The 103317-nt window shown below is 33.5% G+C and overlaps 8 protein-coding genes and 4 pseudogenes across 9 annotated transcripts; 6 read left to right on the top strand and 6 right to left on the bottom strand.

The window, feature by feature from the left end:
• Nucleotides 1-9668: 9668 nt before the first annotated feature.
• Nucleotides 9669-12033, bottom strand: LOC120159814 (annotated as a pseudogene).
• A 4292-nt stretch (nt 12034-16325) lies between these two features.
• LOC120159836 lies at nt 16326-20175 on the bottom strand (annotated as a pseudogene).
• A 348-nt stretch (nt 20176-20523) lies between these two features.
• LOC120159844 (probable plastid-lipid-associated protein 13, chloroplastic) lies at nt 20524-25406 on the top strand. Its single transcript, XM_039170377.1, has 7 exons — nt 20524-20769; nt 21137-21258; nt 21336-21419; nt 21650-21746; nt 23240-23456; nt 24787-24839; nt 25291-25406. Exons 1-7 carry the CDS (start codon nt 20524-20526, stop codon nt 25384-25386), a joined length of 915 nt encoding a protein of 304 aa, XP_039026308.1. The 3' UTR covers nt 25387-25406.
• A 7039-nt stretch (nt 25407-32445) lies between these two features.
• Nucleotides 32446-36676, top strand: LOC120159843. Its single transcript, XM_039170376.1, has 3 exons — nt 32446-32893; nt 32988-33654; nt 35548-36676. The coding sequence occupies exons 1-3, from the start codon at nt 32550-32552 to the stop codon at nt 36598-36600; spliced, it is 2064 nt and encodes a 687-aa protein (XP_039026307.1). The 5' UTR covers nt 32446-32549; the 3' UTR covers nt 36601-36676.
• A 468-nt stretch (nt 36677-37144) lies between these two features.
• On the bottom strand, nt 37145-40367 carry LOC120159813 (protein EMSY-LIKE 1-like). The gene is made up of 9 exons (XM_039170352.1): nt 40205-40367; nt 39994-40103; nt 39763-39883; nt 39329-39553; nt 38750-38818; nt 37578-37808; nt 37414-37482; nt 37247-37321; nt 37145-37183 (listed from the first exon to the last, which is right to left on the bottom strand). The coding sequence occupies exons 1-9, from the start codon at nt 40301-40303 to the stop codon at nt 37145-37147; spliced, it is 1038 nt and encodes a 345-aa protein (XP_039026283.1). The 5' UTR covers nt 40304-40367.
• A 9140-nt stretch (nt 40368-49507) lies between these two features.
• On the bottom strand, nt 49508-58343 carry LOC120159805 (FT-interacting protein 3). Of its 2 annotated transcripts, none has more exons than XM_039170348.1 (3): nt 58339-58343; nt 53231-53235; nt 49508-52095 (listed from the first exon to the last, which is right to left on the bottom strand). In XM_039170348.1, the coding sequence occupies exon 3, from the start codon at nt 52076-52078 to the stop codon at nt 49751-49753; it is 2328 nt and encodes a 775-aa protein (XP_039026279.1). In that variant the 5' UTR covers nt 52079-52095; nt 53231-53235; nt 58339-58343; the 3' UTR covers nt 49508-49750. The 2 variants fall into 2 exon arrangements, with proteins under 2 accessions (XP_039026279.1, XP_039026278.1); XM_039170347.1 differs by lacking the exons at nt 53231-53235; nt 58339-58343 and adding exons at nt 52498-52571; nt 53055-53187 and having other exon boundaries at nt 49508-52111.
• On the top strand, nt 53152-69657 carry LOC120159812 (CDK5RAP3-like protein). The gene is made up of 11 exons (XM_039170351.1): nt 53152-53258; nt 56945-56961; nt 64964-65056; nt 66777-66871; nt 67004-67098; nt 67205-67340; nt 67433-67582; nt 67709-68260; nt 68538-68746; nt 69255-69387; nt 69473-69657. The coding sequence occupies exons 1-11, from the start codon at nt 53152-53154 to the stop codon at nt 69602-69604; spliced, it is 1719 nt and encodes a 572-aa protein (XP_039026282.1). The 3' UTR covers nt 69605-69657.
• Nucleotides 69658-69965: 308 nt separating this feature from the next.
• On the bottom strand, nt 69966-72885 carry LOC120159811 (protein STRUBBELIG-RECEPTOR FAMILY 2-like; the record flags this gene model as incomplete). Its single annotated transcript, XM_039170350.1, has 12 exons — nt 69966-70163; nt 70269-70425; nt 70516-70655; nt 70796-70943; nt 71142-71407; nt 71516-71793; nt 71904-71990; nt 72143-72207; nt 72315-72386; nt 72483-72554; nt 72636-72707; nt 72809-72885. Coding segments are annotated over 12 exons (1632 nt in total), but the record flags the coding sequence as incomplete, so codon positions are not given.
• Nucleotides 72886-75161: 2276 nt separating this feature from the next.
• On the top strand, nt 75162-78018 carry LOC120159792 (G patch domain-containing protein 11-like). Its single transcript, XM_039170340.1, is given in 5 exon segments — nt 75162-75320; nt 75800-76281; nt 76283-76337; nt 77478-77543; nt 77686-78018. Coding segments are annotated over 5 exon segments (807 nt in total). The 5' UTR covers nt 75162-75176; the 3' UTR covers nt 77746-78018.
• Nucleotides 78019-83709: 5691 nt separating this feature from the next.
• LOC120159834 lies at nt 83710-84273 on the top strand. Its single transcript, XM_039170369.1, has one exon. It carries the CDS (start codon nt 83735-83737, stop codon nt 84245-84247), a length of 513 nt encoding a protein of 170 aa, XP_039026300.1. The 5' UTR covers nt 83710-83734; the 3' UTR covers nt 84248-84273.
• Nucleotides 84274-96060: 11787 nt separating this feature from the next.
• LOC120159832 lies at nt 96061-97224 on the top strand (annotated as a pseudogene).
• Nucleotides 97225-100765: 3541 nt separating this feature from the next.
• On the bottom strand, nt 100766-101926 carry LOC120159810 (annotated as a pseudogene).
• Between the last annotated feature and the right edge of the window lie 1391 nt (nt 101927-103317).

Raw genomic sequence — 103317 nt, 5'->3', positions numbered from 1 at the left:
GATAAGTCGAGGACGAAGGAATCGTTGTTCATCATCCTGCAAATTGTTAATCCATGTAATTAGAATTAATTAACCGTAAAAAAAATAAGTCGATCATATTACCAGTTCTCCCAAATAACTCGATATATGTCGACCATCTAGCCTCAAAAGAACATATTCTTCTGCCATGTTTCAACAAATCTAGACAAAAAATTTAAATATTACACTCAAATATTACATTGTTTTATTCAATAATCAATTGCATGCTATCTACTTTAATAAAAAAAATAAAAATAAACATCAAATATAAAACGATCAACCTTTGCAGTGGAGCTTAGATCGGTTATTACTTCATTTTTGTTTGTCTATTACTCATCAGTCTCACATGAATTTTCAAGCCTTACTTTCTAATTTACTCCAATAACCTTTTCCTAATTACTATTTGGTTCTTAACATTTTCAAACTTTGTAATATAATCCCTAAATTTATAAATTCTTTCAAATTAAACCAATTAAGCATATTAATACTAAATTCCAGCATAGTATACCAACTTTTTAATAATTTACATCTTATTCCTTAAATTTCTCAAAGTTTGCAAAATGGTCCCTATAACTTTACAATGTTCCAAAATGGTCCAAAGCTTATTTCAAATTATGTAACAACATATACATCATTAATTCGTCGTATGTAATAACATATAATCACAAAATTACTAAATGTTGAAACAAATATTATTAGATCCATATGAAACACCAAACCTATAAAACAAGAAGAAAATGAGATATAGGGCTTAGTTTAAATTACCTCAATTTTTTAGGACGATGATGGATATGCCTCACTCTTTTTGCTTTGATATCCTCCCTCTCACTCACTCTCTTTGCTTGCCAAGCTTCTGTAATGATAATCTAACAATGAAGAAAGAAGCCGAGCTGAGCACTCTTATAAACATGTTTCCAACACGTCCCGTGCATGCATTATTATGAATAAGACGCTGAGACATCCGCTTACCATGTGAAGAAGACGCAGAGTACTCCACCCCAATTTGAAGAAGACGCCGAGTAATCCTCTAATGATTCACATGCATGCTTCACGATTCAGCAGACGCCCAGGCCCCATGCAGCTCTCTGCTCGCCCCATGATATTTCCCTGCTCACCCGTGAATTCCCACAGCCTCACATGCAGAGCTCCCACTGCCAACCAGGGCCACATGCACAGCTCCCACTCTTAGCAGCACTATAAGACGCCGAGAGATCCGTTAGTGAATCCCACACCTCTGAAGACGCCGGAAATCTTAGTTTTCTGTAGCAAACACCCCATTTGGGGAAATAATAACATTACAACCAGGGTATCAAATAGTGTTTCAAAAACGCTATAGCGGCTGCGATATTGCGGTCGCGCCACCGTCTGAAACCACTATTTGTGGTTTTTGCGGTGGGTCACGGATTCACACTGATCGCGGTGAATTACGTCCGAAATTTAACAAGAAACGGACGATTGCGCCGATAACGAGACGCAATCACCGTGATTCCAGGACAAATACCAAAATCAAAATGCACTGCAATCATCAACTCATCGTATAGAAAACAAAAAAGAAAATGAAGGGAATATATTCCCTGCAACTTGTGAGCCCACAAGTATAGTGAAAAGTGAACTGAAAACTGAAAAGAAAGAAAAATTACTTACAAGTTACAACCAGAGTAGGGAGTGGGACAAAACAAAATAGGTTATTTAATCAACCGTGAACTCAAATACCCACACAATACACATCTTACCAAAAATCAACCGAGAAGGCGAAGAGCCGGAAAAACAAAGCCTAGTCAGTAGGAAGTATTCTGTCCGTCGAGCTTCGCCGCCGTGAAGGAGTAGATCAAGGCATCAAGCTTCCCGCTTCCATTTAAGAATGTATTTTTTTGCTGCTTAGTTTAGGAAGATTGAAGATGAAATCTTCACTAGGGGATTTGAGGTTTCGATTTTGAACATGCAAGACTGAAATAGGTGGGGTGAAAAATGAAAAAAATTTAACTGGGGAATGTGAATGAGAAGAAACGAAGAAGATGGCTTTGAGAGAAGTGAGAACTGAGAGTGGGAATAGCTGAGAAACTTCTCGGGACATCTTTGGAAGTTGGATACTTGGATATTTGATTTGTTTTTCTTACTAATAATGATAATATGTAAAAAAAAATTACACATTTGATTAGACAGGAATCATCCAAATATCTAATAAAAAATGGACCCTTAAAATAATTTACAAAGAGCCAAACAGCCCGTCCCCAACTAAAAAATTAAAATACCCAATGCCCCAGTCACTAGCCAGTTAGCTTGTAAATTGAAATGGTCAACGCCTAACCACTACCCAATTGGCCTTAAAATTGGAATGTCTTAATGCTTGCAATTGAATAATTAAATCCAGTTAGTTCTTTCTTCTTCCTTTTAAACCTTTTAAATTATTTATTTTTTAAGCTTTTAAATGACATAATAAGAATTTTTTTATTTTGTTCAAGCATATTTTGATAAATATATATAATATAGATATATAATAAATTGTAGAAAATCACAAATTATTAAATTTAAAATTATTTTTTGTTAAATTAAAGTTTATATTTAGATTTAGATATCCGATTCGAAAATTTGAATATTCGATTTTTTCAGATTGAATACGAATCATTGTTTTAATAATCCAAATTTGAGAACTATAATAATCCAAATTTGAGAACTATATTATAAAAATCCACATATATTAAAAAAATTCATCATAATTTTTATATGTTCACTTGATCATGCGTGCACTCTACCATCGTGTTACTTGGGATGGGCATGAAACTCGAACCTGACCGACCCGATATGGTTAGACTTTTTTTAAAAAAAATCAGGGTTGGGTCGGGTCGTGTTGGGTTTTATATTAAAATATTCAGAGTCAGGTCGGAGTCGGGTTTAGGATTATAATAATCCTATCCGATCCGACCTGAATAGTTAATGCATAATAATATATTATTTTACTTTTTTTGCTTTCCCCGTAATGCTAATGCGTAGCATTTTCTATCATTTCAAAATATAAAAGAAAAAGATGAAGGAACCATCAAAAACAAAACCCAGCTTGTCGGTAACTTTCATGGTTCCCGATGGAGGTGAATATAATAGGCAAGCATGATATTAGGGCGTGGCTTCCAAGTTATTTAACATCTGCAAATCGTGGCATGAAACCAGTGGATTGTCTTCACTTTTTTGTTTGTTTAATAAATGGATAGGGTTATCTTATTTGTACTTAGTCTGCATTTTTAATTGTTTATTTAATGAGGCTAGTGTGATTGCTTAACTGTCACTAAATGCTTTTTCAGTTCCAACGATTATTTTAGCTATTTAACTCATTTTAATGTTTTTTTACGCTTTTAACTCCTTTTTATTTACCAAACGTCAATGCAATCCACGTGGAATGCATGCGAGCAAACGGGGTCTTTGGGGTTGTTGTTGGGTCTGGTTTTCAAAGTGTAGAAGCAAGCGACAACTTTTTATGGCAGAGTATCGAGGCAGACCAAGTGATATTAGGGTGTGGCTTCTAACGATTATTTTAAGTATTTTTATATTTTAAATTAAAAAATTTGTGGGTTTTAATAAATAAAAAAATAAATCGGGTCGGGTCGGGTCAAATTTTTAAACTGTCTTTCGGGTCGGATCGAGTCGGGTGAAAAATCAAATTTCGTCGGAACGAGTCACTGGTAGAGGTCCCCTTCTTCTCGAGTCGGGTCGGTGGACCAAAACCTGACCCATGCACATCCCTACGTGTTACTACTGCCTGTGAACTGAGCCACAGTAAATAATTTATTATTTCTCATTTTCTCATTGATTATCTGATAAATTAGATGACACAATAATTACTACTTTACTTTTGTAAGCAAAAAATCTCTGTCACACTTCAAATATTTTATTTCTATTTTTATTATATAGTTTTGAAATTAAATGAAACAGCTAACTACATTCAATGAGTGTGAGTTATTTAAAAAAAAGAAAATAGGTAAAATTATTTCATGCACCACTTATGAAATTTTGTTTTACAAGCTAGGTTCTAAACCTTCTAAATTTCTAATATTGTCATATATTTTATTTAATTTCAGTTTAACTTATATTTTTGTTTACAAGCTAGGAAAATTATATTTTTGTTTAACTTTACGTATATATTAATTTCAGTTTTTATTGAAAGTGAAGCATGCCACCACGTATTGAAAAGTTTCCGACTGAAGGATTAGAAGGTGCACCGAGTATAGATATAGGTCGGTACTTTGGAGATCCAGTTCCAAATACAAAAGGAAATATTGTATGTAAACTTTGTGGCAAAGTTGTGAAAGGAGGAATAACACGGTTTAAAGAGCACATTGCTCATAAAACTGGTGAAGTCGCACCATGTCCTAATGTCACTGGTATGTGAATATGTGATAGTGATACTTTATAATTTCTTTAGAAAAAAGATACTTTATAATTATTTTTAAATATTAATAATAAAATATTATTCATTATTAATAGTGTGAATTATATTTATTTGATTACAGGTATCATTAGAGAAAGCATGATGAAATTACTTAAAGAAGCCAAGGAAAAGAAAATGGACAAAAAAAAGAGAACATATGAATTCTTATCACAATTAAGGGAAGAAGATGATTAATTCTTAGATGATGTTTCTGCTATGAGACAAGCCACTCAAGAAAGTATTCAATCACAATACGAATGGCATAGAAGAGAAGAATTCAGACGGAGTACAGGTGGTTGGGATAACATTTATGAAGAAGGGCGATCTTCTTCTCTTGGATCACATGGAAGATATCGTGAAGAAAGAGTTGATTTTAGTTTAAGGGGAACTATACCTGAATTGGTTAAGAGCAAAAGATCAAGACAACCAAAGGTTAGCGAGTCTATTTTAAAGATATTGCGTAAAAAGATGGGTGAAACGGTCTCGAAATTTATAATATACGATCGCCTTCCTTTTCGATTAGCAAGCTCGCCTTGGTTGTATAACTTAATTCAAGTATCAATGGAAGTTGGAAAAGGTGTAAAGCTCCCAACACCTTATGAGATTTCATATGTGTATTTGACATCGGAGTATGAACAAGTTCGTGAATGGGTAAATGAACTGAAGACGCATTGGAAACAACTGGATGCAACTTTGATGTGTGATGGTTGGACCAATAGTTTAAATCAAATGCACATCATCAACTTCCTTGTTTATTGTAGTAAAGAAACCATATTTTGGAAATCTGTGGATGTCTCGAGCGTTCGTAGTAGAGATATTGAATTCTACTATAATTTGTTAGACAAAGTTGTTGAAGAAATTGGGGAAGAATACATTATCCAAATAGTGACCGACAATGAGGCAGCAATGAAAACCGCTGGGAAAAGATTAATGTTGAAAAGAAACCATCTTTATAGGACCTCATGTGCAGCTCACTGCTTAGATTTATGTCTTGAGGATATTGGAAAAAAGTCTAGTATAGCAAAAGTGTTAGAGGAAGCGAAGAAAGTGACATGCTTCATATATAATCACATTTGGACCGTTGATTTGGTGAAGAAGTATACTCACGGTAAGCAAATTCTTCGCCCTTCTCTTACTCAATTTGCTACTCATTTTATACAGCTTGAGGAGATAACAAGGCAAAAACAAGGTTTAAGAGAGATGTTTAAGTCAAAGGTCAGTATTTTATAATTAGTTAATACAGTTACTGATTACTCAAATATAACAATATTTAATGATTTTATTAGTTCCAATTTTTAAATAAGTTAAATTATGTTATTGATTTTTTTCTTATTAAAATTTAGGAATTAAGAGAATCAAAATGGGGACAATAGAAATCAGGGCCTGCTTATGAAGCCAAAAAAATTGTTTTGGGAAAAGATTTTTGGAAAAAAGTCGTTGATATCATAAAAGTTTACGAACCCCTAGTCAAAGTGCTAAGGCTTGTTGACGGTGATGAAAAACCAACAATTGGTTTTATTAATGAGGCCATTGATAGAGCTAAACGAGCAATTAAGGAAAATTGTCGTTATTCCATCGAGTATGAAAGAATTATTGATAATAGATGGAATTTTATGCATTCCGACTTGCATTCAGCTGGTAAGATAAAATATATCATATAATTAAGAGTTATTTTTTATATTTTATTTTAAGTTTTATAATTTATATTATTATCATTTGAGCATAAATTATGATTAGGTTATTTTCTTAATCCTCAATTTCAATTTGGGGTGGAGCATTCTGAGAATGTATTAGCAGAAACATTAGAAGGAACAAGATCAGTGATTGAAAGATTAGAACCTTCTATTGATAATCAAATCAGAATGGTTAATCAGGTTAGATTCATTCAAGTACTATTATTTGTAACTTAGTTAAATAATTTGAAATTGAAATATTTTTCTCATTTTATCTTAAACTTTTATTTATACAGTTGTTACTATTTCGAAGTAAACACGAGACATTTGGTAGTCCACAGGCACAAAGAGCTTGGAATAAAATGAATCCAGATAAATAGTTAATTTTATTATTTACTTTATATTATTTAATTATATTTGTACATTTTGATGTTAGTTTGAAATTTAAATAATATTATGCAGCTGAGTGGTGGATGATATATGGCACATGTACTCCTGAATTACAACGATTAGCAATTAAAGTGCTTAGTCAAACAACTTCTGCATCAAATTATGAACAAAATTGGAGCACATTCAGCTATATTCACACCAAAGCAAGAAACAGGTTGAAGTACAAAAACTTGAGAAACTAGTGTTTACCTATTATAATATGAGACTTAAAATGAGGCATCAAAAAAGAATGAGTATTGATTATATATAAACGCTAGTTACAATCCTATCAGCCTTGATAACATCTTTAAAGATGTTGATTCACTATCAGAATGGCTTCAAGAGAAAGAGAATCCATTATTAGATGGTGAAAATGCTGGTGTGTTACCTGTGGATACCTCATATGATGAAATGAATGTTGATGATCAATCTCAACAACAAAATTTATCTCATTCAAGCTCTAGTGCAACACTAAGTTAAAGTGGTGATGGGCCCGATGGTGGTGGTTTAAGTCCAATTGATGACGATGATAGACAGAGTGGTGATGGAGCTGAATTTAGATCTTCTGATCGGTATGGAGAAGAATATGTTTATACAGGTAGTGGACATTTTTGTGCTTCATCTAGTAGAGAAAGAAATGAACCAAGAGCTCGATCAAAAGGAAAAGGGAAAGACACCAGAAAACATACTTCTGAAGGTTCTTCTTCCGGTAAAAGATCGACTTCTAGTAACCCTGGGTATAGCAATTCATCTACTAGCACTCATGGTTTTTATCCACAGGGACAATCTTCATATTTTCAACCTCCACATGGTTTTTATCCACCATATCCTAATTATGGTGTGCCATATCAGCCTCAAATGTACCCTCCACCACCAATGTATCACCCACCTCCACTTCACATGTATCCTCCTCCTCAAGTATATCCTCCATCTCAATTATTTGAAAATCAATGTGAAAATGTTACATTTTTTGGATATATTTTTGGACAAAGACCACAGAGATCAAGTGGAGATCACTCTCAAAGTGAAGGTAAAGGATCTGATCTTTCTCGTTATTCCACTAATTGGTGAAACTGTTACCAACCCATTTCTAAGGTATGTTTGGCCTACCAAAAGAATCTATGTTTCTATGACATTTAATTAGTTAGCATTTTTTTGGATTTTAATTTACGTTGTTTGATTGGTTTTAGATTAAAAGAGAGACATGCATAATGAAGATTGTTGAACATCTTGACATAGTTAGGTTGCTTGCACGAGGTATGTGTTGTTTTAAGTATTGTACATCTTAACATAGTTATGTTACATGAGGTATGTGTTGTTTTAATTATTGTACATCGTACTTTTATGCTTTTGCTTTAATGAAGATTGTTTTCTTACTTTAATTATCGCATGAGATATGTGTTGTTCTTTTTGCTTACATTTGAGATATATATATACATTATTCTTGAGGTTTTTAGTGAAGGATAAATTTTTGATAAAATGGTAAATAATTTCTTATCTCATAGTTATAGCAAAACTTATTTTTATCCATTTTAATTTATTAGATTTTCATATGTTGATAGTATTATTTGTTTTAAATAATAATGTATTCACAATGTCATCGTTAATTAATTATCTTATTCTATCATCGGATTTTTAAAGTCTTCTATTTGGTTAAACTATATTATATATATGTTAATTTCGCTTAGAAAACATTTTAAAAATCTTTAAAAATGATTATTTATAATTATAATTATTTTTATTATGTTTTAAGATAATTTGTGCAAAATTTTAAAAAATTCACGACCGCGACACCCGCAGTGAACGCGATGGCATCTGTTATTTTGGCAACCGTGATAAACGCGACGCGACCGAAAACGTGACCGCGAACGCTATTTAAAACCCTGATTACAACATTATTTTGGGAATTAACGTTTCCCATTTGCATTAACCTGGCAGTTTAGCCATTGAAAGGGGAGGAAAAGAAAGAAAATTGGGAAAACATAGAAAATTCTAAATACAACTTATTGATGTAATACTAAAAATGGCAAAATTTTTATTAAAAAAACATAATTTTTTTAGTTGGATAGAATAATATTTTAGGTTAAATTTTAATAAAAAAAATATTAACATTTTGGATTATAATAAAAAATAGTATATTTTTTATAATATTTTCGATGATAAGATTCATATTCATTTTTAAAATATTTATTTTTTCCGATTGTAAGACTTAAATCTCACAATGTTATTTTTCAATTGCAATTGAAAATTTTATAAATTTGTACAACTTTTTATGTTGAATATAATAACATTAAATTGAAATCATCTTAAATTGACCTTAAATTAAACCATCGCACCGCAGAACTATCCAAAAAATATAAGGGAATTTGTTCTCTTTAACAAAATGTCTTAAATATAAAATAAGTGTCCAACCATAATGTTTATCACGAACAAATGCCTAAATTATTTTTTGAATAATCTCGGTATCTAACTTTACAAATGTTACCACTTTAGGTTCCTGGACCGTCAACAACATTAATTTTCTTCGTTAAGTGACACGTGTCACAACTAGTAAATTTTGAAATTTTTATTTAAAATTAAAATTATATTAAAAAAAACAAAGAAATTTTGAAATAACCCCAAAATTTTGAAAACCTTCGATTCAACCCCTAAACCCACATTGACCATTGTACTTTGCCGTCAACGAAGCTCGACCAGACCTCACTTCCCCTGGCGACCAAAACCCCTATGAAATCATGACCGATCGACGACGAATCAACATTTTATACCCCACAAACCATAGGATGAAAACCGTGATCCAATGCGATTCCACAACCAATCGACTGCAACTAAGACGGAGTATGACTAGGAGGATGGTAAGGGTTATGTCGGCAACGGTGATCGTGGCCAGAAAGGGCGATGACGGTGAGTTAGGGTTAGGATTTGGGAAGTTTAGGTGGTTTTTTGTAATTTAAGAGAAATTATAATTTTTTATAAATAACAAATCTTTTGCAAGGTATGGCTTGAAACTGCTTAATTTGGATGTTTTATAAATAACAAATAGGTTTGTAACGGAGTTTTGAGAGAAAACACCACTGAATTTACACATATCTTGGCGTTTGAATAGCGAACACTATTAAATAGTATCATTAGCGATGCTTTTTCAAAAACGCCGTAATAGACTCATCTTTTGTGCGAATACCTACCTGCTCCCAACATTTGGTTAAAGCTGAAGATGGAATATTATTATTAGGTGGTGCCATCTGAAGCAAGACGCCGCCGCTAGCTTTAAATAGAGGCATTGCGAGCATGAATACTGCACATGAAACTAATCCCATGCACAAAGCTTCAGCGTTATTTACCCTGCAAGGCGTAGGACAAAATTACGAGAGAAACAAGAGGAATGAGCAGGAGGAGTCAATTTTAAGATTGAAGCAAGGGATGGTCCGATGGGAAGATGGGTGGGGCAGTCGTTAGAGGGGGAATAAAACTCAATTCGATTCAAGAAATCTAATTTTTCTACTCGACTCGGCTTGATTCAAGTCGTAATTTCATAAATTCGACTAGAAAAAATTCAAATTCAAGTTGAGTAATTAGTTGTTTGATTTTCAAGTTTGAGTCAAATCGTTTAAATCGAAATCAAATATTATCATAATATTAGAAATGTTTATAATTAAATTTAAATAAAAACTCGAACAACTCGACTTGACTCGATCACATACTCACCCCTAGCAGTCGCTCCCTTGAAAATGTCAAATTCTTATATATTTTAGATTTTTATTTTTTATGTTATAAGTTCACATCTTTTAAAAACTTGTAAATTCATCCCCAAATGTAAAATTTTATATTCGTGATTCAAGTAAGAAATTACCCGAGAGACAAAAACCAGGACGTAAATATCGAACCTGCACTTAGAAAACAAACATATATATATATATATTAGATGAGCTCTATTCAATGATAAAAAGAGTTAGACCCAAAAGCAGGGGTGGTCCGAGGGGTGTGAGGTGCAGCCTCTAGAATTTTCAAATTTTCTTATATTTTAGATTTTATCTTTATATTTTTTATTGATTGTTTAATTTTGTGCCCCTCAAATTTTATAACTTTACCCCCTAAATTTTTTAATATAATTAATTTCTTAAGTTCACACCCTTTACATAAATTTCTGCGTTCGTCCTGCCCAAAAGCTAACAGCATGCATAGAGACAGAATTACAGAACATATCACACCTGCGAATGGAATCTGCAAGAACATGCAAGCAAACCGAGTGGTAATTCATGTCTTCAGCTTTCTCGTATGCTGCAAGAACCTCGACGGTATGAGCATTTTTATTTTAATTTGAGATGTAAAATCTCAACAACTAAGGTATTCCCACTTACCAAGATAGATTGACGACCAAACGCCATTAAGATTCATCATTAGTTTGTCACCGCAGATACGACTAAATAATGCCTAAAGCAGAATGACATTAACAACTGGTTAATATTGCCTAATCTACAACCCGGGATGGATGTAAGATTTTATTTTAGGGGAGCGGATTTAAACTTAAGAGACGAACTAAAATTCTGGAAGGGGCGAAAATAGATTTTCAATAGAAAATACATAGAAAAAATCTAAAATATACGATGATTTTAAATTTTCAAGGCGTGACTGCCCCGCCCGTCCCTCGGCCATCCCTATATACAACCAATCAAAAACAAGATGATCCACTTACTTGTGCTCTGATTCATCTTCAATGGAAGCATGAAGCGCGTCCACAATTAAGGAGAATGACATGAACAATAGAAAAATCTGTCTAAACAATTAGCAGAATCTAGAATGACATTTTTCATTGAAGAAAAGAAAGGTAGAAAAAATTTGCTGTACTATTTCTAATTACTAAGAGCTATGTTGCATTAATACATATACATGAACAGAAATAAGGACAGATACGAGAACATGAAATGATAATTTTCAAAAAATTTACATGGTATGGTACTGTTACGAAAAGGATAAAGTAAATATAAATAAATTTTAAAATTTGTAATTACTACAAAAATCACGTATTAGACTCGTATTTAATTTTTTTTGCAATTAATATCTTTGTTAAAGCAGACATATTTTGACTTTCTGACATCTGATTGAGGTGTTTAAAGATACATTATAAAGGTAACGAAAAAGTGGTCATACTAAGAAGATATCTCAACACAGAAATACCTGAATCTCATCCAAAAATCCTTTGTAAGTTAATTAATGTTCCAAACTTCAAAATCAACTATAGTTTATTATTCAAGATAATCTTTTTTTTATATTAATTTTAAGTTAAATCTCAAAAATACCCTTGAAGAAGTCGAGGACTGGCTCTGCGATACTGAGCGATGCATGGACCAGTTAGGATTATACCCGCAGCGGCGTTATTTGGGAGTTGTCTCCATGTTGGACGGGAATGCCCACACCTGGTGGGAGTCTGTGGTCAGTAGTGTTCCAGCCGATCGCTTGACCTGGGACTTCTTCAGAGAGCGTTTCAGGAGTCATTTTCTGGGAGAACGTTATCTCACGCAGAGGTGACACTAGTTCTAGGATCTAGTTCAGGGTGATATGATTGTTTCTGAGTATGAGATAGAGTTTCTGAAGTTGTTGAAGTATGGTTTCAGTTTGGTACCTACCGAGAGGGATCGGTGCCGAAAGTTTGCTCAGGGGCTCATATACTAGCTGTGTCGTCAGGTGGTTACTCACCAGGATGAAGTGTTCGATGTTGTAGCAGAGAGAGCAAAGGACACTGAAGAAGCGGAGGCTTCTTCACCTGATAGAGATAGGTAGATCGAGACCGATCTAGGAGACTTTTTGATCAGTATGAGCCTTCTGCACACCCTGATAAGAGGACTCGTATTGCTGCTCATCAGAGGAGTCATTTTGGTTCGAGGCTTCATCACCTCCACCTCCATTAGTTAGTCGAGGCGATCATTTAGGTTTCACTCTGATACCGAGTTATAAGCACTGTGGAAATCGACACAGGGGAGAGTGTCATAAGAAAATGGGTATATGTTATCATTGTGGATCTAGTGAGCACTTTTTGAGAAATTATCTGCATCCATCCTCTGTTATCGGACCCCACTCAAACTCTTGCACATTCTCATGCTTCTGTTCAGACTCCCGCTAGGAGTCGCAGTCAGGGTAGGATTTTTGGATCTGTTCTTAGGGTTGACAGTAGAGCTCGATCGCAGAGTAGAGGACCAGTTGATTCTGAGGCTAGACAACCTGCCCTTGCCTATGCTACCCGATGTTTTGGTTATCGAGATGAACTAGGGACTTCTGCAGGTATATTTATTGTTATTTCTATTTCATACCATGTATTTCTAACAACGCCCTCCAATACCCGAGTTTCGTATCCTAAGACCCTCAGATATTCGACTTAAGGCAATGAGACCCTTGTTTTCGCTCCGAGTCTAGCAAGATTTTCCATTATTCTCAATAGATTAATTAGCCTTTGTCCTCAGAAAGAACTATTGGAGATCTAGGTTCTATTACCTGTTTGACTTTGGTGAATTTCGAGGACGAAATTCTTTTAAGGGGGAGAATTGTCATACCCTAATTTTTAATTTAAAATTTGAAAATATAAATTAATTATTTTTCTGGACTAAACCACAAAATTTTAAAAATTTAGGCTAATTTTGAAAGTTTATAAAGTTTAGGAACTAGTATTATAATTTACCCATACTCAGCTGATAGCAAAAAAAAGGGAGATAATGGCTGGCCAGGCTTGAACCCGTGACCTAGGGTATGTTTGGGTTTAAAATAATAAAATATATATCTTAATTGTTTTATTTTTGGGTTTTTAATACCTAGACTCTCTCTCGAATCAACCCTAAATTTTCCCAAATTTTTAACCCCAACCGCCGTACCCCTTTTTGATTTGTCCGCTTCGGTCGCTGATTATGTGCTCCGCTGCCATCATCAGACCCAACATCCTCCGACGAACCCAACCCAACCGTTAGCAACCCGAATCGGCCACCTTTTATTCTGAATCGAGAGCAAGTCACTCGTGGCACTGCCGCTCGGTTATTTGTCGATTCAGGCCACCTCGCTTGTCAGCTCGCCTCACCACCCCAGCACCAGACTCCTCAGCCTCGTGCGACCAAAACCCGATTGGTGTGGCTCTCCACCGTCGTTGTTTTCACCGTCCGTAAGGGGTAAGATTCGTGTCACCTTTATTATAATATTTTGATGAGTTATGGTTGATTTTTTTTTGCTTTTGGTCGAGTGTGATGATGCATCCCGAGTGTTCGACGATCATCCCCAACTCTGTCTCCATTTCCACGTGCCACCAAGTCAACCTGAACTGATCTTCATGCTTCTATCGAAGATCTGAGTTAACTCAGACTGAACCAAGTCAACCCGAACCAGTCTGACCTGTTGACTTTGACCTGACCCGTTGACTTTGACCCAAAAAGTCAAATTTTCTGAAAAGTAATATTTTATGTTTTTCGACATCCTGAGTCTGAATTCGAAGTATGTTTTGCCAAATTCAAACCCTCAAGCCTTCGAATTGACCGTTAAACCCGAATGTGCATTTGTAAATTTAGTATTTATTTCAATGCAATAAATTTTACTAAAGGATCAAGGATTAATTAATGTTATCAAATATTTAAGGTACTTGTGGATCTCTTGACCTTAACCTGCTCGACCCGGTTCCTCTTGATTAGCTCGTCTACGAGAGCCCGTGAATACTTGTATATTTTTGTAACCCTGTCAAATGTTCATTTTAGATTATTATTCTATTATAACCATGTTCTATAATAATTTAGGTTCTCTTTCAGTCGAAGAGCCTAGTGAAGCCGGTGCTCGATAAATCTCTCAGACTGATACTTTTTGTGAGGTGTGTTCCTTGTGTGACACACATTTGTTTAAATATATGTTTGAAATACAATGTGCATATGACTATTTTATCTGATTTACAATATGACTATCTGTTTGACTTGATTTCGTATGATTTATCTGATTTAAAGTCTGATTTCTGATTTACTAAAGTTTAAGCCGATTATCTGATTCATGTTCTCTTATTACTTTTTTACTGATAAATAAATATGTCTGAACTCTGATTTTATGCTACCACTAATTTCTGTCTAAAAAAATGTTTTTTCTCTGGGTACACTGGGATTTAGTATGAAGTCTCTGCATGTTCAGCTCGGTCAAATTGGTAATTCCTTATATAAGTTCAGACTGATCAAACTGGTAATTCTTTATAGACCTAAGGTGACTCTTGGGTGGGCTCCTAGGCCTAATGGGCCTAGTGATAAGACCTTATGGACCCTAAGGTACTCCCTTAGGGTGGCTTCTTTGTTGTGTGCATTGGGTAAGTCCTTATGGGCCTGAGGGCACTCCCCTCAGGTGGGCACCTAAGCTTCGGCTAGGATAGGACCTTATGGACCCAAGGTGCTCCCTTAGGTTGGCACCTACGCCCTTCGGGCCTAGGGTAAGTCCTTATGGATGCAGTTCTGGGGAACTGCATATGGTGTTCGGTTGGAGGACGATCCTGAAATTGTAAACTAAAAACACTACTAACGTTTTCACAAGTTGGAACTGATCTGATTTTGAAACCTCTACCGACGTTTCATGACTTTATTTTTGAACTGGTTTTGAAATATAAATTGTATGTTTTATTTCTGCACTGTTGGAACACACTGAGCTCCCTAGCTCACTCCCCCAAATCTCTCTCTTTCAGATACTTTTTTATAGGCGACATGTACCTGGCACTTGGAGGATCGACACATTAGTACAATGACATTTTGTTGTAATGTATTTATCTTCCGAGCTGCATTTATTTTGGGTGACATGTGTCTATATTTTGAAAATACTGCTTTTGTTACTAATGTTAGCTTTGCTTCGATACTGATTTTGAAATATTTTATTTAGTTTTTACGATTTTAATTTATTGAATTTAAACTTTGATGCTATTAATTATATTTTTAAAGATGTTTAATTATAATTCGGATTTTAAATTATCAAATAATATTTTTGGAAATTTTTTATCGTAATCCGTTAAATTTGGTCGTAACGCATAGGTCAGGTCTAAGGGTTACACAGAAGTTGAACCTGGAGATGGATATTCTTGGCAAGTACGTTGAAAGGCTTCTCACCAGTGGTTTTGTTGATTCGATTAAAGGCTCGTGATTTGCAGAAAATTATATAAAAAAAGAAAAAAAGAAGAAGATGAGGTTGGTTCATTCATGTTTCTCCTATGTTGTTTTCACGCTGCATGTTGAATCCGTGGTACTTTAAGTTAGTTTCACTGCATGATTCGTATGTTGTAGAAAACTGTGTTGAATCTATTGGTATCAGTGCATTCATTATGAGAACATGTTAACGATGAAGATTGTATGTAATTCTGTGTTAAACTGGCATTGTTATTATCATCTAATATAGTCATTGCACCCAGGGGCGGATCCACTTCTTCACGAGTGTGGTAAAATGTCCAACCTGTGATTCAAATTTCTTCCGTTAGTTACTTATTTTATTAATAGTGCCACCTTATAATTTTATGTGTCTATCTTATTCAAAAAATTTGTGTTGTTAGCATATTTGTGTTCATCTTAAAAATATTTCTGAATCCGCCACCGACTCTATCTCAAAAATATTTTTGAATATGCCACTGACTCTATCTACAATTTCAGTGCTATTGTTTATCATTTTTCTCCGGTGTCTCATATGTGCCCAACTAATGGATTGTAGTTTTCATTTATTATTAGCACGAATCAAGCGACCTAGGTGGTAAAGGAATTATTGTTATTCTTGAGGTCTCAGATTGGAACATAGAAATGCTAGAGGTGTAAGTGTTTAATATCAAATAGTAAGAAGTTGTTTCCTCCTAATAAATCCAATACGAGCTACGCAGTTGTTTCCTCCTGAAACTTATATTCCATAGACATCAACTCGGTGCTCGACTGTATCTCAACAATGGACTGATAACTTGTGCAATCTGCATGAAAGTCGAATCCCAGAAAGCAGAAGAAAAATCAGTGTTCAAAGTGCAGCAAAATACAGTGAATTCGATAAAAATTTAGGCATGAGAATCTGGATGATGACTAACAGATCGAAAGCATAAGAGAGTTGTAAGAAGAAAAACGCAATTCGTTACACCAATCGAAACTACTTCAAATGGAAGATACAGCACCACAAAAAAGGTAAAAACGATTTCACTTGCAAGAGTTTCGTACTCTTTGACAAGATGTGCGAAACGGAACTCGACCGTGTCTCAAACCTGCAAATGATAGTCGAGGGTAAAGGCACGGATATCAGACGGACCAGTCCCAAGCCTGCCAACAAACATTATAAGCAAAACAAACTCATGAGAGAAAGCTTCTCAAGAATTAATAATAAAAGCAATGAGCAATGATCAAAAGAGTGCTTCTCTAGGCGACGTCAAACTGCAAAACAGGCCAAGTAAATAAAGTTCAATTGGAAATGGCAGATTAACAAATAAAAAACCGAAATACCTTTTATTAATGGTACCGTAGTGAAACTCTACTTTCCCGGATTTGACGTCTTCAATGTACTGCACCAACAGGGGGATAACACAATTTGTTAAAATTTAAGTTGATAAGAATTGTTAAACAAATTCTAACAAGATTTAGTTTTATGGAAAGAAATAAAAAGGAGAAGCTCAAACCAAATTCAAAGTAACAAAAATTGAAGAAAATGCCAAAGAGTCGAAAGGAATATTGTCCAGTTCGAAGAGAGAGCACTCGGATGATTCTGGTCCGGGTGAAAACTGGGCTTCTTCAGCTTTGCCAAGAAGATAACATAAGTCTGCTCCAAAAAAGAGAAAGCAATGTACATTCACAGGCATCTCCCTTAAATGTGCATGAAATAAAGCAATAAAAGATGTTTCTTCTAACTTGTCCAATAAGAGGGATATCCAGTTGTGCAAAAGGCGAAATGACTTCCACTTCAGCACCTGCCTCTTCCCATGTTTCCCGGATTGCCCCTTCAGCTGCAGACTCTCCAATTTCAAGGTAACCAGCAGGAAGTGTCCTATATTAATGCCATCCAATCAACTCAAATATTTGTAATGGCCATTAGGATAGTAGGAACTAGCTACTTCACAAGAAAAGTAAGTGCGAGTACTCCATACTTCAAATGCATAATTAGTCTCCTTTTCAAACAAACATCGGAAGATGACGAGATAACTATATTCAATCCTTTCCTAAGCCAAATTCCAATCATCCAAATACATACCAAAGACCGAAAGATGGTTCAATGTTCCGCTTGCAAAGTAGAATCTTTCTATCATGCTCAATGAGGCAACCCACAACCTAAACGTTCCAGTTTAGTAAACAGATTAAGCATAAAAGTATTATCTTAAAAAAATCATACTTTAAGGTCTGCAACAGAAGTACAAATTAGTAAGGGAAACGCCGATTCAGATTGGAAACTGGAATATATTCAAAGTATTATTTTCTCAACTAACCTTCCAAAATAGAAAACGATACCTACCATTATCTCAATGCAAGTGCATTATTACCGAAAACTCTAAATTCATTCCTTTTGTTGATAACTCAAAATCCAGGAAGGGACGACCTACTGAAAGTCCAGAGGATATCACACAAGTCTGAAATTATCAAGGATCTTAACAGGAATCTCCTCAAAAATTAACACAAGACTTAGCACTGTGATATCTTTATCAACTATGACTGTGATATCCATTTGTCAAATTGAGAAAATGGTCTAAGGATTGCCACACAAGGAAGCAACCATGAAACCTGAAGATATTAAGTGCTTAGTGGTTATTTTAAAATCAATGCGTGACTGGATGAACAAACAGTTACACATTCCAACTCCTTGTTCTCCCAAGAGATTTGAAGTTGTTCAAAACAGTCCTGAACCTGGAGAAAGGAGATTTGTCACTGAGAGTGATGCATGCCTACGTCCTTGCTTACTCTGGTTAAGAACAAATTGTCAGTTGATGATTTCATAAGAAACAATTGTGGCATAGATGATGGGAAATTATTTACGTGAAGCTAGGAAGCATATTTTAACTTCTGTAGCCTGGTTCGAACAATTTGAAACTCTTGGAAGGAGGTGCTCCTCCGGATGCTATTTTTGGTGACTTCACATACTGAGTTAGAAAAATCTAAGCAAGCTAAGTCAGCTACCCTTTCTGTCTTAAACAAAAAGGGACGAGTAAGATGTCGCTGAAAAATCAGATAAGATGTATCAGCTTTCTAAGACTAAAACAGAGGTTATTGAAGAAGTTTTGGGTGTGAAATAAACCACGCCTAGAAGGGGTAACCAAGATAGGAGATTTTTGGTGAAATGGTTAGGGAAACAAGCTAGTGAAAGTACTTGGATTGCCGAAGAAGAGCTGAAATGGTGAAACTTTTCTCGCCAGAGTTGACTTTCCCAAGCTGGGAAAAATGACACAAGAGCTTTTAAATATTTATTATTTCAATTTTATTTATGAAGTATTAGATATATATTCTGGACTTCTAACTCTTTTCAGCCTTATTTATTTCAACTGCTTCGGTCATTCACCCCACCCCACCCCCCAAAACACAAACACACACACATCACAAAGACTAAGGCAGAAACTTGCCATTTGGAAAACAATAAGCCACATTTTAATTTGCAATAACATACCATTTTTGGATTTTGATAGGCAATTTTTCCACAAAGGGTGCAGATAGCTCTTATTTTCTCTTCTCCATCAGGTATTTCATGCTTTGCTGGGCCACCACACCACTGGCAGAACTTGATCTTATGAACATTTCCCTGTAAAATGATAAAGAAAACAACTATGAAAAATGCCAAGACAGAATCCATCTTCCAGTTATCTAAGAAATTTAGTTTACAATTGTCTTGTACTACAATGAGTTATGGATGCCATCACACTTCGAGTTTCAACAATAATACAACTATGAAAGAGGAAATCAAATTTTCTAGCAGATTTAATTTAAAAAAAAAATAAAGAAAAATCAATGAATACTGAACAGTACAGTATGTAATATATGAATTCATTTCATTCTGTTCCCTCTAACAGTTAAAGACTATAAGATTCTTCTAATGCTGAATTCATAATGCTTAAACATTCTGAACAAATCAACAACGTAAGGGTTTTAAGCCCTAAAAACACACTGTACTTTTTTAATTAAATTTTATTTATAATCACATAAGCAGCATACCACTACATAAAAGTAAATCACTGAATTAATTGCTCATCTACCAAAAAAAAAAGTCAACTTTTTTTCTACCAAAACATGTTCAACAGACCACCCAATTCACAATTACAAAGAAAATACTCACAGCTGAAGGAACTGCAACGGAAGTAGAAGAGGAAGAAGGGGCATCTGAGTTGGACTGGGACTGAGTCGAAAACATCTGAATCACTCTAAAAGACGGAGATTTGGGAGCTGAGTTGCAGCTTATTTTTGAAGAAATGAGAGAAAACCCATTACCAGAGTGAGGCTTCTTTAGTCTTTGAGAGATAAACCCAGATGAACAACCAATAATTTGTAAAGCTTTTATCATTACGAAGCTAAAACGATGAAGAGAAAAAGGAAATAAAGACCGGAGGGAGGGAGGAAGGAAGAGGGAGGAAATTGAAGAGAGTTAAGATTAAGGAATGTGATATTTTTGGTATCTCAGAGGATGATGATGATGATGGGTACTGAGTACGTAATCCTATCAATGGAGTACGCCCTGGTTGGTCGATGATGTTTCATGATTAAATAAAATTATAAATTACTAAAAATAAAAGTATTATTAAGAACCAACGGCGATCGAATAACGTGTTTAAAACATTCTATTAACCGAGTGATTTGATTATGATATTTTAAAATTTAATGACTTATTTGTGGCCTTATTAATAAATGAATGGCCTGTGGTGTATTCTACCAAAAATATTCGTGACGCAACGGCTATCAGAGGCACAAAAATAAATATCTTTCACAAAATTGACCACAACCTCTCTTCACTGCGGAATACATGATAAATATATAAACAAAGACGGAGCATCTTACTTCTCCATCTATGGCTTCTTTACAAGGATCCTTTCCTGCAGTTTTGGGAGAACGCTCCGGCTTCTCTTCTTCGCCTTTGGCGGGAGTTTCTTTCATTAGGCTGCCGGATTTTAACCGGAGGAGATCCGGCCACCGTATAAGCCGTCCTAGAATGCCTTGTACAGGTATGGCTCAACAAACTGTGCAGGGAGGAGCTCCGGCTACTTATGCTAAAGAGATGGAACGGCTCTCTGCTAAGGAATCTCTTCTGCTTGCTGTGAGTTTCTCCATACTATTTAACATGTATATTTTTTCTCTAGTTTTGTAGTTATTCGCCGAAGACAAAATGGTTGATTTCAACATTTTGCGTTGCTTTTCAGTTAAGGCTAGATCTTGGATTTCTAGAAAAAGAATTACGAACTATTGGTTAATTTGCCTCAATTACAAGTCAAAGCAGTCAGTATAGGTGTTTAGATTCGTCTAGGAATTGCCTTTTCCTATAATATTGATAATTCGAAATGAGAACAAAATTTCAGGTATCAATCATTTATTTTGAGTGTTCTATCGAGTATATACACGTATATTTTATTAAGCACCTTAAAGCATGTCCCCTTTCATCATAAATTTGCTAAATGTTCTTTCAGTTTAAGGATGCTGGGGGTTTCGAGGCTTTGGTCGCGGGAAAAACAACAGATGTGCAACGGATTGATGTGAACGAAAGGATAACTGGTCTTGAGAGGCTCAATCCATCACCAAGGCCGACAACGTAGGAGCTTAGTCTAAGAACAAATTTGTGCATGTTCATCTTTCCCACAAGACTTATGTATTTATATAGCTTTCCAGGTCTCCCTTTCTGGAGGGTCTATGGAACTTTGAGTGGTTTGGATCTGGAAGCCACGGACTTTTTGCTGCTAGAGTCATATTTGAGTGAGTGTTGCTTACATTGTTTTCTTCAATTTTTCTCACATTGCTTGCAAGAGTCCACTGATATTTGGAAGGGTACAACGTTGGTGTTTCCTGTTTTATGGGAAGTAAGTTTTGCATACTCAATGTGCTTTGTAATAAATAAGTTGGCTCTTCAAAAAAAACTGGTGATCTGATTTCCATTTTTTAGAATGACTGCCAGCTGATCTTGGTGTTTCCCATGTAATTTGCAGGAGATTTCCTTCGACACTGGCAGGAATGTCAAAAATGAATTTGCTTCTTAAGGATGGATCTGCAAAGGTTACAGCACATTTAAAATTGCTTAACTCGGTAATATTTCCAAACTAACTTTATATGATCTCCTACACAAATTAATATCACTTGTCACAAAAATATCAGCGTGGGCTTCCATATAAAATGCTCGCGTTGAGTTGAGTGCGTGTTCAGCTGTCATCATCCTTCATTTAATCATATACATAGCACCTGTTTTACCGAACTCACTTCTTTTTTCCTAAGGTACCTGTCTTCGACACTTCTGTCCAACACATGTTCGGACATGAGGTGATCCTCTAAATATTTGGAAAAATTTAGAACCTTTGAGTTTCCCGTGTTGGACACATATCCGTATTCCATATTCATCCTTAAGTCGAATTACATATCAAAACATATTATTACTGCTTTCATGCAGAATTCAGATGTGATTTAGATCAAATTTATTTAAATGGTTCTAGTCAAAAATGGTTTTAGCAAATCTCATTGCTCTGTGGAGTGTGGTCTCAGTTATCTTTCTCTCTCTTTCTTTTTCTGTACAAAAGCTACTGTGTGCTCCTAATTCTTGATAGATTATCTAAACAAGAAAATGCTTTGATAATTTGTTCTGCAATGGAAGTGATTTTGACCACGATTTCCTTCAAAATGATATAATATAGCCATATGGAGGAGACTATCCTTTATTCTAGAGTCTGGACCCCATTGGTAATTGAATAGTATATTATATTTTGTCCCTAGTATTAACTGGATTGATGTGCATATTAAACCTCCACTAATGTCACTATTTGGTGCATGAGAATATGTGATTTGACACAACATTATTTTCCTCCCATTTAAAAATACTTGAATTGACAAATTTTGCTTGAGCTTGTCCACTGTCCAAACTTGTTGTCACTCAGCAGCATTGCTTATGGTTGATATGTTTCTATTTAGGAAGGTTTGGTGGTCTTTCATTCATGCGAATTTGGCACCATTGGTATCGGGAGACCACTAAGTACAGAATATTGAAACAATGCTGTATACAGATGATTCCGCTTTAAAAGTTTTTTCTCTTATTTCTGTTGCCATCAACATTAAATAACTGATAATAATTTTAGAATCATTGCCTCTATTTCTGTGTTTCTTGTTCTCATCTCAATCTTGCTGCAAGGTAAGATTGCTCTATTCATATTTGTTGATCATGTTCCCAAGAGTAGGAAAAGCAGGGTATAAGTTTGGAACCATTGCTATACAATGGAAGCCTTTGTGCAGCCGCTGGCTGCCCCATGGAGCTATTCCTTCTTTGCTAGTTTCACATATGTATCGTCACTAGCTTGTACTGCCTTTACAATTCTCTAGCCGGGCGGAAGTCTAGCATTTGAGTTTTCTATTTTTAAACCTGCTGTGTGAATTTTGACCAAAACTATTCTTTGATTAAACAATGTACAGATAGAGTTAATTAGAACAGCCACTTTTTTCAACTTTTTTCTAATTATATTTATTTGAGTGCTAGGAAAAGCTCTTATCATCACAAAAATTTGAAGTGACCTAAGGTTATCCTTGGCTCAATGCAGATAGAAAGCAAATTTATTCTTTCCACCAAAGTGTCTGTGGAGGGACCACTACGAATGAAAGAAGAATATGTTGAGGGGATATTTGAATCACCAACTATTGTTGAAGAAACAATACCAGAGCAGTTAAAAGGCGCATATAGTCAGGCTCTTACTACTGCCCAGCAACTTCCAGTTCCTGTTAGGGATGCAGTGGCCCGTGGACTACGAGTTCCTCTGAGTAAGCATTCAATGCTTTCCAATTTTCTCTTAAGATGGTATAAATAATAGAAATACTATGCTTGTGAATGCCACTTTTGGCATCTATGAGATTGCATTCTCAGCAGCAATAGTACCATAGACATGCTGGGAAGTATCTGAAAAGTATTGAAAGACCCCTTCAGTTTTGCCATTTCTTATGGCTTAAAATGTGGCGATTAGCCTTTGAAGGTGCTTACCAGAGGTATTATAGTTATGATGCATTTTTCAGCAAAGAGAAAGCCGATGATTATTCCGAATCTTTTTAGAGGTTGCTATATGAAATAGGAAATTTTCTTTTGAGAGCAAAGATCATGCGAGTTTAAAATTACCGAACTGCATCTCAGAATTGTCTGTGCACTTCTAACATAACTTATTAGGAAGATGATTTGGCTCTGTTTCTGCAGCAGCATAAGAAAGTCTGATATGCTAATAATCAAAATGAAAAACAAGCTTATACGGTTTGAGTGTGGATTACCAGAAAGAAACAACGAATCTAATTGGTTAATTCGTATCATGTAAGGGAAAACATTACCAAGTACCAACTAATTGTGATGGTTACCATCTCACTTCTCTTCTTTTTTTGTTTGAATTCCCTTTGATATTATACAATCAACACCCCTCTTCTTGGGCGTTCCCCGTTCAGAAGTTGAACTTTTGGCTGGTTGGTGTGGGTAGAAAAAGGAGTCATTTTTTAAAGTGGAATAAGTTCTTGCAGTTTGCTGGTAACCTAAAAGTAGTTTGAGAAAATTGAAAAGTGGCAGACACTAAAAAGAGATTATGAATCAGATTGTTTTTCTGGATCTCGATATCTATCTTGTTTCTCATCTTTTTCTTCCCTCTTTTGGCACATGTTTCTTCCTGGTTTCTGTTGTAAAATTAGTGCCATACAAATTTCTTAAGGTGGTGGTTTAAATGTTTCTTTCCTAGTGGGACATAAGTTTTCAAATTTTGCAATTTTCAGTCTCATTCTTCTGTGTTTACTTCGATAAATAGGAGAACTTACCATAAATATAAAAATAATTGTTACTTAACTCGAAAAGAGTAGAAGCAATGCATTTTCAATGAATCATTGCCTAAAATGATGGTAGAGAACCAGTTCCATAGATGGATGCTGTTCCAGTTTTTGCCATCACTTGTGACTTTGGCAGCAATTTTGCCAGTTTACGTGTCCTGGACGATTAATGTGTCGAGGGTAAAAGTTTATAGAGAAGGGAGCAATTAACATCATGGCTATGGGTAAACCATATGGCTTTTCTATTTAATATTAAATTATTTCATGAATCTGAGCTGAAGTTTCTTTGTGTTTACAGGTGGGACATTCCAGAGACTGTTCATGATTTCTTATCTGGATGAAGAGATCCTTGTAAGTTCATATATTTCCCTCTCTTTCTTATGAATCATCCCTGCACTTTTATGCCTTAGATTGTTTTCTAAATACTTCATCGTTGAAGTTGACAATAACATAAGAAATAATGAGCTCACCCTAATTAGCAATTAATGCACTAACCAAAGCTATGCAATTAACCCTTTGTGTCTTTTCATCTTTCTCGGTCCACATATTACGACTTCTCTTGATGATCATCTTGAATGCGTTATGTATGCATAGTGTCGGACCTGAAAATTAAAAAATAGGGTCTAAAGTTTTAATGTTTTTTATTTTTAAAAAACGGGTATGCAAATTTCTTTATTTTACAAAAATTAAATTTAATAATTTTTCCAAGATAATATGTATGCTGTTGCTCCCCATGGAGGGTGCATGTATACTCCCTTGTGTATGTTCATGAGTAAAGCAACGAGCATTATTGTGTTTGCAGATAATAAGGGACACTGCTGGAATACCTGAAGTTCTGACTAGGTTGGAGGCACCCTCGACCAGCATGCCGGAAGCAAACCCTGAATATGAGAGCTAAGGCATATGTTTTTTGTTTCAAATAATTTTGTTCAAGATGATTCCATTATCATAAATGTAAATTGTAGTCAAATTTGTATCAAATCCTTGACTATTTGTAATAGTTTTGATTCTTATCCTTCCTAATTTTCTTAATCAATTGGCAACGCACACATATCTTGTAGACGCAGCTACTCGAGCCTAAGATCTTCAGGGAGATCAATGTACACTTTGACTAGGGATGGGCATGAGATACAAACCCGACGGTTTCGACCCGACCGGTCGGATTTTTAAAAAAATCAGCTTCGAGTTGGTCGGGATTTTTTAAGGTTATGGTCGGGTTTGGGTTCAGGCTCAGGTTCAGGTGAAAATATCCGACCTAACCTAGCCCCAAAAAAATATAATTTTAGTTTATATATTTAGGGATAGTTATAACAATATACATCTCTATATTATTTTCTTTCAATTAAATCTCTATTTTTATTGAATAAAAAGTAATACTTTTAATAATATATTATTTCGGGTCAAGTTTAGGTTGGGTGGAAGATTTATAATTTTTGAGTTGAGTTAGGTGAATCGAAAATCTGACCCGATCTATGTACATCCATAACTTTGACCACTAAGGTCACTTGATGGACTTTCTATAAATAAGTTATTGACTGTTAAATATAAGATGGAATAGTGATGTGGTTTGGTATAATTTATACAATAAAAAATTCAATAAATTAAAATATTGTTATAAATATTTTTTAATAGCAATATATTATTTATTTCTTAACCAATTGACACCTCTAAGGGAAATATTTTCTCTTTTTTTAGTATAAAGAAAAAATATTATTTTATTCACTGAATTCAATTTGTTATAAATAAGTTATTCATAGTTAAATGTAAGATGAAATAGTGATATGATTTGATATAATAATATTTTTATTCTCAAAATTTATAAATCTATTAATGATTATAATTTAAAATAAATCAATAAATTTAACTTTTTTATATTTAAAATTTTCATATTTTAATCTTTATTATCTTAAATTATTTGTTCTCTTCCAAATATATTATATTATTGGCTTAAGGTTACTTTAAATGTTTAAATTATTTTTATCCCCTATAATATTTTTGGATCAATTTAACATTCGAAGTCATTTAAATGTTTAAAATATTTAAATCGTTTAAAATTTTAAGTTAGAGTGTAGGGTTTATGGTTTTAAGGTTTAAGATTTAAGGTTTTATGTTAGTTTTAGGGTTTCTAATTTATGATGATACAATTAAATAATTCCGATAGTTAAATTGATATGAAAAAACTATAAAGGCGAAAATGATAATTTTTTTTATCTACTACAAGAGTAAAAATAACACTTTAAATATATATTATTTTATTGTTACCTTTTTAATATAAGAATAGTTTAATAACATTTTGTTAAAGATTATACGGTAATAAGTTCTCCTAAATATGCCTTTTAACATCTTTAACTTATTACAGTAGTAAGTTCTTTAACTTATTACTTTATACTAAAAAACAATATATATATATATTGCATATAACGTCTAAATTATATATAATCTCGATATCTAAATCGGAAGTTTGTATAATAAAATTTTCACTTAAAAGAAAGATTTATTTGATAATGATTATATAATAGAATAAAACATATTTTGATGTAAAATATACGTAAATTGTTATTTATATAAAATGATAAATTTTAAATCAATAATCAGTTGATCTAGTAGAATTAGATATTAAATCTCTTAAGTAATGTATGAGTTTCGTATCCCGGGGTTTGTAAATTTAAAAAGGTGGATTGGGATGTTTGCTCTTACCTGTATTAGAGAACGCGTTCTTCTTTGTTTCTACATTGATAATTATGTCAATGAAATTTCTTAAATAATCCTAGACCTTGAACTTTTCTGAATATCCAAGTCAGAGACTAAATTGATCTTCTTCCCTTCTACCTAGAGATGATAATTTAATTTAAATTTATATAATAATTTAATTTAAATTTATATAATAATTTAATATGAATTCAACGGTTTTGATTTTGAGTAGATATTTTTTAAAAATTTGGGTTTAAGTGAGTTCGGGTATAAAGATAGAGAATGAATAAACTTCAATCCAAGAATAATAATATATCTTTAAAAAATATTATATTTTAATTAAGTCATTATTTTATATCGAGTTGTTATTCAAAAAGCATATTAAAATAGTATAACATTTTAAGTTAGACATTTAAAATAATAACAAGTTATTTTTTTCTTAATATTTTAAGTGTAAACTAAAATATTACATAGAAGATAAAAAAAATTTATCTTTCGAAAATATTATAAATAAAATAACATTTTAAGTTCAACTCAAAATATTAAGAAAAATAACATTTTATATTAAATATAACTTAGAATATTGGTGTTTTTACTGAAATATCAATCTCAAACCCATTAATTACTTATCATACACCCTCTCTCCTAATATTACAGATTTAGCATCCTTTCCGACAAAGCGCGAATCACCATCCGCGCCTTCGCGGGGTTTTGTCTGATCTGGTGCCACGTAAGGGAAGGCGTGCCTCTGACATATACGGAAGGCGTATATCATGAAGCGCGCCTTTTATGGAAAATGTTGACACAGTGCCACATGAGAAGGCGCGTTCCAAGGGGCATGTCTTCCGAGGTCCACATCATCCCTCAAAGTATTTTAAAAAATATGTTTTAAAAAATTAAAAAATAAAACTATAGGGACTAATATTATAATTTAATACATATTAGTTCTATGAGTTGAATAACTTAATGGGGTTAGATTGCATATGTATATTAGAGTGTTTAGGTTATATTTGTTGACAATGTGAGATAAAAGTTAAAAGGTGTATTCCTTAACTTTTTTATCTCTATATCTAATGAATATACTTATACACCATTGTTAACTTCTTCGGATCTCCCCTTTAAAATTGTTGAAGCTCAGATACCTAATCAATTTTTTGGTTAGTAGAAAGCAACAAACTTAATTATCATAACGTGAAAAAAAATACTTCCAGATGCTTCTTACACATGTGTTAGACTCTCATAATGAATAACACCTTGTAGCTTATTTAATCTAAATTACTACAGCAAAAACATATAATTAAATAAATTACATGAAACTTGCTAATTATCTCATAATCTAGATTTAAAACAAAAGAACATATAATATTTTAAGGCGTTTGAGCGAATATAATTAATCTTATATTCGATCTTACATGATTATATCGTTTCTCATTTGATATATATCAACTTCAAAATTTAATTTAGTATAAACATTAATAATAAATATTAACCTAATGTAATTATTTAAATATATTAACATATAAAAAATATCTAATCTTAATTAATATAAACCTTAATAATAAATATTAACCTAATGTAATTTAACAAAAGTGTATAAGTAGATTCATTAGATATAAAGATAAAAAGTTAAGAAATACACCTTTTAACTTTTATCCCATTATCAATAAACATAGTCTAAACATTCTAATATGCCTATATAATCTAACCCCATTTAGCTATACAACTCATGAAACTAATATGTATTTAATTACGATATTAGTCCCTATAGTTTTATTTTTTAAAATTTTTTGAAGCATTTTTTTAAAAATGCTTTGAGGGATGATGAATTTGGAATGTGTGCCCCTTGAAATGTGTCTTCTTGCGTGATGCCATGTCAACATTTCTCATAGAAGGTACGCTTCATGATCTCTGTGTCTTTTGTATATGTCAAAGGTTCAGTGAATGTGCGGATGATGATTTACGTCTTCCCTTATATGGCGTAAGCTCAAACATAACTTTGTGAAAGTTCAGATGATAATCTACGCTTTATTAAAAAGAGTGCTAGATTAATAACTTTATGAGAGAATTTACTTGACAGATAATTAATGGGTTTGAGGGTGCTATTTCAATAAAAAAAACACCTAGAATATTATGTTTTTATCATATTTTTCACGATTATTTTAAATAAAATTCTATTTTTAACCTTAAAGTACCTTTATAATAAATTGGTGGTGAGATGTCTATCGATCGGTGAGTCATCAAATGTAATAGGACGAGTCAGTACTTAGAAATTCCTGTGCAGCATGAATGACTTACTAATATTATAATCTCTTTTTATTTCGATCATCATTTTTTTAATTTTTATTAATAAGATTATTTAATTATTTAACATTAAATTAGAATATTAACCATTATCATTTAATGGAAGTTATGATATTATTAATAAAATTTTATAATTACACATTTGATCCTTGATATTTATATATTATTTCAAATTGGTCATCATTTTAAATTAATTTAATATAAATTCAAACTTTTCAAACAAGTCCCTTGGTCCCTCCTCTTTCATGCCCAATTCAAAAATGTCATTTTTAACACTTATTGGGCTTCCTACAAGCCCAATTCCTTCACCCTTGACCCAACTATTTAACTTGAGCTTACTTAATCGTCCAAGCCCAACGTCTAATACCCGAAACTACTAACTCAATTTTCGGGATGTAACAATATCACTCAAGGAAATGCTACATTTTTTAGAAAATAAATAATATTTAACTTGTTAAACATGAGAATAATCTTCCATTAATTCAATTCCAAAAGTGATCAATTCTCTTGAAATCGAATCCCTATATATATATATATTTTAAATCTGAACTAAATTCTATTTAGAGGGGAGAGAAAACATATACTCTAGGAGAAGAGGAATGCTCATAATGAATCTAAAACCCATAACCTAAGAGAATATAAGAAATAAAAGATGATTATGCTAAGCTGATTATCAAGGAGTATACGTTTTAAATACTCTCAACCATTTAACATTGAACGCTCAATCATCCTACTGCATCCGTTAGTGCTCGAACCTGTGATTTCTAGAAACAACAACGATTCCTTTAACCACTGAGGTAAGTTGGTTCATGTAATTTTCTCTAAATTTTTATATTGTTTATCTCCTCTTCTTTTCATCTTTGCTTGATTGAGGGTAACATTTTTTATTAAGGATTGACGGTAATATTAACTTGTGTTTATTTTTTTACCTTTTTATATTATAATTTTTTTTTATGTTTTTTAGTTTTAATAACTATTCTTTTCACGACATGTATTGATATTTAAATGTTCTCTTTGTTTAATTTTTTAGGGTTAAATTTGACGTCGTATTGATTGATTAATATGACATATTTGTTATCAAGTCTATTTTTCCTACTTTGAATTCTCATATTGAATTTGAATACGTGATTTGTGTTTTAGAGAAATTTTCTCATGATGTTCACCTCTGGTTTGCTATTGTCAATGGGATTTCACTAGTTTGATATCCTGTTGTAGTTCGTTTTTTATGCAATCAGATTTGTTTGTATATATATTTTGTTCGAGTTTTTGTATTAATTTGTAACTTTTCCTTGTATGATCTTAAGTAACTAGTTCATTGCGTCAATGTTTATAAGAAGTATCTTAATTATGTATTTATTTTACATTTATGATTACAAAATTTTATTATAATTTTAAATACTTTTTTAATAAAATTACTACTTCTTTTTGCATAAAAAGAAAATAAACCAAAAGAAGACCAAACTGAAAAACGATACTCTCTTTGTCTCATTAAAAATGTCTCTTTTGATTTTTAAAATTATACCATTCAAAATGTCTCATTGATAAAATCAATAAACAACAACACTTATAATTCCTTTTTTTATTCTTATATATCTCATCTTTTACACATATCAAAGCAAACAAGTTAACTCTATCAATCACTATTTAAGGATAATTTTATAATTTTTTTTATCAAATATACCTTTTAAAATTATGTGTATAGTTAATATAACACAAGTTATAAATGAGAGAATAAAATTTAGGAATAAAATTAAATATTAACGTAAATATGTATATAACATAAATACATTAATCATTAAGTTAATTAAAAGATGTTACTTAACATCGGGAAAAAAAAGTCGAGCTGAGCCGGAATTATAACTCTACACAATTCACAGAAGAATAAAAATACGTTTGCACGAATTAACTTAGTTCAGTGATTAAAAGAATCATTATTGTTTCTACAGATCATGAGTTTGAGCACCAGCGACTATAGCAAAGTGATTGAACGTTCATTGTCAAATTATTAAGAGTATTTAAAACAGATACTACTTTACAATCAATTTAATTTAATTAAAAAAAAGCCTAAGGGTTGCCTTGTGGATGTTTACATTCATTCCCTCATTATTATTAGGATTAATTACAAGGATGATCACTTATATTTATATTTTATTTATTTTTAGTTATTGATTTCAAAATACATAAGATATGATCACTTTCGTTTTTATTTAATTAATATATGGTATCATTTGTTTTTATTTATTTAAGATGTAGTTATCATAAGTTAATTGTAGTTAATAGTTAACAAATTAAGTAACGTGATATTTTGGTACAATCACATATTTGATCATTGTTATTTATATATTCTCTCAATATAGTCATACTTTATAGGTTAATTGTAGTGAACAGATTAAGTAACATGATATTTTGGTACAATCACATATTTAATCATGTTATTTATATATTCTCTCAATATAGTCATACTTTTAATAAATTAAAATAATTTTAATCCTCTAATCGAATGAAGTCACGTGTCACTAGCGTAATGTGTCGTGTCACATGTTACTATTCGGTTAGAGGAATAACTTTATTTTAATTTAATATGTTTATTATCCACCAATTTACTTTGCTTTGTTAAATTAAATTAAAATTAATATTTCATCTGAATGGTGACACACAACACCACACATGATACCAATGACATGTATATATTTTGATTAGAAGATTAAATTTATTTTAATTTATTAAAAATATGACTATATTGAGAGAATATATAAATTACATGAATCAAATGTATAATTATATTAAAATATTTAACGATAATTAAATCGTAATGAACATATTTTAATTAAATAAAAACGATGGTGATTATATCTTATATATTTTAATATAGTGACAAAAAATAAATAAATAAAATACAAACATTGTAATTAACCGTTATTATTATTATCTTTGAAATTCCAGACCGAATCGTACATGGAGAAACAAATATTTATTATTCACAAAACAGACTAATATTATAGAACCAGAACCGTGACCGTCGCCGATAATTTTAATATTATTTCCTTCTTTCTTTTTTTCTTTCCTTTCATGGCTAAACCCCACGGCTTTCCGGAGAAACAAACATGGGGTACATGGGAGGAGCTTGTACTTGCCTGCGCCGTTCATCGTTACGGCAGCGACAGTTGGGACTCCGTTGCCGTGGAACTCCAGAAACGAACTTCCACGCTGCAACAACCCCTCTCCTTTACTCCCCTCTCTTGTCAGCAGAAGTTCCAAGACCTTAAACGTCGTTTCTCTGTCGGCGGCGACGATGATAAGACTCCTAATAATAACATCTCCACTAATATCTCCATTCCTTGGCTCGATGAGCTCCGAAAACTACGCGTCGCTGAACTACGCCGTGAAGTCCAACAATATGATCTCTCCATCGTGTAAATAATTACAAAATCAATTTTTTTAATATAAAAAAATATTTAATTTTTTCGGGGGCAAAAGTCGAGCTTTTCTTCTTCTTCTTTTTTACAGATCCTTACAATTGAAGGTGCAGAAATTGAAAGAAGAGAGAGAACAGAGCTTGATAGAGAACGGAAAAGAAACTGAAAAATCGGATCTGGAGAGAGAGAAGGGAAGCGAAAAGATGGAAGAAGAGAACGAACCGGAAGATAAAACCCGAAGACCGGTTCATAGCAGGGAAGAGTCCGACCGGGAGAATCATTCGGTGAACGAATCTAACTCTACAGATCCTAAGGAAAAGAGTCCGGGAACCGGGATGAAAGAGGCAAAAATTGAACTGGAACCGTTCGAACCGGATGGAGATGATGCGGGGAAGGTGGCGCAGAGCGTGAAGCCTGCGGGAGGAGATTCGTGCAACGGGAGCTCCGATAGTGTGACAAAGGAATCGGCCGAAAACTCGGAGCGAGTTGACCCGAGGGAAACAGGTGACTCGCCAGAGTCAGTGGCCGAATCGAAGCGGGAAGAACCTAACAGAGAGAGCAGCGATGTCCAGAGCACGGCGAGCTTGTCGGGCAAGGAAAAGAAAAAGGCTGAACCGGATAAACCGGACCATGGGGAGTTGGACCAATCTCCCGCCATGAAGGAGGTGTCCGTTGAATCTCAGCCGTTGGTACAGTTTCTCGAGATCTTCCGTTTTCATAAGATCGGCTCCCTTTTCGAACGCCGACTCGAAAGCCAGGTAAACAAAATATTCTATTTTTTTCATTTAAAAAATATTTTAAAATTATCGTTTAATTATTTTTCCCAAAAGTGAGGGTTTTGATTGGATGCTACGCGGGGTGAGATGTAGTATCACTCCATCGAACGGCGTTGTCCCAATCCGGGGATGACGTGTCGGCACGATTAGGTTTGGGGGATTATGAGTCTTTTAACGGGATCTTTTACATATATAAAAAATTCAAATTCTATATTTACTTAAAATACATTAAACTATTTACCACTAAAATTAACATGTTAATACTTACTGCTTGAAATAACTTTATCAAATCACATCCTGAGAATTAATCTTGATCGTCGATCTGATCTAGCGGTATTAATTAATCCTAGTTGTGGGGAATATAATCGATCCTGGGTGCGTTCAGTTTAAGGTTGGAGAGTAGGTTAAGAGGATGGTGCTAGGTTTTAAGTGGCGTGAATTGACGAAAATATCCCTTTCATCCTTTGTCCTTCTCGTGTCTGCACCGGGGGTTGAGAATCTAGAACACGAGTCAAATTAGTTGGAAAGTTAGTTAATAAGAAACCTGATAAAATTATTTTTAATAAATATGGTAATTTTTATCAATTTTGATCCATTTTATTATTTAATTTTTGTTTCATTTTAGAATCATGATTCAAAATTTAATGTTAAGCATTAAAATTTTTGAAAGTTTAGGTACTAAATGCGTTAAGTTTTTAACGGTACGGTATTAAAATGAAATTAAAATTAAATGTTAGGCATGATTTTAAAAAAATTAAAAATTTTGGTATTAAAACAATTATAAATTGATAGTTTAGCTATTACATGCGTAATTTATTATTATTTTTATTTGCATTACAATTAATTAAAAATTAATCTTTTCTTATTGATCTAAAAAACTATATCTAAGCATGTTACAATTTTGACCTGATTTGCATCCACCCCACGTGTACACATGTAATGTTATTGTGTGTCGAAACAAACAAAAGCATGTGTCTGCCACTTGGGTTTGAATTTAGTTTTTATTCGGTTCATTGGGGAAGGTAAATGCATTGAAAAATTAATTAAAAAGTCACTCTTTACTTATTGATATAGGAAGGCTTAATATAAAAATAAGTGCTTAGATCATACATTGTGTATTTGGGGCTTAACTATTTTTGGGTCTATTTAAGTACCTAACATGTTTAATGATAGGCTTTTAGGTGTCTAAATCGTTATTGTTAAATTTTATCGTTTGATGATACATGTCATCTTTATAAAATTTTGTATGTTTTAAAAATAAATTTTTTAAAATTATCTGAGTATAACATGTGTCACTTAACGGATGAATTAATGTCGGTTAGACTGAGACACCTAAAAGTGTAACATTAGGAACATTAGATATCTAGATTGATCGAAAAAAATTTAGGTACTTGAATGAGAAGAACGATATAGTTTAAACACTTGTTTTTTTATTAAACCATCTAGAAAGCTAAGGATGAAGTGAACTAAATAATACTGAAAAAAAAAACTTATTTTTTTTGGTATAAAAATAATAAGCGAGAAAGCTGAGTTTTAACTGATTTCTTCTTTTTTGATCTCTTAATTGTTTTTTTCTTTTTTCAGTTTCTGATCGATTTTTTTTTTCTATTCAACTTATACGTTAATTTACTGGGCCAGCCGATCTAGTTTGGTTTTACAATCTCATATGATTATATAATTTAAACGGTTATGGGATAAGATTTTATGATATTTCAGTCGGTAGGCTATCGTCTAGTTTCGATGATCGTCAATTTTTTAATGAAAAAGATGAGTTTGGAAAATGGGAATAGTCGGATAATCATTTTGTAACTTTTAATAGTTGAGAGATTCAATAAATGAAATATCTCACGTATCCTTTAATTTTCAATATCGCAGGAAACACCGGATTACCTAAACTTGATTCGGCAACACCTGGACTTGGAGACTATACACACGAGACTGGAAGAAGGATGGTATTCAGGATGCAAGAGCAAGTTCTTTAGAGACTTGCTCTTGCTTTTAAACAATGACATCCTTTTCTTCAGCAAGGAATCCTCTGAATTCGCCTCTGCTATCGAGCTCCGACGACTTGTCTCGAAGGAGATCGCAACCCAGTTTCCTAATCCGAGCCTATTGCCCAAAGAACACTCGTCTACGCTGCCTGAATCCCAGACGCCTTTGAAACCAGAACCCGAACTGTCACTCTCCTTGACAATGAAAACTAAACTGTCAGTCCCACTGATTGCGAGCCGCAAACGCAGCTCGATTGCTGCAAAATCCTCAACCTCGTCTTCTGGACAAGAGAAGAAAAGGCAGCCCACCTTGTCGTTGATGAATGAGAAACCAGCTCTGGATTGGAAGCAGAATAAATCCGCTGAGGAAACTGTGGTAACGAAGAAGAGAACGAAAGAAAGATCCGCTCCGGGTGCCGAAAAAGCAAGCAAAAAATCAAAGGCTCAGAATAATACGAACACGAACAAGAACAAGAATTCAGATTCCAATGCCACCACTGCTGCCGTTTCGAGCAAAGGCGGATCATCGAATGAGAACTCGGAATCCAAGGGTGAAAAGGAGAAGACCAACACGAATGTGAGTTCGAAGAAGAAGAGCGTAGCTAATTTCTTAAATAGAATGAGGGATAACGGGGTATCGACGGAGACACTACTGAAGGGTTCCGATAACAGCAAAGGAGGAGATGCTGGTAAGCAGAAGAAAATCAGCAGCAGCAAAGGCAATCAACAAAAGGGTCGAAGTTCGACACCACGGACACGGTCTAGTGGAAAAAGAAAAAAAGAGAAGGCAAGCCCAGCAGCGAAGAGGAGTACAGGACGACCGCCGAAGAGAGCGGTGTCTCCATCAGCCGCCAGCCAACCGTGTGCCGGTAAACGGGGCAGGGAAGTTGAGAACGATTTAGGTGGTGGATATGCAAAGAAGCGTTCAAGAAAATGAAGAGTTCGAGTCAGTCATTTTGGTTTGTATTCTTGTAAGATTGTTGAGGGGGCATAGGGAGTTGGATTATATTTTGTTCAATTTTAATCCGTTTTAATATTTAAACTTTCAATTTTTTCAAATCTATACTAATGTTTAGTTTTTGTTTTATTTTAGTACCCATCACCAAAAACAACAAATTTCTCGATGGTTGATCTTTCCATGGTCCATCATGTAGCGCATAAATACATTTTTATGGATGTCTGCTTGCAGGAATACCATATGTTGGAAAAAGAAGGCCAAATACATAAATTTCAGCCCCAAATACTAAAAATATTTACATTGAAGAATGACATGAATAATTTTACAATTCAACCTACACCCTTTCCGCCAAATGATGAGGCAAGGAGCTAATTCCAAGTAAATGAAGTAGAGAGCACTGATTCTTTTACAATATCTGGGCGAACTTCTACAAAAGGGACCAGATACAAACCTCAACTCTTTGGGAGTTTAGTGCAGCCTCGGCGGTACTCTCCCGGTGTCCCCAAAATCATCACTTGCCACTTCACAGCCGGCCGCTAGCGAGGGGACGGTTGATCTTCATCTGAGAATCAAAATGATTAGTTTCCCATGTAGACAATTCAGACAAAGGTCACTATGCATGTACATATTGGTTACCGCTTACACCATCAGATGCATCAGCAAGCCTCGCAATAGCATCGATGAGCGCTTGTTCCTGCTCCTGCATTACATTCATTGGTTAAGCTTGCAGAACTAAGAAATAAAAAGAAATATGTACTTGAGCCATATGAATCATTATTGAGCTAAGCTTACTTTCAGCTTCTTCTTCGCCTTCTCAAGCTCAATAGGATCGGGATCACTTGTATCAAAAACCCTCTCCACCTGTTGAAGGAACCAAAAGAAAATTAGCCAACAGCTTTCAACGTAAATTGTTTCGATTAGACAGCTTCCGTATACAGCTGGTTCTACGTAAATACCTCCTTTACTAGCATCTCTGTGTTTGGTATTTCAATCTCATTCAAAAGTTTCTTTTCAATACCGGGCAAAAGTTCTTTCCTCGATTGACTCTTAATCGAACCATGGCCTCTTCCTGGTCCTGGAGCAGGATCACCACGAAAAAAGGATTTCTTAGCTCCATGGAAACCATGGCCCCTTCGATAAGAGATGCCAGGGTCCTCACCATCCCATTTGATATCGTGTGGAGGAATCTGTAATAGTTTGAAGATCAGTATTGTTCTCAATAAAATGTATGCATAACAACATGTTGGTAAGAAGTATTCCACTTCCATGAACCAACAAGCAAAGCTATTAAGTTTACTAATGTTAGTAGCAATATATAATGTGATAAAGCAACTTTTAGTCCTTGAACTTGACAATATTTCTTAATTTAGTCTCTTTATTTTGGTCCACATTAGTCCTTGAACTTAAGAATTTTTCCCAACTTTATTTCGGTCCATGTTAGTCCCTGAGCTACAAAATTCCCCATTTTAGTTTGATGATGTGGCACCCTAATATTGTGCCACATCATCAAAATGACCATAACTGGGCCAAAAATCCAAGTTCAAGAACCAAAGCAGGGAAGTTCTCAAGTTCGACTAAAAGTTGCTTTAACACATATAATTACATTATATCTAGAGACATATATTTAGCAACACTCTTGTGCAAGAATATGGACTATCGGAATAAGCGTTCAATTTTGGTTCGACTCAACATAATGCCTACAATAAAAAAGTCAAAACATCCAATCAAAGTCAGTTTCCCATAGTAACTTTACGGATATAACTAAATAATGGTCACAACCGAAATAACGAGTGGTTCTTTTAACTTGACCGCATCAATCCAAAGTTGGCCTACTTTTAAAAAGGCCTCATTATATCGAGGGAGAATGAAAGTCTAATGCTTTCTTCCTCAAAATCAACATAGCTCAGCTCAGCCAAAGCATAGCAAACAAAAATCTAATTTATGCATGAAGAGAGATGGTCAAATAAAAACCAATAACAAGGTTTTCTTTTTCCAGAAATAAGTTTTAGTAATAATGCAAATACTACTTATATTGAAAGAATATTTCTCAAGACATTCAAACAATATTGAAACACATAATAAAGAGTAGCTGTCGGAAACTTCATGCTAAGAAATCATATCTAATTACCTCTTTGAGATCGACCCATTCCCAGGTCTCATTTCCTGTATTTATATCATAAACCAGAGAATGGCGCCCCTGCCAAAAGGAAAATGAACAATATGGGCGATGACCTCTTAATCCACATAATTATTAACATGGTGCTAAATGTATTTCACCACTGTTACATGGCACTTGATCTTTGAGACATAAAAAGAGCAATGCTTTCGAACTATTAGATAGTTTAATATCTAATAAAACATTTTCTAAGAAACTACAAATTGAGAAAAAAGTACAATACATTGTCGGCCCAAAATATAGACGGATAGCAGATAGGTTAGCAAAGGAGAGACAAATAAATGGTTGCAACATTGGAAAATAAAGTAAAAAAGAAAAGAAAAGAAATAATGTGTCATTTAAATTTCAATTTCCAAGTGAGGTAGGTGATGGCATGAAAAATTAAATCGAGTATAACTTTAACTAAGCATTAGGTTTCATGAATATGATTCAATGTTACATATTTCTAAAAGTTCCATCATCACCTAAAAAAATAACCTAAGATAAGTCAGATAGCGAGGTAGAAAATGTCATTGTATTCCTTGAACATACCTCAGATGGATTATAATCAGTGATCACAGCCTCATAGAAGTTGCTATCTCCAGGACATCTTGTCCACACTTTCCTTCCAATTAGGGTATCAGAAGTTGCTCCTTCAACAGGTTCATTTGCCGGAAAGCCACCAACAAAGCCACGATTATTGAATTGTCTACTTCCAGCAGAAACTGAAGGATATTGCATAGCCTTTGCTGAGGATAAGCCAGGCAACGAATGACCCTGTTGGGGAGAACTATGAGTAAAACAATGCAAGCTAGATGGAGGTCAATATAATCTTTTGTATATCATGAAAATAAAATCACTGCTTCAAGCATTTGATCCATGTTTCTAAAGCAGCTACCTAGTTAGCATCCAAAGAAGAAAGCTTAAGAACTATAACATGAGAGGTCTAAAACCTGTATTGCACCAGCAATGTTAATAGAAGTTACCGTCTGATATGTCTTTAGTTTCTTACGGGGCGCTGAAACAGTTGGATTAGGTAAAAGACTGTGAACAGGATGAGATACACTTAGTCTTGCAGATGGGTCCCCACCAGCTTGTCTCCAGTCCCTGTTAGCATTGCCAACGTATAAGCCATGTAACAAATAGAAGACAAGAAAGACCATTGAGTCAATTATTGGCCTTTAAAAATGTCAGACTAATTCATGAAGTAGTCTGACCTTATCCTTTTGACAACATCATCAGCATTAACCTTGGTCAGAAGCTCTCTATGCTCGTCATTTGAAACCCTCAGTTCTTTCCTAAGTTCTGTCATCAAGCCTTCTTTTTCCTGAAGGTGCAATATAAAATGGAATAAGCAAACACAATCAGCTTGAAATAAATAGGAAAGCTTGTTAAAACCAAAAAGTGAAATTTCAGCAACGTAAATACCCAGGTAATGGCATCAGATTGAGCTTTAAAAGCACGAAGGACAGAACAGTAGGCTTCCTGCTCAAGTATATGTATTTGGGCCTCCATGTCAGAATACATCCTCGAATACAAGGCGCAATCTAAGATGGACTTTTCATTCCCGGTAATATCACTCTCTCCTGAAACTCTAGTTGGATGTAATGGAGATAGATCATCATCAGTACCTGTAGTTATTTCTGATTACAACAAGATAATAACCACTCTTTTGATTCTCTTCTCTGAAAGGTTTACAAGTACAAATTTGTTTGACATGTAAGTACATTTACTAGGGGTAACAGGACAATTATAAGGAAGTGCAAACCAATGAGTACACATAAAGAAGGAAATAATCGGCTCTATCATGAACCTTCTGGCTATCATCATAGAAGTTAATCAACTTATACATGTAAACACAAACACGAATATTTGAAAAGATTGCAAACATAACATCTTGAATATAGCTGGTCTTGAAGGTAACCAGAATCAAAGCTAAACATCGCAATATCGAATGGACAATTTAAAGGATGATAATTTCACAAAGGAATACGGATATCTTTCGAAACAAATATAAGGAAAACAACATATTTCATTGACAAGGAGAAAGAACCTTAGCTACCACAATCTTCTAATATCAATAGGCGTTTTTCTTTGTTCTCAAGTATCATGTAGCCAAAACCTAAAAAAATTACGAACAAATATTTGAATTCAAGAAAATCGTTCTTTTTTTCAGCCAGAAAACCAGAAACGAAAAATGATTTCCTTTGTACCATGGATTTCTCTACATTTGAATACATCCGAACTGGAATTCAAAAGTCATGGAACAATACCCAGAAAGCAAAAGTCATGAAATCACGTCACGTAAATTCTCGAATCAAAATTATCAAAAATTCAAAGACCCATATTAAACCCTAAACCCCCATTACCCATCTTATCCCCCCACCCACAACAAAAATCAGTGCACTAAATGGTTCAATATTCAAATACAAATGCAACTCCCAAGAAGGAAAACAACAACAAGAAAAGAAAAGAAACCAAGAAACAACGTGCATTGCTTAATGAAAGGATACGACATTAATGAATGCAACATACCACCAATATCGAAAACGTCATGGTAAAAAAGAAATGAAGCTGGGAAAGATCTTTTATTCGTTGAAGAAGGAAACACAACACCGTGAAAACCCAAGCCAGAAGTTGCCTCCGGGAAGACGATGCTCACTCACTATATATGCTCCCGAGCAAAAGCAACGCAACGCTCTGTGATGCAAAGACAACTTTTTTTTCTCTCTCTTTTGGTTCGAAGCAAAGCCAACTTACTAGCAAGATTTTAGAGAAAGTTCGAAGCTTTACTTTTTCCTTTTTGAAAGGGATTTGATTGGTTTTTGTTCTTTTATAGGAGAGGAGGGAGACTCTCTTTTTTTTCCTTTTTGAAAATGATTTAATTGGAAAATGACACTAATCATATTCTTTATTTACTTGCTGTAGCATCTAATTTTGTCATTAAAAAATTATTAAATTTAAATTACTTATTTAGTATTTAAATTATTGATTTGAATCCTTTTTAGTATGTAAATTTTTATTTTTATTTTCAAAAACACACCTAAAATTGTTAATTTATATTTATTGTTAAAATTAATAGATTTAATCGGAATAATGATCTAAAAATAATGGTCATTTATGTTTATCTTTTCATATTTTCCGTACACTTTCCTTTCACCTTTATCTTATATATGAATTTTTATTTAATATTTTTTTCATTTTCATTAAAATAGTGATATTTTATTTACTTTTAATCGAAATTGAATGTTGTCGCTTTTAAACTAAATCTCTTATCTTTTTAGGTGCTTATACGATGGGTATGGGCCGGGTTTGGGCCAATTTGATTATACCTAAAAATTTTATATCTTTTACCTGACTTGATTTGGCCCGAAAAAATATATACATGAACCCGATCTAATTTTTTGAGATAAAATCTAACTAGACTCTATCCAAAATAATAAAAAATATTTTTTATTCAATAAAAACAATGGTTTAATTAAAAAATATATATATAGAATGATATTATTATAATTATTCTTAAATATATAAGGTAAAATTATATTTTTTTTCTAGATCGGATCGGATCTGGTATTTTTCACTTTAAACCCAAATCTAACCCGATCCCTAAATTAAAAATAACCCGACCCTACCGATCGTATCGGGTCGAAACCCATCGAATTCGGGTACATGCCCATGATATATTTAAACTGTGATAAAATTAATTATCAACTTACCATCATATTTTATTGTTATGTCAATGTCGACAATATTTAGTTGTATATTCCATTTTTTAATTAGATTTCTTAATTCTTTCAGTACTATTGGATGAAATTAATGAATTATATTTCAAAAAATAAAAAAAAATGTTAAATAGTTGGTCTAATGTATAGAGTTTATAAATATGGGAATTAATTGGGGTTCAAACATCAATAATAAACAAAAATCAATGTAGTACCAAGCAGGGACAAGGATGTAAGTTTTTATGTTGGGGTGAATTTAAACTTTATATAATTTCAGAAGAGTAAACATAAACCTATAAATTTTTAAGGGGGTGAAAACAAATTTTCAATAGAAGTGACTCGAACAAAACTAATTTGTCAAAGAGAAAGAGACTTGGTGGAAGTTAGGGAGAATAGAATGCATTACACCAAATTCTCAGTTTCGTGAAGTCTCGGGTATAATATCAAACATTGTCAAAGAGTTTGTAAATAAACTATAAAATGAACTAAAAAAAAAATTAAACTCAGTTTGATTTTAGAAAATATTTTCTGTTTTTATTTTTTTGAAAATAGTTTTTATTTTCAGTTTTTTTGAAAATTAGAAAACATATTTAGTTGATATAAATCAAAACTTAAAAATAAAAATATATTTGATGTCTAATTTTTAAAAATAGAGATGAATGAATGTTTATTAAATAATTAAATTAAAATATATTTATTAAAAAATTCATTGCATAAAATTAGCATACGAGTTATGCATATATAAAAAAATAAAATCGATAATAATTTTCATAACACAAAAAATATTTTTATTCTATAATAAAAATATAATGTTAATGTAAATTGACAATCAATTAAATTGAAAATATACCCAAAACTATTGTTGTAAGGAAGAGCATACAAAATATCATTGAAATAAAAATATATTTAGTGATATTTAAGGCCTCAAACTTTTGGAAAAAAAATCATGTAGCCACTAATTTTTTTTGCGGTTGATGTGACATTTAAACTGATAAAAAATCAATCTAATCCTTTGATCAATATAATTATTAATTAAACGTTGACTGTTACGATACTTATATGATAATTTAAAATATTGATTTGACAATTCACGATGTTATTATGAGAAAACATGATGAATGATAATATGGTAGGTAGACTTAATTGACTTTTTGACAAATTCAAGGATCAAATTAATTTTTAAAATGTTTGAGGACTTATTTACTTTTTAAACTATATATATAAATTTAATATATAAAATATAAATAATTAGTAAATCATTCAATATATTAAATATAAAAATATTATAAAATTAAATTATTAGAAAATAATTGAAAGACCATTGAGCGAGAAAAGAAGTTCAAAATTAAATTATTAAAAAATAGTTGAAAGACCATTGAGCGAGAAAAGAAGTTCAAGGATCATATTTTTTTTAAATTTGAAGATTTCAAATACTATTATGTCAAAAAAATATTACTAGAATGATTTGAACTAGTGTAAATTAAGTTAAAAACTGAAAATATCTTTTTTATAAATGTTTTTAATATTTTCACTTATTTTTATTTTCATTTTTCAAAAATTATTTTCTAATTTTACAACTAAACACCAAATACATTTTCCTTAACGTTTTTTATTTTCTAAGAAAATAAAATTAGCTTATATATTTTTTAAGGCTTAATACAAAAATAAGTGCATGAACTATGCATCGAAAAACGTTTTAATGCCTAAATAATTATTCGTTAAAAATAAGTATATAATGTTTCTAACATTATACTTTTAGTTGCCTAGACGTTAACTGCCATTAAATATCTCTGTTAAGTTACACGTGTCACATTATGATAATTTTAGAAATTTATTTATAAAAAAATTAAAAAAGAAAAGAAAAAAACCCCATTCTAATAGTGCCCCCTCCACGCCCTCTCCCTCTCCCCCTTCCCCTTCCCCTTCTATGTTGACCGACAGGCCGTCGATGACCATTATCGTCACCATCATCAAAATCAAAGTCAACCCCCGATCAAACACCTTTTGACCTTTCGTCATACATGCCACCGTTTGTCATAGAGAAGCATTTAAAGGTTCGTTGATTTTTCATCCATTGTCATCGTTTTTCGTCGATTTTGGCCGATTCTAACGTCCATAAGCAACACCGTCACCACCATTCGAACCACCGTGCAATTCCGATCAAAATCCAACCGTTCAGTGATGATGATGGTCAGATATGGCCAAATACTGTTTGGGATAAGAAATTAAAATTGGAAATTAGGGATTTAGATATTGGAGATTTTAAATTTAGGAATTTTGAGTGATGGTGAAGATGACAATTGATTGATCAATAGGTAGGTGGCGACGGGTGGGTGACTGTTCGATGATGACGATGGTGGTCGAAAATGACTGACGACGGTTGATAATAGAGTTGAAAGGAGATATTTTAGTTTTTTATGTTTTTTCAATATTTTTAGTAAAAATATTGGGTTTTCAAAAAAAAACTTTTTTTATTTAAAAATAATATTTTTATTATTAAAAAATTAAAAAAAAATTAAACAGTAGACACCAAATAACCGAGAATATATTAGACACATATTTTTAACGAAAATATATTTAGACACTAAAACGCTTTTCGAGACATAATCATGTACTTATTTTTGTATTAAACATTTTTTTTGAAAAAATCCATATAGACCCTAAAGTTTTCACGAAATAAAAAGGGATTGGGGCAACATATATGTTAAGGAATGGGTTTCGTACGTTGCATGTGTAGGGATGGAAAACGGGCGGGTCGGGTACGGATACCCCTCCCCCATCCCTATACCCACCTAATATTTTTCAATCCACCATCCGCCGACCACCCATGATGGGTAAAAAATTTCAAATCCACACCCGCCCACGCGAGTACATTCTCAAATACATCCCCACACCCACTACCCACCTAATAGGGGATGCATCATATATGTGTGTATTGTTTCGTACTTCAAGCTCATGCCAACGATCAGTGACAACTCAGTATGGGGCTTGCAGATCATGTTTCGATTGAATAAATATGTTAGGCAATAAACTTCTCGTATCTTCAGTTTGCTTTAGAAATTATAACTATGTTATCCAACAAGAAAACTTATATTGGATTAGAAAAGAAAGAAAACTATGATTTTTTAGTAAAACAGGAAAGGGCAATTGAATTACACGCATATGATTCAAGGACATTATATATTTATATTTCCCTATCATCTGCTTTCTTTGAACTAAACTATTCCATCAAAATCATAAGAAAATATCATCAAATTTAACCAAAACAAAAGCTGAGAACAGTTAAGTTTTGTCGAAGCAAGCTAAGATGATTTAAGACCTCCTAAAATAGCAACTCTCTAGAAAGGAGAATACAATATAGGTCCTTTTTAAATGAGCAAAAAAAATTGTAGCCTTTTAACCATAAACGATAAGACAACCATATCATTACAAAGATTTCTCTTCAATACATTTTCTTATCATAAATAAATGCGAAAGATGTGGGTAGAACATTTATATACTCCTTTATTTATATGTTAACAGTAAGAAAAACAGTAAATTTAGTGTTTCATTTCAAGATATAGTTTAAGAGGTGCCTAAAACAAGATTCTCGGTAGAGATTAGAAGCACAAAAACAAATGATATTACTATACCAAACTAAATAAGCTTACTTGACACATCCCAGAAAAAAAAAATGCTTACTTGACTGTATATAAATTTTTATGTCATTATTCTAATGACAACTCTACTGTTAGTAAAAGATAAAAAAATATAAAGTTAATTTCGGGGACAAGAACAGGGAAAAGTAATATAGCACAAGGAAGACTTTGAATCTCTTAACACTTAATTATATTCAGTGACGTTAAAAATAGAGGTTTGTGAAGCAACGATCTGACTTTGTTGGCCTAAACGTGGGTGCTTAGTGACAAGATACTAATTTGCATAACATTAAGAAATTAAGCTTAAAACAAACATTGAGATGAATCTAAAAAATAATTAAAAATCAGTACGAGCAAATAAAAATTAAACTCTTAAAACAAAATGCAGAGGAGCTTAAAATAAAATGACTACGAAAATGACTCTTACAAAAATTAAATTTCAAGTAAAAAAAGGAAGAAACGTACCTGAATAAGTTGGAGAGTGGAGATCAGATGTTTGAAAGATCGGCGCAGTAACGAGAGGTTTGAAAGAAAAAAATTATGCATAAACTTATCTCTAATATTTGGTTAAATTACAAGTTATATCTTAACAATATTATGATTTATAAATTAATCTCTAAAATTACACCTAAATTCATAATGGTCCAAAATTTAATGTATATTTAGTTAGGTGGGCGGATGTGGGGCGAGTGGATGTGAGGCGGGTGGATGCGGGACGGGTAAGGTCTCAAACCCATTACCCGCCCACTACCCGTGACGGGTACCAATTTCTAAATCCACACCCGCCCACTACTCACTAAAATTATATCCATCCCTGCCCCAATTAGAACGGGTGCGATGCGGAATCTATGAAATTGTACCTGCTTGCCATCCCTATGCATGTGTTTACATGCTGAGCAGCAAGGGGAATGTTAAGGAATGGGTTTCGTACATTGCATGTGTTTGCATACTTGTCTCGTTTCTGTTAGGAATTAGTTTCAAGGTTGTTAGGGTTGTTACAGCTGGCTTTCTAATAGTTTTAGCTGAAAGTTTAGTATAAATAAATGCTTTTGTAATCTCGTTTAGTAGTGTGTTTTGATAAATAGAAAATATGTTCTTATTCATCTAATCTTGCTTTCCTTAGATAGCTGAGTCTTTACTTTAACATGGTATCAGTCGCCAAATCCTGGTGTTCGCTGCGTCTTTCGGTTTGTAGTGTCAGATGCTGATTTGTAAACATTGAATGCAGTGCCCCAACAGGCTGTGTCCAATGCAGATTGTGAAGCTATTTTACGCATGGAGGAGAGTGAAGGTTTGAGTGTTGATACAATGGATGTTTTGCCTGATGAGTAAAGAGCAGGCTGCAGTAGTGTTTTACTCGGTGGTATTTTGCCTGATGCAGCTTGTAAGAGTCATTTACCCGATAAAGCTAGGCGTTTGTCTCATGCTTCGAGAAGTGATCCTGGTTTATCTACTGATGCAACAGAAGTAGGTTCCTTGTTGTCTGGAGATGATTGTGATAGAGCTGCAGATTTTACGAATAATGGGTAGGACACACGTGAATATGTCTCTATAGTTCCCGCCATTTGTGATGAGCTAGTGGTTAATTCTAATGTTCATCCCATGGTAACAAGGAGTAAGCTTGGCATTAGAAAACCAAAAATTTATCAGGTTTCTAGTTCTGATCATGAGCCTAGAGATATTAAAGAAGCCTTTATGAGTCCTCATTGGAAGGCTGCAGCACAAGTTGAATTTGAGGAGTCGATAAAAAATGGTACTTGGACGCTTACTCCACTTCCTGAAAATAGACGAGCTGTGAGTTGCAAATGGTTGTTCAAGATCAAGAGGAATGCAGATGGCTCAGTATCTAGATACAAGGTATCGATTTTCATGAAGTTTTCAGTCCTGTGGTTAAACCAGCTACTGTCAGAGTGATTCTTTCTTTAGCCTTAGCATGAGGTTGGAAGTTAAGGCAAGTTGATGTTAATAACGCATTCTTTAATGGGTTTCTTACTGAAGAAGTGTACATGATGCAACCACCGGCTATGAGTAAGGTGATGGCAGCATAGTTTGTAAACTTCATAAGGCAATTTATGGTCTCAAACAGGCTCCTAGGGCCTGGTTTGAAAGTCTGAGGCTTTATTTGGAGTCTTGAGGGTTTTGTTTTAGTAAAATCTGATTCTTCACTTTATATTCGAAAGACTAAAGATGGTGTGGTATATTTGTTGGTGTATGTGGATGATATTATCCTCACTGGAGATAGTGCCAATGAGGTTCAACAGGTTATTGATAAATTGAATGAGCAATTTTCTTTAAAGGATCTTGGTTCCCTAAATTTTTTCTAGGGTATTGAAGTATGCTATGAGGGTGATCGTGTTATCTTGATTCAGCAGAAGCATATTCGTGAACTTCTGCAGAGATGTGGTTTTGATAGTGCAAAGGGATTGGCTACTCCCGAGGTGACCAACAGATTGTCTGTCAAGGAAGGCACTCCACTTGAGGATGTCGCTTAGGACAGGAGTGTAGTAGGTTCATTACAGTATATATTGTAATTACTCGATCTGATTTGGCGTTTGCTGTTAATCGGGTGTGTCAGTTCATGCAAGCTCCTCTTGACGTTCATCTTCAAGCTGTTAAACAAAATTTGAGATATTTGCAAGGCACAGTTGATTTTGGACTATGCTTTTCCCCTTCTTCCAGGATGTTTTTGACTGAGTGCTGATGCCAATTACTTCTGGGTATTATACTCCAAGCAAGCAACAAGTTGTTGCTCGCTCCACTGCCGAGGCGAAATATCAGTGTTGCTTGTGCTGCGACTGAAATGGGTTGGCTTAAATCGCTGTTAAGTGAGTTACATGTAGTTCCTCATGAAAAGGCAACATTGTGGTGTGATAATACGAGCACGGTAGCGATGTGTACTAACCCGGTTCTTCACTCAAAATTCACTGAAATGGTTTGGCTTAAATCGCTGTTAAGTGAGTTACATGTAGTTCCTCATGGAAAGGCAACGTTGTGGTGTGACAATACGAGCACGGTAGCGATGTGTGCTAACCCAGTTCTTCACTCAAAATTCAAGCATGTAGAACTCAATTTTTCTTTGTTCGCGAGATGGTTACTAAGGACCAGTGGGAAGTTCATGAGGTTCCAGCTATTGAGCAAGTTGCTGATGTGCTAGACCCTTATCAGCACCGTTATTTTTTAAGCACAGGCAAAAGCTGCTGTTGGTTGTGCGACTTATGAACAAGAATGTTGAAGGTTCCCTTGAGGTTGAGCAGCAGGGGAAATGTTTAAGGAATGAGTTTCGTACGTTGCATGTGTTTACATGCTGAGCAACAATGTCATGGATTCTGTACCGGGTTAGAAAATCCCATCACTTTTAGATGCAAAATACGGAAGATTCAGCACGGGTTAAATTTCAACCACAACCTAAAAAATTACAATGAAAATCGATAGACTCGGTTTTAAAACAGAACCATGTAGGTAAAACACAAATTAACACAAATCCACGAGATCTACTACCTTCGGGGAGAGGTTAAACATCGTACCAGAACCCGACACCCGTAAACAAGAAACAAACTCTATTTGTTTCTCGATTCCTTTTTTTTCCCATCCAACTGCACGGGAATGGGTCTCGTTCATAGCATGGAATCGGTTCTTGCGGGCAGCCTCCTGAAGAAATTGAGAGGCACCGAAGGAAGCTTATGACGAAACCTCGGGTGTCTCAATATGTAAAATCCAGCTAGAAGCGCCACGACTTGGAAAGGTGTTACATACAAAACGATTGCAGCAACTAAACAGAAAATAACAAACAAAGCAGTGGCTCTTGGGTCTCTCCAGCTTAGAAGAGATTGCATCCTCTCACCCTGTGTGGCTAAATCACCGACCACCGTCTGAATTCTCCCAGCGATACTTCTCAATCGATCGTATCTCATCCTGACGATATCAGATGGCCGGGAAGTTGGGAATGTGTCGAACTCTTCGTCCAGTTCATCAGGATGTGCAGAATCTGCATGAGAGAGGCGTGTGTCCATGTGAGGAGGATGCCTTGGCCGCCATCTATAGTACCATACTCCAATCAAGAACAGGTAGAGGAAAATTGTTGGCAAAATAAGCTCAGGATAGAGGACCAGTATGATAAACAATATGTGAATCAATACTGTTGTAATTGGGTTTTTCCAATTGCAGATCTGATCAAACCATTTTCCCACCGCAATTAACCCACCCAGCACGTTCATAATTCTGAAAAAATTAGCTTTGCTTCTTCTCATGCTCCACATGTGAGAACCAACATCTAGCATGTACTCCACCACCTCTTTCCTCAATGGTGGCTCAGCTCGACTTAGCCTCATTGACACAATCTGTGTGGCCTGGTGCCTCAAGCTATCAAGCTGGCTAACAGTCAATGGATGAAGGTAATGCATTTTTGGCAAGAGAGGATGCGAGTACATATGCATCATATTAAGCAAAGAAGAACAGGAGAACCTCACAGCCAAGTGAATTTCACCCATCTTCTTCACCCCATTTGGATGTAGCACCAGAAGTGGATAAGAGTGAGTGTAAACTCGATCGGTTTCAAGAGTGGAGAGTCGAATTCTCACCTTCCCGATCTTATTGTCCTTTGCTCCTCCAGCCTTATCTCCTCCATGCAAATGGCAATTATCAAACACCCCGATAGTTATGACAGTACAAGGATCAAAAACCTCCCACGTATACTGCTCATTCCACTTCGGTGCAAAGCTATCGATGATTGTCCTTGTCCGTACCCATTTTTGGCCATATTTTGCAACACAATAAGCATCAGTTGTCCCCCGTCCATCTTTTGTCTTCATTGGCATTAAACCATGTGCATTAAGAACACCCAATTCCAGAACACCAATGCTGGACTTCCACAACTGCTTTGCTGTTGGCCTAAGATCACTACTGTAATGGGTTGATTCATCCAGAACGTGATAACCACCTTCCAAACAAATCCTCATATGAATTCTGCTGGCAAACTTGATTTCTTTCTTCTTCTCTCCTTCAATAATAACATGCTTCTCAAGATTATACCACCTACTATTCACAGGTTTATGATCAAGCCTCCTGTCTACGTGCTGTAAAAGAATTGCACACTTCCCCAAAACTTCATCCTTATTAGGAGCAACCCTGTCTTCTACACTCAAAATTAGAGGCTCCTCAAAAGGTTCTGCAGCCACAAACATCAGATCTTCATTCCACATTGGATTAATACCCCTTGCCTGAGAAATCCTAGTCCTTAAAGCCTGATTTCCTAAAATAGCCTTCACAAAAACTTCAGGATAACGACCCTTGTCAACTGGTTGCAAGTCCTGAGCCTCAATCACATTGACCCTCAAATACCAAAGCTTCGGAGAGAGATATACTTTTGATCGCATATTTGCAAGACCATCAGCACCACTAACAAAAGCTGCATCAGAATGCCATGCTTCAGGAAATGCTTCATCAGCTTGTGTTCCCATCCAAACAGCCAACATCAACTCTCCCTTAACCTTATTTCCCTGCCTATCCTCCAACCTATACCACTGTGGTGCCAGTGGACTATCAGGAGGAACCCTTTTCGGTATCTCATTGAGATCAAAGATAACCTTCCCAATGAAGTCATCCTTCACAACATCCTTATCTTTAACCGTAACCTCAAGCAATGAAGCCTGAAGCCTATCTTTCGAAAAAGCAAACACCTGATTCCACTCCGGATTCGACTTTTTCTCAAAAAAGCGAGTTTTACCCAGGTAATTTCCAAGCTTAACCTCAACATAAGGATCACAACTACCTGTAACATCTTTCCCAGGTAAATCCTTTGCCTTGACAACCCGAACATACAAGTACTGCATCTGCTCTACCAAGTCATAAGTGCTCGTAAGCTTGTCACCACTGACCTTCCCACCACCAAGGTGGGGCTTGGTCTCTTTGAGGGCAAAATCTTCGGGTGGAGGACGGGGCATCATCTTTGGAAACAAACAAAGAGACCCAAGGAAAACCTGCAAATAAAGTTCAATAGTTAACTAGATATCCCAAAAGAAAAAGAAAAGAAAAATGTTCATTGTTCAACATTAGCCGTTAAATAACAAAATAATGAAAAATCAGTTCAATAATTAAAATGTTTTCCAAGAACCTAATAGAATATCCGTTAATAACCCCCCCGGGGGGGGGGAACTTGAGTTTCCCTAAATGCTTGGGAAACGAAAAAAATGCAATAAAAAAGAAAGAGAAAATCCAAGCATCCAAACACTTAAAGCAACACCAAATATTATAAATGAAGTTACATCCATTTTATTATATGAACTCAAAACGACAGTAGATTCAACATAAAACGCAAAATCCAGACACAGAAGAAAACCATGGTGAACAAGGACTACTCACGAACCTTTCACGTTTTGTTAAAGCGAGAACTGTAAACGCAGACCCCCTTCAAACTTTCAGATCTACCAACTTTGATTCCTGAAAGAAAAAACAGCAAAAAAATTGCATGAAATTAAGTTTTTAGATCTAGCTACCTTGGGATGTTAAAAACAGAGTGACTACAACTAATCTCCTGTTTGGCTACTAAGAAAATGAAAGAAAAAAAACTGCAGATGAATAACTTTTTTTTACTCTAAACTAACAGGCTTAAAACATCTATCCTAAGCGTCGGATCTGGTCTCTTCCCCGTAATCAAAACTCATCCATATGAGTACACAAAACAACACTGCAAATCATCCATTACTACCTACATCCACTCTTGCACAACTTTAACCACATACCGCTCAAGAGAAAACTCACACGCAACCAGAAAAAAAATGTATCAGAATCACCAACAAAGTTTAAAAAGAAACACAAAAAGAAAGAAATATTTGGATTGTCCGTTTGAGGTTTTTCTTAAAAAAAAGATACAAAGGGTGAAGATGAAATCTAGTGGGAGAGGAAAATCGTACAGAAAGTTACCGGATGGATTGATCCAAAGGCAGACGGCGACCGGATTTTAAGTTTGGGGGGTTTAAGTTGTAAATTTAGAAAACGTAGTCTTCTCTTTTTTGGAGAAATGGAGGCCGGAAATGTACAGAATATGTCTAAAACAAGGGAGGGTTTAAAAGTAGACGGTTCGGCGTTGGAAGGCGGCGTCCGACTGGTGCAACGAGGCGGCTGTCGGTAGTTTGCACCGCTGGGTTTGGAGCATTCAGAGATTCAGATTTTTCAAAAAGAATTTGAAGTGTCCAGAGAAGAAAGAGAGAAAAAGCAGACCACAGAACAACAAAATGTATTTTCGGTTTGGAGGCTACAAGGGTCAAAAACAATAGTATTTAAAAGGGTAAACTACACATTTAGTACATAAACTAAAAATTTTGATCCGTTTAAGTACTAAAACTTTCAATTTTTAAAAAAACATACCTAATGTATAATTTTTGTTCTATTTTAATATTCGCGGTTAAAAACTTAAGGCATTTAGTACTAAAATTATCAAATTTGATCAGTTTTAGTACATAAACTTTAAAAAAATTAAAATTTCAAGTTAAATTTTGAACAATGATACTAAAATAAAACAAAAACTAAACTTTAGGTATGATTTAAAAAAAATTAAAAGTTTAAGTACTAAAATATATCAAAACCTATAGTTTAAATACTAAGCAGTAATTTACCCTAATGTATAGTTTTTTTTTCTATTTTAGCACTGTTAAAAAAATAATACATTTAGTATCTAAACTATTAAATTTGATCAGTTTAATACCTAAACTTTTGAATTTTTTTCAAAAATTCACGTTAAATTTCAAACAAGAATACTGAAATAAAACAAAAAACTAAACTTTAAATATAATTTTGAAAATTTTAAAACTTCAAGTACTAAAATGTATCAAAACTAATAGTTTAAAACTAAAGCGTAATTTACCCTATTTAAAAATAAGTTTGGAGAGAACTATATAGAGCGTTGAGTGGGACTGGGTACCAAGAATTGAGGCGGTACCAGCATTTAGCAATGAATCAGCGGTGCGCCCACTAGCAGAGGTGTTGATGAACAAAAACAAAAGAAATGAAGGGTTACAGGCTGTAAAGGAGAAAAATATAAATATATAGAGACATAGGAGAGAAGCGAAGATCTCCCGCTGCCCTTTAATCCAGAAAATTCCAACAGCCGAGCGGTCAAATTTTGCTGTTAAAATTCAGACAGGCTCAGCTTTACGGCCCCACTTTTTAAAATAAAACTCAATCGAAAATGTGTGATACTTAAATTTTTAAGTTCAATTTGAACTCCAAAATTATAAATTGAAGTTCGTAAAAATTTAAATTGAAAAAAAAAATTAATTCGATGAAAGTTTTAAATATAAATTTAAATTTTAAATACATAAAAATATTATAATGTGTTTTTTAAATCAACAAACAAATGTTAATATTTGTAATAATTTATTGTTTTAATAATATCTTAATATATTATGTTTTTGAAATGATCATCCAGCTCAGTTGGTAGAACACAAGGTTCTTAACCTTGAGGTCGTGGGATCGAGTCCCATGGAGGGCATTTCATAATTCTGAGGTCTCTTACGGAAGCTGCTCTCAACCTGGTGTTGGGGGTAGCCTACTATCTTACCTCCCCTTACCCATATATATGGGAAAAAGGGACAACCATTTTAATATATTATGTTTTTGAGTTGCTCGTAAACTTTTCGAGTCGAATATCAAATAATTTATTTCGACTCGTTAAGAATTTGAGTAGAACTCAAACTCTAATCAAGTTTATTTAAGTTAAATATTCATTAAGCTTTGATCAAATCTATCTTAAATAACCTACCATATATCTTATCTCATTTACAATCTCATTTTAACCGATTTCTTCTTTCACATTTTATTCCCCCAATTCCCCATTTACCCTACTACCATAAACTACACTTTTATCCGAAACTCGAAATGATTCAGTAAAATTTAGAACAGAGTGAAAATTATTTTTTTAATATCAAATTCTATTTTTTTTTAAAAAAATACAAGTTTTAAATTCATTTACGAGAATAATAATAAAAAAAACATTGGGTAAATTATACATTTAGTATATAAACTACCAGTTTTACTCCATTTTAATACCTAAACTTTATTTTTTTAAATCATATATAGAGTTTAGTTTTTGTTTCGTTTTAGTACCCCGCCCTTGAAAACTTTAGTTTTTGTTTCATTTTAGTACATCCTTCCAAATTTAATGTTAAGTTTTGAAAAAAATTGAAAGTTTAGGTACTAAAAATACCAAAACTGATAGTCTATGTACTAAACGCGTTAAGTTTTTAACGACGGATTACTAAAATTAAATGAAAACTAGACTTTAGGTATGATTTTAAAAAAGTGAAAGTTTAGGTACTAAGACATCAAAACTAATAGTTTAAGTACTGAATGTGCAATTTACTCAAAAATATTTGAAATGTAAGTTAAATAAAATAGTTTCCTCCTTTGAAATGAATAATTTGTTCATTAATTAATATTTTTTTATTAAACTAAGGTGATTAAAAAATAGTATATGTTTTAAATATTCTTAATCATTTGATAATAAACGCTTAATCATCCTGGTATAATCATTGCTGGATCGAACTCATGATCTCTATGAACAATAACAATTCTTTTAACCATCGAATTAAATTGATTCGTGCATTAATTAATATCTTTTATAAAAGAAAAATATCATTTAGAAATATATATGTCGTTGTCATTCATATCTACCATTGGAATCAAAATAGCAAATGGGAGAGATATACCCTGCATATGCATAAATCGCTATCGCCATATTCCAATCCAAACAGATCTACTTTGAACCAAGGGCGTGGACGTATTAAGCCTTTGAGAAAAAGGGTAAATTACACATTTAGTATATAAATCATAGTTTTTGTATATTATATTAATATTAATATTTTAATTTTTGTTTTCAAAATCATTTTTATCTTTTAGTTTTATTTTTTTAGTACCCGTCGTTATAAACTTAAGCGTTTAGTACCTAAACTATCAGTCTTGGTTCGTTTTAGTACCTAAACTTCTATTTTTTTTCAAAATCAACATAAAGTTTAGTGTTTTTTCATTTTACTACTTCGTTAAAAATTTAAAGTCAAGTTTTGAGAAAAATTGAAAGTTTAGATACTAAAACGGACCGAGACTGATAGTTTAAGTACCAAGCACGTTAAGTTTTTAACGGCGGGTACTAAAATGAAACAAAAACTAAATTTTATGTATGAGTTTGAAAAAATTGAAAGTTTAGATATTAAAACGGACTAAAATTTATACTTTAAATACTAAAATCGTAGTTTACCCTAAAAGTTAATTTAATGTATTAAAGGAGGAAAACTATAAAAAAAATTATATACATATTATTTAGGAGAAAATCGTATTTTTTATTTTTTATTTCTGTATACGTCATTATTTCGAACATCGCTCCAAGAAGAATCAGAATACCAATTGAATTGAAGCATACAAGAAAAGAAATGAAATCCCAACTGAATTACATTACATCAACGAAAGTTGATGATTGAACCAAAATGGACAAATCAAAGAGATTTAGGAAATGATAAGTTACATATTTAATACTTAAACTATCACTTTTGTTTTGTTTTAGTATCTAAATTTTCTATTTTTTCAAAACCATACTTAATATTTACTTTTTGTTTCATTTTAGTATCCGTTGTTAAATTTTTATTTTCTTTTAGTACTCGCCATTAAATTTTATTTTATTTTAGTATCTAAATTTTTAACGACAGGTACTAAAATGAAATAAAAAATAAATATTATGTATGGTTTAAAAAATAAAAAATTATGTATGAAAATGAAATAAAAGTGATAATTTAGTTACTAAATGTGAACTTTATCCAAAATAGAAAGCAAGAGAAAGAGAGTGCTTTTACTTTATAACTTTTGCTTTTGGTTTGGGATGATGAATCTGGGGTTTGGGTATAGTTAAAGTGGGTCCCCATTGTTTTAGGTGAATTGTCGGTATCAACCCCACCTCTGTTGTGGGTGGGGATTTACGTCATTTCAAACCTATTTTTCTCTTTCTCTTCGTATTTTTATCTCCTAGGATACTTTGATTCGTTTAGGGGTAATGTTGGAATTTCCTACTTCTGTACTCTTTCGACGTGTTTTCTCTCTCTCTCGAGAACAAAGTTGTTTAAACTATCATATAATCCCCGACTTCAAATGAATGTTTTGAAAAATAAAACAAAACAAAACAAAAGGATAAACTACATTTCACGTTATTTAATTATTGGTTAAATTATTCTAAACTAGGGCCGTAAACGAACTGAGTAGGGTTTAAGTATTATTGAGTTTGATTTGATTCGAAAATTCGTGAGGCTAAAATTTTTAAGTTTGAACATGAACTGAAGCTCGTAAAAACTTGAAAATGTTCGAAATGAAAAAAAAAATCTTAAACTTAACTCGATTGAAGTCTCAAGTTCAAACTCGAACATGAACCTTAAATACATGAAAATCTTATACTGTATTTTTTAAAAAACAACACATAAATGTTAATGTTATTAATAATTTATTTAAAAAACCGAGTTGCTTACTAGCTTTTCGAGTAGAGTATTAAATAATTCGTCTCGTTAAGAACTCGAGTCGAATATTTATCGAGCTTTGAATGAGTCAGTATCGAGTGGTTCACGATATATCTCGTCTCATTTACAACCCTAATAAAAACATAATATTTTAGTGATTAAGAGATTTATTGTTATCTCTTAATGTTTTAGATTCGATGATATTTTTTGTTAAATGATTAAGAATATTTAAATAAATAGTATCTTATATTTACTTTCGATTTATAAAAAAATATTAATTAAGTTACAAATATGTCATATATTTTTAAAATATATAATATAATATTTTAATTAAAATATCATTACAAATATATAGGCCGTTAAATATTAGACAAAATAATTAAAATGACACAATATAACATTTTAATCCTAAAAACTTATATATTCTATCAATTCAATTATAATTCAAAATAATTTGATAAATTTATTTATTCGTATTTAAATTCTACCAATTTAGTATTTATTTTGTTCGCTGGCTGTTTGTTCTTCACCGTCCATCATCATCCCTACTTGGATACGTTTGTTAACACTAAAATACTTTATTTAAAATTAGTAATTAATCTAATATGCAAATTTATAAATATAAAGTATTAATAGTTAATTTTTTAATATTAAATCTTTAATTAATATCTAAAATAAGATTAAATACTTAGTAAAACCTATTCAAAATTATTTACGAAAACCTTACGTAATTAATTGTCGCTGCCACGTAATTTTCTAAACGCAAGTTCAGGTTTTTTATATTATTAAACGATTTTTTAATGGTTTCATTTTTCTCATTTATTTTAAATAAACTAATAATTAGGCTAGTTTTTTTACTGAATTTTTATGATTAAATTTATTTTAAACATTTATGCAAGTCATTATATTTTCATTAAAAATTGTATAATTCTTACTTCTTATTTAAAAAACTACTAATTGTTAAATAATTTTTATTATTATAAGAATATATAAAAGATATATGTTTAAAACATGACATATACGATGTTTTCACGTATATGTAAAAATCAACGACTTAAATTGCTTGGTTTGGCTGTTCATGTTTTATTCCTTCCATTTGCTGGCTGCTTTATGATTGATGTAAAATATGATCTATATAGCATACAAGTACGAACGCATGATTTTATGTTAAGGGAGGACTTAAACTTAAAGAGTGAAGTAAAATTTCAGGAGACGAAACAGATTTTCAATAGTAAATACATAAAAATTAAAATATATAATAATTTTAAATTTTCAGGGGACGACTACTTCACCCGCCCCCTCAGCTCATCCCTGATAGCAGACACTACACGACTTGTCCGTGAAATTTTATTTATTTTATTTTATTTTGTTGAATTTTCCTTATAAAATATTTAGCTTATAAATTTGGTGATTTTGTGATCTTTACGTAAATATTCTCTTCACCTTTTCTAACATGCATGTTGATAGCATGTATTCTGCATATCCTACTCCATTTCCACCTTTTCCTTATAACATCCATGTATTCTTGATAGTCTTTCTCGTTCTGCATATCCTACTCCATTTCCATCTTTTCTGTGCTTGTTGATAGCATTTATTTAATGTCCTGGGTTACTCATAATTGTTTCCCAAGGTTGTAACCATGGAAGGGTTTGAGCACCTTGGGTTTCTATTCAATTTGGTGAGAGGAGATCCGATGAGTTCCTTTAAGCCAAGCTGCTCCCTTTTTTGGTAATTCAGATCCAGACATGCCTGATGTTCCTGTTTCATCGTCAAAAGTTCTTGATTGGATCCTACAGAATATAGCTTCCTCTCTGGAACATGTTAATGGGAAAAAATCTTGCAAAAGAGAATGGTCCTCCAAGTGGCTCTGACCAGGAGGTTACTATGCCGTTGCTAGTCCAAGTTTAGTCAAACCCTCAAGAAGTGTGAGAAGTCCATGTTTCATTGAGGGGGTCTCTAAATCATCCAATGTAAAGCATATTAGAGAGTTCTAATAGGGGAGTCTGTTGTATATTAGAACATTCTAGTTCTCTAACTGAATTGGTCAAGTCTGTTCAAGGTTGTTAGACCTCTTAGCTCTTTTGTTGGGCTATATATAGTCTGGTTTGTATTGGGCCTATCAGTGGAACTTTTGTAACCCTTTGTTATGTAAAATTCAATACAGTATACACCGATTATGTTCAATTCCAGTTTCCCTCTTCTCTTCGTGATAATGTTTCCATAGATCTTCTTAGCTCATCTCTTCCAGATCTCATCCTAATCCTTATCATAGCCTAAGATCAAGCTTATGTCATGGTACCAAAGCCATGATCGGTGTGTCACGGCAGTGCATTTGCCAAATCGATGGTTTGATGCTTTCGTTTTGTTTATCTCTTGCTGAAAGTTGTTGTGCCTTCTTTCCGTTTGGTTTTGACTTCTCTTCGCTTTGTTTGTGTTTGCTATAGATAACTAGTTCGTTGTTTCATTGTTTCTCTATGGTTACATCAGAGGAGGATAATAATTCTAATAATAGTGGGAATGGCTCTCAATTGAATACTGCTCATAATTCTCAAAATAGTGTTAATGGCAGAGTCTTGTTCTCTACTAAGAAGACTAATGTTGTTTTGGATGATCATAACTTCTTTGACATCAACAAGTTGTGTTAACCATTAAACCAATAGATTTCAGAAATTCATTGATAATATAGTTACTTGGCCTGAGCAGTATGTTACTCAGGGTGGAGTTACTAGTATTAATCCTGAATTTGAGAGTTATGAGGAACAAGATAGGGCTCTTGCTTCTTGGCTGTTGTCGACTGTAAGTGAAAGTATGTTACCTCACTTAATTGGTCGTAATACTTCAGCTGAAATTTGGAACACTCTTCACAGGTTGTATAAAAGTAATACTACATCTAGATTAATGTCATATAGGAGGCTTCTGCATTCACAAAAGAAAGGTGACTTGAGCATGAAAAATTTTCTAATGAAAATTAAATCTGTTTGCGACAATTGAGGTAGTTGTGGAGAAATTATCTTAGATCATGAGCATGTTACTACTATTTTGAATGGCTTGTCATCTAAATATGAATGTTATAATTGTTATAACTGCTAGCCCAACCCCTGCTGATATTAAGACTGTTCATACTATCTTACTTGATGCCGAAGCTCACCAAGTTAATAATCTTAGTCAGTTTAATGCTTCAGCTCATGTGGCTGTTCAACAAGTGTCTAGTGGGAATGCTGGTTTTCAGTCTGGTCAATATCAGTCAAACATGTTCACTGATAACATAATGAAAATCTTCAAAGTACTTTTGATAATAATTTTGAATCGAATAGTAAGGGTAGAGATAGAAGTGACAATATTCATCTAATAGGCCCCAGTGTCAGCTTTGTGGAAGGATTGAACATCTTGTTGACATGTGTTACTAGAGGTTTAATATTAGTTTTAAAAATGAGTCTTCAAGAAATACTTCTTATAGTTCTAGTAAAGGAAGGTCCAATGTTCGAGGAGGGTACTCTGGACGAGCTAATTTTTGTAATTTTAACCCTCAAGGGAATACTGTGGGTGTGCCATACAGTATGGTGTATTACACTTCTTCCAATAATCATACTTTGATGAATTCTTCTGGTTTTTCACATCCTTAGATGTTGACGACAAATAATGTTGTTTTGAGTCCTTCTGCAGTTTATTCACATCAACAACTTCTACCTACTGTAACCTTCTCTCCAGCTCTTCCTCAAGTGTTCACTCAAGGAGGGCAGCAGACCACCCAAAGCTTGGGCTATGAATTTATTAAGAGCAATTAAGCTCATCTTGTGCATGTACATTATTCGTCATAGGAATAGGTAGGTAAAATGTGCACTATGAGTCTTTCCATGGTTTCGCTTGACCACATTAAACTTAGATAACTAAGTTGGGTATCTACCACAAATTCCTCAACCAATGAGCTTTAAATCCACTCTCCTCGACGAATCAAGAACCAGTTTCTGGCTTTAACCTTTTGGTAAGCAGATCAACTAGGTTCCTCTCTCACTTTGATCATTATTTAAGACACCCTACATTTCTAACATTTTAAGATAGAAATAAATCCACAAGTGTCTTGGATAATGTGTAAACAAATTCTCTTACACATTTACTCATTTATACTTGAGTAAAGTTTGTTATTAGTTTTAACCATAAAATTATACTTTAACAAACTCAAATTTTGTTTACACATGATTATATTATCAAACAATTACGAAATTCCTTATATTTCATTTTAGTCATCCACGACTTTTTCACATTCAGAAGGAATTTCGATTTTCTAATTCTTCATAAGAAGTGTTTAGAAAATTATGAATATTATGATAATGTTTATTGGGAGTTTTCAACTTTTCTTAACAAGAAATTATCTCAAGTAGTTCATAAAGAGGTTTCAACTCCTCCTTAGGATAGACAATTTCTTTCATTTCCTTTATTTAAGAATGTACTCAATGGCTACAAACCATCTTTTTAGTAGTACTAATGTCTATCACTTTTTCATTCATAATATTCAATATATTAACCTTAAAGAAACCATCACATATTTTATTAAATATGACTACATTTGATATTCCACTTTACCAATTTAATCTCAACTCTTTTAACTTCTGTGCTAAGTTTAAAGAGTTCTTATATTGTCATAGTATTTTATAATATTGGAATAGTGAGCATAGTAATGAACAATGAACCAGGTAGGTTTCTATGAAAGAGAGGTGGTGCACTAGGCATACTTAAGTATCAAGTCTTCATAGAACCAATCCTAGACATGCACTTTCATACCATCACACTACTTTTCAATAAATCATTTATGAATTTTCTCTTACTTAAGGCTTCTTAAAGAATTATGCTTGATACTTTTAGTCACAATAGTATCTAATTAAACATACTCATTTTTTGGCTTACTATTGCCTTAGCCTTAGTAGTTTTCAGTACCTTAGTCTAACTAGTGGTTTATCTCAGTCCATAATATTTCCACTAATTTGTAAAGACTAACTTAAAGACTCATACAATCTAATTCATGTATCAATAAAGCATGAATTAACAAGCAACAAGTCTACTAGTTTGACCTTGTAGGTAGAATCTTCAAGATTTGTTCATCCTCATCATGCATGCATCTTCAACCTTTCCATTAGGACCCTAAAATCTATCGTGACAATCACTTCACTTGGACCAACATCTCTTTTGAATCTTATGAATTCAATTGAAGATTATATATGGTTAGACACAAAGATAGTTTACTAACAATAATAAGGTGAAAATAATTTACTGATAGTAATAGATCCTTATCTTTAGGATTTTGATACCTAATCTTCAAGAGGTTGTGGAAATCAAACCCTAACAACTATTCACTTTGGAGAATCTTCTCATTTCAGCTTCACCAGCTCCATATTTCTCCAAAAATTACACGTCCCGTGTCTTTACAAATTTCTAAAAAGAAATTATTAGTACGGTAAAAAATATTTATAATTATTTTCATCTTAGTTTTTCAGGAATTATATAGTCTCACCCCCACATAAGAATAAATTATTCTATATCTCCGCATGAACCAAATATCATACATGCATTATCTCTCATACCCATTTATCAACGATCATCAATTCATAATTTGATGATGTATTAATTTAATATTAATCTCTCAAACCACATGATTAATATATTATTGTGCATTTATAAATGCAAACGTCAAAAACATTTATTCACATAAGTTACCATTATAATTTTCATAGCTTATGTACATTCATTCTTCACAATAGCATTTAAAGTGCTATAATCTCTAATAAATATGTATTAGCAACTCACATATTTGATGCTTACTATAAATTATCATAAAGCATGCATTTACCTATACATACATTTGCTTTACAGTAAACGCTCATTCGTTTAGAAATAGTGAGGGCAAACAATTGCTTAGTATATTTCAAAATGAATGAAATCGCCTACTATTTATAGGCTAAATAGTGAGGGCAAAATTGTCATTTCCAAAACACAATTTAATTATATTAAACATAGAATTAAATGTCATTTAGGAATATGTTACAAATTTAAGCATTAACCAACATTAACTACGCATAAAAACGAGGAAGGGGCATTCGCACCCGTCCTACCCGTTTACCATCTCTAATTCTGGGTGTATATTCGATACACTATACTTATATCCAATACAAATAACAAACATGGGTAAGATTATTTTAACGAAAATTAAAAATTCAAGTAAAATGTAACATTAGTTAACATTATTTACTAATACAAACCTTTCCCTCTCATGCAAGGGATAGGGGAAATGATAGACAACACTTCTTGTCTCCAACCAAAATTAACAGAAAAAAATATTGGTTTTTTTATACATGGCAAATTATTCGAATCAACATTCTCTATAAAAGCAAACAACAAATGGAAAACCGAGTAGGATCAAAAAGAAAGACATCGAATTCAACAAACAAGGATCGATCATCTCGACTTAAGTTGGAAGTATTCTCAATACCGACATGCAAGGCTTATGAATCAGCAGGTCTTTTCTTGGTGGTGTAAGGGAAATGCTCTTTGCCTATATCTATTCTTGTTGTCTGACCTCCGGCAGAGGTGACGGCCAGTGCTCCTCCAGCAGAAATAGCTGTTGAGATGCTCCTGCCTGCCAAGTGGACAACATTCCAATACATTTATTGAACATTTCCTGGTAGACGACAGAACTGGCAAAGAGCTTTTGGGATTCAAGTCTATCCTTAATCGCCTGAGATAAACGCTCAAGATTTGTTTTGCTATTAATTGTACAATAAATATTTTTTAATCATAATAAAATAATATGATTATAATTAAAAAAATGTTTTTATTACACGCTTAAAAATATAAAAGGCTAAACTACAAGTTTAGTACTGACGCTATCTTTTTTGTCTACTTTAGTACTTGAATTATAAATTTTGGTCTATTTTAGTACCTAAACTTTTATTTTTTTAAAATCATACTTAAAATTTAGTTTTTGTTTCATTTTAGTATCATGCCGTTAAAAACTTAGTTTTTTTATTTTAGTACCCCATTCAAAATTAATATTAAAACGAATCAAAATTGATAGTTTAAATATTAAATTCATAGTTTACCCAAATAAAATAACTCGATTATTACCGTGACAAATAAAATATCTATCTATGACTTCTAAAATTCGATAATTCAATGAGAAATATATATATGTATATATATAGGGTAAATTACAAATTTGGTAATTGAATTTTATTTTCTCTCTTAATTCACTCACTGTACTTTCAATCTTTTCAATTTACTCACTGAACTTAATACATTGAGTTTATTTTAGTCATTCAACCGTTACATAGTTAACAATGTTAAAATGAGTTGTTATAGCGGCGGTACGATCCAAGATATCGAAGGAGTTCTCGGCGTTGCCTAAGGATATTGATCCCTATTTCCAAACCCTTGACCCTGAAGGTCCGTTATTTTAATAGTTTTATTCTAATTAATTAATTTTACACATTTCCCTAAATTGTTGAATGTTATGTTCTATTAAAGTTTCATTTATGCGATTGATGTTGTTTTTCTTGATGAGGAGAAAATTGATGGATTCGTTATTTGGTTCTGATTAAGAACCGGAAGTTTGCAATAGCTTTGCTCGAAGGCCTGCGTTTTTTTTTGGGTCGTGTTCTTTTGGGGCTTTAGAAGCGAAACCCTAAAATTTGTTGTTGGATTCAAATTAAGATTGGTTTTCAACTTTGATAAATAATTGTGAATTATTTTTTTAAAATCATTTTTTGTTTTCTATTTTTGGAGAAGGGGTTTTGGTCTTTGGACTCTCTCTTTAGTGGAGATAATATGTCTACCTACTGTTGAGCTAAATACTCAAGTACGCCTATGGTTTAACCTACTTCAAGTGTACTTCTAGATAGAAACATTTTGTTTGAATTAGTCTTTGCTCACCATTATAGTTTGTCGGTGGTGCTGGCACACTCTTAACACGGGTTGGAAGTTTGAAGGTGACAAGTCGAATAATTGGGTGGAGAATTGAGGAGAGTGCAATAAAGTACTCTTACATTTATTTCGGATTGAATTTGCGAGAATGATATACTGGCAAGTATATACGCTAGCTTTTATTACTTATTAGTGTAGCCTTTGCGGCTTGATTTAAACTAAGAGGAGGAGGTGTCAAAAGAGACCAAATCATTGATGTGAACTACTCTAATCTCAACCCATACGATTCGATGTTATGCTTGAGATATGATTTTGAAATTTTGGATTTTATTTGCTATATAAATTGTTAGGATGAATTGCATATGCATAAATTAGTTAAGATTCAACAGCTTATATAATTGTAAGGCATATAAACAAGAATATCAAACTCACAAATATCCATTAGTGTTTCAAAATCACCATTAAATAGGCATATAATAAGTTCATTAATTTGACAAGTAATCATGAATATTACATTCATGTGTTAAAACACACAACTTTCACTATTTATTGCAATACCAGTTCTCAAACACAAGCCAAGGTGATTTAATAAGTGGGATTTCAGGAGTCTAGTTACCTCAAGGACTGCATCATTTCCTTTTGAAAGATAAACATGTTTATTTACAATGTAAAATAACCCATTATACCACTTCTGCTTCTTTCTTCCACACACACACTGTAAATTGCCACCTATAATATTTCAGCTTTATTTTTGTATGCTCAAAATCTTAATCTTCACCACCAACCATCAGATTAGAGCTTTTTAAAAGGACTTGAAACTGAAATGAGAACTGTGTAGGTGGTAGAAGAGCCATACTGGTCATTAGCAAACCAGAATAGTGATCAGCACGTGAAACAGGCAAGATAGTTTCTTATGTGACTGTGTGATGTATTATGTGTGGCAGGATGTGCGTTAATGTTATTGGCTACAAACTTTGAGCATAAGTTGACAATGATTTTTTTAATAAAATTCCTTTTTTTGACTTTGGAGCACATGTTATCTCTCTATGATTCTCTTGCTGCTTGAGATAATTATGTTATGTAGTGCCTGGTATAATGTGTCCCAAAATATCAACCTGATTTTATTTCTTTGGATGTGATTTTTCTCTCTCACATTTGTCTTATTGTGTTTTTCTAGACTATTGGAGTTCTCAGACTACATCCCCCTTTTCTGGTTATATAATAACTAATATACTGTTTTCAGGAATTGGTTACTTAGAGGCCAAAAAGATATATGATATTCTTCTTAAGTTGACTCCAGAAAGCCGGAACATATTTGGCCGGCTATCAGGTGCTGCTGTAAGACAATAACTTCATCTCTCTATCTCTCTCTCGCCATGCACATGCATTAACACAAAGACGCTTACACACCAATTGAGTAAATCACTGGATCTTTGTAATAAATGTGAAATGCTATTAATCATTTGACAGGGATCTTGGGAAGCAATTGTGCGTTCTTTTGAGAAAGATCATCTATACCTTGGTGAGGCTGCACAGATAATTATTGAAAATGTAAACTATGAAATGTGAGTTTTTTTTTCTTGGTTTTGGTCTTCTTTTGAACGAATAACAGAATTATTGCTTTTTTGTTGATTGATGCACTGTGCTGATAAGTTTTCGTAAAATGTAAAGTCCATATCAGAAAAAACAGGTGCAAAAGATTCAGCAACAACTGGCTGAACTTGATCGCAAGGAAGCAGATATAAAAAGAAGTGCAGCTCTATCAGCTGCTAAATATGCTGAGGCTTGCCAAGAGCTTGGTTTGCAGGTTATTATATTTATTGATGGTTGCAATTAGGTTTGATTTATATTCGTTTTTTCTATCAATGCATTAAAGTGTCAATCATTCCAACATTGCAGGGAAAAAATGTCAGGCTTGAACTCTTAGAGACGGCTAACTGTCTTCCAAGTACATTTAAAAGAATTCTAGAAGTCATTGATGGTGATTATGTTTCATGGGGGATTGAGTATTATTCTAATTTTGTCAGAGATGTTCATACAGAAAAAGATGTAAGATAATCATCAAAATCTGATAATGCTTGTCCGTGTTGCTGTTTTTAGTTTGTCCTTTCAGTCTGCATTGGCTGTTGACTTTTGTGAGTTTTATAATGTTGCTGCTTACAAACTGATTTGCAGAAATCTTCACTTGCTGTCTTGCTCAGTTTGAAAAACGTCCGTGAAAATCCTCCATCTTTGAATGTTTCTGCAGTATCTGAGACCCTTGATTTAGAAAATACTCATAATGAAATAAACTTTGCGGTGGGGGATATAGATGTCAATGCAGATGCTATTGATTGGGATATCTCTGTTGACAGTGCTCAAATAGATTGGGATATTGGTACTTTGGGAGAAACTGATGATGGCGGTAATGGTTTGGGCCCATATGAAATAGTTAATGCCAGTGAGATCTTGCAGAATTCTTCACCGAATGAAGTAGCTGAATCTGATAAAACCCCACTAGATAAAGCAGAAAACGCACCTGAAATTTCTGTGTCAGATATATCCTGGGACATTAGTGTTGAAACGCCACAAGTTGATGTGATTGATGATGTCAGCTTAACAAATACGCAATTGGAAAATCAGACATATGCTCCATATTCCTTGCCTCTTACCCGAGGAACCAGGGAGGAGAGGAGCCAACTTTTAGAGACTGAATACAGAAATAAGATTCTGGATGATTTATATGAGGTATATATCTAATTGATCTTATAGGAATACCTGATTGGCTAATATTGCTGTAAATTTTGTGTTCGTTAATGACCAAGTCTATGTGATTGAGATTGGTGACTTTTGGTTTGGCAATAACCTTTTTTTCCTTTTGTTGGAACAAAATAAGAGAAGTGCAGCAGCATTGAAACTCATTTAATGCATGCATAATAGTCGTCGTGGTGTAATTATTTATGTTTTGGATCATAGCATATTTCTCGTTCAGAGCTTTATGCTTGGTTTAATGTGGTGTTATCAGATGATGGCATTTTTGAATCAGCGATTGGTGGAGTTGAGGAATGAAGACACACTATCCTTGCAAAATCAAGTCCAAGCAGTTGCTCCCTTGGTGCTGCAGCAGTATACAGCTGATGCCATTGAGAAGATGATCACTGATGTTTCATTAGCGATTTCACTGCTAACAAATAGAAAAACACGGGATTTAATCATGATTCTCAACTCTAAAAGGTGCAAATCAATAACTAAATTCAAGTTTATATGTTTTCCTTTCTCTTAAGAAGTCTTAAATTGCTAATCTGGTGTAAATTTTTAGATTAGTACAAATTAACCCAGGTGACATAATGGTTTGATCAAGCCATAAAATGGCAGCTTTGTTTGTTGTAGCGTCACAAGGAGTGTAATCAGATTCAATACAAAATAGTCTGAGAAATGATACTTGTCAGAGAGGATCGTGCTTTTACAACTTTCTCTCTGATGCATTAACAGTTTTTTCTTGTCATTAGTTTCTATCTCGAAAGCTTTTTGTAATTACTTTTGCTCCTGTAAGGACTAGAACCGGGTTAGTGTTGTAATCATCAGCCCCATCGGGCAACCTTTTTTTCTGTACCACCGCATATTTTAGCATGCCAAGCACAGTTTTCATCTTTAGAGGGTTTTCTTTTTCTTTTTGGGGATAGATATCGATATCGAGTTTGAATTATTTACATAACACTGATTTTGTTGTTTAATATTTCAGATTCCTAGACAGACTAGTTAGTACATTGGAGGAAAAGAAACATCATGAAGTGAAGTTAAAAGATGGGTTGAAGGATGTGGCTGCCAAGCGTATGGAGCTTCAGAATTCACTATCTTCTTCATGGCCAAAGCAAGTAAGTCTTCTTTCCATATTGTCGCTCTACTTGAGTATGAAATTGAAATCCATGCTAAGGAAAAAAGGGGATAATTTGGCTGCAGGAAGCTGCACTTGCAAAAACCAGGGAACTGAAGAAACTATGTGAAAGTACCCTTTCATCGGTATTTGATGGAAGACCCGTTAATATAATCGGAGAGATCAATGCCTTGTTGAATAGTGGTATCACTGCGTGATTTGACTTTATATAAATTAGAAACAGAGACGACTTGCCTTGCGAAGTCGAATACGAACTCGTTTATTTGAACATTTTCTTGTTTGATTTATCGTGTAGGAAAACTATCATAATTCCGAAGAGCAGGCAGACAATTTTAATGACTGATCTTTAATATTTTTGTGAAAATCAGTTGACCGTGACACTTGATATTCTCACTGGATTTTTATCTAAAGGAAAAAAATTAACACTGGTGAAAAAGGATCCGTGAGTTGGTATGAGCACAAAAGAATCGACCCAGAATTAACTTTTGATCTAAGAATATATTCTAGAAAATTTAACTGTGATTATTGTTTGCCAAAGAAAAAATGTGTCAGTCAAGACTATGTACCATCAATGGCCAAGCTAGCCGTTGGGGAGCCCACGAAGCAAGTTTGAGTTGACCTGAAAGATCTGTCGAGTAGCGGTTCAACTTCAGTTCCACCCACTGCTGTGTTGCTCTTTGTCGTCCCCATCTTTTGCGATAGAAGCGCCAGAGCTTCCACGATTTCGGACATGCATGGTCGGAATTCTTTCTCGGGCTGCGTTTTACGTTCGAAGCCACACGGATAAATAACAAACTGTTTTTCATTATTTACAGACAACTAACGCACGGAATTTGAATATTAATTATGTATCTGCAATACCTGAATACACAAGGACACAATGTCTGCAAAACCGGAGAGAAACCTGGCAGGGAATGTTCTTCTAATGCCAGGATCAACCATCTGTTGCAAAGACTCACTATCATGAAGACGGAATGAAGCCCACTCCACCAAAGATTGCTCATCTCGAGGTTTTGAACTGTGTTCGAACGTCGAACAAGAGAAAAAAAAAAGCAAAATATCAAAGAGTTGCCTACGGAAGTCAAAACAAGGCTATCGAATACAGCACCTGTCCAATGGTCGTCTTGCTGTTAATAACTCCAAAAGCAACACTCCAAAGGCGTACACATCACTCTTTGTGTTATCATTCCCTGGCTGCCCGTGTTCAGGTGCAATGTAACCGGTGTTCATGATAGCGATTTCCGAAGCCTGCAAACGGCATTTGTAGCTGGATTCAAGTTTTTGCAAGAAATGAAATAAAATTGCATGTAAGCATATAATTCTGGTTGCTCTTACTATCAACTTACTGTGTCCATGAACCCCACCAAATGATTCCTTGAAGTTCTTACCTTAGTTTTAGCAGAATTGCTTGTAAGCGGTCTCAGAACTGATAAACCACAGTCACACACGCGAGGTGTTAGTTTTTCGTCGAGCAAGATGTTGGCAGCCTTTATGTTGCTATGAGAAGCTGGCGGATGGAATGCAGAGTGCAAATAGCTGAAAACATCATAATAATTGAAACCATCAAAAACAAGGGAAAATCATGGCCGGATTCATTGACATTAAATACGGAGACCATATAAAGCCCTATCTTCATGATAGAAAATGTGTATGGTTCGATTTTCTTGATGAATATAAAATCTTACAGCCAGTGAATTTGAAGATCAATGCTTGTGAACAACATGAAATACTTACTCCAAAGCCCGAGCAATACCAAGAGCAATACCAAGACGTAGCCCCCAGGACAGTGGCTTGAAGACTTCATTGTGCAAAGCATCTTCAAGAGACAAGTTTCTCACATATTCATACACCACAACATGCTGATCATGTTCTACACAGTAGCCGATAAGTCTCACGATATTAGGATGCCTAAGTTGTGATGCCATCTGAATGACATCCATAAATTTCTCTTCTTCATCGAACGACAAAGATGCCATGTTGATGACTTTCACAGCAAAAGCCTTGAACAGAAAAGAACGGTATTTCTGTAAAACATTGATAAAACCTTGTATAGAATTTATTGTCACTTTGAACATTACAGAAAAGGCGATATCAATTAATTCACTTACTTGGCCATCAGGGAACTCAGCTTTGTAAACAGGACCAAGAGATCCCTCTCCAAGAAGGTTTTCTTCACTGAAGCTGTTGGTAGCTAATTGAAGCTCTGCCACTGTATACTCTTTTGGATTCGTAGAAAATTTGAGTTCTCCTGCGAAGCTGCTTTTTCTTCTAGCTGTATTCTCAGTATTGGTCAGAAGTACTGTTGGATTTCGCCTTGAGGCCAGATTGAATGCACTGCTGATATTGGCGAATGGTGGACTTGCGGTTTGTGCAGCAGTGGAAAAGTCTATATTCATATGGGGAAGAAAGAGAAAAAGGTTTAGTTATAACTAATAAGTGAGATAGGTACAACTGATTTCCCCAAATCACATCAGTGCCAAAAAGTGGAGTTCTCACCAATACTAGGACTGATTATATGAGAATGATGCGTGCTAACGCTGCTGTCCAAGCTTTCTAGCTTTTTCGCATTAGATCGCTTAATGCCTGAGATTGCATTACTCACCATAAATTTTGAATAGACTGAAACTGCCTTGGAATTCTGCCACTAAAATGGTTGCCTTCAAGGTTCCGAAACACGAGTAACTAGTAAAATCTCAAAATTAGCCGAAAATGTGGAAACCAGTCCTCATACGTACAGGTAATTAGCGGAAGCTCAGCCAAATATACCACTGATCCAGTGAAGTTGTTATTTTCCAAGAACCTGTAAGGAGACCAAAGAAACACATGGTAACATGCCTGTATAATGGCTGAAAGAAGAAGTGGAATTAAACAAAAGAAGAAAATTAAGCTGGCATATATATAACTCACAGTTCAGTAAGATTAGTCAGTGATCCGAAAGATTTCGGTAGATCTCCGGTGAACTTATTGTTCGATAGATCCCTATCACGATAGGTTAAGATTCTATATCAATCATCATTCGAGTTTAGAGTCCATGGAGTGTGGGAAACTATAACAAAATGGAACATAAAATAATACATTGTTTTCAGGCTCTGCAATCTAGTAAACACATCGCCAATAGGTCCAGACAAGAGGTTGTGGCTTAGATTCCTGAAAAGAAAAGGGAAATGAATGATTATAATTACATCAATGAAGCCATCTAACTAGGTGGTCAGCGCGAAAGCAGCTTACAAATGCCTTAGATTTGTCAAGAAAGATAACGAGTGGGGTATATTTTTTATGAACCTGTTGCACGCCATATTTCTGCAATCATCAAATGATAATGAGATTTTGGGGGATGAAGTCTAAATTGAGATTTAATAAATTAATTAAACAATGAACCAAAACTATAGAGATCATCTTACACATGAGTGACATTGGGTGGTAAGCCATAAGGAATTTCACCTTCAATGTTATTGGAGCTTACATCCCTAACAGATATAAAACCAGCTCAATATGAGTGACATTTTCTGAAGCACAAAACCCAAGACAAAGAAAAAGATACTCACAGATGCCTGAGGTTATGGAGATTATCGAGTTGGCCTAGATACCCGCCGAGATTTAGTTGTGGAATCGTCCTGCAAAAGGGTACGGATAACAGTTTATTCAGGCCGTGCAAAACAAACAACAAGAATGCTATCGGAATGCATGGTTTACTTAAGCTAAACATCATTACAGGTGTGTCACAGAAGACCCGTAACATGCTACTCCGGTCCAGACATCTCCACACGGATCACCGCCGTCAAGTTTCCACCCTTTTAGCCGGGACGCAGAGTTCAGGTCCTTGAACAAACTATTTAAAGCTATAACTGAAAATGGCCAAAGAGTAATATACAAACACATATTAGTAATGCTATGCTATCAGCAAAAGATCGATCACCAAACCGATAACTAAAGCTAAAAAAGCGTACTAGTAGATCACAAATGGCATAAGGTTCATTAGCAACAATGTTTCTGGTCCATAAAATCAAGTTAATTTGATCACATCCATGAACACTTCCTTTCTCAAAGTGTTAAGTCTAGGATTCCAATGCATAAAGTAAATTAACTAATAAAGTACTTAAACAGTAATAAAAACCCTACAGAAAATATATATGCAAAAGAAATCATCAAGAAGGTTGAGATGGAAAAACAGACTGGAATATCGTTACCATCAAGTTTATCAGTAGTAGCCTTGGATTCTGGAAGCAAAGACGCCGAGAAAACAACCACAATGAAATGCAAACAAAAATGCATCTTCGTCTCAAATCTTAGCCGGGAGAAAAAGAAGAAGAAGAACAGACGAAAATAATAGGTAATGCTCACAAAGAAAAGCAGATTCCTAGAAGATTTCCGAGGAAAAAAAGCGATAGAAAAACAATATTGCTTCAATGTTTCTTAAATCAGACCAAGGTGTTGAGATTTCGGTTTTGGTGGGAAGTTTAACCAAGTTTCTTGAATTTTCCTTCGTTTTCCCGGAAACCAAACAGAGTAATACCAAGAATCATGGAGGGTACAAACTTTGGAGGTTTTAAAGATAAAATTATTTGGAAAAAGAAGAAAAAAAGAGAATTTTGACTTGAAATTGAACGAAGCATAATAGTTCAGGAAAAGCGCGGAGTGGCGGGGGATGTATACAAAGGGAATCCACGTCAGTAAAAGCCGTTAAGTTTGTTTAAGGAATAAGTGCCACGTCAACAAGTTCGTTTCGATCCGAAAATAACCGATTCGTTTACCCGGATCGAGTTTCGACCCATTTAGAGCTTGCAAAAGCCGGAAAAATTGGACTAATAGGCCATGCGGCCGAAAGAATTAGCCATCTCTAAAATTAATTTAGGATCTACGGTAAATGCTAAATAATTAGTACGCCTATAGTATTGGGCCAAAATTATCTACAAAAGCTAAGGCTGTAAATGAGACGAGACAGATCACGAACTACTTAAGATAGACTCGTTCAATGTTCGAGCTTGAGTTCTTAACTAGCCGAAACGAGCTATTTGATACTCGACTCAAAAAGCTCGTGAGCAACTCGAAAATATAATATATTAAAATTTTTGTTTTTAAGAAATGAATTATTAATAATATTAACATTTATATGTTAATTTTAAAAAAACATAGTATAAGGTCTTCATATAATTAATATTAACATTTAAATGCTAAATAATTAGTACGCCTATAGTATTGGGCCAAAATTATCTACAAAAGCAAATGATGTAAATGAGACGAGACAGATCACGAGCTATTTAAGATAGACTCGTTCAATGCTCGAGTTTGAGTTCTTAACTAGCCGAAACGAGTTATTTGATATTCGACTCAAAAAGCTCGTGAGCAACTCAAAAATATAATGTATTAAGATTTTATGTTTTTAAGAAATAAATTATTAATAATATTAACATTTATATGTTGATTTAAAAAAAACATAGTATAAGGTCTTCATATAATTAATATTCATGTTTGAGTATAACTTGAAAAACGATATTTTTTTTTTCATTTCGAGTTTTTTTTCTAGTTTTTACGAGTTTCAGTTCATAATTTCGAATTCAATTCGAGTTTGAAAATTTTGGCTCGTGAATTTTTTTAATCGAATCAAGATTCATGTTAGAGTTTTCGAGTAGCCGAGCTAGCAATACTCGAGCTCGATTTCGCTCGTTTACGGCCCTAGCAAAAGCCCATATTTTCGAGGGGTCGAGAAGCCCAAAAACTGCCAGTCTTTTTAACGGAACTTTCTTCTTTGTGTCTGAAAGAAAGGTGAAAATGGCGGAAGAAGATTCAAGCAGAATTCAAAAAGGAAATGGCGAAATTGAGAAAGAAGAAGAAGAAGAAGACGATTATATGGGGGATTTGTCTCATTTTCTTCCCCCTGAACCATCTAACTCTTCGAAATTATCTATCAAAAAGGTTCGATCTTCTATTCTTTTTTTAATACCCAATTTGTTTCTATTTTAGAATTTGCAGATTAAGCCTCTGAATTACGTTTCCTCTGGTACTTCTTGTTTCTCAAGGAATTGAACAAACCCTATATTCTTTTGAGAACTGGGTTTTGACAGCCTAGGGTTTTAGCTGTTCTGGAGAATGGGATTTAGTTTTACTCGCATTTTATTACTCTTTGCAAACATAACACTAATAACTTGTTTCCCTAACAAAGTAAATTTAAGAAACTGCGTGGAATTGGAATTTTCACCTATTTTCCCATTTTCAAATTTGTCCTTTTTTCTCTTTTAGCCTCTTTATCAATTGTGTGAAACTGTGTCTTGTTAATAAAATCTTATATTGTTCATTTTAAGAAATGAAATTTGAAATACCGCTCTCTCATTGCTAAAGTTTTTGGCAACTTCTATAGTTTATTAGGTTATTATATTTTTAGTAATTCTATGCAGATTCCTAACATCAATCCTTTGAGTTCCCAACCATTCAAGAAAAGGTCCAAAAAGTTGAACTGGCAAGAACAGCGTAAGCTTGAACGGGAGAGAAAGCAGCTAGTTGAGGACGAGCAAACCTTAGCAAAAATAGATGCTCCAATTCCTCAATCTAACATTGGCTTCAAGTTGTTAAAGCAAATGGGTTACACCCCGGGCTCAGCACTTGGAAAGGAGGGCTCAGGTCGAGCTGAGCCAGTGGGGCTTGACATTCGGAGGTCTCGAGCAGGGATTGGACGGGATGACCCACTTAAGGAGAAAAGAAAAAGAGAGGAGATTGAGTTTGAGAGAAAAAGGAAGAATGAGGAGGCTTTGATGGAAGAATTTGGTTCCCGGCAAAAGTCACAGTGGCATAGTCGGAGAGTTGTTGTAAATTACAAGAAGGCAAAGGCTGCCCTTGATCAACTTGAGAATAAAGAAATTGTTGTGCCAAAGAAGAATGATTGAAGAAGAGGAGGAACAAGATGAAGAGGAGGAGGAAGAAGTAGTAACAGAAGAGGTATGTGAACTTGCATATATGTATATATACACACAGTATACTGTTGTACCAACTTACTTTAGACCAACTTTGCATATTTTATTAATGCCTATGTTACATACAGTTATATATTGGTTTAGATTTGTCTCATTTCCTTGTTTTGCATTTATCTAGTTTTAGTAGATTTTCCAGCTGCCCCGATTTCATGTTTTTATCAGCAGGAGTGTTTCAACGGAAGCGTCTTGTGAATAACAGAGTTCAAAACATTCCGATCGAGGAATAATTAAGATTGAGCATTCTAGATGATGATTTTATGTCTGCTTATTGACTGCTTTAGGCTAGTTAACATGCAAACTAGGTTGGCATTTGTGGCTGTCTTTTATGCACGAAACGTTCTTTTAGTAGTTTAAACATTGTTGATGAATTCAAACAGACATGCATCACAAATATACATGTCTAATAATGCCTCATAATCATATTCAACCTAGACACAAGTGGCCAAACTACATTTTAGACCCAGACCACCATGATATGATATGTAGAGGTCCTAGAGGATAGAATGTGACTGTGAAACCCATTTATGTGTGTAAGTCAGAACTAGTAACTTGAATTTAAGTTGTTGAAGGCCTACATTTAGGTCTGAAAAGTAGCTGTGTTAGTGGTATCATCTTGCAACATTAGAATATGCACGCTCGACATAGGCTCACATGCTCTTTTTAGTCATGCCGTGAGTTACTCTATTATTGACTTATGCCATCAGTTCTCTTGTTGTTGCCTGTACCGGCATGTTCTCTGATTCTGTTAAAAATCACTGTAATGCATGCCTGTTACTTCTGATGGAAATACTGAATTCCCGCAGCTCTCTGATTTTGTACTCACTCTCGCTATCATCAGATCATTTATTCTGTATCCATGAATTCTGTCGCATGTCATTCTGTTAATATCTAAATCCGTGAATTTTGTCGCTTGCCATTCTGTTATTATATGCATCCATAAATTCCAACTCTTGTCATTCTGTTATTATCTGCATTGGGTCTGGGTTGTTACAGAAGGAAGATTCTTGTTGTGATTGAGCTACAGCGGAGAGCCTTAGATGTTTTTTATCGTGAAATTTATGGTCTTCTTTCTTGTTGTTTAACTGGGAGAGAATTTAATTTGTAGGATTTACAAGATATATTGATGAAATTGAGAGAGGAATATCAGTACTGCCTATTCTGTGGATTTCAAGTAAGTTGGATTTCCTCAACATTTTTACTGCTTTAAAGCTTTGCATTCTGGTGTTTATGTTTCGAACTACAAATTTAAGCTAAATCATATCCCGAAATCCCGAATTCCTGATTGTTTTATGATTTGAACTTCCATTTTTCAGTATGAATCGATGGAAGCACTTTTGTCCAGCTGCCCTGGAACCAATGAAGATGACCACTAGAGTGGACCAGAGTTTGTTCATTCAGACTGTCTGAGAAATTTGTGTTTTAACCGAGTCATAGTGAAGGCATTCCACCCACACTCTGAGATGTTCGAGTTTGCTGCTAATGGAGTTTGTGGAAGCAGGTAATTTTCCGGCATGCTAGTTGCTTTTTAAAGTCAACATGAATCAAAAGCTGGGTACCGATGGATCGGTTAAACAGCTACAAACAGAGGATCTTTCTTTATCGTTAACCAGGGACTACAAACACAGGATATATAGAGGGATAGGATCTGTTGACGCTGCACAAAACTTTTAAGTTTTAGATCGTGTAAATGGATCTTTAACTCATATATATTTGTATAATACATATCAATCTTCATTTCATTAATGAAAAGAGGGAAATTTGTTGGGTGCATCCCTCCTTAATTGGCCACCTGCTAATGAAAAAAAAAGACTAGGGCAGAGAGAAAGCAAATCCCTAGGGTAGCCTTAGCGTCCCATAGTTTTTAAAAGAGACTATATATATATATATATATAATCTCAGACGAAAATGGATGTATATAGAAAGATTGCGGTGTTTTGGAATAATCCATGGATTTGTGATATCGGTACCTTATCATATAAAACTCTAATCCAGGATGCCTTTACAGACTCTGAAATCATAGTGAAAGCTATGGTAACCTCAAATAGGGACCAGAAATGTGATAGATAAAATTTTAAACATTTATTGTTGGGGTTCAATTTTGTTGAAGCTTTCTACTATAAAGCCTCCGATGAATGCTGGCATTTACGTAAAATTTTTATGTTAGAAAACGGTCTTCTAAAATTTTAGGAGTGAGCCAATAAAATTCTAGGGACGAAAATAGATTATCAATTGAAAATATAAAAAAATATTTAAAAATTAAGGGATTGCCTCCTTTCGCCCCTTATGCTATAGAAAGATTGCGGTGTTTTGGAATAATCCATGGATTTGTGATATCGGTACCTTATCATATAAAACTCTAATCCAGGATGCCTTTACAGACTCTGAAATCATAGTGAAAGCTATGGTAACCTCAAATAGGGACCAGAAATGTGATAGATAAAATTTTAAACATTTATTGTTGGGGTTCAATTTTGTTGAAGCTTTCTACTATAAAGCCTCCGATGAATGCTGGCATTTACGTAAAATTTTTATGTTAGAAAACGGTCTTCTAAAATTTTGGAGTGAGCCAATAAAATTCTAGGGACGAAAATAGATTATCAATTGAAAATATAAAAAAATATTTAAAAATTTAAGGGTGATTGCCTCCTTTCGCCCCTTTCCGATCATCATGTCTGTCTATGGAGGTTGGGGGAGTGACGAGTTATAGAACAAGATAACTTGAAGACATTATTCAGAACGTTGCAACTATGAAAAGGCATTTCATGATCCTACTACATCGTGCAATGCTTGGGGTATCCATCATCTAGCATTGTTCATTCTCATGGCTGTTTATTTGATCAACATGTTACCCTTGAAAGTGTTTAGGGATGTTTCTCTTTTAAATATTAGTATGCAGTGCTGTAGGTGCTCTGTAATATGTGTGTCGTACTAGGTCGGATATCTCTTTTGCCGTGCATTAAGTGGCACATTTATGCAGGAGCTTCTCGAGGCACACTAATCAGGTGTTAAGAGGATTTTGCATTATTTGAGTGGTACTTTGGGTTTTGGTCTCTGGATACCTACTCAAAAGGAACCTCTGTTGGTAAAAGCCTTTATTGATACGAACTGGAGAAGTGATTTCGATGAACATCAATCCTTTTCAGGATATTGTGTCTTGTTTAGGTAACATTTGATGTCATAGAATTCTAGAAAGCTATGGTAACCCCTGTTACATGGTGTGATAACACCAGTACAACAGTTACGGCTGCCAATCTTATTCTCTATGTCAAAATCAAGCATGTGGAACTAGATGTGCATTTTGTTACAGAAGGTTTTGAGCAAGTTGCTGGAAGTCGATTATGTGGATACTCTTACAAAACCCCTCCCTTCTGCTCGGTTTTAGATATTGCGACTAGGGATGAGCATGGGACCTGAACTTGACTGATCGAGTCGAGTTTTTTTTTTTGAGTTTGGGTAGGATTTTTTAAAGGTAATGTTCGGGTCGGGTTTAGGATAAAAATGTAATTTTACAATAATATTCATCTATATATTATTTTTTTCAATTAAATTCCTATTTTTATTGAATAGAATATTTTTTTATTTCGGGACGGGTTTGGGCTTTATCTCAAAAAATCATCGGGTAGAAAGTATATATTTTTCGAGTAGGATCGGATTGGCCGAAACCTTACCCAAACCTGACATGTGCCCATCCCTAGTTGGGACAACATCTTCAAGTGAGGTCTTTGGCTCAGCTCCAGAAAGCCGAAAACTAGGCGTAATTCTGGTGTTTGAAGTTTTGGGAGGAAGAAAAGCAGGGTGAAATTGGAATATTAGTTTCATTTGGAGTTTGTTGCGTGTTGGTTGTGCTAACAGAATCGGGTATGTTTCCGGTACGGCAGCCTTAATATACGGCTAAAGAAAAATTACAAAATGTTAATAATTTTTTAATATTTCCGGTAAAGTGCTACCTAAAATATTATTTTTTTTACCGGAAACGTTAATATTGGGCGATACTAAAATGTTATTTTTCTACCGAAAATTAGGTAACGAAATTAATATTTCCGGTAAAAAAATAATATTTTACCGAAATTATTAACATTTACCGGTAGGATTTTTCTTAACCTTATATTGAGGTTGCTGTACAGTAGAACTACTCAATAGAATCTGTTTCAGGCTATATTAATAATTGTTTTGGAGGGCAAAAATCATCTTTTGGTCTACATTCAGGGGCGGACCTCCATGGAGCCCGGGTATCCCGGGCAACCCCTCATCCAGGGGTGGACCTCCATGGTGCCCGGTATCCCAAGCAACCCCTCCACAAGTGTCACCCCTCAAAAGTACCACCCCTGGGGCTCTTGCAACCCCTGACGAAGGCTCTTGGATCCGCCTCTGTCTACATTCCTTTCTATAACTTTTAAACTTTTAATCTCTTTCGTGCCCCTTTCTATTCTTCCATTTGTGGTAATTGTATGTTTTGCATCAATAGGCTTAACTATCATACATAAGATCATTGTGATTGCTTGAAGAAAGATTTATTAAATTAAAATTTATAGTTTTGTCATCTTTTTGACACGTTTTCGTAATGCTTAACTAGAGTAACTTTAATACGAAATTATAAAACCTTTGAAGATAGTTTGACTCATGATGATTGATGGCAGGGACGGACGTAGTAATTTATGTCAGGGGGTGCGAACTCAATAAGTTATATTAAAACCTTTATAGGGTACGAAATTAGATAATCAACAAAAAATAGAAAAGATAAAATCTAAAATACGAGGGAATCTGAAAATTCTAGGGTGCGCGATCGCACTCCCCACACCCCTCGATCCATCCCTAATTGGCGGTGAATATGGTGATGTAGAAGGATCATTTGTAGTCCCCGTTCATGTGCATAAAACCAACCCAATTCATAGATGAAAACGATGGGAAATTGGATAATCTCATGCCCCAACTTCTCCTTTAAACTCCCCATGTGCTAATGACACACTTGGAAATTTTTATGTCATGAACACCCCTCGACGTTGCTTATAAAAAAGGGCATAATATCAAAACTAGCCCCCATTTTTTTAAGACGTTCATTTTAGCTCCTATTTTTTGGAGCATTTTAGCCTTCAATGTTTTATTTTAGGGTAAATGATCCTTAACATTTGACTGAATAGTTACTTTGATTTCTTTTTTTTTCCAGAGCATTTTAACCTTAGCCTAAGATAATAACTCATTAAGAATATTTAGTAGTTTATTCTATCAATTTGATGAATTCATCAAGTCCATCTGAAAAATATCACCAAAACCCTAGGTTATAAACTCAATAAGAGCATAAGAACTCATTCTTTCACGTTGACAAATTCATCAAGTCTTTCTCCTAAGAACAACCAAAACATGCGATATGAATCTATTAAGAGAAAAATCTCAGCCTTTTACATTTACATTATTCAAATTTAATTTAGTATTTATAATGTTATGATACTGATCAATTAATTCCAATTTAAATGATTTTATGTAACCATTTACTATATACACATAATTTTTTTTTTCATTTGTAAGATGCATATATTATATAAAATTGAGGAATTCGACTCTAACTTAAACACCAATAATTTAATTACTGAAATTTTGAGTTATTCGAATCTTATTTTATACTCATACTTTATTTAATTTTTTTCAATTCAATTCGAGTCTATAAAATTATAAGTAGAATAAAATCAAGTTAAATTTTTTAACATAAAAAAATCTGTGTTTTTCTCCCTTTGGTTGATTTTACCGGGGAAGTTCTACAGTGCGACACCCTTAATATATTACTAAAAAATGCGTTACGGTTTTGTTATTATTTAAATAACAAAACGATAAAAAATTACCTAAAATATTATTATTTATACCTAAAACAATAATATTTTTTAACATTTCCGATAAAGTGTCAAATAATAACAAATTTTGTAAAAAAAATAATAAAATAAATAATATTTTCGATAATTTTTTTATCAGTTTTATTATTTAAATAATAATAAAATTAATAATTCTTTTTTTAACCGAATATACGTAATCCTTTCCTATTTCACCGTGTTTCATGATCATATAGAACCTGTTATGTCAGAATAAAAACACTGCAAATCTTTTGCCTTATACTACTTTACAATTTCATTGCCACATGTTGGTTTAACTACCACGACAACCAATGCTGTCGACTTCAGCACAAATCTCCTCTCCCCGTGTGTTCTTATGTGTTCCTCCACTAAATATTTGACACGTGGCTTAATAATATGATAAAGTTCAGGGTAAGTTATCCTTAACTTTATCCCCTTTCCTTCCAAATTTATTTCTCTTATATTGTGCAAACTAACTTACGGCAGTAATTAAAGGAATTATTATTATTTAGAAGTCACAAATTTAAGTATTAACGACTGTAACAAGATGGTTGAACATTTATTATTAAATAATTGAAAGTATTTAGAGGTTATAGGTTCGAGTACCAACAGTTATAGTAAAATAAAGTATTCATTGTCAAATAGTTATATTTATAACAGATACTACTTTAGAATCACCTTAGTTTAATAAAAAAATCGTGATGTTTTTAAATTATGCATAGTCAATCATGCATTCACTTGTTAACATTGTTTTGGAGGAAAACAGAAAAAAATACAGGTAACATATGAGAAAATAAAAATAATACAAATAAAAGAGTCGGGAAAGGAGAGTCTCTCTTCTTCGTCGTGACATTAACTAATGATGTCATACATAAAATAGTTATGGCTATTTGTAGATGAACGAGTTAAATAGACATTGTTGCCAGATCTTGGATTTAGCTCTGATATATCATGTAAGCCTATAATAGATCTTATTCGTGCATTGTAACTGACCCGAAGCTATGATACTCCTTTCGGAGGATATAGATTCTTCAGATGTTTCGATGAGTAGAGAGATTTATTCAGGTGTCTTGGCCGACAGAGAACTTACAATTTTCAAAAATCATTTCTAAAAATTTAACAAAAATCAAACCCAAATTAGTTACGAGTACATATTTTTTTTACTAAGTTAATATGATTATAAAATAGTATATGTTCTACATATTCTCAATCATTTAACAACGAACGCTCAATCACCCTGCTGCAGTTGCTGGTGCTCAAATTCGTGACCTCTAAGAACAATAACGATTTCTTTAACTACTGAAGTAAGATGGTTTGTGTAGTTATTGATAATACGTTGAACTAAAAATTTTCCTATGATGTCTTCCTCCGGTAAAAGAAAAGGAAGTAATTCTAAATCCGCAAATAACTCAAAATTGAAGTGGCAAATGAGTAATCGGACACCCTTTATAAAACTTGGTTTGCGTTATCCAATATATCCCAAAAGATAAAATTAAACAAGGTTGGCCACTCTTCCTTGCCAATGAAATCACCATCATCTTCTTCCTTAAGCTCCATGAAGATCAAAGCTCTAATTCAAACCCTAATCCACACTCAGGCTTGTCGTCTTATTCGAGCATTCTCGAAAGCAAAGTCCATCGTCATTCACATACAACAAAACAAGCCCATACAATTCCTCATCTCCAACTCATCCAAAAAGAAGTACAAGAACAAGAAGCTATTCTTCGGGTCATTTAGGCTACACTACAATTGGTGCTCTTCTCATGTCACGCCCGTTCCGGCTCCGGTTCTCGAAAGGTGTCGTAATTCGACCTCGAATCCCGATCAAGAGGATGCCGTGGAGTCGGAGCTTTCGGGGTACCTTCAATGGCTTGAAGATCAAAACAAGGTTGATGAAGAATCGGAGGGTGAGACAGATATGAATGAGATTGATGAATTGGCAGAAATGTTCATCGCTAATTGCCATGAAAAGTTCATGTTGGAGAAGCAGGAGTCTTACAGGAGATTCCAGGAGATGATGGCCAGAAGTATGTGACCAATGTATGGTTGTAAACGATAAGAGTGTGGGTTATTTGTCTTCAAATTTGTCATGCTTTAATTTTCACTTGTAAGGCTACATCCCCTGGAATTAATATTACTTGAATTAAATAAGGATTTTATTTTTTTAGGAGCTTAATTAATATATCATGTTAATTTGGGATCATTTTCTTAAAATTTTCAAATTGTTGCAATTCTACCAATGTATTAAGCTAACCTTTTGAATTCGAAATATATATTTTATTGGCTCATTTGTTGAAGAAATTTTAACACTTGAAGGCAAAATTTTCAGGTCGGTCCATGATTATCATCAAGAAGGATGGATCGAGGATGATCGAGTGGGGACAACCATCCTTCCAAAAACTTTAAAATTATCGTATAATTGAGATTTTTTTTCTATGTATTTTTTTATTGAGAATATGTTTTCATCCTAAAATTTTGTAAGCCCGTCCATTTCTAAAATTTTAAAAATTCTCCCATAACATAAAATCATGTTCACACGTGATCATCATATCCAATAGAGATAGCAGACGAGTAATTTTGTGAACTTCACACTGTACCCGCTCCAATTGGGGCGAGAATGGATATAAGTTTAGAAGGTAGTGGGTGGGTGTGGATGTAAAAAGTCATACCTACCGTGAGTAGGCGATGGATTTGAGACTTTACTCATTTCACATCCGCCCGCCCACTAATTACCCACCATGTAAATTTTGGACCATTATGAATTTAAGTATAATTTCAGAGATTATTATGTAAATCTTAAGATTTTATGGGGTATGATTTGTAATTTAACAAAATGTAAGTATATAAACATTTTTAGAATTGAAGACCGTCGTTTATCCTATCTCAAATTGGTGGATATGGACAAATACGGGATGAGTGGTAGATATCTAGTTAGGTAGTGGGTGTGGGGATGAATTTGAAAATATACCGGTGTGGGCGAGTGAGGATTTGAAAATTTTACCCGTCGTAGGTGGTAGGTAGGTAATGGATACGGAAATATCAAGCGGGTATGAGAATGGGGAAGAGGCATCCACACCCATCCACCCGCTTTTCATCCTTAATCCCCAAGGATAGATTGAGGGGCGGGGGCGGTTGGGGGCAATCTCCCCCCTGAAAATTTAAAGTTACCATAAATGTTGAATTTTTTATATGTATTTTTCATTGAAAATATGTTTTTGTCCCCTTAAAATTTTATAAATTCAAATTCGTCCCCTTAGCCCAAAATCTTTCGTCCGTCCATTATCATCCCAATGCGTTTGTAGTCATAAAAAATCATCTTATATCGTTGAAGTTGCAAAAAAAAGATTGGAGTTTAAGAGATCCTACCAAATATAAACTTTGAGAAAACCCTTTCCCACAAGAATATATAACACATCATTTTAGTTTCCTTTACTCTTTCCACACTTTTTTTTATTACCCTCTAATTTCAAGGTTTCGTCCTGATTAATCTAGACCGACCCATGCCGTAAATCTGGCTTTGGTGGGTAGAGCTGAGCAACGAAACCGAGAAAACCGAAAAACCGACACGAACCGAGTAAAACGGTTCGGTTCGGTTCGGCATTATACGGTTCGGTTTAAAGTCTCAATTCTTTTGATTCGGTTCGGTTCGGGTTTTCCATAAGAACCCATTTGTTCCATATTGAACCGAATAGGCAATTTTTTTTAAAAAAAAAATTATAGTTTCAAGTGATTTTTTCATTGAAAAACCGATAACCCGAACCGAACCGAAAAACCCGAACCGTTTAAAAAACCGAACCGAACTGAAAAAACCTGGTTTCGATTTTTTAACCATTCGGTTTCGGTTTAAATTTTAAAAAACCGTTTATTTCGGTTCGGTTCAATTTTGGTAAAAAACCGAACCGAATACACCCCTATTGGTAGGTGAATCTCCCAGCGGGGATTTTTTACATACACAAAGACTCGTACCTAAGACATTGCTTAAGCGATATTAAACTGTTTACAACTTGCACCAACCCATTAGTAATGTTTCCACACTTTGGAAACAATAATATGAAGCACCAAAAAGGAAAGGAAAGAAGAAAGGGGGAAACGTTTTGTTAAAACACTACTCCAACTCGGGCAAAAAAGTAATGAAGATCTCATACGATCAAAGGCACAAACGCCATCGCCATGGCATGAATTCATGTTCGGTGATGAACCACTAGTCGTTTCTCTTAAAATTTTTAGATTATCATATGTTTTAGATATTTTCTTTGTATTTTCTACTAATAATATGTTTTCATCGTCTCCTAAAATTTTAAAAGTTCAACCCCTAATATAAAACCTTACTTCGATCCATGTCTCTACCTTAACTTCAACGCCGACTATTTTTCTAATAGGATTTCCACTAAAAATGACTATTTGAAACGAGGGTTTAATTTTTCTTTTCAGGAAAAAAAAATCATCAAAGTAATGTTTTGTCTATTGTTGGCATCGATTGAAACTCTCTATCGTTGATCATTTGCATAAAATAGAAATTGAAACTCTCTATCGTCGAATTTATGGATCATGAAACTACTGATTACTATCTGAATTGTTTTATTGAGATACTTTTTGGACAGGATTTTAGAGTATGGAGGTTCAGCTCTGATCAAGCTGGTAATTCCTTACGAACCTAAGGTGATCCTTGGTAGGCCCATTGGCCCCAAAGTACTCCCTTAGGTTGACACCTATGCACAATGGGCCTAGCGTAAGTCCTTATGGATGCAATTTTGGAGAACTGTATATCGGTGTTCGGTTGGAGAGTATTACTGTGATTTTAAAAATTTGTTTTACTAAAATAAACTTATACTTTTTTAAAATTTTATGTACATTGTTTTCCGATTCTTGTGGAACGCACTAGATTCTCCAACACTTTTTTCCTGAATCTGACTCTTTGAATGTTTTCTCCGGACTGTAAGTTTTCCTACTATTACCTGGAAATCACTTACTGAATTTTCCAACTCATCGCTAGAACCTGTAGATGTCCGGTTTACTAAGGAAATCTCATGTTTTATCATATATCTATTTGACCTTTAGCATTCATTTGGTAGTTTTGTATTACTGAGTTTTTCTAAAATTCACTCTGTTACTTACCATTTCAAGATAAAGGAAGAGAACTTTTGCAATTTGACATCTGTTTTGGGAGTTCCTTCAGCGTTGCTTGCGAGTATGGTACAAGTGTAATTAGGGAACTTGTACGTCACATTTGTTTTTATAATGAGTCTGTAATTTGTTTTGATATTTGACATTATTAAATTTTGTTTTAATATATAAAGGATTTTCTGAAACTGTGTTTTATTTAAAATTATTTTACAGTTTGAAATGGTTTAACAAAAATTTTACTTTTTCAGATTTTCAGAATGAGTCGCTCTAGTTACTCTAATGTGACACTTTAAATTAGATTGAATTGCCTATATCGGTCCAAAGGTGTTACAGAAGGTAAATACAATTAATTAAAAATTTAACAATAAAGCATTAAATAATTCATTTGCAGTGTATACATTTATGTATGGTCAATAATTTAAATAAATAAATCTAATAACTAGTAAATCTTAAACTAAAGGATAAATTACTCGTTTAGTACTTAAACTGTCAATTTTGATCCGTTTTAGTACCTAAAATTTATTTTTTAAACCACAACTAAAGTTTAGTTTTTGTTTCATCTTAGTACCTCGTTCAAAAGTTAACGTTAAGCTTTAAAAAATTAAAAGTTTAGGTACTAAAACGGACCAAAACTGATAGTGTAGGTACTAAACGCGTTATGTTTTTAACGATGAGATATTAAAATGAAACAAAAACTAAACTTCGTGAATGATTTTGAAAAAAAAAAGTTTAGATACCAAAACAAACTAAAACTGATAATTTAGGTATTAAATGCATAGTTTACCTCAGATTTAAAGAGATAACTTGAAGCTTAACTTAAGAGAGAGCTAACCAAATACCATACCTTCTAAATCTCGTTTCTGTTGGAAAGAAATTCATTATATCCCGAGGGAGATCAAATCAAAGAATTAAAATAACAACTATGGAGGAAATCTCTATCGAGAAACTTATTCATCAATTAGGCTTAGGCGTGGAACGTGAATCGATCCGGATTAGTTTGGACGAAGCCTTAAAATCGGAAAACAACTAAAAAAGGAGAGAAAAAAACTGAACTATGCATCTAATTCAACTTCTTCATTTACATCCATACTTTACAATTAATGAAAAACTAAAAAAACTTCAAAACTTAAGAGTTGAAAGAAGGCCAAAACTAAAGATCCAAAGCTTGAACTATGAATCATTCAACTCACGGCAGAGAGATCATAAGAAAGCTAATTCTGGGTAGGATTTGGGACACTGGGTGGGGCTTTCCTCAGGCTTGGCAACACAGCTTTCTTGGGCTCTTTCACGGCTGCTCCGTTACCGGCGGAAAATGAAGCCACCGACGACGACAGCACCTTCCTCGAGATAGCAATCCGATCTGTTTCACCGGAGGAAACGACGACGTCGCCGAGACACGAAGAGGAGCATGAGATGAGGATGTGAAGCAGAATCAACGCAGTCAAATTTACGGAACTGATCTTCATCACAATGGAGATTCAGTGAAGCAAAAATGAAAATGGTGAATGAGAAATCCAGTTTATAAGGGAAGTCATGCATGCGAGTTCTTTTGCACGTGGTTTGTCATAACCCCACTACCTTTAACATAAAATTAATATTTATTTTTAGGGTAAGCTACCCGATTAGTTCCGACTATCATTTCAGTTTCGTTTTAATCACTCGACTATTATTATTTTTAAAATCATGTCTAATATCATGTTTTGATTTCATTTTGATCGTCCCGTTAAAAAGTTAACAAAATTGTTGTTATAGTATATTTTAAAAAAAAATCAATGATGACATGATTTTATCTTATGATGTTATGTCAACGTTATCGTTAATTTTTTAACAATAGATGAATAAAATGAAATCAAAATATAACGTTATGTATGATTTTAAAATAAAAAAAAACTGTTAGACAATTAAAACAAAACAACAGTGATAATTGGATATTAAGTGTAGTTTATATTTTTTTTGGTAAATTACGTGTTTAGTATTAAACTATCAGTTTTAGTTTATTTTAGTATTTAAACTTCCAATAAAAAATTCAAAACTATACCTAAGTTTTTGTTTCATTTTAGTATCTCATCGTTAAAACTTTAGTTTTGGATTCATTTTAGTATCTCATTCAAAATTTAACATTAAATTCCAAATTTTTTGAAAGTTTAGGTACTAAAACTGACAAAAACTGATAGTTTAGGCAATAAACATGCTAAGTTTTTAACGATGGATACTAAAATGAAATAAAAAATAAACTTTAGATATGATTTTAAAAAAATTAAAAGTCTAAGTATTAAAACGGACAAAAATTGATAGTTTAGATACTAAATTCATAATTTATCCATATTTTTTTTAATATTTGTTTTCTGGAAGAGCCATATGAAAAGACCAACCGAGTCAAATATAAATATTTGGGCAATCAGGTATTAGTATTTACTTCATATATTATTTTATTAATTGTATTTATCCTCTAACTTTTCGTATTCAGCTTGAAATTTGAGTTTTCTTCGATTAGTTACTTATTTTACGGATAGTTTTCACCCTAAAATTTTATTTGTACACATTTCATTTAAAAATTTTATGTTTTTAACATATATTCGTCCACATAATTTTTTTCTAAATATGTCACTGACATCTAGAGATGGCAAAAAAATCCGAACCCGAAAGAGAAAACCGAAAACCGAATTAAACGGGGACGGGGGAAAACCGTTTATGCAAAACGGGGATGGGGACGGATTTGGTAATCCCCGCCCTGATACCCGGCCCGATAAATATTAAAAATAATTATTATATATATATATATATATATAATATTTATATATTTAATTTAAATATATATATATCCGGCCCGATACCCGTTTAAATAACCGTTTATACTAAACGGGGATACCCGTTTCCCCGCGGTTTTTTCCGATTACCCGATGGAGATCCCCGTTTAAATCCCCGCGGTTTTTTAAGCAGGGGTGAGTACGGGTTTTTTAAACGGGGACGGAGACGGGGGACCAATACCCGGCCCAAACCTGACCCGTTGTCATTCCTACTGACATCAATAGATAAAATATCAGTGATTAATTCAAATTATATATATATATTATATATCCATTTTTTTACAAAATGCTTTTGACAGTTTTTATATGTAACTATGGAAACCGGAGATTAAATCAAAAGGGCTTAGAATATTTAACATGTGAAAGGGAAATCCCTTTAAACTAGACATAGCTTACTTGTCAGCTCACTGCGATTTCTAATTACTTTTCCGGGTAAATTACAAATTTACTAACTGAATTTTATTATCTCGTTTATTTCACTTACTTTACTTTAAATATTTTTAATTTATTCGTTAAACTTAATACATTAGATATTTTTTTTAGATTTTTAGTCAATTAGTTGTTTCCTCACTAACGATGTTATAAATGAGCTTTAAATATTTAACAGATTTTCGAGTCGAATATCAAGTAGCTCGTTTTGATTCGTTAAAAACTCGAGCTCAAGTCTAGTCTATTCGATCTGAGTATTTATCGAGCCTTGATCAAGTAGATCTCAAATAACTCACGATATGTCTCGTCTCATTTACAATCCTATTCACGCATGGCCCAAGTACAATAATGAAGAGTGTAGAGGAAAACACGAAAGCAACTTAAGTAAGCTGTGTGTACTAACTTCGTCTGTTTCCCACATTTGTAAAGCGCCTGCCCACTTGGTCTTGGTTCCTGATTCATGCATTTTTTTCTTTTTATTAATCCAAAGTAAATATAATATAATATTTATTTAAATATAATAATAATTTTATTACCATCGAAGATGCTCGGTCCGTAACGTGATTCATGCATCTCCAAACACAAGGCTCCACTTCCTTTTTTTTCTGATTGCTTTTCCAGTTCCTAAAGCTTTATATTGATTAATCCGAATTAATTCGGATTGTACATCTGATTTTGGTGAGGGAATCTTTTAACGGAGATTTTTTACAAACACAAAAACTCGAACTCGAGATTTTTTTAAATTATATCAAGTTACTTAACATATAAAACTAGATTAATTTCCTACACAGGTGTCTAACGTTACAAATATTACCCATTTAGGTGTCCGAGTCGTCAATGACATTAATTTCTCCCGTTATATGACACATGTCAAAATTAAGTGATTTTGAAATTTACTTTTTAAAAAATAAAAATATTATTTTCTTTAAAAAAATTAATTCGGATTGTACATCTGATTTTGGTGAGGGAATCTTTTAACGAGATTTTTTACATACACAAAACTCGAACTCGAGATTTTTTTAAATTATATCAAGTTACTTAACATATAAAACTAGATTAATTTCCTACACAGGTGTCTAACGTTACAAATATTACCCATTTAGGTGTCCGAGTCGTCAATGACATTAATTTCTCCCGTATATGACACATGTCAAAATTAAGTGATTTTGAAATTTACTTTTTAAAAAATAAAAATATTATTTTCTTTAAAAAAATTAATTTCTCTTAAATTTTAAAATAGGTGTCAAATCTTTAAAATCTCAAATCCTAAGCTTAACCCGCTATCGTCGCCCTTTTCGGCCACAATAATCGCAGCCGATGTAGCCTCTATCATAATCTTAATCATACGACGTCGTAGTTGCCGCCGATTGACCATCGGAATCATGTGGGATTGCGATTTCAATCTAGGGTTCATAAAGTATAAAATGTCAAAGCGTCGTCGATTGAACGTTGACCGATCACGATTTCATAGGGGTTTTGTTCGGTGGGAGGAGAGGTCGGGTGAGCTTCGTTGATGGCAAAAGGCAGCGTCAAGGTAGGTTTAGGGGATTCAAAGGGTTTTCAAAGTTTTGGGTTTATTTCAAAATTTGTTTTCTTTTTTAAATATATATAATTTTTTTTGTAATTTTAAATAAAAAATTTTAAATTTACCAGAGTGTGGTACGTGTCACTTAACGAGAAAATTAACACCGTTGACGACCTGGACGCCTAAATGGTTAACGTTTGTAACGTTAGACACCTGAATAAGTTAAAAAATAGTTTATGCACCTATTTGGAAAAGCGATATAGTTTGGGAACTTATTTTGGTATTAAACCTTTTTTAAAAATATATATAATTTTATTTTTAAATTTGAATAAAAAATTTAAAATTACCAAAACATGAAACGTGTCACTTAACGGTAGAATTTAAAAGCCGTTACGGCCCGGACACCTAAATTGGTAACGTTTGTAATGTAAGACACCTGAATTATTCAAAATAAGTTGGACACCTATTTGATAAAAACAGTATATTTTGTGCACTTATTTTATAATTAAGCCAAAAAGAAAATATATCTCAATGACAAATTGATAAAACATATATTTATCTTAACTTATGTTCATTTAACCAAACAATATAATTTAACATTTATATCAAACAATATAATAATATATTAAATAATAGTATAATATTATAATAATTTTATTTTTAATATAATCTTATATTTTATGAACTAAACTAATATTCAAGCATAGGGGTGTAAACGAGCCGAGTCGAGCTCGAGTATTGCTGAGCTCGACTCGACTCAAAAACTCTGGAATGGAGCTCGACTAGACTCGAAAACTCGCGAGCTTAAAATTTTCAAGCTAGTCTCGAACTCGAAATTATAAACTGAAGCTCGTGAGCAGCTCGAAATGAAAAAAAATCTTAAACTTAACTCGATTGAAACCTCAAACTTAAATATGGACCATAAATACATGAAAATCTAAATGTATTTTAAAAAAAACAATAAATAAATGTTAATATTATTAATAATATTTTTTTTTAATTTTTAATATATTATATTTTTGAGTTGTTCACAGTTTTTCGAGTCGAATATCAAGTAGCTCGTTTCGACTCGTTAAGAACTCGAGCTCGAGTCAATCCATTCGATCTAAGTATTTATCGAACCTTGATCAAATAGATATCGAATATCTCACGATATGTCTCGTCTTATTTACCACCCTATTCACGCATCGGCCAAGTACAATAATGAAGAGTGCAGAGGAAAACAGGAAAGCAACTTAAGCTGTGTGTACTGACTTCGTCTGTTTCCCACATTTGTAAAGCGCCTGCCCACTCGGTCTTGGTTCCTGATTCATGCATTTTTTTTCTTTTTATTAATCCAAAGTAAATATAATATAATATTTATTTAAATATAATAATAATTTTATTACCATCGAAGATGCTCGGTCCGTAACGTGATTCATGCATCTCCAAACACAAGGCTCCCTTCCTTTTTTTCTGATTGCTTTTCTAGTTCCTAAAGCTTTATATTGATTAATCCGAATCAATTCGGGTTGTACATCTGATTTTGATGAGGAATCTTTCAACGGAGATTTTTTACATACATAAAAACTCGAACTCGAGATCTTTTTAAATTATATCAAATTACTTAACATTTGAATTGACCTGCTGATAAGGTTACACTTCCTTTTATATATTAATTATTCTTCCATAAAACTATAATAACAATAATTATCCAAAAAAAAACTATAATAACATTTTATCGTTAATTTTTTTATATCTAGTGAGTACACTTTCACTTTTATTTGTTTTAATTTCTCTAATATAATAATTATTAGGGGTGAGCATTCGACCGAGTCAAAAATTTTGAGTTGACGAGTTATATTTTATGACACGAATTTAACTTGTAATCTTTTTCGAGTCGAATTATTCGTTTTATATAAATTTATTTGTAATTATTTATAATATTATAGTACAAATTTATTCCAATTTTTTTACTTTCTCTAACCATATAAGATGCATACGTATTCTTTTCACATTACATGATTATTTAATATATCACATACAATCTAAAATTATAAAATATATTTATAATACTATATTTCAAAGAAAATATTTAGAGGATAAAAAATAAATGAGGGTGTAAAAGAGTAAAAAAATTGATGTGAAAAAAGAATTTATGAGCGGTGAAATAATAATTTAAATGATATTGACAACGAATTAATGATTATTGTGTAGATTTGTAGCTTAATTAGAATGGAGTTAATGGTGGATTCAGAAATATTTATGATGATGAGCATGCATATGTTAACATAAATTTTTTAAATGAGATGAGCATAAATAAAATTTAAGTGAACAACTGTAAAATAAATAAATAATCGAAGAAAATTTAATTTTTAATGGGCATAAAATATTAAATTTCAAAATAAACTCGTGTATAATTTATTATATCGTTAAAATAATTGTTATTCATTCATAACACAACACACATCATATTTATACTTTTTTAAAACAAATTTATTTACATATATTTTTAAAAATTCATTTTTAAATTGTTCTAAAAAGATCAAATTTTTTTAAAAAAATTGAATCTCTAACCTTCTTAATTTCAAATATATTATAATCGCTAGTCATCTCGGGCTCTCGACCACCATTATCATCACTAAACGACCACCCACTGTCGTCGTCTAGTCAATGACTATCCATCACCCTTGTCGTTAGGATGTTTACTGTTCCATTTTGATCGAATAAATCAATCGATCAAAATTCATTAATTGAATTAATTAAAAATGTTAAATATTTAATATGTTATATATAATAATGATATATTTTAAGCTCAAATCTATCTAGAATTAAAATTCATATATATTTTTAAATTATACTAAACCTATTAAACTATAATTTAGTACTTAACGCTTTTTTATATACCCAACCATAGAAGTCGTTAAGTTTTATATCGTTTTGTCACCAAAAATTTATTTTATCTCAAAATAAATTTAACGTATAGTTTAACACTTTATTTTAGGTTTAATATAAAAATAAGTGACTAAAATTTATCTCAAAAAACGTTTTAGAATTTAAAGATTTTTTTATTAAAAATATATTTAAAATTTTATCTGTTATATTTTTAGGTGTCTATCGTTAAAAAAATCGTTTATTACATGTGTCACGCCCATTTTTAAAAAATGTTTTTTAAATAATAATTTATTTTAAAAAAATCAAGACGTGACACGTGTCACTTAAAGAATTTTTTTAAACATAGACACCTAAAAGTATAACAGAGAGAACTTTACGACCTATTTTTAGCAAAAAAATTTATGCACCAAAATTAATTTTAATATAATTTTGACATTTATTTTTATATTAATCATTTCTTGTAATACTTACTCGTTAAAAGATTAATAATAATATTAATGTATCATCATAAAATAATATTATATAATCTTAAAAAATCTTAAAAAATGACACCTTGGCAAAAAAATTTGAAGTTTTATCTCCATAATGAATGTTTATAAATAGAAAAAAAATTCCCAATCTGACATTGATAAATACTAATCAATCACTTTCTGACCATATAATTCAAATCATTTAGTCCGGTACATAAATATAGGTAAACTACATATCTAGTAATTAAACTATTAGTTTTGATATATTTTAGTATTTAAATTTTTATTTTTTTAAAATTATACCTAAAGTTTAGTTTTTATTTCATTTTAGTACCCTAATGTTAAAAACTTAGCACGTTTAGTACATAACTATTAGTTTTGATTTGTTTTATTACCTAAACTATCAAAAAAAATTAAATTTAGCTTTAAATTTTGAACATGATACTAAAATGAAATAAAAACTAAACTTTAGGTATGATTTTAATAAAATCAAAAGTTTAAGTGTTAAATGAATTATAACTGATAATTTAGTTACTAAACACATAATTTAATCTAGATATTAATCGTCTCTTGCCACTATAAATAGGGAAATTTTGAGCACAACCTTGAAGCAAGCGAACACACCTCCCCCCAGTAAAATGAAAATCAAACCGGTTCTCCTCCGTTTCCTCTTCTTCTCCGCCTTCATTTTGCCGGCTATGTCAGGGCGGTGCAACCCCCAAGACAAGAAGGTCCTCCTCAAGATCAAAAAAGCCTTGGGCAACCCTTATCTCTTGGCCTCATGGGACCCCAAAACCGCCTGCTGCGACTGGTACTGCCTCGAATGCCATCCCGACACCCACCGTGTCATTTCCCTCACCATGTTCACCGACGACAAACTCACCGGCCAGATCCCTGCCGATGTCGGCGACCTTCCGCACCTCGAGACCCTTCTTTTCAGACACCTCCCTAACCTCCACGGGACCATACCACCCACCGTCACCAAGCTCAAGAACCTCAAAACCCTTTGGGTGAGCTGGACCAACCTGTCTGGTCCAATCCCAGAGTTCATTACCCAACTCAAGAACTTAACCTACCTGAACCTTTCGTTTAACAACCTCACCGGTTCCATCCCGAGCTCCCTCTCCACACTCCAAAGCTCGAGGCTTTATATTTGGACAGAAACAAGTTAACCGGTTCCATACCGGAATCTTTCGGTAGGTTTCCCGGCAGGAACCTGTACTCGTTCATCTTGTCTCACAATAAACTTTCCGGTACAATCCCTGCGTCTTTAGCCGACATGGACTTAAACACCGTCGACCTGTCGAGGAACATGCTCCAAGGCGATCCCTCGGTTCTGTTCGGAAAGAACAAAACGACGTTCTATATCGATCTTTCGAGGAACATGTTCCAGTTCGACCTGTCGAAACTGCAGTTTCCCAAGAGCTTGGCGAGGCTGGATCTGAACCACAACAAGATCACGGGAAGTATTCCGGCGCGGTTGACGGAGCTGGAGTTGCAGTTTCTGAATGTGAGTTACAATAGGTTGTGCGGGAAGATACCGGTCGGAGGGCGGCTTCAGAGCTTTGATTACTCGACGTTTTTCCACAACCGGTGCTTGTGCGGTGCTCCGCTTGATGGCTGCAAGTGAAGGTGTACACACCAAGTTGGGTCTGGGATTAATTCCACTTTTAAGTCCTCAACATGTATTATCCTTTAATAATGGTCCCAGAACTTTCTTTTTTCTACATTGTGTTTTATTTTCTGGAGTTTTTAATTGTGTGTACTTTTGTTCGACTCTAAAGTTAAGATTTTATTGTCATTTACCTTTTCTTTTTGTTCCATGCACATTAATTCATTCCGGTTTCTTGTTTTAACATATAAAATTTACAATTTTTTTTTATAATTTATAATTTGAGATTTGATTAATTGCTTTAAAATGTTAATGAGTTTTATATTCTTATTTTTATGTATTTTTTAGTACATAATGTTGCTTAAAAGTACTTTTGGTTAGAAAGTGAAATTTGAAAGTAAAAGCTTTGGTAAACGCCTAAACGGGTCAAAGTTAAGAGATTAAGTGCTTTTAGAACTATGTCTTATGATTTCTTTTCTTATCAATATTGCCTTGTGTTTTAGTTATTTTTAAATAGGGTAAATTATGTGTTTAACACCCAAACTACCAGTTTTTGTTTGTTTTGGTACTAAATTTTTTTTAATTCATACTTTAGTTTTTGTTTTGTTTTAGTACATCGCTTTAAAAATTTAGTTTTTATTTTATTTTAGTACCATATTCAAAATTTCACATTAAGTTTTGAAAAATTTAAAAGTATAAGTACTAAATCAGAAGAAACTAATGATTTAGGTACTAAACGCGTTAAGTTTTTTACGGCATGCTACTAATATGAAAATTGAACGTTAGATATGATTTTAAAAATTTCGAAAGTCTAAGTACTGAAATGAATCAAAACTGATAATTTAAGTAATAAATGTATAGTTTACCCTTTTTCATTTAATATTCTTGATCAGGCACCGTTTAAACTATATTTCTCGATCTAACACCTTTTGTAGGAAGACGCACCCCTAAACCACGCTTTCTTTACGTCACGTGGTCGAAGGCGGGGGCGCGCCTTACCAAATGTGTAAAAAACCCGTGTGTTAGTTTTGTAAATATTTTTAAACGGTGTCAAATACGTAATTAATTTCTATTATTGTGACATTTGTGTAAAAACGTTAGTATTTTGAATTTTGCACAACTCACACGCACGTTTCAAATTGTGAATTGACGGGGTTTTAATGAAGTGTGCAGTGCGTGTAGTTGAGTTTATTAGTATTTTAGTGTCACAAGTTTATTTTTTAATAATAATTTTTTATAATTTTAAAAATTATAAATTTCATATATTTTTAAAAAACTTATTGTCTTTTAAAATTAATTGTTTAAAAATATAAAAAATATTAAAATAAACTTTTAATTACAATTGAGGGATCAAATTAATTATTATTCATTAATTTTTATTTTTTAACAACAATTAATAATATTTATTAATTTTTAATAAAATTATTTAAATTTTGCATTAAAATTACACAATATGTATAATCTAGTATATAAAAACTGAGGGTAAATATTTTAAAATATAAATAATTTTATAAAAAATTATAACAGTATTTCTTTTACAAAATGATGATGATGATAAATATTTTATAATTTAAAAAATTATAAATTTCATATTTTTGAAATAAAATATTGCCTTTTAAAATTAATCGTTTAAAAATATAAAAATATTAAAATAAACTTTTAATTACAACGGATGGTTCAAATGAATTATTATTCAATAATTTTTTTAAAATATATGAATTTTATAATTTTTTAAATTAAAAATATTTATTATTATAAAAAATAAACTTGTTACACGCTAAAATACTAATAAACTCAACCACTACGCACTGTCCACTTCATTAACTTGTGACAAGACCCAGGGGTGTTTGCACAATTAAAATACTGACGATTTTACACAAATGTCACCATAATAGAAATTAATGACGTATTTGGCATCCGTTTAATAATTTTTATAAAATTAGCACCCGGGTTTTTTACACATTTGGTAAGGAGCGCCTCCGGAGGCGCGCCTTCGACCACGTCGCGTAAAGCGCGGTGCAGGGGGCGCGCCTTCGTACAAAGAGTATTAGATCGAGAAATATAGTCTGAACGGTGCTTAACAGGAAAATATATAGGGTTAGGGTGATATTTCGGGAGAAACACCTTTAAATAAATGAATAATAATGCGGACATATATGGTGAAACTATATTTTATATAATATAATTATAAAATAATATTTTTCTAATATTTAATTTATGATTGATAGTTCATTATCCTAGTGATTAAGTATCTTTCGCACTCTAATTCAAGATTCGAGTCATGACCCTCCAAAAAGAACATTTGATTTATGAGGATCCTTTCATCTTGTTCATCGAAAATAAAACAGCCAAGTTGTAGGGATGTTCAAAATTTCGGTTAATGAAATTTTAAAAGTTTAGTTCGGTCGGTTAATGCGAACCGATCAATTAACACCGCTATCAAGAGGGCAACAATTTTCTTTCGTAATAAACAATGTCGAAAGTAGGGATGGGCATGGGTTAGGTTGGTGGGTTTGTGGTCCACCCGACCCGACCCGAGAATAAGGGACCCTCCACCCGACTCGACCAAAATAAGATTTTATCCAACCCGAACTCCACCCGATATATAACTTAGAATCGACCCGACCCGAAATAATAAAAAATATTTTTATTCAATAATAAAAGTGACTTAATTGAAAAAATATATATAGAGGGGTATTATTGTAATTATTCCTAAATATATAAGATAAAATTATATATTTTTTCAAGTCGGGTATTTTTCACCCTAAACTCGAACCCTAATAGCATACTTAAAAAAACCCGACTCGACCCGAACCCGAATTTTAAATAAAAAATCCGACCCAGTCGAGTCGGAACCGTCGGGTTCGAATCTCATGCCCATCCCTAGTCCAAAGCAGAATTTTGTAAGTTTCAGTCTCAGATAAGCAAAAACACACGAGAGAACAACTTCCATACTTGTGTGGAACAAAGTGTAAAGTGTTTGGAGAGAGGGTAAAAAGATTGAAAATAATGTATCAAGCAAAACCCTAAGGCATGTTGAACAAAATTCGCAATTATATATATACATAAATATAAATATAGATAGAATATTGTTGTTAACCGTAGACTTGATAAATACATAGATTTTTACTACTACTACTACTGCACCAATAACTTAGTTGACAATTATGATACTTGAACAGTATACAGTAACATGAATATGGGGCTAAGAAATCCTCCTATTCCTACACAAGTCCCTTCAAAGATTGGAGAAAAGAAAATTAACCGAACCCGAGAACTTTAAGAAGAACGGCACTCTCTTTTATCACTGAAGTCACTCGATTAACTTGAAAATAATGAAGATTACAACCAAATAGACTGATTTAACAGAGGCAAGCAATTAAAGAAAATGGAAGATGGGAATCATCTGTGCTGTCTGGTAATAGACTAAGTTTGAAGCGTGTAAACATACCATCAGAGGATGATACAGTCTCTTTTACCACTGAGGTATCTCAATTAACTTGAAAATAATGAAGCTTACAACTGAGTAGACTAATTTAGCAGAGGCAACCCATTGAAGAAAATGGAAGATGGGAATCATCTGTGCTGTCTGGTAATAGACCAAGTTTGAAGAGTGTAAACATACCATCAGAGGATGGTCCAGTCCACTGCAAGGTGGTTTGCAAAGCTCAAGCCTTGCAGTTATTCTCACTGATTCTGAATGCAGTAAAGATCAGCGCATTGACACCAAGGTGTGGACTTTGTTTTGCCTTTCTGCTTTCTTGGCACTGGGAGTCCTCTTCAATTTCTGCAGTTCCTCCATTACAGCTTTCCCTACGGTGTCGATGGAGTTCAAGAGTTTCTTTTGAGGTGTAAGAAGGTCCGATTCCTCGCATCCGTATTGGTGACACTAAGCAAAATATTTGACACGTTGCGGACTGATGGAGGGCAGGCTTCTTCAATCTGGCAGTTGGAGTTGGAGTTGAGAAATTGTGCTCCAATTGATCACCTGAGGATACATTTGAATTAACATCCCCTTCATCCTCAGGTATTGTTGGGGTCTCAATTGCCAGGCCTTCTCTTTCTCCTGTCGACCTCTCCTCCTTTCATGGCCTGATTCAATCCTCATCAAATTCAATTGCCATACTCAAACAGACCTAATAAAAAAACCCATTTCAAATTAGAAAGCTTTGCTAGTTTGAGTGACTATTACTACAACAGTAATTAGGGACGAACCGAGAGAAAGCAGGTGGGAGTAGTCACTAGTCACCCTCCTGAATTTCTAGTTTTTGTTCCTAAATTTTATAAGTTCATCCCTCGCCTACGTCATTTGATTACAGCCAAATGGAAATAAAACCAAAACCATGAAAGAAATCAGCAGTTGAATGGACAGTATTTCAAGATTGTATCATCGGCAAAACTAACTAGAGCAACTAAACAAGTCAAAACAAATCAAAGAGTTTCTCTTGAAGTGAACATAAAACTAGCAAGAAAATTTGATTATGTAAAAGCGAGCGTTACCCTCATAACACCAGTAATATCATTGAGAGGAGCTCTTGGGTACCAAGACGGTAAGACACAGCCCGTCTTCGACCCCTCCCACGGCCTGTGCAAGGAGCATTCTCTCTTCCCAAGGCCGGAGTCTGAGATCGGAAAAGACTCCGTCCCAGTCTAATACCAGACCCCAGGGTGCCAAAACCGCTGTCCCTGAGGCGCCCTCCACCGACACCCATCGGACCACGTCGTCGACCAGGGGAGACTAACAGCTCCCTTGATTCATCGAAGAAGATGCCTAAAGTCCCAGATCGAGTTCCATAGAAGACTTGAGCTATATCGACTGCTCTCATGAGTCTATCTCTTGAATCCGCCATTGCTTACGGATTTCAACAATGAAAGAGAAGAGATTGAGGAGTGGATTAGCTTGGGAGAAATGGGAGCTTTGCTCCCAACAAATAATGGTGAATCCTGAGGAAGAAAGGTTTGGCGCGTAGTAGAGAAATGAATTTTTGCAAAATTTTAAAAATGAAAATTGAGCGGTATTGTAGGTTGAGGGAAAAAGAATAAAAAAAAAGGGAAAACTACCCTGATGGTCACTGAAGTTTTACAGTGCTTTGATCATTGAATTTTTCTAAACATACATTACAATCCATAAACTTTTAATTTTCTTTCATTACGGCCACTATCGTTAAAAAAATATGATGCGACGTGTTGAAATTTATTTTGTTTTTCATTTCATTTCCCAAAAAAAATCTTCACTTGTATTTCTTTAAATTGGCCATCGACGTTCCTCCTTTCGTAGTCGTTTGTGTCATTTTTTTGATGGTTTTGTCGGACAAAAGATGTCATCAAACTACTCTTCTTCTTCTTTTCTTTTATTAAGTTCAAACTTATCAAAAAAAAAAATTCTAGTCTCATCAATCCCCAATAAAAATTAAAAGCTAAAATTTTTCGATCAATTATTTTCAATCGTCTTATTAGCTTGAAATTGAATTATGTTAATATTTTGGTCAAACAAATCTTTTCCACCGTTGTGATTGACTAGCAACTATTTCGTTCACAATAAATTCGTCAAGGCCAAGAAAAAAAGTTTTCATTTTTGTTTTTATTGTTGTTAGTATTGATGCTTGTGACTATAGACGATGATCGAATAAGGTTGGTCATGGTGGTCGAACAATGACGATGCATGTGATTCATCTACCAATTTGAAAGCTTAGGGTTTTTTTAGCGCGACACATCAATTTTTTAATAGTAGCTAATAACAGCGATTGTAATGAAAATGAATTAAAAATTTAGCTACTATTAAAGTGAAAGAACCCTAAATTTCAATGACCATCGATGTAGTTTATCATAGAAAGATCGGGTACTAAATCGATTGTTCTAATTCTCTATTCGACTGGTCGAACCGAATTATAGTTTTTTTGTATAACTGTCGATATCTAAGCTATTGATTAACTAATTCGAATTGGATAAACTAAAGTCAGTACAAGGTGATGTATGTTCAAAGATAAACTTTTTATCATTTAATATTGAACGTTCGTATCCTAACATTTTTTATGCTCGAATTCAGTACCTCAAGAAATAACAACAATTTTATTTAATACAAGTCCAAATAATTCTACTTAAAATTATCACAGATGATCCATAAATAAATTGAAATATTATAAAAAGGATAAAAGTAACTAATTATAGTATAGAGAAGAAGTTGTACAGATATTGAAAAGGTTGATAAAACTTAAAAATAAATTGTACTCCATGAAGATGGTGACACTAAAATTGGACGTGCAT

This window comes from Hibiscus syriacus, unplaced genomic scaffold, assembly GCF_006381635.1.
Source record: "Hibiscus syriacus cultivar Baekdansim isolate YM2019G1 unplaced genomic scaffold, ASM638163v2 tig00111377_pilon, whole genome shotgun sequence".
NCBI classification, from domain to species: Eukaryota; Viridiplantae; Streptophyta; class Magnoliopsida; order Malvales; family Malvaceae; genus Hibiscus; species Hibiscus syriacus.
The sequence above is the reverse complement of the archived record's forward strand: the minus strand, read 5'-3'. Positions and strand labels throughout refer to the sequence as shown.

What these genes read in the sequence shown, in the direction of transcription:
- LOC120159844 (XM_039170377.1), top strand. Translation starts at nt 20,524, where the DNA reads ATGGCTTCTTTACAAGGATCCTTTCCTGCAGTTTTGGGAGAACGCTCC. An exon ending in AGGAATCTCTTCTGCTTGCT is followed by an intron (nt 20,770 to 21,136) that starts GTGAGTTTCTCC and finishes ATGTTCTTTCAG; the next exon opens with TTTAAGGATGCTGGGGGTTT. An exon ending in ATTTAAAATTGCTTAACTCG is followed by an intron (nt 21,747 to 23,239) that starts GTAATATTTCCA and finishes GGCTCAATGCAG; the next exon opens with ATAGAAAGCAAATTTATTCT.
- LOC120159843 (XM_039170376.1), top strand. Translation starts at nt 32,550, where the DNA reads ATGGCTAAACCCCACGGCTTTCCGGAGAAACAAACATGGGGTACATGG. An exon ending in CAATATGATCTCTCCATCGT is followed by an intron (nt 32,894 to 32,987) that starts GTAAATAATTAC and finishes TCTTTTTTACAG; the next exon opens with ATCCTTACAATTGAAGGTGC. An exon ending in AACGCCGACTCGAAAGCCAG is followed by an intron (nt 33,655 to 35,547) that starts GTAAACAAAATA and finishes TCAATATCGCAG; the next exon opens with GAAACACCGGATTACCTAAA.
- LOC120159813 (XM_039170352.1), bottom strand. Translation starts at nt 40,303, where the DNA reads ATGTATTCTGACATGGAGGCCCAAATACATATACTTGAGCAGGAAGCC. An exon ending in GATGTTGTCAAAAGGATAAG is followed by an intron (nt 39,884 to 39,993) that starts GTCAGACTACTT and finishes CAATGCTAACAG; the next exon opens with GGACTGGAGACAAGCTGGTG. An exon ending in CTGATTATAATCCATCTGAG is followed by an intron (nt 38,819 to 39,328) that starts GTATGTTCAAGG and finishes TCCTTTTGGCAG; the next exon opens with GGGCGCCATTCTCTGGTTTA.
- LOC120159805 (XM_039170348.1), bottom strand. Translation starts at nt 52,078, where the DNA reads ATGATGCCCCGTCCTCCACCCGAAGATTTTGCCCTCAAAGAGACCAAG.
- LOC120159812 (XM_039170351.1), top strand. Translation starts at nt 53,152, where the DNA reads ATGGAGGCCGGAAATGTACAGAATATGTCTAAAACAAGGGAGGGTTTA. An exon ending in GCCGGCTATCAGGTGCTGCT is followed by an intron (nt 66,872 to 67,003) that starts GTAAGACAATAA and finishes ATCATTTGACAG; the next exon opens with GGATCTTGGGAAGCAATTGT. An exon ending in ATGTTCATACAGAAAAAGAT is followed by an intron (nt 67,583 to 67,708) that starts GTAAGATAATCA and finishes ACTGATTTGCAG; the next exon opens with AAATCTTCACTTGCTGTCTT.
- LOC120159834 (XM_039170369.1), top strand. Translation starts at nt 83,735, where the DNA reads ATGAAATCACCATCATCTTCTTCCTTAAGCTCCATGAAGATCAAAGCT.